This window comes from Archocentrus centrarchus, chromosome 5 (assembly GCF_007364275.1).
Source record: "Archocentrus centrarchus isolate MPI-CPG fArcCen1 chromosome 5, fArcCen1, whole genome shotgun sequence".
In the NCBI taxonomy this organism is placed as follows: domain Eukaryota; kingdom Metazoa; phylum Chordata; class Actinopteri; order Cichliformes; family Cichlidae; genus Archocentrus; species Archocentrus centrarchus.
Window position 1 is genome coordinate 4858229 of NC_044350.1, and position 130386 is coordinate 4988614.

The window sequence follows — 130386 nt, forward strand, 5'->3', positions numbered from 1 at the left end:
ACACAAGGGATTCTTATCCCAGGCTATTAAATACTGCTGTGTACCCTTTATTGTTGCAGTGATCAGCTGCAAAAATGTCATTTGCATAGAGATAAGGAAACAGATACTGTCCACATTAAACAGTTCACCAGCTGTCCTGGATGACATGTCCCCATGTCACTAACAGAGAGCAACAGGAGGACATTCTCTTAATGTCCTAAATGTCCTTTGGAGAATGCTGTAATATGACTATTAAATTCCCAAAATGGAACATCCTCTTAAATTCATGTAGCTTAGAAATGCTACATTTGTGTTACGAAAACAAGGACATTTTAATAATGTTCCCAAAGCTTCGTGAAGATTAATTATAATGTTAGAGAACATCATACAGCTGAACGTTCACCTCTGTATGGGTAGTTTATAAGGACTAGCAAACATAATATTAGATGCTCTAATGATATAACAGTGGTGAATATTGAGAGATATACTCAAGAATATAGAGAACATGAATATGATTGGATAGGATGTATCCTCCTTGTGAGAGTAGCCTCCAATGAACCCAACTCCTGGAGTTGTCCTGGTACAGTACCTCTGGCAACCGTAATCTAATCTTTGTGATTATCTTCAGCAGGGAGGCTAATATCTCCAGCTTGGGTGAGAGCAGGATTCCTGCTAATAAGTCTGAGTGAGAGCAGTGTTTAGACAGTGGGAGAGTGATCGCTCTCTGGCACTGCTCCCTGTGATTTATGACCTCCTTAATGACTGCATCTCCCTTATGTGTGTGTGTGTTTGTGTGTGTGTGTGTGTGTGCGCCTTAGCTTATCACTGGCATATATGTGATTTCGCTCAAGTACCTCCTTGAGTTTCACCTTTTTACTTTGGCTGACACTTGCAGTAACACTTAAGGGAGCTATTTTCTTTAAGCTACAGGTGGCTTAAATCGTATAGTAAGGTAGGTGGCATTTTTCAGACAAAAACACTTTTACTCTTAACAACGCTGTTCCATTCCACCGCATTCCAGGTAAAAGAGGGGGAAAAAAGAGTAATAGTACAATCTGAGTACAATTTTGAGTAATCTGAATTGTATCTGCACTGAGTATTTCACTTGTAGCAACAATTTCAGTATTTCAGCAACAACAGAAAAACAGAGTTGGGGGGTACAGACAGACAATAGACAGATAAGTAAAATAATGAGACAGCACAAGGTGAAGGGAACAGCTGAGCTGGGCCACAGTAGAATCCAACACCCACAGATTGAGGTGAAATCAAAATAAAGTCTAAATTAAGATCGGAGCAGTGTGTGTGTGTGTGTGTGTGTGTGTGAGAGAGTGAGAGAGAGAGAGAGAGAGAGAGAGGGAGTATAGTGCTGTTTTGCTTGGCTGCAGCCTTCTATTGAGCATTACAGCCAGCAAGGCCGACCTCGCAGCCACACAGGCTGAGTGTGCAGTGGCTAACTCTCCGTGCCCTGCTTCTGAGTGGCCCTAAAACCTCCCAGATCCTAACCAATGACCTGGCTTACCCTGTACAGTCAAGCCCCTTTTTCTTTCGTAATCTTTTCCCTCTTGAAAGAGCTTATAGCGCTGGCTTCTTTCTTTCATCTGCTGCATCTCTTAATTTCACCGTAATTGCACAGCAGTGAGGGAATCGCACAAACCACTGCAACATATGGTGATGTTAGCTCTGTGGCAGGTTTACAGATTTCTTAAACTGATGCTGTCCTCTGTGCAGTGAGAGTGAAATCAGCTGTGTTGCTACCTGAGAAGCCTCGCTGCTGTTATCGCTGCTCGGTACAAAGCCCCGTTGTATTCGGATTAGCTTTTGAATGTATTACGCCATCTAGCCTCATCTGTCGGAGATGCATCCTGAGGTGAACACATCACGTGTGGTTAGTAGTCTAAAGCTAAACTCCTGATTCTGAGTTTTGAAAAAAAAAAAAAAAAACAGCACAGTATTTCTACTTTTTTGTGTCTTTTTTTCCTATTTTATCCCCTCATCAGATTGATTTATAGATTGCTTGCACTCCTGTAGAGATGGATCTGTTTGAAGAGAAATCTAAGGTATGCAGCTCAAGTCCTCTGTCATAAATTCTGTGTGGCTTGGTGAGTTTCAGGACCTCACACTAAGGAGGGTGTAAGAGCAGAGAGAGAGAGAGAGAGCTGGATATCCCTGAAATGTCATATATTCTGCCAAGCCATAATCTAGAAATAAATTATTTGAACAAAATGGAAACACAGCTCTTGCTGTTGCTTTGGGGAGCTAGAAATGTCTTAGTGCATTGTAATTGTTAATATTAACACAGTCACGCTTTCCACAATGTATTCCACTGAATCTGCATCCACAAATCAAAGTAAGTCTGACCCGTGTTTCAAGAAAAAAATGTCTGCTCTAAATTTCATAAAACAAGAGAAATCCAGTCCTTCTGTTTTTTTTTTTTTTTGGAGGAAAAAACTTGAGCAGTATAAAAAAAAAAAAGTCATGCCAGGAATCACTGGTGAGCCACAGGGCACGTGTGTAGGAACCTCCTTCTGTTCGCACCACTCTTATTAGCTAGTTTGGTCCTGTCTAACACCTGAAAACTTGCACAGAAGTTGTACTTAGTGGAAATGAGAATCTACTAGTAAGTAATTAAATTAAAAATTAATTTCAGATTTCCTCTAAGGTTGCTGTGCTAATATTGAGAAAAGTAATCATTACATTTTTAACTATTTACTTATTAGCACAAGTAATGTATTAAATTACTTACAGCAATAATTACACCTAACAATTGACCCTAACAGTCAGCCCTTTGGTTCTAAAGGAATTTACCAGGCGTAAAACTACAGGTCTTTAACTTGTCACTGGTCTCTATGGCCCGTTTCCTTGTTTAACAGTACATAGGTTCATTTATTATATAAAATAATTCACCCATTTAAATCTTTTAGACAGGCCACATCTTTCATTATGCATTAGTTTAAGACTTAATAAAACATGGTTGAAGTCTCGTTCAGCATTTGGCTGTAGTAAAAATTATTCTCTAGTAACCTAGTTTTTTGGTAGCAGTTTTTATCCAGACAAAATTACTCCATTTAATATTACAACAATGACAGTTAGATAGTCAGGACTAGCAAGATAAGACAAGATTTCCCTGATTTAAGAAATAACATTGCTATAGCAGTTGTAAATATAATTAAACTAAAAAAAAAAAAAATATACAAAAAGCTTAAATAAGTAGAATGGCATATAGTTCAATAAATTAATATACAATATGAAAAAAGAAATATCTTAATTAAGTAACTCTAACCCAGTTGTCCAATAAATGGCTGTGTCTGCTTTCAGAAAAGCCAAAATGGGGAGACGAGGCCTCAAGACTGTAGTCCACAAACCAGAAGGTGAAATTACAGCAGACTCACACACTCTTCAACTCTGAACAAAAGTCCTGAATGTGCGTATGTGTTAACTAGTTTAACTAGCTACGAAAACATCACATTTAACATATAACAAATCTCTCCTGTTTTGGAAGAGTCCACAATCTGTCCTACATCAAGTTAACCTCAAACTGATTAGCCACTCCATAAGATATCCAAGCATTAACCAAAGTTAACGATGAATGATCTGACAGCTTCCAAGAAGTGAAGCCATAATATCCCATTAATCCCCTGGTGGCTTTTTGTATTATGAGTCATACTTTACCTTTAAAGCCCACAAATATACAGTTTATATTGGGTTTGTTTATTTCATTTAAAAATGAAGCATAGAAACAACACATCATTGTTTTACAGGGTTTGCATGCCACACTATCAACCTTCTCATCTTCCCAAAACATCCAACCATTGCTTTAAATGGATAACAATGTTAGCTATTTGTCTAAAACGTCAGGTTATTTGTTGCCTTTTTAGTGACTTACACCGACAGTTGATACCAAAAAGTGGTTGGAGTGTTTGTCTAACATTGCATTCCAGATTCCCAGCATCACATCTGACCCTGACCCAGGGGAGCCTTTGATTGCCTAAATAAACTGTTACCACTCACTTCAAATTAAACAATGCCTGCTTTCTCACTATCTTTTTTTCTCACTGTAATGCTGTTTCCTATCTTTTTAGCTGCTTCCATGTCTCTTAACTATTTTTCTTGTCATCAGCCCCCACCTTCATTGCCTCGTTGTAAAATAAACTAACTAACCCCGCTTGTGAAACTCAATCCTCCACAGCACAACACAGAGAGAAGTACACCTCATAAAAGGTCTTGGGGGAGGGTTTATGCACTTCAAACAGGGGCTGGGATTAAAAGGCCATGTCTGTTTACTTACAACCCTCTCTGCAGCTCTCTAGATTCCCACCACTTCCTAATTCAATTACAGAGGCAAGCTGTAGACAAGGCTGAATCTTCAAGAAACACTCTGACGTGGAATTTCCCTCCATCCTACTGACTCACATTACAGGGTCGCTGTTGGTTTTGTGGGAGTCGTGAAGGGCCATGACAGGAAGATTTGGCCACGATATCTAGGAGAGCACAACCGTGGGTGTTTTAAGTCTATAAATTTAGGAAATAACCAGAATAACAGTGATTAAATCTTTATCTGGTTCGTGAAGGGTTGCGCACTTGGGTCTTCCAAGCACCTGGTGTCTGGTCGACCATTCCAAGCAATAATCATCTGGTACGCAGGAGGCGATTTGTTATATATTTCTTGCTTATATTGGAAAGACAGGGAAAGAATGGGACTGTTCATGAGTAGATACAGCAATTGACAGATACAATAATTGAACACACAAGAAACAGACTGCCACCTACAGAAACATCTGGAAACAGAAAATCCATGGCAACGATATCACCGTACGATACTCGAGACCTCTTTGGCTCTTCATGTGTAAGCACACGTTCATGCACGTTTGTCAGCACAGTCATAAATTCTGGACTGCACGCAGACGTTTGCAGACATTTGGACCTGAAAAGTATAAATTGGGCTGATAGTGTTCACCTCATCGGGTACAGATGAACCAGGCAACAACAATTACAGTGTTTAAGATGAACAAATGTTTAGACGAGTCCAAAAAAAAGATTCCAAAGTTGGTCCTGCAAGGGTTAAGCATACTGTAAACTGACAGATTCATTTCATTCAGATTTATTTGATACAATGCTTAAGTTTTAAGTACATGCATAGCTAAAACTCTATGTAAAAGATGCATATAGTCACTGTGAAGTCACTGAGAAGTCTCAAGGTGAGTATTTTTCATCATTGCCATACTGGTGTTTTGAAACCAGAACGATGAGCAAGGGGTGGTTCTAAATGAGAAGTCTAGGTATCCTGTTAAAGGATATCCAGCCTTATTGTGCTTTTTGACTCTGATGTTGACCAGATTTCCAAAATGTGCATAACGTGATGATGTAAACCAATGAGTTTACAGTCATTTTTGTAGGCATCACCCAGACACCCACCCACATCTGCTCTATAAGTGTGTTTAAATTGTGATTACCAAATAAATAAATAAAAAGTACAATTGCAAAAACTGTAAAATACAAAGGTTTCTAAGCTTGGTTGACATTGGAAAGTTCCTAAAAAGCAACAACAATTCGCTTCAGCATCAGCTGACGCTTTCTCTGTTTCACCAGTTGAGGTTTGACAGTTATTTTTTCAAACATGTGGTCCTTTTGCACCTTCTTCCTTTGCAATGCTTACATTGCACCCAACTAGAAAATTAACACCCATTTATTTTTTTTATATTCACAGTGGCCAAAGAAAACAATCTTAATCGAAACAGTGGTCTTTTCTTGAAATGTAGCTTAAATGCTCACACGAAATTCATAGTGCAGCCCACACAGACAATCCCCAGTGTGACTCCTGGCTGGCTAGACCCTTACTACATGTGATACCCCCGCTTTTCCCCCACATTCAGATAACGGTTACATTTTTTAGGTAGATATAAGCACCAAATTTATCGTCCCTCTGGAGCCGCTTGAATTTTCAAAATGGTCACCAGTTAGATTTTTTTTTTTTTTTTCAGAACTTCTTTGTGTCTTTTTGACAAAAAAAGAAAATGTAAACAGAGAACACAGGATAGGTGCAACAAAACAACACAACAGCAAAACTTTATGTTGTTGTGTTGTTTTATAAAAAAAAAAATTGATCACATAACAGAAAACTGTTTAAAAAAAAGATTCTTCACAAAAGTCTGCACATTGTAACGTAGTCTGTTTGTCAGTGCTGAGGACACAGCTAAATGCTTTCAAAATGTTCATGGAGATAAAGAAGGAAGAAGATGTTACAACTTCCTGAAAGACCCAAACATGTACAGTATAGTGAACAGTATTGGGCTTTTTCAGCAACAGGTCCAAATCCAGAGATGTTTGCCTGCATTCAGGCTGCCCTTTGTTGTACAGCAACAGGCCAAACTGAGTGGCCACATTGTGGGTAGAATTCAGAGCCGTGGCAGCCCGCAGCAGCTGAGAAAACACTACTCATATGTAGCTTGGTAGGATGCTCATACAGATGACATTAGCATAGCTGCTGTTTACTCTGTACTGCTATGGAGCCAGCCACATGCATACACACATTACGCAGCAACTCTGCTGCACATCCTCTGTTTTACAATGTTAGCGCCAAACCCAAAAGATTTGGCAATACATGCAAGTTAGCCCACAGGCTGCCCACAGGCTGTTAACCTTTGAAAACGCTCTCTCACTTTCTCACACACACACACACACACACACACACACACACACACACACACACACACACACACACACACACACACACACACACACACACACACAGCTGCATCGTTCAGGTCGATCAGCAGCTCAGTGATGAGGAACATGGTGTAGTTGTGAGAAAGTACTGTAAAGTGAAACTCATGTCAACAGTAAAATGTGGATCTAAACTAATGACCTATACACAGCTCATTGAGGACTGCTGGTTAGCTGAAGACAGTTAGCTTCTACTCACAGTAATAACTCACTGTAATACAGCTTAATGTTCTAAAAAATGTGTTCATGAGTTCACTTTGATTTGACATCCTGAGTCATAAATGAGAGAAAAAAAGAAAATTGATGTATACATCTCTTCAACCGACGCAGTGCCAAAGCAATCTAGAATCAGAGCTATAGTGATGTAGTGAAGAACATTCATAAGCATTTCATAGGTTTCTAAGACTTTTATTGGCAAATAAATCAAAATTTAGTTTTGGCAGTGATGCCACTGGGAGTTTTGGAACCTACTTTCGTAAAATTGTGTATTATTAAGAATGGTGGCTGCAGGCACAGGTGACTATCTGCTAGGTTACACCTCCACCGAACTTATTCACTGATAATAAGGCTTGCTGTGTGGTTAACTGTACTAATAATCCATCCAGGAAGTTTGTGCTTCACTTTTGGTGAGTGAATTTCTTTTATGTATGTTAGCACTAAATAGAAAGGACAGATGCACCGTGCTAACCAAGTGGCATAGCACACTTTAGGCCCCTAATCTAAATATGTCAGCTCAAAACACATAAATAAATAAACAAAGACAAGGAGTTCCCCACCAATGGGTGACGTCAAGGTGGGCAAGTCCATCTTTTTTCTTTTTCTTTTTTGTAAACTACAGGGTGGACTTATGACAGCTTTCCTGATCATTAAATCGATCAAACACAGTTGCCAATTCCATTCACAGACACAGCAATTTCCTGTCCGTGGAGTCCAAACCAAACTGCATTTTTGTGGATCATCCATGATCCACTTTGTGTTTTTGTATGCCACACGTGGTGTCAGCCATCTCTGCTGTCAACAGACAGTAAAAGGGAAAGAGCGCTGCTGCTGACGTCAGTGATGACCAAAAACACACTGAAAGACCACCATGAATGTGCACAGGAAAACACCAGAAATAATGCTAAAGAATGCTAATTGTAAGTTCTTCTTTGGCTTAAACCAATGAGTGTGAATTATGCACCAGTTTACCGTGCAGAGCGTGTGCAGAAAAGAAAGCAGTGTGAAAACATGGATTAGTTTTCAGTAGCTCAGCGTTAATTTGACTGATGCTGCTCTTACAGTGTGGTACTTGTGGTCAGTGTGTGCATTTTTGTGTGCACGTGTGGGCGTTCGTGTGTGTCTGTTGATGGTGGATATTCTTAGCTCCATATGCAAAAAAAAAAACACTCTCACTGGAACCAACACACACTTAAAGCTTCATTTTGGTTTGTGAGTAATGCTAAAATAATAGACTCGCACAGACACACACTCTCACAAACTGAGACTTTAGTTATGCTCCGTATCTTGTTGTGTGCGTGTGCGTGTGCGTGCGTGCGTGTGTGTGTGTGTGTGTGTGTGTGTGTGTAATCAGTAAGTTTCACTACTGGTTAACAGTAATTTCATGTCGGTTTTAATCCACAGGTGTCAATCTTCATTCCTGGATAATTCTGACTGGAAACACATAAAGTCAGCACATAGCTTTCTCAGTAATCACCTTCTCAGTGTGTGTGTGTGTGTGTGTGTGTGTGTGTGTGTGTGTGTGTGTGTGTGTATTTGAGGTTGTAAACACCGCCGTTTCTTAAAGCAGTAAAACATTTCAGTGGCTTGGTGAAACGAATCTCTGTTTGACCACCAACCTCGCTGTCCGTCATGTGCAGCAAAACCAGACCAGGACATTTAAACTGTTCAACTGTAATAATTTAATGTTGCAACATTTAATATTAAACAACAGCAATATCCACTCATATTTTAACCTTATAGCTTGAAAGATAAAGGCTAATTCCACAATAGACTGATAATGGAACTACAACTGCAAATGGAAAAAAAAAAAATCTTGCTTTGGTTCTGTGATGATAAAAAAGACATTTGGATTTAAACAAGTGTTCCATGATTAACGCATTCTTTGTCCCTTCCCCTTTAAGGTGTACACATTCAGACAGACCAGATCCAAAAGTGGAGCTGTGACATGCAGATTCTAAATCTTGGGCAGTCTGATATGGGGTGTGCCACTTGTATTCTACAATCACATAGTATTTGCAGTCACTTTATTTAGACAGGTGCACTTTGACTCCCAGAGGTGCAAGAATTACCTGCAGATCCTGTGAGGAAATTGGGGGTTGAAGTAGAAGTCATTTGAAATTCATCCTATTTGTACATGAGTTTTGTAACACTGGAATTATTTGTTTCAGGTAAGTATGAAATCTATTTAAAAGCCCTCATTAGACACAAGATATACTCAACATTTACTTTGAAATCTGCAGAAATCTTTAAATCTTGGCATGCTGACAAGGCACACTTCAGTAGCTCAGAATGTAGAGAGCAGCTTAAACAAAGCAGATTGTGAATTGTATGAATCACAATGAGATGTACATGCTTATGGGATTTAGATATGGATCCATCCATCCAGTCAACACACACATACACACACACAAAAAAAATGCAATTTAAAAAGAGCAATAAGTAAAAATATTCAAAAATCTATTTACTTATCTATTCATTTTTTTCTGACATTTAAATAGTAATTCCTTTTCCTATTAGCTGCTGGATTAACTATTGAATTAGGTAATGGGTTAGCTTCTCTGTTTAGCATTTACTTCACTCTTTTGGTCCTTGGGGAAAAAATGATGCAAATTAGACACAAGCTGCCTGCCTGGAAATTTCTATGTTGCGCTGATAGCTTTGCACTCCTAAGGAGACCTTTTTAAAAAGTGTTTGTGATTGTATAAGGATATTTAACCTTGGTTTTCACTCTCTTACAGTGTCCAACACAGATATATGAAGAATATGAAGGGGCACTCGGTGAATTGGAGCCCTGATCCTCCGAGTGTGCACCTGTGGACTTAGCCGGCTTATCCAAGTAATTTTCAGAAAGTGTCCTTATGTGAGGACAATGGGTTTATTTTACAGCATAACATAGTAAAGTGCTTAACAATTACACTTTATTGAGTGTAATGAAGTATAAGGTGCAGAAAAGCCAAACTGTAATGAGGACCCATGGTGTCAGGAAGTTAAAAATGTGTGACACACAGGTCACACATGGCCATTTTTCAAAGAATGTAAACTGTGTTATTATAAATTGCACAGTTGGATTTATCAGTTCTGCAGGACGGGGCACGGGACAGCTCAGGGATGTGAACAGGTCTCTATTCATCATCTACCTGAAATTGAGGTATTTAATATTTATTTTGCCTGTTCCCATATCTTGCTCTGCTCAACCACTGCTGTAGAAAGGGACTGATTTCTGGCTGATTGTGATGAGCTCTCTCTCTCTCTGGAATCGCTGCATGGAGCATGTAAAACACTGAGGTTTGGCTCCTTGTCAGGATTAAGCCATCCCTCAGCTTCCCAGGATAGAAGAAATCCAAGAAAGTATTAAAGTACATCACTCCATAGCTGCTAATGAATTCTAAAAAACAAGAAACAGTTTGTCAAAAACACTTACAGGTCAGTTTCACCATTCACTTATCAGTTACATCCATTTATTTACAACCTGCTGATGAGTAACAATAACTGGAATATATAGTTTTTCATTTCAACAGTGTACTATATAAAATGGAACTAAACATAACCAAAAAGTAAGGAAATTTGTGTTTGGTTGATTTTTTTTTTGTTGTTGCAACAATGCTTTTTGGCAATAAATATGATTGGAAAGCCTGTTTATTTCCCCTTAAATGGAGCAACATTTGTAAGGAAAACGCATTTGTGGGTTGAGCAGCAGAGTTGGGTATGTGGGTGGCGCCCATGAAAAACTTAAGTCTGAAGAAACAAGACATATTGTCAATTTGACTAAACAATAACAACAGCCAGTGTGTTTATGTTGGTCACTTTGGCATGAACAGCACGCCCAAGCTGATCCTTCAAATGTGGGTTGAGGTCAGCACTGCAGTTAGGCCGTTCTATCCTCTCCACTCCCACTTCTGGAGGTAGTCTCTGACAAACCCCACTCTGTGGGGGCGAGCGTTGTCATTTTGGAGGATAGATCATTCAATGATTATTCAGTGAATTAAAAAACACTGCCTGCCGAGCTTTTCTCTGACTGCCCAGCCTCACCAGCCACCACATTTTCATTGTCCTGAGGGTCTAAAAGTTTCTTGGCTGCACTGCTCTCAGAACGCAGGAGGTTGAAGGATTTTCTGAATTCCACTAGAAAATTGTCATATGGAATTTAATAGGAAGATAGCCTTGGCCCACGCCAACGCTTTTCCCTGCAGCAAACTCACCACCTCATTCTATCCCAGATGGAGCTTGGTGGCTCCATCTGGGAAAGAACATGGCAATCAGGTGATGGCTAACGAACATTACAACAAAACCCCCCCACAACATCCCAACTCACTGCCAAAAGGTTCTGGAGACGGTGAAACAAGCCCAGGGGCTCCATTGGAGGAAGCAATGTGGCCCCTGCAGCCTTACTCTGTGCCGGATCAGGAAGCGAAGGGAGAGAGGGGGACAGCTTCTTATCAATCGATTGTATACTGAGGGATAATTCATTTAAACGCTGGTTAGTGAGTTATAGCTGTTCATTCAGAATTCTCAGTGCCTGCTCAGACTTGCTCAGAGCAGCACCATTTTTCACCAAGGCAGTTCAGATGGGGTCTGCTGAATCCAGTCGATGGCCAGATAGTACTGTTACAAGCCGAAGCCACCTGGACTAGAAGGAGGACTCAAATGACAACAGTTGAATGCTAAGACCAGTTTTCAGATGATTTTTAAATAATGAAAGTCGCTTTCCTCAGTGGGGGAATACGGGAGTCATTGCTACAGTGACTGGTATGTGGTCTGGGGATCTGGGTCAGGGAAGCATCGCTGGAAACAACAAAAACACACGAGAAAACACTGCAAAAAATGTGACTGCAAGGAAGCAAAGTGTGAGCCGATTTACCAAGCAGAATGAGCTGACTACTGTATGTGGCAAAGGCTGGGTGTCCACACTGACCCTTTTACAGGTGCCTGATGACACCAAAGGAAAACAGGTGAGCTCGTCAACTCTCTGGGACCCAGACTCCACCCTGGAGGAGGAACAACAAGTCTCTTGTGCCTGGTCTCAAAGCAAGTGCATCCATGATGTTTGGGACAAAGATGTGAAACTGCTTGTCAGTCTCCCCATCAGTCTCTGTGTGAGTTCTCACTGGATGGTTCCCACCAGCTGTGTGGGGTTTGCATGTTCTGCCAGTGGCTGTGTGGGTTCCCTCTGGGTCCTCTGGCTTTCTCCCACAGTCCAAAGACATGCAGTTGGTGGGGTTAGGTTAACTGGTGATTCTAAATTGCCCACAGGTGGGAATGTGAGTGTACATGGTTGTCTGTCTCTCTGTGTTAGCTCTGCGTCAGACTGGTGACCTGTACGGGGTGTACCCTGCCTCTCACCCTAGGATAGGCTCCATCCATTCATCCATTCATGGATGGATGAATGACCCTCCCAGTCATTTATTGTACTTTCTATATTTACTTGAAGATTATAAAACTGGAGACCCAGAATGAAATGACTTATCAAAATTCATGGCACATTTATTCTCAAAATGCTGCTACCTGCTGCATGCATATTTACACTTTATTATCTTAGCAGTTATTACATTATGGATGTGTTGTTTTGTGTTGGCTGCTGAGTGCACTTCCTCCCTAACTCATGATGAATGCAAAGTCCCTTGGTAGTACCAAGTGACAGTAAGGGGTGATTTATTGATCTCATTTCAGGATTGCTGTGTGTGTGTGTGTGTGTGTGTGTGGGTGTGTGTGTGTGTGTGTGTGTGTGTGTGTGTGTGTGTGTGTGTGTGTGTGTGTGTGTGTGTGTGTGTCCTGAACCTGACTCACTAAGACAAATGACCTGACGTCATCTCAGAGGTCTGAGGAGTGTCTGCTAGTCTGGTTCACACTCGTCTTTTTCAAGGTGAAAGTGGAAACTTGTTTTCTGAGAAACAGAAACACTTGTATAAATAATGAAGTTTGAGCACTTGAGTCTCAGCTGCAATTATTTTTTTCAGCAATTTAGAAAATGCTTTATCAGTGTCTTCCTTAAACACAGTTAAGTGGAATGAAAAGGCGTCTGCTGCACTTTTTAATCTATTCTGACAAGCCTTGCTTAATAACTTGTTCTGGCACCCAAACATTTTCTCCATATACCTCCTTCAAGCCAATAAAGGTTTCATCTCAAAGAGCCACAGCAAAATGCCTATAGTAATCTGGTACTTTGCTGTACCAGGCCAGATGCATGCTTCTTGCAGTAGGCTGTGTTCTCATGTAATTATCAAGAAAAAATGACTTATCTTGTCCTTCTCTTCTCCTTCTCTGTCCTTCCTAATAAGAATTTTGTAATATATCAGATCTTACAGAGATCCAATTTCAGATTACCTGTTGGAGTGAAATATCAACAATGTTACCAAAATATAAACTTAAAAAAGTAAGGCAATTTGTGTTTGGTTGATTATTTCTTTCTTATAGCAATGCCTCTTTGCAGTAAATCTCATGCTGTTAGAAAACCTGTGTAAAACAAGAATGGATTTGGACAGACTAGACAGGAGCAATATTAAAAAACAAAGCAAAACACCTTTTCATTAATCCCAAAACTTCAGCTTGTACGATACTTTGGACAAAACATCACATCTGTTAAACATCTGCATGCTAGCATTGTTCTTTTGAAGATATAAGCATGCTAACATTAGCACCTAGAAAACTTCACCAAATAAAAATGACACATTACATTTTAATGAGCAGTGTTTTTCTATGAAATTCACACTCTTCACATGTTGCTCTGTCAGGCAGACACAAGAAGGATGTGAAAGCTGTTCCAACTGCTCTGAAAGGCAACACTGATCCCCTGAGATGGCTAACACACTGTTCCGTTTAGATTCTTTAAATTCGAGGGAAATGCATTATAAATAAAATGGCCAGGTCTTTAAATTTAAACATGTCACACAAAGAGTTCATGCAAGGAAACAAGATGTCACCAAAATAGAGCTGAAGGGATTCACTCTGAGGAGCTCTGTGGAATGTGTTGCTGAACATGATGTGGTGTTGAGGAATCTCATTGCCACCATTAAGCGTAAATACCTCAGCATACCACGGCTGACCGAGGCTGTTTGTTTGGCAGGAGGGCAAGTGTTTATGTCTATGTGTGTGTGGAAGATCGACACTACAAGCTGAGAAAACGGGGACTCTGTTATGGCATTCAGTCCATGTCCGACTTCATATCACGCATGCCGAATTCACAAGAACCAAACATACGTGAAACCTGCTGTTTTCTATATCCAGGGAGTTAATCTGTTGCATAATTCCTTCCATATATCCAACACATCCACACACCAAACCAGACTGAGGGCAAAGCTGAGTGGTTCATTCATGAGGAGGTCCTGTGGGAGAGAGGTTGAGCCCCGTTACCTTATAAAGGAGGGTTTATAGAGTGGCCTGCAGCCTGTCTCACTCCCCTCTGACAGCACATGACCTGTCTTACAGGCATCTATCTCTTTATCTCAACTCTAAATATCAGAGAGAATAACCATTACTTGAAATTCTTTTTTTTAGAGTGATGTGCCCTCCATAAAACCCTACATTTGTTCTTTCTAAGCAGGCATGGCTGTGATTTGTTTATATATGTTACACTTTTGAGTTTTAATAATTCTGACTGCTGGCAGTATGCTTACCAGCAAATTACTTCAGTGAGGTTAGTGACCTTTACCATGTCACTTATCAGCCACGTTTCCTTTAATAATATCAGCACATTTGGTTTTCTTAAAGAGTGAACTCATTCTGATTTTAAATGTAGCCAGAGAGAAAAATAACATTTGGCAAATCTCTGTGGCAAAGGCGTAAAAGATAAAGAGTCGTTTAAGTAGCTCAACCATTTCAAGCAAGTATATCAAGCTGGGTACACTGCACACAGGTACAATGAGGTCTTGTCTAGCCAGTAGGCAATGCTGATCAGGACTGAAAGCTTTGCAGAGATGTGGCCAACTTTTTGTTTGTGTCTCTACTGCCAACTTCTTGACAGCCAAATGTTCAGCAGTAAGTTTAATAAGTGTTTCAGGGAGAACTGCAGGAATGTTAAAACTCCTCAGCCACCACGATGCTGTCACTGATAAGCCTTTTTTTTACTGTAGCTGCCTTGTATTTAGTCTCAGGAAGAAGCTGATTAGTAATAATTAACATTTTACTTCTGTTGAGTTCGTGTTCTAAGTAGCAATAATACAGTTCTCAAAGCCAAACCTGTAACCGGTTTAATGAGTTATTTTGCAGTTGAACCAAAATCATCAACTTTCTAACGGCGCAGCCATTTTGCTTTGCAGTATAAGAAGGTGCTGAGGCCTAAATATAGTTAAGATTGGATCAGCTTTGTAGAAGAATTAGTACTGGCATTATTTAAATTCCAGAACTATGATTTAATACTAGCAACAGCATGCTAGAGTAGAGTGAAAAAAGTGTAGTGTGAGATTCACAGCAAGACTGACAGAGATAGGGTTTGGTGGGGGCTGGTAGAGCTGCTGATCCCCCACACTGGTGGAGAAAGTCAAGGTAGTTTGGACGTCTGACTCTAGGTGAGATGCTTCAGGCATGTTCAACTTCATGGCTCTCAGCTGTCTCAGTTTGAGACAATGCACATATATATAGCACATCACTGTTGCCATGATGACTCATGATGTTACTGAAGTTGCATATTTAATAAGTGTTGTCGGAAGATGCGCTAAAATGTTGGTTCTTTCTTTCTTTCTTTCTTTCTTTCTTTCTAATGGATTACAAACTATTGTGTGAGCAAACATATTTGACATGAGGTAACTTTTAACTGTCATTTCCCCATTGTGGGATCAATAAAGTATCATCATGATCAATGTGTTTACCTATTGTGACTTCAACTTCTTCATTTAACAAATCAAGCCCAAAGATCAACTCATGCAAGAAGGTTGACCAAATAAAAAAATAAAATAAAATAAAACTTTGATTTTAAAAAAACAAAAAAAAGGGGAAAAAGAAGCTAAAATCAAAAATAACAAAACTATTAGCACCAGAGTCTTTAATAAGGGTGCTATTGTGTCTTTGGTGTCTTTGCAGCCTGCAGTCATTATAGCATGCTTATCAAAATCACTCACTCATTACAGCGAGCAGAGACACGATGACTGATCAGCATGTGTTTGTCTGCATCTGTGTGTCAGTAGTCAGGTGAAAGGGGTCGCTGTGACCAACGAAAGCTCATTATGGAGCTACTTGAAAGTGTGTGTGTGTGTGTGTGTGTGTGTGTGTGTGTGTGTGTGTGTGTGTGTGTGTGTGTGTGTGTGTGCATATGTTTATAATACCTTGTGGGGACTATTTTCCTGACATATACTACGTTGTGGGGACCAATTGCTCCTTGTGGGGACTGGAACCTTGTCCCCACAAGGGGAAACCCTGTTTTTGGGTCAGGGGTCAGAGTTAGGGCTAAGGTATGAATTGAGTTTAGGTTAGGGTTAGGGTTAGGTATGTGATGGTTAGGGTTAGGAAAAGGGTAAAGGTAAGGTTTAGGCTGTAGAAATGAATGGAAGTCAATGGAAATTCCCCACAAAGATAGCAAAACACACTTGTGTGTGTGTGTGTGTGTGTGTGAAGATGTGGGGTCACAGGGTCATGGTCTGAGTCCTGTCCTAACAACATAGCGTCTGTGTCCTCCACCTTCAATAAATAGAGACAGTCATTCATACGTACCACCCATCCATCAGAGCTCTCAATATATCACCACAGGAAAAAAAGAGCGCTTATTGAACGAGCCCGAGAAGCCCAAATGAAGAAAATGCATGTTCTCTGATTACAAATTTGTTTAGAGTCACACATATAATGAAGTCTGGTTCTTTGATTGAACTGAGGTATAAGCTTTTGCACATTCAGGTAAGACGTAAACTATGACACCCAAGCTTCAATTCAGAAAGAAACATTCAGTAACCAAAGCTTCTAATTCTGTCGAGGGACCTAAGCAGAGCTTACTGAAGCAATATTTTTGAGCTCTGATGCTAAAATTATGTTTATTTTCATTAATTAAATTTAGTATTGTATTTCAGCTTTTCTTATTTTCCTCATATGCACAGGAGAGGTGCTCTGCTTCTTTCACCGCTGCAGTGTTTCTGCTGGACTGTGTGTAACATTTTTAGCAGTAGTGTATGGTACACTGCAAAATATGTGAGCACTAAATCACCCGATTATGCTTGTTAAACCTTGCTTTGCTTTGCAGGAGACTTAAGCTGTAGAATTTCCCTCTGACATGTCAGTGCTGCTGCTCCCCCGCCTCGCTGCCTGCTTGTCCAGTCCCTCCTCCACCCCAGCATCCACCTCATCACTCCTTAATTTCTTGTGTGTTATAGTTGTGGCGAGTGATAATCCAAAAAAAAAAAATTGCTGGACAAAGTCAGGTTCAAAATTCCTGCTTAATTTTGAGGGCATATTAGAATATCTTCTTTGTTGATGAATAAATCTGAAAATATTTGAACTGCCTGTTCACAGAACACGAGGGTCCTAAATCCAAATCCTCTGGCCAGCCGGAGCCTTTGTGTGGAGTTTTCACGTCCTCCACGTGCCTGTGTGCGTTCTCTCCGTGTACTCCAGCTTCTTCCCACAGTCCAAAGACATGCATGTTAGTTTAACTGGTGACTCTAAATTGTCAATAGGTGAGAATGTGAGGGTGGAAGATTATCTGTCTCTCTGTGTTAGCCGACCTGTGCAGGGTGTATCCCACCTGCGTAGAATAAACTAAAGAGAAAATTCTAACAATCCCCATCCGTACAGCTTCTTCCAGTTTTCTTTCTTCCTTTCGAGAGGATTAATACTGGAATTGGACGTTATTTCCCTACTTTGTCCTCTTTTTATCTCCGTGCTTTAATAAAAAGATAAGCTGACTTATGAACCGATTATGTTTATGTGGTCTTTTAATGGAAAAAGAGAAATGTGATGGCATATATGGGTTTTTTCCAGTCTTTCTAACCACTCAAAGTGCATTTAAATTCAACAAGAACCTCAAGGCATTTTACACTGTAAGGTATTCTAAACAACAGTAACTGCAGGACACTTGTTTAGATGCATGCACAAAAAAAAAGGAAATTTCCACTGATTCTGATAACAAGGATATTGCTTACTTATACTCTTGTTAACAAGAGTGTAACTCTTGTTCATCCACTTACTCATAAAAGAATCACTTTCGCAAAGCAGCTCACTCTCTGGGCAGTATTGTGGGATGATTAGCAGGAGCACTGCTTCTCCTCATCCCACTGTTGCTGTCTATTAGAACACTGTCTCAGTGTGTGCTGCTCTTCCACTCACATTTTCTATTCAGTGTCTCTGCCAACTTCAGATCACTGTGATCGCACAAGGATGTGATATAGTGTCTGACTCACAGACTTTAATTACTTTTACAGGAGTCAAGATACAAACCAAAAACTGTGTGTACAGAGATAAAAACAAGTACTGTTTTATCATTTTAGATTAGATCAGTGTAATCCGCTGGCCTGTAATGTTTCAGGATATCACGGTTAACAAGACTGTGAGACAGTGAGATTGTGATACTGTCATGCTGCTTGTAAATCACTGCACGGGAGTGGGAGGAGGAGTGGACTGAGCCGAACCCAAAGACAATTAAAAATGAGAGAATGAGAGCAGAATCGAATATTTTTGTCCTGTGAATGTGCCTGTGGAAATGATATTCACCTCGCTTGGACATCTGACCAGTGTTTTAACCCTGTGGGGTTTAAGTCGTCACTAGGATGAGCACTTACTTTGTTGTCTGATTGCCAAAGCTCTGGAGCAAAAACAAAATATTCTGATCACAAAGGGTTAGGGTGGGGTTCAGCTTCAGGTTACCACCCTCGTTTACTCAGACCTCAACTCAACTATGGATTAGCTTCTTCCTGGAAGTTGTTTTAAAGAAAATGGAAAAAAAAAAAGAAAAGAATATCGCTCAGGGATGACAAAATAATATTGAATACTGATTTTTCACACTTTGTCTACTCTACTACTTGGATGCTGCAAATCTTTCTCTTGATCAGACTCAGAAGTTACTTAATCATTGCGTGAGAGCTCAGAAGTGTTCTGTACCCAAAAAAGTGTGTATTGTATTATTAAATTAAACTTTGATAGACATGTATACAGGCAAAAAGTACAGAAGAGTGATATAAGTATGTAAATCTAAAAATTTAGTATAAATTAACTTCACCAATTAAGAGTAACTGAGGGCATTGTTTGCATTTAAAGTGTAGATATCTGTGATTAAAGACCTTTTCACTAATGCTCCCAGTTGGCCAGTGCATTTCACAAACTGCCAAAACTTCTTGCTGATGATCAGTTAATCAAGTGCATCTGATTATCAGCACCTGGCTGCTACTTTAATTCCTATGGAAGCAGGACTGCATAACTGTACATGAGGTCAACTCATTGATTCTGTCTCCATCTAATTAGTAATGTGAATAAACTGTAGACTGAAGCTAGCTATTCCACTCAAGACAGGAGCTTTGGCTGGACCCCCCCCCCACCCCCACCCCTGCTCCTACATGGAAATGATAGACAATGACCTGTGGGATCCCACTAAACCCCACAGAACCCCGGAGAAATGTAGCTCCTACCTCCACCCACGTAAGCACTGCCATTAACCATATTACCTTAAACATTTTTGATATGAAACTGAAAACTTCTTGTGCTTATTACTGTGCACTAGGCACTCTCTATTAAACTCTTGGAAACAACCACACACAGTTGCATTCACACACATGCACTTGCACAGCAAATACACACTCAGCAGCTAGCAGACAGGTCATAATTCAAAAGGCTAATGTTTGTCATGGCTGCCTGCTTAGTTTAGATATACGGAGACCTCATCCCCCTGGGATGTAAAAGTAAAGTTACACACAGGGACACTCATACACACAGGCACGCACGCACACACACACACACACACCTAATCTTGGAGCAATTCTCTCTCTCTCTCTCGCTCTCTCTCTCTCTCTCTCTCTCTCAGCATTTGGTTCTCCCTAACTTTCAATAAGTGTGTGTGTGTGTTTGTGTGTGTGTGTGTGTGTGTGTGTGTGTGTGTGTGTGTGTGTGTGTGTGTGTGTGTGTGTGTGTGTGTGTGTGTGTGTGTGTGTGTGTGCAGGGAAGAGCACAGAGCTATTCATGTGGATCATTTCAAATCATGTCTCTAGTTGTGAAGAATATATTCCATCAGTGGTAAGTTACAAATGTGTGTGTGTGTGTGTGTGTGTGTGTGTGTGTGTGTGTGTGTGTGTGTGTGTGAGTAACTCCTCCAGGGGTCCCACTTTAAATCAGGACTTATTAAAGCCCCCTTATTTCAGCCACACCAAACCACTGCTGGACTCCCAGGTTATCACAATAACAATAAATCCCATTCACTCTGACTCCACAGGCCGCTGTGTGTGTGGGCGTGTGTGTGTGTGTGTGTGTGTGTGTAAGTGATATAGTGTCTCTGGCTTTGGAAACTCATTAGGAGTTTCCCAACACTGTCCACTGGAGGGAGGAGACTGGGGTTGTCACGGAAACATGTCAACTGAAACAGCAACTAGTTAACTCTCCCATCAACAGATTTCCTCGCCCCTCTACCCCTACTTCTACCATCCCCCTCTGTACGTGCATGTGTGTGTCTTCAAAACTGATCATCTACGAAGAATTAGGCCTCATAGCAGTGACAGGCTGCTGTGATCAGAAACAATCCTTTAGGGCTGAATGTAAAAACGCTAGCTCGCCTTCAGTCAGCCATTACATTGATATGCTGTTTGTCATCATACAATAAATTTCAACAGGTCTGAGAAGTTACAGCCATGCTAGCAGCTCTGCCTTAAGCTGAACTCCAACATAAGTATGCTAACATGATGATACACACTGACAAGAAAATTCTATATGTATTACTAATAACCAAACCAGTATTTCTAACCTGATAACATGAGTAATCGGTGCTAGTTGTCATGTTGTTTGGGTCTCTGTTTAGGCACTTACTTGTTTTGTTACCTGTGTGTGTTATGCACTGCTGTCAGTTTTACTGTTTGTCTTTGGCAGTTTTCCCTCCTTTGTTTCCTTCCTTTGTATGACCTGTGTTCAGTTTATAACGCTGAAAAATGAATTTACACAGGATAAGAACATCATGAACTGGGTGAATGGATGAGTCTATCCTGCATGCAAAAGGTTAAGCACCCCTCTTCACTTGCTTCTGACTCACTGATATAACTGTCATCATTAGAACAACAAAAATCTGCTGTCAGAAACATATCTATATATTATATAAACTATACATAACTAAATTATATTTTTTTAAAAAGAGGTCAAAAGCAGCATCCTGAATCTTAAGTCACCTGTTAGTTAGTTGCATTTAGGAACAGAAAGTAACACTTAGAAACCTTTAAAACAAAGACCATCTATCCTTGGCTTCGTTTTCAGGGCAGGGGAAGAAGCTTGTCTAGACTTTCTCCTGTCAGTACGTCATGGCTGTGATCGCCGTGCTTTTAAAAGAAATGAGAGGAGCTGATTTGATTGGATATGATTGATGACCCTTGCACATTCTCTGGTAATGTATTCTGCCTGATTTATTCCCTTTCAAAACTGCAGTCCCAGTGTATCTCAGCTGTGCCAACACCTCTTGTCATTACTAACTAAAAGACTGTTGGACATTGTCCACTTGATTTTGTTCTGGCACCTGCAGCATGCTAACCAATTGTTTTCGTCCCAGGTGGTTGCATTTGTCTAAGGTTAAAGTAGACTGAGGATGGAAGCATGGGTCAGTGGCCCTCACCACAATTTGCATATGTCAGTGGGTTATGCTGTGAGGTGATTTTGGCAGAGAGGCAAACATATTATCTGACTTAATGACTTAATACATGCCAGTATGCCCTGTAACATCTGGCAAATCCTTATTTATTATAAGAGCATTGAGATAGCAAATTCCTCATAACGCCGTCTGTCATTCTGTCATGTATTAGGCCTCTTTGATAGCAAGAAGTCAGTTTGGCCAGATGACTTCTCAAACCTGTGTGCTCTCCATCAATTCAGCTAAAGTGTAGTGCACAGATATCTGGGCTCAAAAGGCAAAGGAGCTCTTGCAAAGGTTTTTTTTTTTTCCTAGGAATGGAATAATAGACTCTCAGTGGAACACTATTATAAGGCTTGGTTCATGTGACCTATAGAGATGTCCAAAAACTTCACTGTAGAGGTACAAAAGCAAAGCCTTCCTTAGGAAAAAAAAAAAAACTTCCTACAATAAACAGAAAACAGTTTTTTGTTTTTGATTTTTCTTTTTTTTTTTTTTTACCTCTATCTGGCTTTGACAAATTGTGACAATGTAGCTATTAGATAACAGCAGTATATTTTAATTTCCTATTGTCCTTCCTTGGATAATAAGATGGATGAAGACACTGTGAGTGTTGCAGGATGCCTTTCATGGAGACATTGCTACACACATACTTCCTGGACCACAGTGTGACCATACCTGGCTTCAGGATTTTTTCCAGATGGACAGAGACATTAATATGAGCCGTAAGAAGATATGCAGAGGCACGGCACGAGTTGTGACTGAAAAGTCACGCAATCTCAGACATTACTGCAAAGGAACATTTCTGTGGCCTGAATATTGAATGTGGTCCATTCAGCTGTTGACCACATTCAGTATTATTTGCTTTAAAAATTATTATTGATGTTGCTGGTCAGTTTGAATCAATACACTGTTTGGATTCCTCCATCAGCTGACACAGAGGTTCTCCTGATGACTATGGCTATGGATAATAAATGGAAAACATGGACCATCCTCTGCTACTGGACAGGTAGCAGAATGCCCTTTTATGCTCTGCTGCCATCAGGACAGGTACAGGAAACCTTCCTTTTTTTATATTATATTTAGGTTGTGATGTATTGAGCTTTTCACTTTTTGGGGGGACAGAGATAACTCAACTGATGGATCACATTACTGAATGACCCCAATTAACCTGAGTCCATTAAATGAACCAAGTTGACCACCACTAGTACCTATGCTAACATGCCACTGAGGCACCTTCACCTAAACACAATGTAGCTATATTTACTATAATTATACTATAATTTTGTGATATAGACATAGCAGCCCTGACTATGAGAAAAGTAAGAGACTTCTAACTTTCTGGGTGATAATTTTACACGTATATGATAATCATACCAAAGCCATTATCTCAGACTTGTGTGTGTTAAAATCAGACAGCTAGTTTATCCTTGATATTGTATCAACTGATTTTTTTATGTGGTACTGGTGTTGTTGTTATAAATTATTTTGTATGCACGCCTTGATAGGGTCACGTGTTTACCTTGATATGTGTGTGTGTGTGTGTGTGTGTGTGTGTGTGTGTGTGTGTGTGTGTCTGTTTGTCTGTCTGTCTGTGCATGTGTGTCTGTCTGTGTGCGTGTGTGTGTGTGTGTGTGTGTGTGTGTGTGTGTGTGCCAGTGGAAACCTTCAGATCTATTTTCAGAAGAGGTGTTCATTTTTCCATCTGGAGCCAATTAGATAACCTGAATGCAGCACAGACACTGTGTTTTGATACAGTGATGCTCCATCTTTTTGGTGTCAGTGATGAGATTGCTGAAGAATGTTCACACACACACATGCGCGCACGTGCACACACACACAAACACAAAGGCACATGACTGCAAATTCCTCATAACTCTGTCTCTATCATTCTGTCATGTATTCGCCCTCTTTGTCCTGTTCCACCCATCCACCCAACTGCACTCACACACACACACAACACAGAAAGAGTTATAAACGTGTTGTTGGCAATATTACTGGTGATGTTATTTAACAGAGTTCTGATCACTGTCTGCCACACGCAAATGTCATGGTCCAAATCAAGTAATGTATCAAACATGTGTCCTTTACACAAATCACAGCAGAGAACAAAGCACCTCTCTCTCTTTCTCTCTCTCTCTCTCTCTCTCTCTCTCTCTCTCACACACACACACACACACACGCACACACACACACACACACGCACTGGAGTCCTCAACATAGATGATATCTATCACTTCATTGGCATTCATACCCAGTAACATGCTCTCCCACAGTATAACTGTGTGTGCGGCTGACCACAGATTCTGTTGGCCAGAGACTCGGTGGAATGTGACAATATCCCAGGGAAATACATTCAGGCCTGAAAGTCTTAGCCAGCCAACAACACAGTTAACCCCTCTATTATGATAAGAGCCATTTCTGCTGTTTTAAGTTGTCTGAATTAGTGCCTTCTTTTTACTTTTCCACTTTAATTTTACATACTGTCATTTCATTTAGTTACATTGAATTGCCCTCAATCAGTGCAAAATTTGGATATTTGCTGTTTGACATATTTAAAAAAAGTGTATAAAAAAGTCTCTGGTTCTAAAGATCTGTGTGAAATCTGATAGTAATTGGATCACTGTCATATGGGAATAAAGTGAAAAAAGTAAAACAAAAAAATGGAGGGGTGGAGTTCGAATCAAGTGAACTCAGCAGGCCTTTGCACTGCCTTAGGGCCAGTTCATTGTTTCAGTAACACACAAATTTACATCATGTAAAGGGGACTCATGATGTAAATTTTGATTTACTCCTTATTGTAGTTCTTATCCAGAATTTTAGATGTCCTAATAATTTCTAGTGTACATGTATGGAACACATCAACAAAGCTAGACATGTATAGGGGGTGGCTGTGGCTCAAGAGGTAGAGAAGGTCATCTAATAATCGGAAGGTTGGTGCTTCAATTCCTGGCTGCTCCAGTCTGCATGCCAAAGTATCCTTGGGCAAGATACTGAACCCCAAGTTGCTCTACGATGCAACTATCAGAGTATGAATGTGTGTGAATGTTAGCTAGAAAACAGAAAACAGTGCTTGCATGAATGTGTGTGAATGGGTAAAGTAGAAAGCTCTATATAAGAAATAGTTTGTTTGCCATTTACATGTAGGTCAACAGAAACAGAATCAAGTTGCTTAAAAGTTGGGGGTGTTTTGCAAATAGTTTTTTCTTTTTTAGGCCTTTTTTTTAACACCTGCAAGATTATGGAGTTACCTACAGCAGCACGATCCATGTGAGCATCCCTAATGTGACAGAGAGAGTGGGGCTTATTAGAAGTGTGCAAATTCTGTTTTTATCTTATATACTACATGGATTTCCATGTAGGTTCCCATCCCATTTACATGTGTTTTGAGAACATCAAACTCATCACTCGGCGTTCGACCGTGTCCTTTGGGCTATCCTGTGTGTGTGTGTGTGTGTGTGTGTGTGGACTCGTTCCTGGTGGGTGTTGGACTCCGCCATGGTTGCCCTTCGTCACCGATAATTTTCTTGGACAGAATTTCTAAGTGTGGCTTCACCGAGGTGAAGTGGTTTAGGGCTTCACCTCGGTGGAGTTCTGGAACAATGTCCTTTGGACAGACAAGCCCAAAGTGGCAGTGTTTGGTCATAATGCACAGCACCACGTTTGGTGAAAACCAAACACTGCGTATCAGCACAAACTGATCTAGTCATACATTAACATCTGTGTCCAGTTATTGCTGCTAAAAGTAGTTCTACAAGTGTTTGAGTCTTGGGGTGTACTTAGTTTTTTCACAAGACAGCATAGAGCACTGTGAAAAACTAATTTGTATGGTAATACACTTCAGACAGTTGGGCTGACACATGAAGGGTTACAGTTTGACAGTTAAAAATTGGTCATCCTCTGGTAAAATCCTGATTGCAGTTGCCATAAAGAATTGATCAATTTTTTTTCGGTTTAAATTCAACACCAGTATGAATGTTTGTGTGCATGCAGATAACTACATCTATAGGATTTTTATCTTATTGTTATAATCATAAAAGTAAATAATAAGAGTGACCTGGTAAAAATGAGACCTAAAGCCTTATCTTGTCCAGGGCAACAAAGTGGATCGGGCTGTCCCTGGGTATGTACGAATAAAAGTGAAGGGAATAAAAGCAACCATATGTCTGGCTCTGTTGCATCTTTTTTTTTTTTTTTGTAATCTTTTTTAGTCCATCGTGGTTTGCTTTTATAGGAGCAGTGCTGTGTGGGTGGAGTGTTTTTTAATAAAATTGCCATTGCAACCAAAACTATAATCTTTCCCTCATCATTTCTCAAGATTGTTTTAGTGTTTAAGGTTACCTAACTTTAACCAGCGGTAACTAACTAGTGACAGTGTGTTCATATTTGAACACACTGTCACAGTCAGTCTTGTAAACACCATGTCTTACTCTTTTCTTTAAACTTTTTAATCACTTTTTTATTAAATGTCCTGTTTCATGAGAATGATATAATATTGTGCTAAAAGCTAGGGTTTCAGTGGATATAATCATGTTGCATAAGTAGAGAGAAACTCCTAATCTTAAGTTAATATCCTGTAATTACTCCATTACCTTCATCTCAAACACACTCATAAGCACGTACATACTCATGTAATCCCCCTCACACAGATACAAGCATTTACCTCCTAGAAAAAACTCTAACTGCTCATTACGTCAGAGGTGTTTATGCTGGCATGATTGGTGCCCACAGAGCCACAATCCATTACTGCTGTTTCTCCACCCAATAAAACACAAATCTGTTGACAAGGATCCGAACTTAAGTACCCCAATGGAATGTATACAGATCCTCGATATACTGTACAGTATACCCATGGAGTTCATAGAGCCGTTTCTGTTCTGGTTATTCTGCATGGGAACACACTATAGTTCAGAAGAAAGTCATAGAAAGGAAAAATAATAATAGGTTATTTATTAATGCTTATTTGTGTGTGTGAGTGTGTGTGTGTGTATTTATTTATTTATTTTGTTAAAGGCTAAACCTGATTTAAATTGAGCTTCTTTTCTCTCTAAGGTGTCTTTGGATGTTTCTGCAATGCTTCCAGTACTTTTTTAGGTCACTGCCTAGAATTCCTGTTCAAACTACTTCTACCTGTACCTCTGCAACTTCACCATGGACCTCAAACTTGCACAGTGCAAACTTCAACTACAGTGTGCAACTTTAGTCCTGAGCACCCGTACTGATGGCAAGAGCTGTGTCTCCAGATATGAATAAAGAGTGTATTGTCCAAGCCCCACACTGGCATATCAGGTCAGGACTGTGACCAACAGTATGTTTGGTGTTTTTTTTTTTTTCCCCACATTCACTGGGCTTTACACTGTGAAGTAGATCCTGCAGTCAGGCTAAAAATTTACAAAATGATCCATGCAAAGTGGTCACCTTGGGTTTTAATACTACAACTAGCATTTGAAAAAATTTTTAAAAAGGAAAACCCCATCATCTTATGTTTCATGACTTTTCCTAAAAATGGGGTTATTCATCACATAGTGAATTTTAGTGTGTGTGGTATGGGCTGAACAGGTTACAGCCAGCCATCTTTTGAAATCTCTTCCACGCTTGATTGCTTATCACTTATGACCATAGGTGAGGGTAGGGACATTGGTTGACGGTAAATCAACAGCTTTCGCTCAGCTCTCTCTTCACCAAGACGTACCTGTGTAGTGTCCGCATCACTGCATTTGCAGCCCCAATCCATTACTCAATCTCCTGCTCCCCTCTTCCCTCACTCATGAACAAGACCCCACGATACTTAAACTCCTCCACCTGGGGCAGCACTCATCCCTGGCCCAGAATGGGCACGCCACCCTTTTTCTGGCTGAGGACCATGACCTCAGACTTAGCGGTGCAAATTCTCATACATGCTGCTTCACACTCAGCTGCGAACCGCTCCAATGCAAACTGGAGGCCACCACCTGATGAAGCCAACAGGACCACATTATCCTCCGGTGTCCACCATCGAGGATTACTACCACCACAACAGGCACCAACCACCTTGCAACCTCAGCTTCATGCAGCAGCCTCAACAATGGAGGTGCAGAATATGGTCTATTTGAAATTATTGTCTTTGGAATGCTGTTGAAGTTCTGCATGAGGTGGGAGCTGAAAAGCTCATGGAATAGGGCCTGTGCCAGGTGTTCCCAGTGGACCCTCACTATACTTTTAGGTGTGCCAGGTCTGTCTGGCATCATTCCACACCACTTGATCCAACTCACCACCAGGTGGGGATCAGTTGACAGCCCAGTTCCTCACTCCACCCAAGTGTTCAGAACATACGCTCACAGATCTGATTATACAGTTACAAAACTGATCATCAACCTGTGACCTAGGGTATCCTGGTCGAACAAGGTGTTCGTTATGGACGAACCATGGTTTGCACAAAAGTCCAATAACTCGGGTTCAGATCAGGCTCGAGCACCCTCCCCTGGCCTGGCTCCAGGGTGGGGTTACAGTAACCCTATCCTGGGTAGGGTAAACTGTTCCCCTGATCTTTTTGTCATAAGGGTCGTCTGAACCAATGATCAATGTACAATTACAGTGAATGAGAATATCTTTCTTTTTGGCAAAGTCAGCCAATAGCCTACCTAAGCTTTTTAAGACCTTGAACATAATGTTGATAAGCCCATAGAACTAACTCATGTGATCTTGAAATATGATTTTAACCTCATACACAAGTCTTTTTTGATAGAAAACTTAGCCTCTGCCTTGTGAAATACAGAAAAACAAAAGCAAATTAATATTTTGACTTAGATCAAATGGAGCAGTGGAACCAGAAGGTACATGTGCATCAGCAGAGGCAAGAAATGAAGCTGTCTGCAGTCTTGACTGATGCAAATTAACTGCCGTCTGTCTTAATTTTTTTCAGATTTTAATTTATGAGCTCCAAGCAAGCTGAATACACTTTTAACCAGCCATTGAACCAGTAGATTAGCCTTCAGAAAATGGATCAAACTGTGGCAAAGTGACTGGCTTTTCCTTTGAAAACGATGAGTTAAGCTTACAGGTTACGTCTTGGTTGGCCCCATTCACTGGAGGATCAGAGGAGTAATCGTTAAAACAAATACTGCCGCTGCCTCCATTGTCCTGCTGTGTTTATATACTTTGAGGTGTTCTAGAACTCTCGAATATCCTACCCTTGGGGAGGCACTGGGCTCCACGCCACACAGACATTATGCTTATTCCTCTTCACAGAGACCCTCAGAGTTAGTTTTATCAGCACTGTGTGAAGAAGGTAAGGCTTCCATTCCAAACTTTAAGGAGTGAGGACACGAGAGGAAGCGGAGTTCAAAGTATTAGGTTGTATGCTAATAAAGATTTTAGGAAGCTGCAAACACTCAACTGTCGTTATGTATTATGCAGGAATTTTGGGCTAATGTGGTTTTAAAAAAGCAAATAGAAGCTGCCCTTTTTTTTATGAATAATCAGCACAGAGACATCACATTTTCCCTCCAAACCACCTCTGCGATGTTTCAGCTGTTTGTTCTGCCTTGACTTCATGACTTCGCTTTGAGTTTAAGGCTGAGTGCATGGCTCACTGTAATTACTGATTTATTGTTTAATAAAAACACTGAATTAAAGAAAATTAATAAAATATAAAAGAAAAGAAAATGTGGCTTTAGATTTTACATGCTCAAATTAATTTATTGTTTTCTTTTGTCTGTTTTTAAAGGACCCTGGTCTTTTATGTCACAAATCAGTAGCAATCAATTGGCTAACTCATTAGCTTGTTAGCTTAGCTCATTTGCTATAAGAAAATTGGTTCAGCTCTATTTAAATCTCAGCTTTTAACATTATCAGTACCTGCTATACCGCGTGAGCTACAACCAAATCAAAACAAAATAGAGGGGGTCAAATGAACGTTTCCAGCTAGCTTCCTTTTTTACTCTTATGCTAATTATCTCTTGAAATGAAAACACTGTCAGGATAGCTTGGTATTCAGTAATGCAAATTTAAGGATCAGAGTTCATCCTGATTGAACTTAAAACAGTCTGAAATAATTTTTGCCACACAATCAAGCCAGAACCAACAAAATGAATCAACTAACTCCTAAATGTTGTATATGCAGTTTAAACAAGCTCTTTAAGGATAATTTCAGTTTATTCCAAGCTGAAATATTTTTTATTATCCAAATCCTAAAGTCGACCCTAACAGAAAGGAGGGTTAATCCCTGCCAATCTCACCCTGCTTTGTGCAACTCCTGAACTATAAAATTAGCACGTCCCACACAGACACAAACAGACACAATACCAGCTTGATAGAATGTATAAAATGTGTCTGAAACTGCTGGGTCGTGTGCTTTATGTCATGGTTTCAGGTACATTGCACTTTATCACAGCTTGCTTAATGAAAAATCCTCTCGATATTTTGAGATTAATTCTGATTTTCTGCATATCTTCTCAAGGACTTTTCATTTAGAGTTTTCTACATTCTACATGCAAAGCTTTAAAGATGGACAACCTGGTAGCACCCAAAAAAAAAAAAAAAATGAAACCAGAGTTGGTATATATCATGTTCAATATTTACCACATCTGTTCATGTTTCTCCTTTTTCTCTGTCAGGACAGCTTGAGTGTTCATATCCATTGCAAACATCAGGGCTACTGTTGGCTATTTACTTAAATTTGTAAATGGAAGCTAAAATGAGCTGAAAGAAATCATTTTGCCATGTTGTTAAGTTTTCCAGGCACTGAAAAGCAGATGGAAAGTAAGAACAGAATATGAGATACAAAAACAAGAGATGAGAGGATGGATGTTGAACAGTATCATGAGAGATGTGGTGTGCGTGTCATGGTCCCAAAGCGTGGTGAATTTAACCCAGCAGGGAGACCAAATGCTGGCTTTGGAGTACTTTGAAGCAATAGAACCAGATGTTGCAAAAGAGACATGAAGAAATTAGATTTAAAAAAAAAAAAAAGAACCTACTGTACAGATCTGAGGGTTACAGAGGTAAATTTTAGAATTTTAAAGACGAAATATCTGCAAGACTGTATAACGTATTCAAGGCCACAAACAGACGTCACTAAGTACTGTGTGTGTACTGCATCTATTTATCATTCAAAGCCCATTAAGCTTGTCACCACATCCCATTCATCTATCTGCATACGTGCAAATCTTTTTTCTCCACAGCATGACCTGCTGTCACCATGGCTTGAGTCACATGATTGGACACAGACAAGGAAGTACTCAGGAAGGTCATTAACATAAGTTGTTCATGGGAACATTTTAAAATGAGCATGGTGCCGTGAGATCGGCAAAACCTCACTGGAACCGGTTTCCTCCCGTCCGCACGAGTGTTCCCGTTTAGTTTTCATAATTTGTTATTCATCCTCAGTCTCTGTTGCCTTCAGTGATGACAAGAAAAGCCACAGTAAGAATAAATAATCCCAGGCGACTAGAAACACACATACTGGCAACATGTACACACATGTGCACACGTGGTAAAGCATGAAACATCAGGTAAGTGGAAATCTATGTAGCCATAATAGAATTATCCACTGAAAACACGCCAGTGTGATACACACATAAAGCACATTAGAGTAGTGACTAAAACTGGAAAAACACCATATACTGTAAATGCAGCCCACTTATACAGTACATACATTTTGCATTGCTGGCATTCCTATAGGTTACTACCAGAAGAGGGTTCCCCCCAAAAATTGAAATTCAGCCTTAAAACTGCAGTAATTGGATTGTACTTAAAAAGAACCAGAGCTCCAACGTATATAATTCCAGGGGCTGTAAATTGGAAATTTTTCCTATTGTGAAGGAAAAAATTTGCATAGTTTAATTAAATAGGCTAAAGTCATTGTACAAAAAACAAATCAGCTGCTTCTGAGGGGGTCAGGTGGGAGGCATTCTCATTACTGATATACTCTGTGTTTGCAACACAACTTGCCTGTGATGGGTTTCTTTGCAATGGGGGATGCCCATTCTGGTTATGTTCCTATACAAAATTAAAGTTGCCAAGCACCTACGTCATTCTGAAGATAAATCCTGCATTAACTACATCACTATTTGTGGAGGAATTTCTGAATTTCTCTTTCAAATCAATGAGGCTGGACTTTGCAAGCAGTTAATGTGAGTTTTGTTTTATATAAATTTCTGTATATGTAGGTGGCAACAGATTCACGTTTTTTACGCAAACAATTGCCGTAGTATCACAAGGAGATTCGTGTAATTGCCAACTTGACCCCATTCACACAAGCACAGCAGTTCAGTATATCATCAAAATAATTATGTGCAAATATGGGTGCTACTCCTAGATATAACTGTTATTACAAAAGTGGAGATATGAAGTCCGCTATGATAACTTAATGAAGGAGCAAATGAGCTGCAGGGTGGCGATCTATCACAGTGCTCACAGTGCTGCTGACTGCAGGCTGCAGAGAGCTCTTCTTTATCTCAGCCCAGCTGTGTAGTTGAGATGTTTTATAAATTAATAATCCTCTTATCTGGGTCATCTACTGTGCTGCTCTGCTCTCTTCACGCTACATCACACCTAGGATATACACACACCTCACCTGTGTATAACTGTGCACGGTCCAGCACTTTCGTTATCTGATGCTTCTGCGCTTTCTCTCTGCCAGCAACAGGACCGTCACTGGAGATGCCCATATGGAGCACAACATACCAAAATGTTCTGCTTTTTGACTGTATTTAAAATACAAAGCAAAGATCAAGTCAGATACCTACACAGATTGTAGTGGAATTGTGATGGAAACTGGAATATTTTTTTTTCCTGTAGTCTGCACATATGTCTGGCAGATGTAGAAACTTTGTAGGTTAAGATTTTACATACAGTTGTGAGTCTGTTGTAAAGTGTTTGTTACAATTGACCCAACAGTGCCAAAACCACAGCAGCCACTACAATTAAATGACATTTGCTGATAATACAACTGTGGTTTTACTTGAATAAAATTCTCACTCATGTGCTTCATTCCTAAATCTTGTATTTAGGAATTTTCCTCTTCTCCAAATAAAAGATCATAATGTGTCTTCCGCAAAGACTTTACATACAAAAAACCCACTTAGAAACTGTGACATCATCTCTTGGTTTCAACATTAGCATTTTGGCTGTGACCATGTTTTGTTTTTTATAACTTTTATTATTATCATTAAACTAACAGTGAAGGGAGAAACTATCCATTGAGCTCAAAAACACTTTTTAAATGTTATTTAGACCCCAGTCACAGAGCCCTTGAGACCAGTTGGCAACCATCTGTCAACCACTGGTCACAAGGGAAAATTGTGTATTCTCTGACTGTTTGCAAGAGGTTGCTGGTGTTTGCCATGAAATAAGTTCTTAAATTCCCATTCAGGCATGCTAAGAAACTGGTCAGTTACTCCTTGGCAACCCACCGTCACTAGAAAAAAGTGTGTATTCTGCGAGTGGTTGGCTAATGGTTGGGGGAATCAGCCAACTTGTCTGCAAACATTCTCTAACTACTCAACAAGCGATTGTCATGGACTCAGCTGGCCTCTCTCTCACTCTGGGTCATTCTGTTCACTAACCAATCCCTGTGTCGTAGAGGCGGCCCTCCTCCAATTCTCAGTTGCTGAGAATGCTTTGGATGATCATTTGTCCTACTTAAGTGGAGGAAGTCCTACACTCGACACCAGATAGTTACTTACCTCCCAGTTAGTTGCTCTCAGCTCTCCAGTATCTTGCTACTAACTTTTCAGTGGACATCTAATGACCCTCTGTTTCTTCTTTGCTCAGGACATGGAACCCTTGAGTGTATGCCTGAGAGTAAGTGAGTGAGAAGAGGAAAAGAGGAGTGGTCCAGTGGCTGTCTGTGAATAGAGTCCTGTAAACCTTTGGAGCAGCCACGGAGAGTCCAATCTGCCACCTTCCCCCTGCTATCACTATTCATTGTCTTGTGCACTGTAAATAAATTCACTGAAAGAGATTCTAACAAGTCTGCATTTTGAGTCCTTCCTATTCCCTTAGCCATGACAGTGGTAATGAAAACCAGAAATGAAGAACATTCACCTTCTAAGTAAAAGTTAAGGTTTTTGAAACATGTTGGTTGCAGCAGTAAGGCTAAACTTTTACTTTGAAGGTGGGCATTCTCCATTTCCAGTTTGCATTGCACTCTTTCAAGTTTCCACTCAGAGATTAAATGGCAAGTATATGCAGACAGGTCAGCATCTGTGATACAGACTACAGGTGACTGTGGAAATCGACTAGCAACCACGTCCTGTTTTACAGTGATAGCATGCTAACTTTGACTAATTACCAAATTCTAAAACTAAGGCTGATGAAAATATAAATTTTTCAAGTATTTGATTATAAACCAAAGTACTGAACCAAGACAAAGCTTGATGACACTAGATGAAAAGTCAAGGGTTAGTCAAACTACAATAGATTTAATATAAAGGTGTCCTAAAATGATAATATTGCAGTATATCTTATAAAACTGCACATACAACATACTAAATATTAAAAAATAGTAATAATATGGTACATGTCCTCCCCGCTAACACACGAGCGATGTTTATTTGCAGTTTGTCTCAGTACTTAGTGAACAGTGTACAGCATGGGTAATCACAGGAGAATTAGATCAGGTCTACCTACTGTATAACGATTATTTCCAGCTATAAAGTTTTAATATACGAGTCTGTAAATGTGGCTTTCTTTCTTTCAAATGTCTTTTTATTGATTACTGGAAGTATATTGACAGATACAATACAAAGCCATGTGTAGTAATTTCATGACCTTGGACAGTGAATGTTATATTTTCTAAGTCCATACACAACATAATATCCCTTATCCAGTGTGAATGAGAAGGGGGAGCTGGATCCTTCCACCTTAATAAGATAGCTCTCCTGGCAATTAAAGATGAAAATGAGAGCATTCTTTGTTTGAAACGTGGTAAATCCAGTTCTGGGGCAACTCCAAAGATGGCAGACAAGGGGTTCGGCTCAATCTTACAGAGCAAAACTTCAGATATAGTATGAAAGACTGATTTCCAGAAATTAGCCAGAGAGGGACAAGACCAAAACATGTGGATTAATGTCCCAGGTGTACTCCTACATCTGTCACATGTTGGGTCCACACCTGGGTAGATGCGCGCCAGTTTAGCTTTAGAGAAATGTACCCGACGGACAACTTTAAATTGCAAAAGAGCACACACTGATGATGAATGCACCTGATCCAAAATAGAGTCCCACACATTATCAGAGATGGGGGGATTGTAAGTCTTGTTCCCAGACTGTTTTAATAGCAGTCAGAGATGGACAATGCAAACTGAAAATGAGATTATAAGTTTAGACAACACGCCTTTGGAAGTAGGATTGATTGACAAAAATGCATCGAGAGGATTTTCTGGAGGTTTACGAGGAAATTGTGATGTCATACTTTGCACATAATGCCTGATGTGGCTTTGCATGAATAACACTCCAAATAGTTCATAACATTTTATGCAGCCCCCTCAGGTCATTCATAGTCTAGACTAGTTTAACTCTAAAAACTCTTTCTTCTGACTGGCTACTTGAAGCAAGGTGAGGGGCAGCACTCATTGCTCATCAGCTATGCAGCCTGTAGTTGGTGGCATCTTATGCCTGTATCAGTTGACCATACAAAGAGAAAGAACTGGAAACTGGTATTCAGAGCAGTCTGAAGGTTTCTCTATTTACCCATAGAGATTACCTTTACCTCATTATTTAGCCATTTTTAATATGAATACCTGATGTAATATGACAGAAAGTTTAAAAAAAAAGCATTACAGGTCCAACAAAAAAGAATTTGTGAGGTGACGTGCAGGAACACAGACAAAATTCCAGTTAGTCATTTCAGACTAGTAAGTGATGTACTCAATATGGGGATATCAGATTTTCTGGGAATAATGAATTTTCAAAGCTGACTCACTCTTACGGAAAAGAAAGATTAAAAAACAATGAATGTACATCATTAGGTCATGACACTTTGACTTTATGGTGGAAAGTTATAGTAAAGTAAAGAAATGTCTAGAAACAGCTTGGAGACACAGTGCCAAACTTACTGCTTACTTTTGTGTTACAGATGGTCCTATTCTGTAATAAACTGGGGGTGGGGGGTGGGGGGTGTTTTTTGGAATTTTATTTTATTTTATTTTATTTTATTTTATTTTATTTTATTTTAGTGGAGAGATTTGTGAGAACACTGATGGCTTCCAGTATCTTACCTCAGTGTGCTGCTCCTAACCTGATCTGGAAGGAACTGACTGATGAAAGGAAAGGTGGAAAAGCCCCAAAGCTCTGTACATTATCACACTCATCAAGATTCTTCATGATTTGTAGTGGAGCAGCACATGAGGTACGTAGCCCTCATGTTGAATATCACCTTACTGTAAACTACATGATAAATGCACAGGAGTGCAGAGGGGGTTCTGTTATTCAGAACAGGTGGCCATGCGTGCTAAGGCCAAAATGACAAGCAGCTGTGGTGCTGTGCTCATGCCAGCGCACACATGCACGCTCACTCTTTCTGTTCACTTATGAATTGATTGATTTATTGCAAGCCCATTTAAGCTATAACCAGTAGGGCTGATTATTATTTAACAAGTGGAAATGACATTTGGATACTAAAAATATACATTTTGATATGTTGAATTGTTTACAAATTTTAGATAGATAGATAGATAGATAGATAGATAGATAGATAGATAGATAGATAGATAGATAGATAGATAGATAGATAGATAGATAGATAGATAGATAGATAGATAGATAGATAGATAGATAGATAGATAGATAGATAGATAGATAGATAGATAGATAGATAACAATAATTCCCATTTAGTCTAACGGACTATCTATCTATCTATCTAACACATGTTGATTAGATTCATTTTGCTGATAGTTGTTTTAAAGTTGTGGCTGATTTGTTTCAGACTCATAATAAACTCATAATGGGGAGGGGCCAAACAAAGAGCAATTCACATGACCCCTATGCAAGATTGAGGAATCAAGGGGCCAGAGTTACCAGGACCCCGCCCTGGAGCCAGGCTTGGGGAGGGACCTTGGGGGAGAGTGCATGGTGGCTGGGCCTTAGCCCGTAGGCCCCAGCCAGGTGCAGCCTGAAGAGGTGACATGGGCACCCCTTCCTTTCACCCCTGTGGCAGGGAAGGAGCCTGAGTTGATCTGTGAGCTAGGTATTGTCAGTCTCACCTCAATGCACAGCTTGGGTTCAGAGCCATTCTCCTGGAGAGGGGCTGGACTCTTTTCCAGTCTGGTGTTGGCCTAGGTGAGAGACAGTGGGCAGGAGTGAGTATTACTGTATCCCCCCCCTGGCTTGCCGCTTGTACGTTATCCCATTAGGAGAGTTCAACATACATGTGGGCAATGATAGTGAGACGTGGTGGGAGGTGATTGGGAGGAATGGCCTGCCTGATCTGAACCTGGGGGTGTTTTATTACTGGACTTCTGTGCTAACCACAGTTTGTCCATAACAAACACCATGTTCAAACATGATTATGTTCATAATTACACATTACACCAAGACACCCTAGGTCACAGGTCAATGATCGGTTTTGTAATTGCATCATCAAATCTGCAGCCATATGATCTGGACATTCAGGTGAAGAGAGGAGCTGAGTTGTCAATTGATCATCAAGTGGTGATGAGTTGGATCACGGAGGATGTGGAACAGGCCTGTCATACCAAAACTTAGAGTGATGGTGCATTGGTTGCATCTGCCAGAGGCCCATGACATCTTTAATTCCCACCAAATGCTGCACAAATCTCAACAATCTGAGTTTTCAAAAATAAAAATGTTCAGTTATGACCATAAACTTACACTAAAAGATTGTTGGTTTTATGAAGGGCTTTTATCTTCTTCTGATGAGTACCGTATTTTCCGGACTATAAGTCACACTTTTTTTCATAGTTTGGCCGGGGGTGCGACCTGTACTCCGGAGCGACTTATATGTGAAATTATTAACACATTAACCAAAATACTCAGACACTTGACATCTCCATGAACCGGAGCTTTAAGGCAGTCTTGCGTAACCTGTGGGCGCAGTGGATGATGGATGGAGAGCACAGCTTAACGGCAACTGGGAGAATGCGCCACCCAACTTTCCTGGAAGTCATTGGATGGATCAACAAAGCATGGGCTTCAGTGACAACCGAAACCATCCTGTCGGGATTCAGAAAGGCCAGAATAATTGGAACTGCAACTGACGACGAGTCTGACGAAAGCGACACAGAAGAGGAAGCGGCGCTTCATCTACCTACAGAGTGTGCAGCGTTGTTTAGAAGTGACACAGAGGATGAAGAATTCAATGGATTGATGGTTTGGTAAACTTGTTAGCATGTTCTTTATGCTATGGTTATCTGAAATACTGTTAATGTTACGTTAACATACCAGACACGTACTCAGTTTGTTGTGCGTCATGTAGCTGAATGTTTTACGTTAGCATACCGTAGGCGTAACCCTATTCGGCCTGCTCTTGGTCTCAGACTCTATCAAATACCCCCCCCTTCCCAAAATGCGACTTATTATGCATTTTTTGGCTGGTGCGACCTATACTCCAGAGCGACTTATAGTCCGAAAAATACGGTATATTCACCATACCCTACTTTCTAAAAAAATAAACATGAGTGCTCTGGCCCCTTTAACTAATGTTTGTATTTATCTTCCTTTTATCTTCCTGGCCTGCATTTTATTAGTGTGTTAGGGTATGCTTGTATACAGTAAGTTGTGGGTTAAGTGGCTGGCATCCCCTGCTATGAGCCAAGTAGTCATGTTGCAGTCACCTATGGTTTTTGGAGATCTGAGGGGTGTTATCTATCCTGCAGCTAGAGCATGACTCTAGGGGCTAAGGGCACACATTCATGCCAAGTCGCTTTCTCTTATCCAAAGACTCTGAAGATGTGTGTGCGCTTATGATGTTCACACTGGATGAGAGGCATGCCTGTCTTGCACGAAGGACCTCTAAGTGCCAGTTTCACACTAAAGACTATTCCAATGCCAGCTCACTTTGTCACTCAATTTGCTTAATGGACCTCCTCACCTTTCATGTTGAGTTTTTTATCTGGCTCTCATCCAGTCAGCTCTGTTCTTCTGTGGCGCAGAGAAGCAGACAGTCAGCAGAAAATACCTGACAAATAAAAGCTTTGCAAACACTGCAAGTGATGAGCTTCATGTTATCATCGTATCCAATTTGTTTTATTTATAAATCTTAATATAGCCTTATTATTAGCACTGCCATGTTGGGCTTTTGGAGCCAGAGGAAACCATATTTTTAGGCTTTACTGAGACAGGACAGTGGAGAGAAGACAAGAAAGCTGGAAAAACGAGCTGGGGGAAGACATGCAGTAAACGGCCTCAGGGCACATTCAAGCCCAAGCCTCTGCTATAGTTTTACTGCATATGGTTCACCTGTTCAACCTGTTAAGCTACACTGGCAACACCATTTCTATTTCTAATGAAGTTGTTATCCACCGGGTGCTGAAAATCAGCATCTGGGGATGGAATTAAATCATTCCATGGAATGAGTGAATATGTATGTAGTAAAGTAGAAACAAATAAGCCATCAGTTTTATGAATGCATGTCCAAAGACTTGATATCCGGCTGGCATCCTGAGCGTCCACTCAGGTCCCAGCTGAAGCTGCGCCAAGAGTAACTCGCTAAGGCCGCTCTGAAGGAGCCAGGCCGTGACTAACATGAACCACCGTCACCAGTGCTGAGCTGCCAGCCAGGAAATAAATACAGCTGGAGAAGCCTTTGACCAACACGCCTTCCAGTTATGTTTGGTCCCAGGTGAGCCTCCACAGAACAGAGAGCTAGTAGATGTGCATATAAACTCCTCACAGGCTTTTTGAGCAACACATCATGTCAATCACTGGCAATGTTAACATAAGGTTAAAAATTAGCATGCTGTGCAGGATAAATTAAAGCAAATGCAAATACAGGATTTGACTGTATGAAAGTTTGGAACTGACGCATGTAATCAATCAAAATCCCAGATACTGATTAAACTTGGATGCATCTGTACATCCCTAAATGCCCCATACAGTGTCTTTGGAAAATTAACAGAAACAGAAGAGGAAAAGGAATGTGAGTCAGTCACTCTACGACAAATGAAGGTTCCAGGGTTTTTCACCACAAGTGGTCAGTACTGATGGTACAATACTAAAGTGCAATACCATAAACAACGTTTTTACTCAGATTCCAGTCGTGTTAAAAAGAACGTACACCCTCTTTAAATTCTAAGGTTTTACGTATTGGGACATACTACATATAATCTGTTACTTAGCAGGTCTTACATTTAGGCAAATACAACCTCAGATGAACAACAATACATGACATATTACTCTGTCATTGTTTATTTAACAAAAACCAAGCCAAAATGCAGCAGTAGCATGTTAAAAACCAAGTACACCTTTAATGCTTCTGTAAGAAGCAGCCTGGTGACAACAGACAACTACCAATCCTACCAGGGGTGAACATCCCAGCAAATTCACTCCAAGATTGGACTGTTAGAAAAAAATTAAATGTCAGTCTCGCATTGCCTCAACATGTTAAACGTTAAAGTTCATGAAGCTGAAAGAAGAAGAAGAATTTGGAAAAGACTCAATTGGTGTGGCTTGTTGTGGAAGCCACAGCTGGAAGCCTGTTCTCTCTAAAAAGAACATGGCAGCACAGCTTAGGTGTGCAATACTGCATCTGAACAAACCACAAGATTTCTGGAACAATGTTCTTTGGACAGATGAGACCAAAGCAGAGATGTCTGGCCAAAACCAAACACAGCATATCAGCGCAAACACCTCACACCAACAGTGGTGCAGGGGTGATGATTTGGGCTTGTTTCATAGCCACAGGATCTAGCATGTTGTAGTGATTGAGTTGACCATGAACTCTTCTGCATATCAGAGTATTTTGGAATTAAATGTGAGGGCATCTGTCTGACAACTAAAGCATGGCCAAACTTGAGTCGTGCAACCGGACATCAAATCTACAACAGAATGACTGAAAAAGAAAAGAGTCAAGGTTGCAGTGGCCCAGTCAAAGTTCAGACCTCAATCTGACTGAAACAAAGCTGTGCATGAACAAATGCCCACAAACCTCAATGAACTGGCATGCATTGTAAAGTGAACCAGAATTCCTCCACAGCGATGTGAGAGACTGATAAGGTCATACAGAAAGTGATTTCTTCAAGTTATTGCTGCTAAAGGTGGTTCTACAAGCTGTCTTGTTATTCATCTCAGGTTATATTTACATTTATTTTACCTAATTTCAAGACTTGGTAAGGACTAGATCATTTTCATTATGTCCTCATATGTAAAACTTTAGGCTTTGCTTTCCTCTTACTATGACTGTACAGTATATCACACAGTTTAGCACGAATTAGATCCAATACAACATTGATTACTGAACATGCTGTTGTCCTTTCCTGACACAAACTGCCCCATAAAGGATAAATGAAGTAGCTGATTGACTGAATACTAGTCACTGAATATTAAGAACTGATCTAATCAAGAGATATAAATGTTAGCATTAATTCCTCTAAAACAGAACAAGATGATTAAATTAGAAGAGAAGAGCATCAGTCAAACCCCAAACAATATATATATGATTCGATAAAATACAGTTTTTATTGACTTTATATAAAAGTTTGAAAAACTGGACACTTTCTTCATTGTTATGCACCATTTTTTATTCTAAACAGAAGTGGCCATTAAACTGACAAACTTTGTCATTAAGTCTGTTTCATTCCACTTTGTGTCTCTGTACTCCATCTTTGCCAAGCATAAATTACAATATTTCAGCTTTTAATTGCATTCCCTCAAGCCTTTATTTCACAGACTTTTCAAGTGTCTATGCAAACAGGTGGAAGAAAGGAAAATGATGATACAGTACACTTAAGCTGATATTTAACTGGGAGTAACTAAATAGATATTTCCCAAAATTTCTGTTAGCATATGACATAAGATTATTTTGAAGCTTTAGTGTTAGTACAAAGGCAAAAAAAATAATAATTTTAACTGACATGCATCAAAAACTGTTGACATTTTTCAAAAATAAGTCCTTTTTGTCCATTTTTATCTCCAAAACACAAGGTTAGGGTTCAGTCCTGGGGTTGAGGCCATCACCAAAGATGACTTTACCTCAGTTACCATAGTAAGTCACACTTTGCCCCAACCAAGTTTTTGACTCCAATAATAAAACTGTAAGATGTTTTTTTTTACTAATTGTCACTAGAGCTAATCAGTCTTACAGTATAAATCATTCATACCCAACAGCAACAGAAATCTAACAATAGCATTATTGAACATTCTTCCTTGGAGAACAGTCAATGAATGAAATCAAACCATGTTTATTTATAAAACAATCAAAAAAGTGTGTAAAAGTTAAGGACAGACGTAAACGTTCTGCAGGACATTTACTATATACAATCCATGGCAGCATCTGTAGTTGGGAAGGAGCCCCTCTGATCCACGGCCCATTTGAGCTGCCTGGTGGAACTGTGCTGCCTGGGCCTGTGTAACCGTAGTGTTGGTGTGACCCATGTCCTGTTCTCTGTGGGCAGAGCACAGGCATTCCAGCAGCTGTCACGCTCCCATCCTTAAGTAAACCCTGCTGGCGTAATCGTCCGAGGGAAGCAGCCAGAGAAGTTGCTAAAACACTGGAATCACGCACCAACCTAACAGTGCCCGTATTGAATGAGGCTGGGTGACCGAGGCAGCCCAGAGAGGAACTGCAACACCTGCAACACCTGCCCCGTTTAATGCACCATTCATGTCATGTGGGAGAGGCGGCAGATATTGTTGAATCCACCTTAAAGATGCCGTTCACATCAGGTTATAGCCAAGAAAAATCTTTGAACTCGGTTTTCTGCTTGTAATGACTCCAAGTTGGGTTTGGCACCAGGCCCAGACCTCTCTGATTTTACTAAATTTGACGAGGCCTGCTGAAAATGCGGAAGGAAATTTTCAGTTTAGAAAAGGAAATTACATGTTCATTTCAAATAAGTGCAACAAAACGGATAGCTTTCATGCATGTAGTACAGCATTACAGCAGGGTTTTGTTGTGGTTGTCAATGTAAAGTTGAATTTGCTGTGGAAGGGAATTGTGATTAGTTTGGCATTCAGCCCTTTATATGGCATTTCTGCCCGTCTGATGTACCCAAGCTAAACTCTTATAACAGAAAAACTGTATGGCCAAAATAACCCCACCCCTAAGTGGTGCGACCACAGAAAGTCAATGACATTCAGCAACTTAAGTGACAGCAGGCAAAATAACTGTGCAGGTCTCGAGTTAAACTTTTTTCAATTATGAGGCAAGCAATTAAAGCAACTACCAATGGGAGTGAATGATACCATTGATTGACATATCATCCATCGATCCATCTATTTTCCTCCGCTTAACCGGGGCTGGGTTGCAGGGGCAGCAGCCTAAGCAGAAAAGCTCAGGCTTTCCTCTCCCCAGCCACCTCCACCAGCTCATCCGGAGGGACCCCAAGGTGTTCCCAGGCCAGCCAAGAGATATAATCTCTCCAGCGTGTCCTGGGTCTACCCTGGGGCCTCCTCCCAGTAGGACACCTCACCTAAGAGATGCCCAGGAGGCATCCTAGTCAGATGCCCGAGGCACCTCAACTGGCTCCTCTCAATGTGCTCTACTCTGAGCCCTTCCCGCACTCCTCACCCTATCTCCAAGGGAGAGCCCAGCCACCCTTCGGAAGAAGCTCGTTTTTGTCGGTTGTATTCGCGATCTTATTCTTTCAGTCACTGCACCCAAAGCTCGTGACCATAGGTGAGGGTAGGATCGTAGATCGACCGGTAAATCGACAGCTTTGCTTTTACACTCAGCTCCCTCTTCATTACAACAGACATCCACATCATTGCAGAAGCAGCCCCGATCCATCTGTCGATCTCCCACTCCCTTCTCCCGTCACTCGTGAACAAGACCCCGAGATACTTGAATTCCTCCACCTCGGGCAGGAACTCGTCCCTGAGCCGGAGAGGACACTCCACCCTTTTCCAGCTGAAGACCATGGCCTCAGACTTAGAGGTATCACAGGGTTGTAAATACAACAAATACAAATGAAGCAACGAACACATTGCTTCTCTTAAAGAAGTGAACTGAAATTGACTGAGCCCTGAGGAAAGTAGGCAGGATGGTAGGTTAATACTGTATTTCTTTCTCAGTGATGTGTTCTCTACATTCTGAGGGCGTGACTCAGACCTCATACCGTATTAACTTACATTCTTATTATTAGACTCAAAAATAATATTTGCAGATGCAAATTCTTAACAAATATACATTCATGACCATGATATGAATTACCTCAATTTTCTGTCATTATTTGTGAAACGGACTGAAGCTGTTTTTATTTTTATTACTGGAAACTGACTTGTCATTTCTTATTTATATTTCTTATTTATACTTGTCATTTTCTTATTTATACTACACTGTAAATATGTTGCTCCTGATGTGTGTTGTTGTTGGCCTCAACCCTGGATCTGAGTGCAAAATTTTGTTTCACCTCATGTGCTGGAATGACAATTAAAAAAATAAAAAAAACCTTGAATCCCTTTTTGTGTAGCTGACTCAGTCTTTAATACCGCTGAAGTACAGAGAAGATGAGGCTAATATTTCCTATTTACAAATACATCATCTCATGCATGAATACTTTCATTCACATCCTGTTCTTGTCATGAGTGTGTCTTTTAGCCTATTGGCAACAAAATCAGTTCGGTAAAGAGAGATGATTTGGAAGAAACTGCACACAGAAAGGCCCCAACGGCGTTATGATTCATTTCAGCAAAATGTTGCCTATATCTGATCTAGGCAGTTTGGACACATTTGTATTTGTGTTTCTTTCATTTCTTGCATAGACTGGGTGTACACCACAATAAAGCTGCATCTGCAAAGCAGCACCACAGTTAGCTAAATAGACCAAAACAACAAAATCAGTTTCACTTTGGTGATAAACACACAACTAGAATCTTGAAACAGAAGGACACAAATATTTAGACTGGATCATTACAAATGGAGCACTCAGTGACCAGTCAGGCAACAATATGCCTTACCCATACAATGGCTTGAAGAAAATATTAGCTTCCTTCGCTTGGAGGGGTCCTTATTTGTGGGAAAATAATGTTGAAATATATGCACAAACTTACCCTGACACAATAGGATGCTGGCTCAGCCAATCTGCCGGCTTAACATGCAAGTCCACACTGCACTGAAGTGTTGGTTCCTCTGTGTGCATCTATAATAAATTATAACCTCTAAAATCGTTAACATCTACCAGATTGCTGGTGACCTGTGTAAGAGTTGGCTTCACATCTGCCCATTTATACACAACAGATCAAACTCCAAAGCCAAAAATAGATGTACAAGATTTGATTTGAAAGGTACTATTTTATAGTTTTTGAACCTATGCTACGCATGTGGCCAACCCTAACTCTTCTCTAAGTGGTTCTGGTGGATGTTATGAGTTTAACAAAGAATTATGGCTTCATGAATCTCTGCAGAAGTGTAATTTTAACTTAATTTGGGCCAGACAGCAAATGAGGGTGAGAAAAAACTTTGTAACTTGAACCTGGATTTTCATTCTAAGCCTTTGGGAAAAATAAGAAAAAATTCATCAACCTCAAGGTTTATTTACTAGCTTTCCTGAAGCTGGAATGTGACTGAAAGGTCTCGTATATAATAAGCAGGCATCTAAGTTGAGCATGTTGTGCTGCATAAATGAAGGCACACTGGCATATTCATTCAAATGCCAATACATTAGTGACATAATGTCATCTGGAGGCTGTCATAGAAAACACTGAATACACACACCTCATTTGGCTACTAGACATCAGCACATTGTCAACCAAAGGGCAGAAAGGGCCACTGACACATTCGCCCCTGCCTTATTTACCACAGCAAGACTCCTGTGTTCTTGTCATTCCATACTTTCTTGTCTAACTCTCCAACACACACACAGAGGAGGGCCTGTAAGCATCGTCCTCAATTAAGTGTGTTTAGCTTCAACAGTGTGCCGGCGTCGGCTAAGCCACTGCTCCCTCGGGACCCAGCCGCCAATCTCACTGAGTAAACACACGTATACCTGGAGTACCCTGACTGCCCCACAAAATGAGTCAGACACAATCTCACACACAATTTGCAGGCCACTGCAATAGGTTTACCTTGTAGTTTGGTACCTTAACACAGACAGTGGCACCTCTGGAGGCATGTCCCCACGTATAATGCTGCTCTGATATATACAGAACTGAAGTACAGTTCGGGTAATCAGTCCCCTCTGTGTGAGCTGTGGTTATATGCTCAATTAGTGTGATAGAGTGGGATAGTGTTGTGCAGGTGGGAGACACTGCACTTATTCATACAAAGACACCTGTGTGTGTGCGTGTGTGTGTGCGTGTGTGTACGTGTTTTGACAGCTGGGTCTAACCAGGCAGCATGTTGTCCCACAGAAACCTTAATCCTCTGACCCACAACCTTTGTTGTCACCAGCTACATTAATCCAGTACAGTCAAGTTCAGGCAACTGTTTTTCACAGTTAACTAGTAAACAGGGATCACTCAGCATCCATACAAGCACCTGCTGCAGTCATGAGGAGGACGTCGGTGTCAACCTTCACGGTACCCTGTGGAGATTTCCTGAGGTTTGACAGTTGTGAGATATCTACACAAAAGACTGATTCTAATTGTGTTTGTGTTCATCTGTTTTTAACCAGTGAGTAGTTTACTCCCCTTAATACAATTCCTTCTACATCCCCACCACCAGATGATCAGTCTGACAACATTGATTGTGTATCACATTACCTCTGTGTATGTGTGTGTGTGTGTGTGTGTGTGTGTGTGCGTGTGTGTGTGTGTGTGTGTGTGTGTGACATCTAAACATTTACATTTTCCTTCTGTTTTAACAGTGACAGCTATGGAAGCTTGTTTCACCATCCATGACTTGTAATTTTGAGTTATTATCTCAAAAGTTTTAGTGTTTTTCTCAAAATTTCAACTTAATAACTTGAAATTTCGAGTTCTTTGTTTATTTATTTCATGGATGCCTGGGCATTACACTTTATTGCAGATATAACAGACACTGATCATTTACTCTCAGAAGTGCCTCAGTACTTGTTTGGCTTTTGGTAAATGAAGGCAGGCAGTAGAAATCTTCTGAAGGAAGGCAATTTAAACCTTACAGTATAATAATAATTTAATAAAACTAATAGGCTATAATTTGTCAGAAATTGAAATAAGCAAAATATAGAGCAAATTCAGCATTTTTTATAGATACAGTAGCAACATTTTACAACATTCCATATATAAATAAATAAAAACAGAGAACAGACTCCAAATTAGTATTGAGATGTTTCTGGATTGAAAGAATGTGCTCCATTCTTTCTAATGGCCAGCATGGGTCATTCTCAGTAAAGACTTCCCTAACATGCTTATGGTTTCATTTATAGGTTTCAAGTCTTTTTCAATATCATGTGATATACATTTTCGTAAATTATGGTCCTGTTCTGAATGCACTAGGTGATATAGCAGAGAATGCTCGGCTACCTTTTGACTAACATAGAGGTACCATATGGGTGTGCGCAGGTCTAAGACAAACTGCAAGCTAGTCATGGTTCTGTTTTTGTTTTTGTATTTTGTATGATGATGATCAAAGTGCTAAATACAAGGCCTCACAGTCCAATCTACAAACATGGTGCTTCCATCCATCTTTTATCCAGTGTACAAGTTGACTTTTAACATCACCTTATTTAAGACTTTGTGCCTTTCTGAGTTTTAATGGAATTGAGTGTCTGATGACTTTTCTACATTTTCACTGTATCATTGTTAACCTTTTATCAGAGGAAGCAAAGATATTGCTGATTAAACTGAACAGGACTTTTACTTTAACAATTACCCAAAAGGACCTAAATTATTTAGAACTTTACTGGGATTCACGTAATTTCATCAGTGGGTCAGTATGAGGAAAAAGGTTCAGCATGCAGGACAAATCCATTAAACCAAAATTCGAACAGCATTTGATTAACTGCTTCACTCTCATGAAGCCAGCCAGGCTTGTTGACTCTGACATGATTTATAATTGATTCATGTTTCATGAGTGAACATTGGTGGTAATCCAACATTATTCAGTATTTTGACTACAGGGCTGCAATGTGTCTGGACCCTGGTGGGAGAATCCTCACTGAACTGAGTGTGTGTTAACAGTCCAGCAGTGTGTGTGTGTGTGTGTGTGTGTGTGTGTGTGTGTGTGTGTGTGTGTGTGTTTGAGAGAGAGAGAGAGAGAGAGAGAACATGTATGCGCCCTACTGCATGCATGTCTGCATGTGCATGTGCCAGGTCCTAAGAATGCTTGTATTGTTTATCATATTCCTGGAGTGTGTGGGGAAACCTAAGCCTAACAGTGCTTGCTGCTCTCCACAGCCTGTCCACAGGCTGTCCCAGACAGAAAATTGGGAGGGTTGGGGTCCAAATTATACTTGGTGAGAGAAGAGAACGCTGCGTTTGTTTCCTGCACTATGTGTGGAGAGTGTGTACAGTGTGTTGTGGAGTGTAACAGCTGTGTATCGTATGTTTTTCTCTGGTTTGGCCCACTGTGGGCAAGAGCAGCCTCACTGAGACAGGCTCTTTAAGGGCTATTATCAATTCTAGCTACATTAAAGTAGTGTCACTGTTCTACACAACATAAACACAAGAAACATTGGCACTGTATGTAAAACCCACAATTCTTTCCAATGCATATGTTACGTGGGTTAAATATAACAGAAATCCATGCTGTTTAATGCTCGGTCATCACTGGAACAGAACAACATTTTACAGTTTTAGCTCTTAGGCTTCCCCTCATCCAAAGAAACTGCAGTGAGTAGTTTTGAGAAATCCTGTTAGTACTTGACTCTAAATGAACCTCTTAAGCAAAATTCTGTTGGTATAGGGGTCCAGTATGCTTGAAATTTAATAGATCATTTCACCACATCTTAGGCAGAAATGTTTATACCTGTTCTCTGCAGCCGCTCTGAAGATGAAAAGCACCTTTCTGGTCTTTTCACACTGCATTTGCTCACTAAACCACACCACAGATATGACTTTAGACTCAAACCACATTCTCTGTGTGACTGTCAAACACTTTGTACACACTTTATAGTATTTGAAGTAGTTTGTATATACAAGATAAAGAAACACAGCTGCCTTCTCTGTGTCTGCGCTCATTTGAGATCGAGTGACAAGAAGTGGAAAACTTTCATGTGGTCTGACAACTCCGAATCTGAACTTCTCTTTGGGCCAAAGAAGAGACGACACATACATCTTCTTATCAGTTGGAGGTTCAAAAGCCAGCAAATGGTGAGGGTGTATCAGTGCACATCTGTGAAGGCTGAATGATATATGCAAATTTTTGAGAAACACATGTCGCCATTCAGACAGTGTGTGATTCAGGGAAGGCCTTGCTTATTTCAGCAAGACAGAGCCGAAGCACGTTGTGAATGTGTTACCACAGTACGGCTCTGCAGTGAAATGCTGCAAACATTTTGCATTATGAGCTAGAATATACAAGAAAAGAGGCCCAAAACTGCTCCTCGGTTCCCAAACAGGTTTTGTTGAAAGACGAGGTGATGCAAACTCGCTCCTGTCTGTTTTTTTTTTTCTTTTCGTTTTTTGTTTTGTTTTTATGATGGCATTGAAAAAAATTAAAATAAACATGTATTTTTGAAAAACAGTTTCAAATGTTGTGTGGTTACTACGTGAATTAAGTATAAGGTTTAAAGTATTCACAAATCATATTCAAGTCTAAAAAGCACAACACAATAGTGGCATTATGACAGCTACAACACTGATACAAAAAGGAGAGACAAAAACCTAAATTAGGCCTCAGTTACACAGGCCTCAAGACCGTCAGTGACCCCCTGACAACCTCTAGCGAACAATGTGTATTCTGAGACCAGTTGACAAGAGGTTGCTGGGTAAAACTGGGTGCAAAGAGGGTGCTACACCAAAGAAACCTCCTTGTGTTTGCTTTGGTCACTAGGAGACAGTTATGGTTGCCCATAGTTTGCATGCAAGATGCCAATTTGCTAGCAAACACTTGCTAACTAACCACCAAACATTAGTGAAACACAGACTGGAAAAGGAAACTGTTCAACTTCATAGTAAAACTTGCGGCTTACTATTGAAACCAGCACATTTTAAAAAGTACAATTTTTACTTTGAAGGCAAACGGCCTCAGTTTTCAGCCTCTTCCAATCAAACTACGGGCAACCACTACAATCAGCTAGCATCCAAAACAATCACCAAGAGGTTTTTGGTGCAGTGTGTGACTGGGGCTTTAGCAACCAGTTTCACAATGCCAGCAACCTCCAGCAGCAACTCACAACCAGTCAGGCAATATTCACTTTTTTTCTCAGTGACTGGTGGTTAACAGGTGATTGCCACCTGTCCCTAGGATTGTGTGACTGGGGCCTTAAACAAACAGATGAATGTTTAATGTGATTAGCTGCTACTTTACATAAATGGAAATTTAATATATTTAAATTTGTGGACTTTCTGTCACAACAAGCAGTGTCACCTGACATGGACATTTTTTTCAGTAGTTTGTGAAAGTAGTTAAAATACTAAAAAATAAAGCATAAAATCATGAATCATGAAAACTGGTTTGAAGTTTACAGTTCTGTAAATACAGTTTGCAGATCTGTATATCATGCACTAAAAGCACATTAGGTCAAATGGGTTTAATAGCGACAGTTAATAGTTTTAATATGAACACAAAAAAGTGATTTTTTTTTTGAGTATTATTAGCCTGCTTTAAGGTCATTATTGTTGTTTACAAATAACTAAACTGAAGGACAGAATAATTGTTAAATGACTAAATTCTTAATTTCTGGAATACTTGGTTATACATTTGTACAACAGGGAGAGTGTGTGTGTGTGTGTGTGTGTGTGTGTGTGTGTGTGTGTGTGTGTGTGTGTGTGTGTGTGTGTGTGTGTGTGTGTGTGTGTGTGTGTGTGTGTGTGAGCAAAAATAAACATGATGGTGTGTTCGGCTGATCACTGGCGTGTAGAGGCTCTGCTAAGTGGCACCTGGTCACTGCCAAAACAAACAAAACTGCGGGTGCATGTGCGCTTGAGGTGCACGTGTGTCTGCGCGCACACACGTGGGCGAGCGTGTTGCTGCTAAGTGCCACTATGTGTCAGCCAAAACAAACAGGCTTAATGAGAAGCAGCTCCTGGGAGAGAGAGAGAGAGAGAGAGAGCAAGAAAGTCAGAGAAAGAACGAGAGAGAGAGAGAGAGCGATGGAGGAGACCCGGCCAGGCCAAATACACTGACCCCGCTGTCTTTCTCTCATGGACTTAAAGGATCCACTGTTTCCCTCTGTCCTCCTCCTATAGCACAACCATCACCTCCATCAGCCTCACCCCTCTCGCTCCTTCCTGTCCCCAGCTCTCACCACTCCATTCACCGCTGTGGTGTAAAAGTGAAAGGGGTGGAGGGAGTGTATGAGGTGAGTGATGGCAATTAGAGGTACATTTGTAGCTGTGTGTGGGAAATACAGTGCAGTTATGCTAAACAGGTTTGTCAGCATAAATGCACTGGCTCAGCAGCCGCAAGAAGGAAAAAGAGCAGATGATTTAAATCTTTTAATACACATATTTCACAATTAACTCTTTTCTATTCTATACTCCATCAGTCTGGCCCAGACGAGCATTGTGTTAAGATTTCAACTGAAAAACATCAATCTGTGAGAAACTGCCAAAACACAAACAGGCAAAAAAAAAAACTTATGATTAACTGAAAGATTATTGAACTGGGACTGCTCTGAAATGGTTTTCCTATTAGCTGACAGACACACTACTTCTTCTCTCATATGTGGGGTCCCTCAGGGCTCAATTCCTGGACCACCTGCTTTAATTATATGTGTCCCTTAACAGCTTAAAAGGCATCTCCCACCACTGCCATGATGACAACACACAGCTGTACTATTCTGTTAGTAGTAGTAGTTGTTGTTGTTGTAGTTTATATTGCACTATTAATTTTTACCTACCAAGTATTTTTTCCACCGCTCCTATGGTGGATGATTCGCTCTACAGCTGATATTATAATGCCAAAAGACTGCATGTCTGCTATTTATGTATAAAAGACTTAAGACTTGGAGATAAATGTGCGTTTGTACGTTTGTCAGAGAAGAAAGCTATTTGAATAAATATAATGTAGTTTTGCTTGCATGAGAGCACATGCAGGACAAACACAAAACACAGTGAGTCTGTTTTGATATTTGAGAGGCTAGGAGAGGAGACAGGAGATTAAGGTCTAAAGTCTGTCAGTCTCCAGGAGGATCGCGTTGGGGGTGGGCCAGGTCTTCCCATGAGTGTTTGCTAAGAGTCAATTTTATCCTTCAGATGATAAAGGCATGTTATTCAGTGTACAGATGACTTTTGTAGTCCTCAATTTGATCACTTTTGTGTTAGATTCAACAAAGTCTCACCCTCAGCCAAAATAACCCATTACAAACATTAGCTCTAATGTAATTCTAACTTATTTCTAACTTGTTTGTAATGTTACTACAAAAATCTAAAACTGCATCCATGCAGTGTGTGTCCTTGTGGTTACAAAGTTTGCCAATCACAGCTTGAAATGTTATGCTTGCAGAACATCAGAGCTGTAGGGTTGAAAGTTAAAACTTGGACTTGACTTAGGTCACAAAAATGAAGACTTAACTGCTATTTGAATTATCCAATGCTAAACTTTACTTTTAACTAGTAAGCAAGTTTGATCTGGCAAAGTCTCAGAACAAAACCAGAGGACAGGGTCACACAGGTGTTGAAAAGTCACACAACTTGAATATTTAAATATCTGCTATGTTCATCTGAAGGATTTGGGGATTAACAAGGTGAGCATTATTTCACTGTAGGAGGGGGAGTTAGTTTACAAATAGTTTACATACCTTGTGACCTAACTTGGAGTTGAACTCAAGGACCCAAGACTCAAAGTTGAAACTTGGGATTTGCAATGATATGTTTGTTTCTTGACTGCAAGACTTGATACTTTACTTAGGCTTGGCTTTGGTGACTAGGGACTTGAATCAGGGCTTGATCTGATAAATTTGTTACTCGAGTTGAACCTGACCTCAAGCAGTTTATTTGGACCTGTTCCCAATGCTTTAAATGTGACTTGGTATTTGTTCAAATAGACTTGAGACATGACTAGGACTCGACCTCACAGACTTTGACTTAACGATTAAAGACTTGGCTTGAAATTTAAAACTTGACCTGGCCTTGACCTCAGACATGGTGAGTTCACTTGACCTCAGATATGCTCAAGAACTAATTGATCAAAAAATCAAGAGCAAACTTGGGAGTTACTCTGACAAACTTGAGACTTGGTCTGGACCTGATCTTGCAGTCAATTTTAAGTGTCATTTCAGGTCCATGTCAAGTCTCCGCCTACCCCAGGGGTCGGCAACCCGCGGCTCATTCAGGCTTAATCTGCGGCTCTGTGCGCTTGCGGAAGTAAAGTAAAAGTATCCAATTGAAGTGCATTTTATTTTTGTCAGTTTGGTTTTTGTTGTAGTTTTAATTTGGAACATTATTGTGATCTTGAAATATTAAAATAAAATCATTTTATTTATCTATTTATTTATTTTCATTTCTCAATATATGCGTCAGTCGCGGTAGCGCCTACCGGCTTCTGCTAGTATTTGCGGCTCTCACTGTTTTGTTTTCCGTGGAAACCGGGTTCGAATGGCTCTTTCCGGATTACAGGTTGCCGACCCCTGGCCTACCCCAACCCCATTTCCTCACAACACAACTCTGCAGACACTTTTTGAGGTGTCCATGAGCAAGGCACTCACATTTCTGGCCCCTCTGTAGCACATGAAGCTCTACCTCTAGCTGTAAAAGCGAAGCAGAGCAGCGTTAAGAAAGCGTGAAATCTGAAAACCTATCCTGGCTTCAAAAAAGAAACCTCAAATGCTAACTGACAGGGGCCAGAGTGTGTGCATATTGTCCTTTTTGTGGGTCTGCCTAAGTGTGTGTGTGTGTGCCCCATCATTTAACTGACCCCTGCTTGTCAGGTCACATCCTGTTCATATCTTTTTTGCTGGTTACCACTTGCTGTTTGCTTTGGCGGCTGCAGGTCTATTGGGGTTCAGGTGTAAAGAGAGCACCAGAGCATGTTCGCACGTTTGTGTGTAGCATGCATGAAGGCCTTTGTGTATGTGTGTACAGTAACTCTGTGTTTATGTGTGCTTCCAGTTATTTTAGGCACAGTCCCCATGGCCGTTTATTTTTAGGCCTGAAAGACTTTGTGTGTATGCATATGTGCATGTCTACAGGGATTTGTACACACTGAGCTAAGGTGTGTGTGCATGCTGTGTTAGCATCTATGTGTGTGGGGGGGTGTGTGTGCATGTGTGTGTGTGTGTGTGTGTTTTGGCAGGGGACTGGTGAGCAGGGTTAGGAGGTTGTGGTGAGTTTGTGTGTTCGGGGCCACTGGTGTGAAAGAGCAGTCAGAGCAGCGTTTCCCCCTGGAGAGAGGGTTTAATTTAGAAGAACAAGGCTCCTAACACACTCTTGTCCCATTGCCGTCTCCCTGGCCCGTCACTCCACACCTCATCCCTCCCCTCTCCAGCCCTCTCTGCCACTCTATAAACCTTTAAGCATCTCTCCATCTTTTCTTCCCTTACTTGTTAACCTTCTCATATATTTTCTTTTTTTCACATCTGTATAATCACACATTAGTGGGTAAAAGGTTGCCAATAGGAGGTCAGTAACCTCTCCATTACTTTATTGTTCACTTTGATTTTGATTAATGCTATAAAGTTTTCTCTGAGTTTTTTTTTTTTTCCTCGAGCATTTGCATGTCTGCTTTCTTGGTACTAAATCATGAGGCTGGATGCTCATCAGGCAGGACTGTCAGAAATCCTGAAGCAGAGCAGGAAGCCTCAGACCAGGGTCATCATTCAAAAAATGATCCTAACACTAAAGACCAATTCTCTGTTTACTTGTCCTCTGACTCACTGCAGGAATAATTGTACAGACACTGTGGAATAGAAAAAAGTAAGCAAGCAAAACATTACTGATATAGCACAATTAATTCCAGATGAAAGCACAATGCACTGTAGAAAGCACAACATCTACCACATCTCAGCCATATATAGATGCATATAGCTATGCGTGTAGTACATGTAAAACTATGCCAATAGCCAGACACCAAGGCAGTGTAGCAATAAAATCGTTAATAAGAGCAATAACTAATAAGAACAAATGAAAAGTCAACAATAGGATAGGAAACACTGACAACATTTATCAATCCATAAAAAGAGTAAGAATAACATGAAATAGTGATTAAGATCAGCAGTAGCCCAGTATGACTGAGAAACAAGCAGAAATTTGATAAAAGTGGCTGAGTGATAATTAAGACCAAGATCAAGACTACTGATCATTCATTCTCCCCCAGCCACCCTACCTGCAGTGTTTGCTCCATCAGTGTGGGCCAGACCAGAGCTCAAGCACCTTTATGGCCACCATTCCTTTCAGCCAGTGGTTCTCAGTGAGAAGAGCAGGATGAGCTGAGGGGCTGCGATGAGACCCAGCACACCATGACATAGGAAATTATTTAAGCAGTGAATAGTGCAACCCAGCTTTAGCAGAGTCCAGGTCCCCTATTAAAGAAAAATGATTCGTATTATTTATTCTGTTATTGTGTCCAACACTGGTCATCTGCACAGTATGAAGGCTTTCTCAGCAGGTCATTTAGGGTGCCATGCAGCCACTCGTTAAGCCTGCACCACTTCTTCCCTGTGATCTCTTACTAAGTTTGGTCCCGTCATCACTGTGGGTGTTTGTGTTTGGCTCTCCCCAGAAATCACTTGTCAGTCAAACAGCGTGGTCAGCTCTGTGACGTCTTTCTCCTCGAATTTTCTGTAGGCGGCAGACGTGATGACTGTGCTAACTGCCCAGTTTGTCGATGTTGTCAGTTAAATGGCCATTCCTACACAAGACACATCCCATCCTGGGGATTTTTCCCCCAACTCTTCCAAACCAATCCAAGTTCTTACACAGAGGAGCAAAGCGGGCAAAGAAGTCTAACATTTGTACTTCAGTTGCTTTAAATGAACTCTTAGTTGCGCTGGTCTGACCAAAGTCAAGAAACTGCTTTTTAACCCCTGCAGCTGATTGCCAAGCTTCATGAGTGTTTTTCATTTGCACTGCTGTGCATATGGAGCGGCCGGTCTGGCCGTTGTCTGCAGCTTTGAGCTGAAGTTGTTCTTGGCAGGATATTATTCTGAGGGAGAGCGCTCTCCTGTAGTTGGAGGATAAATCCAGGTAAACCATCGGTATGCCGTGTGATAAATCTCTGTGGCATATAGCATTGCCAGAGGGCACACATGCGCACATTCAGACCTCAGGTTCACAACAACAGCAGAGACCTGCAGTGCTGTCAGGTATATTTGGTGTGAGGAGACGCTTTCCTTGCTTCATATGTGAGAGTGTTTAGTAATTCTGTCCCTTCATAATGACTGTTTTTGTTTCTGTGGTGATGAATGTGTTGTGGACCACCCCTTGGCCGATGTCAGCCTCACTCCTCACTCAGTTGATTTATGCACTGAAGAGGTGCCCTGAGGGGAGTCTGAACAGTATGTGTATGGCCTGAGCAATGCTTATCAGTTACAATGGAAAACACTTAAAAACTGTTTATCTAAAGATTCCTTTTTTTTACCACATATGCAGGTGTAAGACGAGGTTTCAACAGGAACATTTCAATGACGTTTCTCCTGTCAAACTTCTGTTTTTCTAATGCTTCACCTCAGCTCATCAGGTTAATACTGATGTCACTCACCCTGGTGATCTGCTGATATGCATGTACAGCTGGACTGTGAGACAGGGGCGACATCTGGTGGTCTGACCTGAACAGGCAGCTCTCTGCACAGTACAGTTCCACTTTCTCCTGCTGCTGCTTTTAGTGAGAAACCTCTGAAAATTAGCCTCCACTTAGTTGATACAGAGCACATTATTATTGCTCTCGAGTGGAATGGCAGCGTGCTTTAAACCACGGCATCTGATGCGTTGTATTGTGTTTGGTGATGTAAGGTTTGGATGCAGCTGTTCGGCCATGGAAACCCATTCCATGAAGCTCTCTATGAACTGTTCTTGAGCTAATCTGAAGGCCACATGAAGTTTGGAGGTCTGTAGCGACTGACTCTGCAGAAAGTTGGCGACCTCTGTGCACTATGCGCCTCAGCATCCACTGACCTGCTCTGGGATTTTTACATGGCCTACCACTGAGTTGCTGTCATTCCATATCACTTCCACTTTGTTATAATACCACTAACAGTGGCAATAAAAAATGGGATTTCTGCCTTTGGATGGACTGAAAACCAGCTGTAACCATCAGGAATCTGAAACCATCAGGGGAAAAAGCCAATTGGAAAATTGAGGTGTTGAAGTGTTGCCTGTCTCCACTCTCAGTAGCACCACTGTGGGCTTTTAAGCAAGGCCCTTAACCCCTCAGTTGCTCCCCAGGCGCTTTCTAACTGCCCCCTGGTCTGCATATGGTGCTATGTGTGTGCTACATACTGCATGTGTGATAGGTTAAATACAGAGACTGAATTTCACTACATGTATGTGTATGTAGCAATAAAAGTTGTTCTGTTCTGTTAATAGTTGATGGTGAAATATTTAGTAGCGAGGATATTTCAGTGCTTGGTTTTATACACCTGTGGCCATGGAAGTGACTGGAACACCTGAATTCAGTGATTTAGATAGGTGAGTGAATACTTCTGGCAATATAGTGCATGTTTGCATGTTTTAATATGTTTTTCCTAGCAAAATATGAAGAAAAAAGGGAGTGGCTCAAGTCTTTTCCATGGTGCTCTATGTACCATATTTCTTTAATTTCTTAAATTAAAATAAGTCTTGGTTTTACACAATGTTTCTGTGAATGTGCGGTCTTCACTTTATCTTAACCAGTATTGCCCTCTGAAAAAAAACTTGTTGCCCACCCAAGAACTATAGCAGTCATTCCCAAAGTGTGTGTCAGGGCCCCCTGGTGGGTTCTTAAGGTACTGCAGGTTGGTCGCAGTAATAACAGAGCTTCAGTTTGAAATTACTCACAAGTATGTACAGTCACATATTTATTAAAATGTATTTATTTATATAAAAGTTGAATCAAAACTGGTAAAGGAGGTGGTTATTTTGTGATATCACTCATTACACTGACCTAAATCTACTGCTCTTGTATTGAAGTTTGTGTCCCAGTGGCAAGTGGGTCACATATTGGCATTAGCATTTTATATATGACTGGGTTGCATTAGCAATTTATAGCCAACAGCCTGTGTTGCCTATGCTGTTTGAATGCAGTGTTCAAGGAACTGCACCACTTTCTCTTGTATTTTGATTAGAGTGAAGATTTAAGATTGGGTGAGCTCCATGGGATTTTCTGTTTTTTAAGCGCGCCGAAGAAGTCCTGACTTTGGGAATGACTGCACTATAGAATTACGTCATTCAAATGACCAGTGGAGGGCAGCAGTGTGCTTTTGCTGCAACCAGTTGACCGCAAATTTTAACAGAAGAAAAAAAAGAAAGCCGGAACCTTTCCACAAATGCCCCAAGACTAAACACGGATTTGTTTATTGGTGGCACTGGGTCACAGCTGTTAATCGGCTACTAGCTAGCTGCAGGCAGATTGGTGGCCGGTTCAGTGTCTTTAAAGCAGCTTTTCTGCCTGTTACCTTTGCTGTATCATTTCTCAGGTAAGTGCACTATCATCGGTGTCTAAGGTGGGACTGGTGGTTGGAGTGTTATTAGTCTGTGAAGAGAAATTGAGTAATTTTAGCTAAACGGACAGATATGTAGATTTCTTGGTGATGAAGGATTATAGCGCTGTTTTCTCTCTTCGTGGTGTAACTGACTTGTGTCGGCGCTGCAGAGTTGTTGTGGCTCTACTTACTATTGTGCTTTTGCATGAAGAGCTACAGCTAACGCTCATTTTCAGCATTAACTCGATTGATCGTTTTGTCAGAAATTAGTGGGAAATCATCATTAAAGTTTCCAGCATTAAAGTCTCCAGGAAATCAGCTGAGATGTGTCGACTGAACTCATAAAACTTTGTGGGAAAAAGGAAAAAAAAAAAATAGTTATAAAAGTCATACATATGCAAATACACGTTGCGTATTAAGGGGGAGGTGGGGATGTATTTATAAGTTCGCTGTGTATAAAATTCTTTTCTGAAATAATTTTTTCATATTCCTCATTACGTGGATCATTATTCTAAAATATATATATATACTTGTATCCTATTTTTCCACTTACTTAAATCAAGGGGTTTAATTCTGTTATTTACTTCTTTTTTTAATCAGTGCTGTTATTCTCAAAATTCTGGATAAATGTCATCCTGCTGTAAGTCGTGTATAAGTATGTTATTTATGCATTGTGAGACCCTTCAATGCTCAGTGAAATCAGTCTCTTGTTAAACCTGCAGCAGACGGGTACCATGGAGCCTGCATGCCGTAAGGACAAGCCAAAGCTGAATTCTACCCCGACCAGAGGAGACAGAGCCAAACAGAAGTCTGCACAGCAGGAGCTCAAACAGCGGCAGAGAGCAGAGGTGGCCATCAGTTTCTTTTCTGTTTGTTTCTTATTAAACTTAGCACACATGCTCTAACCGAAAATTATAGTAGTAGCATTAAATGTCATCTATTTTATTCTTTAATTTGCAGATCTATGCTTTGAACAAGGTGATGACAGAGTTGGAGCAGCAGCAGTTTGAGGCCTTTTGTAAACAGATGCAGTCGCAAGGAGAATGATGCTCAGCCTTCCTGTTCTAGTTACTCCAAGACCTGCTACCCTCCAAAAAACACCATGGATACGCACGTACACACACTGTTATTGAGATAAAACCACTCTCTTATACTCGGCTGTGCCTCTGTTGCTGCCACCTCCTGGAAACAATTTGAAAAACATTTGTTTCTGGTGGCAAATCAGACAATATATGATGTTTAACAGACTCCAGTTTCTGGCCCTGCAGCATGCTTAAAAACACCACACACTGGTTATTAGAAGCTGATGATGAGACATATCAGGCTACTGATATTTCCTTTCCCTGAGGTATGCATGTGAAAGCTCTCCAGCAAACATGCATAGTAATATTTTTTACAGTAGTTTAGAGAGTTAAAAGCAAGTTTTCAACCTTCAAGAGATCTTGAAATCTTTCATAATGAGGAAAAAAAAATGTACCTTTTGCTGAAGAAAACAGTTTTGGCACAGTCAGCTTTGTGCCCTATTTAAGCCGATCATAATGGTTGTTCTATACATTATGCTCTCCTGGATTTTTGTCACCTGCTTAAGTTTTATTAGGTGTATTTTAGCACCCTGACACCTGGACTGTGTGCAGCCCCAACACAATGTAGCAAAACAGTTTTGAAACATGAATGGCCTCTTAGCCCCTAACCCTAAGAGCTGCACCAGTGGCATTTCAATAAGGAGAGATCACGAAGAAACTGAACGTGATTTATTGAAATACAGAGTAATAAACTTTTACTCTGCCAGAGAGATGATGACAGAATGAAGTCTGTCAGTGTGGGAAAGTGATGTGAAGAATAAACTACCAACCCAAACACCAGGAATGCAGGCAGATGGGTGAATACAGGGTTTTGCTACATTGTGTTGGCTTGACCACAGCCCAACACTCTTGTATCTTTATTTGGTAATTCATTTAAAATACTGCTGCACTGTGTTCATGTTTACACAATCTATCTCACCAAATGGTCCCACCAATGGGAGACGTGAGGTTACCGCAGAGCTGCAGCATCAATGCAGTGATGATGAAGAACACTGTTGTGACTCTCTGCTAGTTTAGGTTGTCTAAAGATGTGTTTTTAAGCCAGTGCTTTACAGCGATGTCTCACTCTGACCCAGAAGCAGACTATGGGATGCTTCATACAGTTTTTATGTCCTCCTCTGAGTGAAGTGAGGTAACCGTCAGTGTGATTACCTCTGCCAGTGATGTTATGTGCTTGGTTAGTTTATCAGGATTTGTAAATGTAGCCTTATGTGAAGTTTGGCCCAGCTTTAAAATGAAGAACTTTTTCAGTATCTTTGGAAGGCTTCTTTACCATTACAAGATATTTAGTGTCATCCATTCTTAATATATATCTGATTGATCCAGATGGATTTCTGGATTCAGGGACTTCTGCCTTAGCGGAGGTGTGCAGACTTCAGGGAGGCTGATGGATGCTCTCTCCTCCTGCTCTCTGTGTGTGGAGTCCTCCACACACAGAAACCTCCAGTCTGCTTTGAGCTTTTGTAGTTTTCTCAAATCAGAAATCTGTGGTGAGCTTGTTGGTGAAATTCTTGGAGAAACAAAGTTCCTCTCTCCGTTCGTGTTAAGACAGTTGAGTTTTTTTGTTTGTTTGTTTGTTTTTACTGTAAGCAGTTCAAATGTGGCTGAAAGTTTTCATTCTGTTACCTGCAATACTTCATAACACTCGACTATCTCAACTCTGGCCAGGAGGCTGGTTTTCAATGATTCATAAACAAATCTTACAGTAGCTTTAAATACGTTGTTCTTAATATTTCTGTTACTGGTGCTCATATAGACTCTGTCATTCGAATCACGCTGTGTGCAACATCTACTGGTCTGTACGTGAGTTACTCCTGCATGTTACTGCCACAGTCACTCATTTTTGTAATCTATAAATATTTTGATTGTTACTCTGCGGCATCTACTTTGACTTATATTTGATTTAATGAAAATAAAAGTGAGTTTTTTTTTAAATATATGTGCTTTTATTTGTTTGTGTTTTGAGAAACTTATCAAACTTGTTGTAGTATTCTTCATATTTAAGGCCAGATTTACTAACGGCCTGCATCAGCACACATCTGTCAGCTGCTACTTTGTAACTGAAATGTGTCAACGTGGGTATTTTTTTTCATTTGACCTTATTGCATATGTATTTGTGTAGTTTCCCTTTACGGAGTACAGAGATGTGTTTACTAAGGCATGCAATTCACTGCAAATTGTGCCGAATTTTACACCAGAAGCATGTTTCAGTTTGCACCTCATTCAGTTGTGATAGTTGATGCTAGGATCGCTGATTTATCTCGACTGAGGTGTTAGAATGAGCTGGTAACTTTTTACAGTGAGCTGAGCAGTTTGCAGAGTTTCAGGCTTTTATTCACATTGCTACAGATTTCTCATTTTGTTTAGCAGATTATTCCTACCTCATTCCTGCATATTTTTCACCAAATCACATTAATTTAATCTGAAATGTTGTAAATGACGTTGTTATAAACAGCATTATTAAAAACACCCTTTTCCAATTAACACAACTTATAACTGTAATAAGACTGACAGTAACAGCTCATAACAAAACAGCACATAAATATAAAAATATTGGCAGATCAAAAATGTATTTTGTAAGCCAACAGGAGTATTTTAATACACATTGTGTGTCTGATTCATTAACATCACTCCAGTGTGCTTGACACTGTCCCTGCAACTACAGTATGCCTGACACATGATCTCTTCTGTCACTGTGTAACGCCTACATGTAAACGATACCCCACCGCTGATTTCTGCCATCCAGAATTTGCTGTAATGACACTAAATGAGGCAGTGGGGATGAAGATCATCTTTTACACCGTGTGAGTCGGGCACCATCAGATTCTCTTCAAAGCTGGACTGCTCGTATCTTTACTAAAGCATACCAAAGTAGAGTCATACCAAAGTAGAGTACTGTATCACATCACTTTGAATCTGCATTAAGAAGAAACCTTTTTATAGTCAGTGACAGCAGGAACCACTTTCAGTGTTCTTATTTTAAAACAAGCTTTAAAAGTTATACTGTTGTTTATTGTTTAGTTTACTTTAGGAGACGTTAGGGAAAGGCCATTTAAAATGTAGATAAGGTTGGAAAGGCAAGTATAGGATAAGGAAAGGAAGAATCAGGCTAAGGGTTAATTGAAAGCATCATTGGCTGCTGGTGGGAGAAACACTGTGGCCACAGTCTCTCACAGACACACAGACGTAACTAACTCATGTTGTTCTGTCAGTCTGCTGTCTGCGCAGCTGAAGTCACTAATTTAAAAATGCATGTCAACAAATAAATGTTAATACATTACTGATTCACTGAATAATTTCTTCTTTAATTACATAATTCCTTAAACTGCAAATATGATAGTTTGATTTGTTGGGGGAGATGGGGGGGGGGGGGGGGGGGTTTCCCCTCCTTTGTTCTACATGTCTCTGCCTCTGCTATATATATCTTTCTTTCTTTCTTTCTTTGCATGTTTCACTCAGTCTGCAGTGGAAACAACAATCAAATCAGAAGCTGTCTCTCACTTTCAGTGCTCGTGTCCCACATGATGGTAGAGATGACAGTGAGGGTGGTGATCTGGATCCTATTTCATTTCAGCTTTTCATTATGCCACCACTGTTTCAATGTGAGAACTACCAATAATTAAATAAAAGACTCACAAAAAATCCCAGAAATATAGTTTTGTGTCAGACACAAAACAAACAAATTCCCTGTAAAAGTGAGATCTGCAGCTTCTTATTCCAACTTGTTGAATTCCAGTTATTCACCACGGCTGCTGTCTGTGACGTCCTGCAGTTGGAAAGCCTCGCTATGAAAGGGTCTCTGAAGAAATGTTACTTGCAGGGTTTGTTGGCTTTGTACCTGATGGAGCAGCGGGTGTAATGGGCTGATAGAGAAGAGCGTGTGGACGATCAACCCTAACCTGACCGTCATTCCTGGAATTATTCACAGATCATTATTGGATCATTTAATGGACAATAAGAAGAGGTAAATGGATGAACTGGTAATTATATAACACCTTTCTACTCAATTTGAGCACTCAAAGCACTTTCACACACACATTCATACAGTGCTTTTTGTGTAATATTCACACACACTCCAATGGATGCATCACAGGCGCTTTGGGGTTCAGTATCAAGGGTACTTTGATACATGGACAAGAGGAGCCAGGGATCAATCCACCAACTTTACGACTGGTAGACAACCTGCTCTACAACTGGAGCCACAGCATGTACAGTTTCACTGTTTACATGACAGCTGTGTTAACAAAGATTGTGGCTGTTTTCCATGAAGCAGCTCATTTATTTGAGTAATCCCATAGAGAGTGGTGGATAAAGAGGCGTTACTGGCTTCTGAGCCCAAGGGTTTACTTACATTTCCACAGAGTATCTATCCTCTATTGGTATTTTGTTCAATAACGGACTGAAAACACGCTTTACTTTTGGTAAATGACGAAATCTTTGGATCCTTAGGAAAGGGTGTAGCAGAGTAGAAGAAGGATTAAATAAAGATACTTGAGTAAATCACCAAAAATTTGTATATGATGTGCTGATTTGTGATCCACCAAGAAAGCATTGTGACCACATTTAGTCAGCAGCAGCGGTGAAAGTGTGTCCATTTTGATATTCTCAACCTTCCTGTGGATGTTTTCTTATAAATGAGAACAAGTCACAAACCACTGAATTATTTATTTACTGTTTGGTTTATTTCCTAATTATAATTCCAGTTTGATTGTTAAAACATTCTCTCAACACCCCGCCCACCGAGTGAGTCCCTTACTTTACCCCGAGTACTGCAGAGGTAGTAGTTAACAGATTATGTTGTAGCTAATAACTGTGATGCAGGCAGCAGTTTCAATATTTTCAGGTTAGTAAAGCCAAGACACCATGGTAGTGTTTAAGAAATATGTAACTGAAATCCCCAAAGAAGCACTATGTTTTCACAGCATGAACAGCAAAAATGCAGCCTACACGAAGGTGTAAGGTGAAGCCGGCCTTCAGTCTGAAGCCCTAATATTATTCTAGTTCTTTACTCCACCTGTCACTATTCCTTGGTTCCCTTTTCCTGTTGTTACTGATGTTTAGACCTCAATAGTAACAGAGCTGCCAGTGACACGGACTCCAAACCAACCATCCCAGAACTTGGTGTCTTGTCCTCCATGTTCAAAGGAAATGAAACGCATCCCGGGGCCATAATCAGAAAATGTGTGGCTGACCTGCAGTACAGACAGAGACAGACGACCACTGTGATCACTGACCTGCGGTGTACAGAGCACTCTGCTTGTCACAGAATTATAAGTTATTCAGAATTTTGTGTCTTTTAAAAAGGGCGAGATGTCTTTAAAAACCTGTTTCCATGAGCAGTCGTCACAGTCGGGATCCAGAGTGACCGGATCAGGTCTGAACTCCTGTATGACCTCGTGATCCTCATCTAACAGACACACAGTCATCTGGTAGGTGCAGCCGCAGTCCGTCCTCCCACAGTACCTGCAGGATGAGCTTCCCTTTAATCATCGAGACTGTTCTGACACAAAGGGAATAACGTGGATCTGTTCAAGTGTCCTACCAGTCTTCTACTGTGACAGGAGGCTGAGCATCCAGCTGTTCAGATGAATATCCCTCTGCCAACAGGTCGATCACCTGTCTCTTCAGACACAGCCTGGGACACACACACACACACACACACGTTTCACAAACCAGGACAAATTTGCAAACAGTTTTGGCAAAGAATTAAAAAAGCATTCTGCCACATACATGAAGACTTAAAAGCATTTCATATGTTTCACGTGAATAACAAAATGCTAGTTTACTAAAACCTTGTGCATATACAAATGTTGTATTTAGAAGGTTTGCAATAGAGCCATAACTAACACTTTGTTGCATATTTTATTTTAAATTGATCAAATTCACAGCTTTTACCATTAATCTTTATGGCAGAGAGACGCTCCCTCATCTTTGACAGTGATGATAAAGTACTGAAGTAAAACTAAATCCAACCTCACACACAGCAGTGACTGACTTGTCGCCTCTCGATAATAATAATTTATCTATATTGAGCTTGTTAATACTACTTCAAAATACAGTCTGCAACTTATGGTGTAGTTTCCCAATTCATAAATTTAGTATTTTTATGTATTAAAGCATATCTGTTATAGAGTGTCTTAACATCCCTTGTTACATTGTAATTACACATCCATATTAGATATAGAATCTTTTAACCTCCCATTCTTAAATCACAACTACACAATACTACTAGGAGTGTGTGCGCTATTACAGAATATTCTAATCATCTCTTTATATATTCTAATTACACATTATTTTGGGGTTATTACTCCCTAAATTTAGAAGAATCGTGTGGTAAATTTTGTGAAATTTTACCAAAAGTTGTAGGTTGTGTCACAAAGTGATGCCAACTTATTTATATTGCACTGTTTATGGACGTGTAACCCCAGCCTCGTGCTGTCAGAGCTGAGAGCCAGATTTCCAGTGACCCTAAGAGCACACCTGGAAGAGTGTGGAGCAATACTTAAATACAGTCATGTGTTGTATCTGCACATGCAGAGATAACCACTCACTCAAAGGAGGTTGCAAAGTATTTAGTCACTCCTTCACTGCAAAAGGCGTGACCACAGTCTCCCGGCATATCCTCCACCTTCCACTGGCTCCCGCCATTCTCCGTCAGCTCCCAGAATTCCAGCTGCTCTGGGAGGGAAATCCACAGTCTCAAGCTTCCACTTACAGTAATATTTTTTCCTCTCGCAAAGGTTTATTGAGTCAAATGCAAAATTAAATACAACAGCACAATTAGTTGCATTTGAGTCCTGCAGAGCATAAAAGGGCCTCAAAAACAAGACCAGAACTTTTTTTTTTTTTAAATAAATCTAATTATCTAATTTAGCACAGCTGCCTTTCAAGCGTTGATCCCATGAGTAACTTTGATATGTGCTACAGTACTTCAGGTATGAAGTTGTTATAAATACGTTCTGAGTAACAGAGGTGAGCAAAGCAGACTTCAAATATAGAAGTCATTAGCAGGACTCTGGAAAGCTTGACTGCATCCTGAGGAGGTCATTTAGCCATTTGATTCAGGTGTGTTGGATCAGGGACACATCTAAAACCTGCAGGACACCGGCTCTCGAGGCCTGGATGTGAGGATCCCTGATCTAGTAGCTGATCTGTGAACCTCCTCATGTCTGCATTGCTACCTGGGTCATCTTTGACTTTTTGGATTCACCCTGGTTTTGTAATTATGGACTCCTCCTACAGCTGAGAGGAAGAGGATAGACAAGCTCATCAGGAAAGCCAGCTCTGTCCTAGGATGTCCTCTCGACTCAGTGCAGGTGGTGGGAGACAGAAGGACTCTGACCAAAATAACATCACTGATGGACAAGGTCTCCCATCCCATGCATGAAACTGTTGCTGAGCTGGAGAGCTCCTTCAGTGACAGACTGCTGCATCCTAAATGCACAAAGGAGCGTTACCGCAGATCCTTCCTCCCAGCAGCTGTAAGACTGTATAACCATCACTGCTCCCAACAAAAACCACAATAACCTACACAATGTAGGATAATATATAATATACTGTAAATAGTCCGGCCTGTTAAGGTTCAACACACAGGCACATCATGTACATTGTATATAGTGTTATTATTATTAGTAGTATTAAGGTTAATATTGTTTGTTGATTTTATATATATTCTTTTCTTAATAATGTGAATTATTATATCTTTATTTATATTTATAATAACTGCGGCTGCTGTTACACCCAAATTTCCCCTCTGTGGGACAATAAAGGCTGTTTCTTCTTCTTCTTCTTCTTCTTGGTTCCTGTTTTTCCCGTGACCTTCCTCGTTTTTGAGCATTCATTGATACTGGTTTGTCAGCCTCTCTGTGTCCTACACTAGGTTCAAATTTTGCAAATATAACAGGTTTATACATGGGGTAAATGCTGCAAAAAAGTGAAGGTTAATTAACAAAATTTAAAAACTACTTCTTTAAAAAGTGGCAGGATTCTACCATGTTAATATGTCTGGCAAAATACTCATTAAACTTTTTGATCCACTATGGAGAAAATAACATCTTACCTTCCCCACTGGGGTTCTTCAGCAGGTTTCTGGTCATGATTACAGCTTAGTCAGAGAAGGCAGGACCTGCACAGGAAAAACTGCTACTTTTTTTGTGAAGAACGAAGAGCAGACAGGAAAGAGGGAGTGAAAGGGCAGGGGAAGACACACAGCAAAGGGCCACAGGTGATACTTGAACCCAGGCTACTCCATTAGCCATAGGCTCAGTTTACCACTGAGCTACACTGGCACCTGGAAAGCTGCCACTTAGATCAATACTTCTTTCCACTTCAGTTTAAACCACGTCCTCCATGTGGCAGACCTTGGATCATCCTAATGTGCATCTGCATTTATTCTAGGTTTGCTTTTCCATATCACAAAGATCACCTTTGAAGGAAAAGGCTGTTTAAAACTCACTCAAATCTTTAGGACATCTAATCCAATCAAGTTTGATGAGCATAGTGTTGAGTTTAGACGGGTTAGACTGACAGACTCAAAAGAATCCAGACCCAAACACTAATACCCTGTCTGCTGACTCACAGCGGACAGGGTGAAAGCCTCACTCTTCAAATGCTGAATAGGAGGCATCACAGAGGATCAAGCAGTCATCAGACAGGCATCAGTCAGCAGGAAAACAACCAGGGATAGCAAAACACTAGCAGCTCATATACAGTGTATGTACAGGACATTTACAGTAACTGGTCAGCAATCCCAAAGTGTTCCTTAATTTGAAGGATTCATTAGCATTCTGTTTTTGTGCCTGATGTTTGTGTGTTTCTGTAGTGGTGATATTACTATGTCACCAACAGTCAGTTTTTTTTAAGATAAACTAATAATTTTTTCTAACAATAAACTTTCTGAGGCCCAGAAAGATGACCTGATGTTTTAGTCTCACAGATTTTGCACATTAAACCTTGTGTGGCTATTTCATCTGCATGTTTGCTGTTCAGTGAGACTCTGGGTACAAACAGCTGAGTCATTTCCCCCTGCAGAGTCCCAGGCATAAGCGCTGCGTGACATGCATGCTAATGATATGCTCTGCTCTAAATGATATGCTCAGCTCTGTCTAAATGCATAAGGCAGCATACAGTACATGTTACTCACAGACAGGAGGGTGGCCAAGTGCAGTCTTCTGTTTCCTCCGACTCTTTCTCTGACCCACACTTGAATTGCTCTGCAGAGTTGCACCCTGGTGATAGAGTGGCTTTTATAGACTGCGAGGACTCATGAAAAAAACAAAAAAATAACCATGTGATAGAGAGAGAGGGAGGAGAGGAGGAGGAGAAACACAGAGCACCCAATCTGAGGGGAGGGGACATCCATCCAGCAGAACTCAGCAGAACCACACATACACACACTCAGCATAAATATCAGAGGAAACACATCAACAGCAGCAGTGAAAGATAAGCATAAACTAAGAGCGTCAGTTTAGTTGACCACAGGATTTTATGTAGCATTCAAATACAAGAAGAAACAAACAATAACCAAGAAAATGAAAATAAGAATAAAATATCAGCCTATGGCAATTAGTTAAAATCAGAAAATGTTGTAAATTGTATATGAAAGAATAGCTGATTGTAGGTGGTAAATTATTCCAGAATTTAATAAACCTGGTGAAGAAAATTGATGAAAACCAGGAAAGAGATCTTAAATTGATTTGAAAGGGGACTGAGTAGAACTTTCCATATAGTAAAGTGCATTAAAGTCAAATAAATGATTCCTAGACTCAATAAACAAATGACCAGGCAAGTGGGGTAGTATCAGTGAAATGTTTACTTACACTATGTTACCAAAAATATTCGCTCATCTGCCTTCAGTTCAATTCAGTTTTATTTATATAGCACCAAATAACAACAGCCGCCTCAAGGCGACACACTTCACACACATATGAACTTGAGTGACATCCCATTATTAATCGATAGGGTTTAAGATGATGTCAGCCCACCCTTTGCAGCTATAACAGCTTCAGCTCTTCTGGGAAGGATTTCCACAAGGTTTAGGAGTGTTTATTATCATTATTTTATGGGAAATTTTGATCATTCTTCCAGAAGCACATTTGTGAGGTCAGACACTGATGTTGGACGAGAAGGCCTGGCTCACAGTTTCTGATCTAATTCATCCCAAAGGTGTTCTATCAGGTTGAGGTCAGGACTCTGTGCAGGCCAGTCAAGTTCTTCCACACCAAACTCTTTCATCCATGTCTTTATGGACCTGCTTTGTGTACTAGTGTGCAGTCATGTTGGAACAGGAAGGGGCCATCCACAAACTGTTCCCACAAAGTTGGGAGAATGAAATTGTCCAAAATGTCTTGGTATGCTGAAGCATTAAGAGTTCCTTTCATTGGATCTAAGGGGCCGAGCCCAACTCCCGAAAGTCCCCCCTCCACCAAACTTTACACTTGTTCTACCGTTCTCCTGGCAAGCACCAAACCCAGACTTGTCCACTGCATGCATCTGGGTTTGGTGTGATTCGTCGCTCCAGAGATGCCCCTCAGCATCCACTGACCCCGCTCTGTCGAGATAAAAGAGACCAATAGGATGAAGACCATGAAAGGAAACACCTCTGGCCATTGGAAAAATGGCACCTGTCTTCGCCAGGTCGTGCCCTGCTCCTACCTGTTGAATGTTGATGGCACAATCTACCGCCACAACAGAGTGGACCTCAGGTTAGCAGAGCCCATAGCATCAGCGGATATGGACAGGCCCACACCAGAGAGGAACCTCACCGAAACCTCCGCACCAGCAGCAGTCCCAAGCCCTGTGAGGCCCATGTCTGAGGCTTCCCCAGAAGCTGGGAAGCAAACACCTCACCAGAGGAACACTTACATCAGCACGGGGCAACTATCAAATCCACCTGAGAGACTCAATTTAGGAACTGTAATGCAACACGGTTATACTGTTTGATTAGATAGATAGATAGATAGATAGATAGATAGATAGATAGATAGATAGATAGATAGATAGATAGATAGATAGATAGATAGATAGATAGATAGATAGATAGATAGATAGATAGATATACTGTATCTGTTATCTTACACAAAGAAAAAAACAAAATAAAAGGGAGAGAAACGTACAGTACTCTCAGTTCTTTTCAGCAAATGTTTCAGTTGTTACCTCATTACTGAACAATGTTTGGCCTATCAATTTGTATTAATTAAATAAGGAACTAACAAGGTTAATGCCAGTTTGGTTATTTCACTCAGTTCAAGTACTATTGACTTATTGTAAGGTGTAGCACATGTCCCACTACAGTAACCCCAACACAGGCAATAGCACACAGTGTTTCTGTTCACTGCACGTTCATTTATTGCACACAGCTCTTGCACTATTCACTGTTTTACAGTTAGCCCAAACAGCTTTAGTCCGCTGCAGATGCTTCTCTGCTGCCAGCTCCAGTCTCCTCACTCTCTCGTCTTTACTATATACTTTATTGTGCACATATATATAGGGAGAGACATAATTAGTTCATGCTGGCCAGCTGAGTCAGCCAGCCTTCCCTGACACCACCCCCTTGAATCTACTGCAGCATGTGCATTTCCTGCAGCTGCACCACCAACCACACCCCATCACCACATAAGGCTTTCTTCTTTTAGTGAGTTTTTTATTGTTTCTTCAGTTTTGTAAGGGAGCATGTCACAGGGTATAATGTGGTTGATTGCTTTTATTTTGATATGCACAAACCCCAGACGTAGGACCTGTAAGAGATTTGCCTGAATATGTACTCAAGCCGTGCAACTCACTTTGAGTCTCCTGAATTTTATTGCATTTAACATTGTAACATAACCTTTTCAGCAATTTGAGCTACAGTATCGCTCGTCTGTTGGATCGGACCACACGGGCCAGCCTTCGTTTCCCACATGCATCAGTGAGGCTTGTTCCTTCTGTGGACCACATTTGATAGATCCTGATCACTGCAGACCGGGAACACCCCACAAGAGCTGCAGTGAGATGCTCTGACCCAGTCGTCCAGTCATTACAATTTTGCCCTTGTCAAACTTGCTCAAATCCTTATGCTTCCCATTTTTCCTGCTTCTAACACATCAGCTTTGCAGACAAACTGTTCCTCAACGTATCTCACCCACTAATAGGTGTGTGTATGCCTAAAATGGCACCATGTGGTACATTATGACAACACAAGCAATTATCTATTCATACAGACACTGAAGTGTTACAGAAAGAGCAAGAACATTAAAAAGAAACACACACAATGACCAGTAAGAACAGAAGAAGGTTCAACAAAGGCTCGATGAAGGCTTTCTACAAAATATATATAAATTGATTCTCGTGAAATGTGAAATTTGAAATGTGACCAGGTGAGTGGATAATACAGTCCCAATGTAGTGGCAGTGTTTTTTTGATGGCAGAGGGAGGTGTGATATGTTCTCCAAGAAACAAAATCCAGCTTGGATCCTCATGGTAAAGAAAATTTTCCTCAGTTCTTCCAGCATGGATACATTTTAAGAGCACAACCACTCATTTAAACTAAAAATAATAACTAGAAATAAATTCTGCTTCCTTTAAATTGATTTGCATTTACATAAAAAAAAAAAAAGCCAAGTCCTTGCAGTGTACTTGGCAGTCTTGCATAAACAAATGATAAGAGTGAGCGACCAAAAAAAGTAATGTGCTGCCACATCATCAGTGCTTCTTGGCACTGATTTTGTAATGAGTCTCTGGAACACTACAGAAGGGATGGAGGAGCATCCTTCCAAAAAATATTCCCTTGTTTTGAGATTTTGCCATTTTCCATTAGACTGAGATCTGGTGAGTCTGAAAGCTATAGCGTGTGATTCACATCACCATTCAGCGAGTCCTTATGCATTATAGGATCATCCTGGAAGAGCGCACTCCCATCAGGACAGAAGTGTTTCATCATAAAACAAACTCCGTGTTGTATTTGGAGTGACCCATCCATCTAGAAACCAGACACAAGAAAGCCCCCTTGTAGAATACCAGAGGCTCTGGATGCCCTTATTGTTGGGGGTAACTGTTTAGGTTTTTTTTTGGTTTTTTTTAAGTGGAACTTAGTTATGCTGCAATATGCCTAGGCTGCTGGGGACTTCCTATGAGTGTTTTTCTTAACTCACCTCTTTTCACTGTGTTTATACACCACTTGCTGGGGTTTCTGAGTGATTAGTGTAGGGTCTTTATCTTACAGTATCAAGTGCCTTGAGGTCACTATATAAATAACACTGAATTGGACTGAATTGAATCTCAGAAGCATTTGGTTCAGTTTTGCCTCCATTTACTCACAGCAAACACATCCATAGCTTTTTGTGTGGGTATACAAAATTAGGCTTTATTCTCGGCCACAACACCAACATAACACAATGAATACATTACATCATACACAAAGTACCTCCCAATATGGGAGAGGAAAATTCAAGTTAAACATTGCAGATTCATCAGGTTTTTCTTTCCTGCAGACAGTACAGTAAAACATTCAATAATCAATAGGAAATCATTGTGCCATAAATAACAAGTGGTTTAGGCATCATACAAAAGCAGGAATTTTCAAATTTACACCAAGCTTATAAACATGGCTTGAATCACACCTTTTTTACAATAATGAAATACTGTAAGTTTTAGTGCCTTTGGTTGGATGTGCATTTGTTTTTTTGGTGTCGATGCAGGAGTTCTATATGTGAGGATGAGCTTCGAAAAAGTCCCTGATTGTACAGAGGAATGTCAAAAACAGCAGTACGTGTTCAACTGCGTGGCCCCTGTAGTCTTTTCTGAATTGACATTTTAGTGCAGCACCAGATATTTTGTTTTCCAGTGATACAGCACCCATAACTGTCCCTTCATAAATGGGTGTCCTGCTTATCATTATTTCCATTATTTGTTTGGGAATGTGACACTACTTCCAGTTCTTTGGAACAGCTGCAGGGGGGCTCCGGCGTGGATCTAAGCTTCAGAGGAGGCCTGGGGTTTGAGCTTGGCCTTTTCCATGGTCGTACCATACGGGTCTGCTCTTTTAAAGAAACCCATCTGGAGCAAAATATGAGGAAATTAGATGCAAAACAAACATAATGTGTGAGCGTCAAAGTAAAGATGCATTAAAAAAATATATTGTTTCCTGTTAGTTTTGCCAAAACGTAGCTCACAATTCTTGGAGAACCATCACTTTTATAATAGGTCAACTTTTTCAATCTGTCCACAAACACTATACGCACTGAGCCATACTGATTTCCACATTTCCATCTGTAATAGGTAATAATGGGGTTTTGTTCCCTCAGTAACAACTGAAAGAAGATATCATTTGTCTCTCACAAGCATAGCATTAGTTCAGGCACATCAGCTGTATGCCCATGGAAAAGGGCCATTACACCCAAATATAAATTGTTGCACATGGAAATTACAGGATAAGGTCAGGTGGGCTGTGCACCAGCTCAAGGTCAGCAGTAATTTCAGCAAAATTCAAACATCAGTTATGTAATTAAATTGACTAAAGAAACAAAAATCCACTTTTTGGAGTCTTTGGCTCAGAATATAACTGAGTAGAGCAGAAAGATGAAGCTCAGATCCCACCAGGTCACTTCAAAGTGTTCTTTTTGTGTGATAATGCTGTAAATCGGGTAATTTATCAGCTTGTTACCTTGTAAAGTAGGTATATGAGCAAGGCCAGTAACAGCAACCCTGCTAGAACAGCCAGAATGATGATCCAAACAGGAACCGAGAACTGACTGTCCGGCTTGTTCCACATCACAGCTGTCACCACCTGAACAACAGGAAACCGTAGAAGTGTAACACCACGCACTGACGTTCATATGTGAAACTGTGAAAATCCAGAACGAAGGACACATGTTACCTTTTTGGATCCCGATGGCTTGAATTTGGGAGGAACAGAATACGGCATCCTGTCCACGCTGAAGTGAACGGAGCACTCCAGGATGTACTGCTTAAACGCTCGCTGTGGAGAGTCACAGGACAGTCGAACAACAAAAGTTTAACGAGGAAGAAATAAGATGAGCTTTTGCTCCACTGTTAGATACGGAAAATCAAAAACATCAAAATAATTTGCACATCAGTGCAAGGCTCGAAATCAGTTTAGTGCTGTATATTTAAATATTATTGTCCCACACATCACAGGCAAATGTTACAGTAACAAAATTTAATAACTTAATTATAAAATTTCACAATTTACAGTAGAAAGTGTATTAAATTCATTAGGAAAACAAATGATATGCATAAGTGTGTAGTGAGGAGATGGGACACACTGTCTGTTATCGTCAGTCACCAACAGAGGGCAGTATGAGCACACAGACTGCTTCGGTTTCTTGGCTTTATCCAATCTGGACTTTTCTTCCTTACTCAATCTGTATTGATATGACCCACAATACAGAGCAGTACTGCAGAGTACACGGACCTGTAGTCTCACCTCCATGAAAGTTTCCGCCCAGAGTCTTGAGCGTACAGTTAGGATGACACTTCCTCCTCTCTGCAGCAGCTCCACATTACACTGCAGCTGCCAGCACTCCACCGTACTGCACGTCTGCAGAAACAGAACCAGTACAGCACAAGGCAGTTAAGCATTGACTGTCATTTATTTAATTACTAATGACTATTTACTACTCTAACACCAGCATCTTCTCAACATGAAATATGTAAGGGTTCTTCTAATACAGGCTGGATTTGCACACATGTGCAATTCTGTATCTTTCCTTAGTTTTAATTGAGAGTTTTAAATTTGTCCATTTCACTGTTCAGCATTTATCCTCACAGCCCCAGAGACTGAGAAGCCTGCAAAAGTCTTTTAAACATCCCTGATGTTTAGGTTGATTTGTTGAGTGTACTGTATGAACTTCCGTACTCTGCGAACTTTGGCTCATCTGGCTGTTAAGGTTCTGTGTGGCAGTAACTTTAAGCTCAAGACAAATCTCCCCCCAAGGGACTATAAAATATACCCTGATATTGATCTTTTTCAATTGACCCAGTGTAGTAGTTTCCTTTAACAACTTTACAGTCACAGCCGCATGTCCTATTTGGAATGGAATATCTCATATGCTGTGATATAATTTCATAACCATGAACCCACTGATAAATAGAGTTGATGTTTCTGTGTTACTTAGGATTGGCCGTTAAAAAGTTAAAACATGCTGCTCTCAAAATAAGACAGCTCCTCTGAGAACGTTTATTTATTCTTAGTGGAAATGACTGGAAGCACCTGCAGAACCTTTCAGACGTGAACAGCTAAATGCTTTTGGCAGCACCGTGACACGTACAAGAGTAGATTACAGTGAAGTGATGACATAAACTGTCAAAGTGACTGGTGCTTTATGCAGAGCTGACATGAAACAGTTAAAGCTCCAAGAAAACTTCATGCAAACTCTCACAGACATTTACAATGACGCTAAAAACTGGACTTCGATCAGCTCAAGAAGGTAAAGAAGATTGTGTGGCTCTGTTCTGAGACCTCCACAGCAGCATACACTGAATCAGGGCCTTTCTGTATTTTTGAAGTAAGGTCTTGAGTAAGTTTTGAACAAACAAATATTTTTAGTTTTTTAGCCCTGTGGGGTCTGAGTCATTATCAGTGACAGCCCCAAACCCTAACCCTATGTTTTTATATATATATTTTTTTTTTTCTTTTTTTTTTTTTTTTTTTTGTAGCAAACTAACCCAGAAATACAGTGTGTACACTACCTCTGTGAAGTTCACACTGAGAACTCCCACAGCATTGATTCAGTAATTGGAAAGCTAACAGTTAGCGTTCCAGTTGTGCAGCGTGGATTATTAGAAACATTTCCATGTGGTTGGATTGTGTGATTCCAGGCTGGTTCATTTGAGTGCCGTTAGAAATGAGCTGTCAAACATCATCCACACAAAAATAACTCAGTAAATCACAAACATAATTAACTTCACCTCACAAACAATTACAGCAAGCAGCTGGCGATGTTGAACAGAGCTCATCGTATCTATTTTCATTTCCTCTGTTGAAACAAACAATCTAATCAGAATAAAAAAAGGGCCGAGCTGCTACTTTCTGTAGTCTCATTTGGCCCTTTTGGTTTCAGTGTCCTACATACATGTGTAAATACCACTGAACACTTAGGTAAACACAGTCCCATATAAGAAACCCAGAGGGACTCAACACACAGCACAAGGGCCATTAAGAGCTTTTATTTTGATATGTTTGGAGTGAGCAGATCTGTAAACTCATGTCACCACGGCTCCCCACCCACATGCTGAGTCAAGGCGGAAAGAGGAGAGAGACAAACATGACCTGTGTCTGGGACACATGAAGTCCACATGAAGTCCACTGATGACGAACAAACAGAAGGTTAGAGAAGAAAAGATAAAGTGGATTATTCAGGAAGGTACTGGACCCTCTCACGGAGCCAGGAACTTTCACCCTACTCTGTGTTTGCACTAAGCCAGGCTAACACTGGGTTTTGGGCTAGAATGGTTTGGCATGTAGTTCACAGAGGGGTCAGACTCATCTCTGCTTAGCTGCTAATGGCTTAAATTACTGCTGCTACAATCTGTAATGAAGCATCTCCATTTATCAGCTAAAGAACTGTACGTGTTTTCCATAAAGATTCTTTACAGGCTGAATTTCCATACTGTCTCACCAGGTTTCCCTGTTCAGCCAGAGGATCTCTGTGCACCTCCCTCTTCTGGATGCGGCGCTCAGTGTTGGACTTCAGTGATGCCTGACCAGCTGCTCCAGGCTGAAGCTGTATGCATAAATACATTAGCAGTCATTAGCAGTGCTCAGAGCCAAGAATAGACCAAAGTTAATCGTGTCGCCATGCCAACCAAGCGGTTAGTGTGTGTGTGTGTGTGTGTGTGTGTGTGTAATTGTGTGTCCTCACCTCGAGTTGTAATGCATTTAAGGTTGTTTTGGAGGAACAGCTGAGGGGACCCTCAGTGACCACCTCCAGAGGGTAGAGCAGCCAGTGACCGTGAGCCTTCAGAGGACATTTCACCACTAATGATGTCTGGCTCACCACACTGGGACCGTTATTCACCAACTGAAAGAGAGTTTCATAGGTTCATTTGCTAGCTACTGTTTGAACATGTCTTTGTAGGGTCTCAGTCATCTAGGTCATGGTGGTCATGGTAGCTTGAAAAAGAAGGTAACTGACCTCTTTAGGCTGTCCCCTTTGGACCCTGGTCCACTTACACCTCACCTCAAGGCTTTTTGTTACTGTCAAAATTACCACACTCCTCAAAATGTTGAGGAGTGTGGTAATTTTGGAGTAATAATTTTTTGAACTGAGAAGCAGTGCACCTGGGACTCTTGAGAGGCAAAACATCTTTACAAACCTAAAGAAGTCCAGTTGTCTTGTTTTTCAAGCTCTCAAGTTTATAACACCACATAATAAGTAGTTTACAGTGAAGGTGACCATATAAAACACAGAAACACTGTAACACCGGACCATTGCGGCACTTTGATTCTTTTCTTTTTCAGCCATTCTGTTGCAGATTTGCTGCTGTGCTTGCGATCATTGTCCTGTTGCATGACCCAATTCTGGCAACTGTCTGTAATGTTTTCCACTTGTGAAAAAAGCAGACTGATGGACTTCACATTTTTTTGGAAATAGCCTTATAACCCTTCTCAGACTGACAGACAGCAACAGTATCATTGCTGATGTCTTTCCTCCTTGGCATTGTGTTCACACACACCTGAATGCTGCAGACCAGCAAACCACCAAAACCCCTGCTTTCATAGAGGCACTCACACTCACTGATGATCAATTAATCATGTGGATTTGAGCCACCGGGCTCGTCTTTTTTACACAAGTAATAACTTAAGCTCCCCAGCGACACTTTTGTCCATATAAGAAGTTTATATGATACTTTGAATGTACTTCTCTTTTATGTTCAATAATGCACAAAAGTGACAAGGTCAGCTTCTCGTGTATTGCAGACTTTATTTCTACCTCAAAGACCTGCTGAAGCTCAGGGCCAATCTCCTGCTCCTCCTCCAGACCCTGTGGGGAAGTCCAGTTGGGAGGAGGAAAGAAAACTTTGTCTGGCCGAGAAACACTGCAAGAAGCACAACCACACTGTTATCTTGGAAAGAATCAAGGGTAAGAAAAATGATGTCATGGTAATGTGACGGTCTAAAGTGAAGTCTCACCCCTGCAGAATGACCTCAGCCATAGCAGACACGTCCAGCTCATAAAACACCACTTCACTCTCTGAGTTATTGGCATTTTTACTAGAACAAATCACGACAAAGAAGCACAAAAACTGAAAGTTATTGAAACAGCCTTTATTTATCACCTAATCAAAAAGCATGAAACAGCAGGAATCCCTGAAAAGTGACCGACCTTCGTATCTGGAGCTCAAACTGGACAGTATTGTGAGTATCCTTGAGTCTGGGGACAGTGAACCGAAGACCAGCCCATAACTACAAATTCAGCCACAGAAAATTCATACAATGAATTCAAGGAACATGAGAAAGGAAATAAATGTGTTAAACAGAGTCTGGGCTCTTTTTTCTTATCCCGACTCTTGGAAAGAAGGAATGAAAACTCTTTGAATACAAAAGCAATGTTTACCAGGTTTTTCCAGGTCAGTGAAAAAACATGTTGAGCTTGCTTGTGTATGAATTATGCAAGTCAACTTGGCTTAATTGTCCTGAGACACAAAAAGTGGGAAAGGCCAAAAGCAACATGTGGGTTTTATTGGCTCTTACACTGGCACCAGACTTCATGGGGTTTCCCAGATCACACACAAGATAGCGAGTCTGGTTTTCTGCCTCATAGCTGCAGGTCAGCTGACTCAAGCTCTGCAAAGGACACAAAGAATCATCTATTTAACTTTAATATTAAGGTGACTTGATTTTATTGGTGGACAGACACCATTTATAATAGAGTTATGATGTGTTTTGATCTGACACTAGATAATCTGACACTAGATGGTTCCCGTTTTGCTTTTGTTGGGTCTTTTTTGTAGTACATTTTTCATATTATAAAGCTAAAGTGTATTCATGTTTGTCCAGTAAAGCTGAATATGACACAACACAAAGTTGTAGCCATGAAAGAAGAAAACGATTCAAACTCAAATGCAGTTTCCAAAAAAACCCCCCCAAAACTTCAAAATGTTGATGCTTCACACACGTCTTTAACACAATAACAGGTTGGGCATCATCATGTGTCACTAATACATAAAAAGGCTGAAACTGACTCCCTGAGTTGTGGGGTAAAATAATGGCTAGAAAACTGCTATTGCACAACATTAAAATGGCATTTGTTTAAAATTTCGACATAATTATCATTTTAATTATTGACTTATTGCTAAAAATATACCCTGTAAGGTCACAGTTGACCTTTGACCATATTCTAATTAGTTCATCCTTGAGTCCATTGAGGAGAATGGATGGAAGGACAATCCAAAAAACACAGTGCTTCTGACCATGATACTTAAATCCTCATAAACAAATCCCAAAACAATGTCTGAAGGTACTGTGACCATTGTCTGCCTCACCACATTGTTGCGTGCTATCCCGCTGTAGTCAGCCTCTGGGGGAAGCGCCACATAGAGCTCAGCCTCGTACGCACCTCCCTCTCCCTCGTTCCTGGCATTGAAAGTCAGACTCACAGAGTTTTCATCTCCCAAGTACACCTCTGTTTTGTCACTGGGCAAAGAGAAGCACAACATCATCACTATGCTTTCTCTGAGGTTCTTACAGTCAACCAATGACCTTTTTAAGTTATTGAAAGCTGTTTATACATATATATATATATGTATAAACATATATATACATATAGTTTATACAGACTTCCTGTTGCACATAAAACAAATTTTTAGTAACCTAAAGGAGTCAGATAATGTAACTAAAGTACATTATCTGTTCAGGGTTCAGGGTTAGGGCTGGCTCATCATTGGTGACAACTTAGACCTCAGAGGGTTAAAGAGAACATATTACCATCCTAACGATTACATATTAGACACATGACTATTTTTGGATACCTTGAAACAGCACAACAAGCATCCGATAAATCCAACCCGCTAAAATTGTTGTGGAGGAGTCGCACAGTCAACAAACATTCATTTGGAGTTTTCTTCAAGCCGCACGATGAATATAAGCACTATAATCACCCTCCTGTAGCTCTGTTCTTTACCCCTCCAGCCCTCAAGGAAAAAATTCATACGTGACTCTTTAGCTGCTTAATTTCCCACAGTTTCTCAGTCACGTTTGGTACTGCCGATGGGACTCTTTGAGGGTTTGTTTATATGCGACGACACCGAGAGCAGCAAGACTGAACCAAAACAGTAAAACCAAAACAATGAGCTAAGAGAAGCAACACTAACTTCTCCACGAAGCTTGATTCACCATTAGAGGCTATGGCACTCATGTTTAGTCATTTATGTCAATGAGAATATGCTAAAAATCATCACTGATTGATATAGTATTTTAGAATACTGCCACTTAAATTGTTTTTAGAATCAACATTTCCAAAACTCTGATATAGGGGCTTTTATTTAAGCACAGACGTAATCCAGAGGTTTAAAAAAGAATTCCTACTTTTTAAGGGCTGTTTTCCTTCTTCAGATACACAGGTATCATGATGTATGACAGATGATTGTTTGGGAACATACCATCATACCATTGAATTGTGAGGCACTCTGTGATTCACTGCGCATGCTGAGAATTTAGCTTAAACCAGCATCAAACCTAAGTACACCCTTGCATGATGTTAGCCTCATTTAGGCTTGTTTTTTTTTGTTTTTTTTTAGTTCCCTTGAGTGTCACGACCATTTTGTTATTCAGTCTTGAAAAGCCAGTTTATCTACTGCAATCAAAATGACTGAACACGGCAGCTTTCATCCACAGCCTCCACACAGGCAGACTTTAGTTTACCTTCATTTCCAGATCTATTTCAAGTCACCTGGTGCAGGGCATGACCAAAATGCCCCCAAAGACCGTAAAACGTAATGAAAAGCAGGGATGAAAAGTCTTTCCAGACAATGCATCTTTGTTTCAGTCTGTCCCCAAAGGCCATTTTCTCCTACATATCTGCCTGCAACCGACCTGGGAAATGACCCAAATCCGATCACTGTGATTTGTCTCAGGAAACCGACCCCCACCTTATTCTACAACTTCACAGTGACGTCCCTCTGTGCAAACACATTTTCAGCGTAGTGATAAATCCTCTCGACACCTTTCAACTCCGACCCCCCCCCCCCCGCATCAGCTAAACTCGGTGGTAGTAAATTCATGTTTCTATTGGGCAAGAAAGGAAGCAAAGAGTGTGGTAGAAGGTTGGAATTGGAGTTCGTCTTTCATTCCATTTCCTCCCCCCAGAGGAAAAAATCTTCAGAGGGGCCTGGACCCAGTGACCCCCCAAACTAGGTAAGACAACCCCCAGATGATTTTAATTAGGCTCAGGCAAATTTAGCAAATGCAGAGGAAGTGACTCTGATACCACAACAGCGAACTCTCACAGATGCTGGGAATGGACAGAAATCAGCAGCACACAGCTGACATGTTATACTACACTGACGTTGCTGGGAAAAATATAACTGTGGATCATGAGGTTCATAAAAGCATAATTGAAGCCAGAGGATACAACTAAAACACCAGTGACAGACCTCTGGGTTATGAATGTTAAACATCCCACTGTTCGCAAATTCTTGGCAAACAAGGGAAAATCGGTGTGTCCAGCAGTCAGTGAAGGGAAACTGTGTTTAGTGAAAGTGCTGAATCATTCAAGCTTGGTCCTGTGGCTGCTCCAAATGCAGATCTTTGACTTTTCATGGGAAACTTTTAGCACTGATTGTATTTCTGCAGCTAAGAGAAATCACATGGCCATGTAATGCAAAACAGTCCACATATCAGAGCTGGCAGGCTGGGAGGAGAAAGTCTGGAGCGTGTGCTCGCTTTCTGAATGGGCTGAGACGCAGCTCTGTGAATAGACTCCAGTCAGCCAAATATCTCCCTGGAGTCTATTCACCAACAAGGATGCAGGATTAATACACAATGATGTGTAATTGTGCCAAGAGCTAGGAATCATTTCTCTAGATCTTTCTCCCAGTGCACGCATGTTCTGAGCTGTAAACAGCCTCTTATTATTCCTCTGTTAAGGAGAAGGGAATGCACTCATTGCTTTTTGTCTGTCTGACTGTCAGCAAGAAAAACTAACAAGATGAATTTCATGAAACATAAGAGCTCATTTGATTCTGCTGTGTATCCAGATCACTTTCTTTAGGTCTGAGTCATCAATGGCACTAATCCCTCAACCCTAACCCTGCAGGGGTTAGACAAAGGCAAAGTGGACTTTTTGTTTTTAATGAAAAAATGTTATTTTATTTTTTTTAAGTGTGTAAGTAAGAAGTCTTATTTTGTTTGTTTCCTGATTGCCAAGCCTTGGAACAACAATTAAAAAAATATGATATTTTGATTGTCTTGGGTTAGGATGGGGGCTCGGGGGTAGGGTCATCGCCAATGAGTCAGACCTCAAAGGGTAAAATTGTAAAACAGAGCATTGGCACAGGTGGACACACAAGGGGCATTGTGAGTGCACTGCCCCTTGTGTCTGAAAGGAGTCGTGAAATCAACCTTCACATGCTTGTCATCACTTTCATGCTTTATATAAAGAAATTCATTTTATGTCATGAAGATGAAGTGCTCATCTGTGACGACCCCAACCCAGACCCTAATCAAAATATCTAACGTTTTGTTTAAATAAATTGTTTCTCCAAAGTCTTGGTAATCAGGATAGAAAACAGACAATCATTGGAACTGAGAACTTTCCAAAAAAAAAAAAAGTCCATTTTGCCTTTCTCCAAAATATAGGGTTAGGTGAGGGTGTTAGGGTTATCACCGGTGATGACAAAGACCTCAGAGAGCTAACAGATTGAAAAGGGCTTTCTTTCCTGTTTAGTTCAGTGGTTGTAGTTTGATGAAGCATATTATGGAAAATAACCAGGAAACACAGTAACATGTAACATAACTATGTTTCTATTTTTTTAATCTCTCCTTTATTTACTGAAGGATACCTGAGCTGACCTGGTAGCATAAAACCAAAGGGCCTGTGTTCCCTCATCTTTTCTGTCACTCTACACTGAAACTGTCAAACTGTCCACCAAAAAGGGATGGACATTAAAGCAAACCTACACCTACCCCAAACCCTACTGCATTCCAATAACTCCAATGACGTTAACAGTTTAAAATGTTCTATATGTGTGTGTATGTGTTATGTATTTTCTTCATTTTTTTCTTTACTAGTTTGCTCACTAGGAACTATCTGACTGTATAAATCATTGTGGCAATTAAAATTTTGTTCATGTAACTCAGTTAAAAAGGAAACTACAATTAAATTTATCTTTTTAAACTGCAGTGTTAATATGTATTTAGTTTACATATGAAATTAACTACCCATATCAGATGATTCCATTTTCTGAGCATAGCAGATCTAAAAGGCTGGATTACTGGATTTAAATGTACTAAACAGTCAGAAGCACAATTATTTACAGATTTGCAATATTAACTTTATCAAATGACTACATGTCAACTTTTGTTGGATCTGTTGCGCTCAAGAGGCTGTAGCTTTCCTTGGAATAATTAGAATTTTTGTTTTGTCACTGAAGGACAAAACTAGCAATTTAGCAGCGGTTGACTGGAATTTTAAAAATTGTGTTTATTGGATCAGGTGATTTCCTCTCACCCATAAACAGCCAGCTTTAGGTCCGGGACACAGATGTTGTCATCTCCACAATCGAGCTGAATCTGGGCCTGAAAAAAAAAGAAAGAAAAAAGACGGATAAATGGAAGAAGAAGAAGGAAGGCCTGTTACATTCAGCGGGTGAGAGACTCAAAAGGTATGGAGAGAGAAAAGCTCTGCAGGAAGTGGGTGTTTAGAGAAGCCAGAACAGCAGATTTGTGATTTAATGAAAGGATAAGAGGGGATATAGACTATACATATCCTCCATATATACACAGAAAACTGTAACAATATTTCCAACAACCAGATGGCAAGAAGTTGTGAGAAAGCATGACCCTTTAATGTTTGAAGGGTTAAAGTAATATGTGCCTTACATGTGGGAAGGAAGAAAAGGGAGAAGAGAGAAAATCTGGTGGTAGAAGGTTTGAGAGAATCAAAGGATGGTCATTCCATCTTAACAAGTATTACATTTTTGTGGAAAAGCCTCTTTCAAAAACAGAGAAAAGCTCATAGTTTAAAGGCAGTGGGGATTAATCTACTCTTCAGTCTGTCGTGAGAGATAACCACAGTACAAGATACATGTAATTGGATTTGGCAGTATAGTCTTTTCTGGTGTGCCCCCTGAACATTTTGCTTTATTCCCTCCTTTCTCTCCTTTTTTCTGGCTCCTCTTTCTGTTCTTCCATGTAACTTTACTGTCATCGTAGCCATGGCCTCGTCTCTCCGACATATGGGAAACATTAGATTCCAAAAGAATGCTACAGAGAGCAAAGAATCAGCCTGGCAATGGTTAACAGTGTTAACAGTGGAGATTCCTGCTTCAAGCTGCTGGTTTTACATTTATTTAGGACCCAAGATGCTATCGGTCATTTAATACCAAACATGCCCGAGGATGCGCAGTGCTATAGTCTGCATGGTATGCAGGTATACAGTGTACTCTTCTGATCCTGAGGTCTCTTCCTGTTAAAAATGTGTTCTTTGTCTCCACAGTCACTAAGTGTTTGCTCATATGGGTTCACTAAGACAGACCTGCTCTACCTCCTGTGGCTCAGGAGGTAGAGCAGATCTGTCTTAGTGAATCTACTGATTCCTGGCTACTCCAGTTCTAGTTTTGAAACTGAACCCCAAGTTGCTCTTGATGCGCTCATCAGAATGTGATTGTGTGTGAATGTTAGATAGAAAGCACTTAGATGTAAAAAAAAAAAAAAAAAGTGCTTGTATACATGTGTGTGTAAATGGGTGAATGAGTGCTGTACAAAGTGCTTTGAGTGCTCATGTAGAGTAGAAAAGCACTATGTAATTACCATATTACCATTACTACGTACCCACATAAAAATCCATAGCAGAATTTCCCTTTTATCAATTTTGCTTAAGACTGCAAAATTGATGAAGGGTAAAGTTATAGTATAGTGTTTTATATTTGGCAGTATGGCTCTGTTCTGGTACATTCCCGACTCAGTGACAACAGATGTGATGCTGATGGAGGAGGAGCCGGGGTAGGAGGTGGGTGATAAAGTGGCTTGCAGATGTGCAGGAACTGTGACCAGGTTAAAGCATCCTATATGAGATTTACCAACAGAGGGTGTGGCAGGTGTGGGCTAGAATTTAGTTTAGCTGATCTGCTGGGATATGTGAGGTGTCTGATTTTTTTCCAGGGGAAGGCATCTCCTTCATTCACATCCACTCATGAAAGTAATTCTGGCAGTAAACACTCTTTATCGATGCAAATCTTTGAGTTTAGTCACCAATAAACACAGTAGCTTGATGACCCAGTGCTAGATTGCCATTGTCTGTTCCTTTCTAGATAAGCACACCAGGCCAGCCTTATGGACTGAGAGTCATAAGCAGGTGATCTTGGTTAGGATGTGGGCACAGAGAATTAAGTCAATATCAGCAGTGGTATAAAAAATTAAATACAAGTTGTTTTTCTTTTTACAATAATCAAATAAGAGCATCATAGAGTTGCAATGATTTCAATGCTCAACATCAGTGTTTGAAAGAGTGGAACCTTTGTGTCATTTGGCTTGTATTGTAATGTTTGTTAGTGAGTGCAGTGCTGCTTCTTGGGTGTCTCTCTGTGAGGTTGTGACTACACCAATTTATGAGCCCTAAACTATCAAATCCTCCTTCTAAGAACTCTTCATCTTCCATCGTATGTGATCCACGTTTCCCTCCAGCTTTCAAAAGGAACAAACTGTTCTGTCATCGACTTCATGTTATGGTGAAAACTCCAAATGGCATCAAGACGAGATCTGGTAGAAGATCAATTTTAGTGGATATTCACATACAATTTCAATTCAGGTTCAAAAGAATTTACTGATAAATAATGACTTTTTCCATAACCATTGAATAAGCAATATATATTCAATGGTTATGGCATTGAATATATATATATTCAATGCCATAACCACTGACCATGCCATAACCATATATATATATATATATTGCCTTTCTCCAAAATATAGGGTTAGGCTTAACACTTGTGATGACTTAGACCTCAGAGGGTTTTAAAACTGTATGCCTTCATCTCTTCTTCAAATGTAAATACAACATACATATTCTGTCAAAGATACAGTGATTCATGTTTTTAACTACAAGAGCTTTTAGAGCACATCGACAGCTCGGAAATGCACTGAAGAGACGCGTTCATCTGGACCCAAACATAAGCTGCTCTGGAATCAGAAGATCTAAACCACTGTCTCATAATGGTTTGGATGGTCTTACTAGCTATGACAGCAGCTATGAAGCTGATTCTGCTCCAATGGAAGTTTGACTGTCCCCCTGGCACAAAGACAATGATTGGACTCATTTCAGCATTACCTATAGTAGTCACTGACAGTTCTGTGTAGCTAGGCAGACTGCACCAGTCTCCCTAAAAATTATAACATAACAAGGAAATTAGACAACACAAATGAATTAAGTGGGGGTTGGTGAAAAGCCATAAAGGGGTTTGACATAATGAAGATTTTCAGCACTATTACTTTAGCTGCTGGTGTGGTCACAGTTATGGGCTATTGTACTGTGACAACACCCGACAATGATCTAATATGAAATGCATTGCAACATCACTGACACATTATCAAGTTTTTAACAGCTTTTCCACTCTGATTTACACAACTGCACGCAGTAAAAGGCAGTCAAATCCACTCAGTTTAAAAGAATATTGCTGGAAAGACAGAGCAGCAATGCTATCCACAGCAGTGGTGTGTATGGGTGCGCTATGCATGGGAACTGCTGATGGATGATTTAGGAAGCTTTCACTGGTGCTAATTTGGCATTACCTAATCACATAAAGAGTTAAAATAATGGGGCTCAAACTGCAGACCACAATGTAATTCACTATAGTATGTGCTCATCCAAAACATCATGGGACATGTAGTTTGCAAACTTGTCACACAAAAAAGCAATAAGGGTTAAAGAGTTAAATCCCACAAATGTGCACTGGGGTCACTTTACTACAGAGGAAAGTCCACAACCTGGTCTTCTGTCATCAGGTACTTTTTAAAGCTTTGACGTGTGTTTGGGCAGATCATCATGTTGCAGTATGGATCCTTCACAACAAAGATAAAAATCAGTATCTGTAGAACGGAGAGAGCTGATTCTGCTTTGCACAGGGTGGAGTCAGTCTGATGCAGATAATACCAACTCTCCCATAGGAAGAACACACAACACATTTGATGAGGTCTGGTCTCTCTTGATTATCTTCTTCCATTAATCTTTTTTTTTTTCTTTTTTTTTTTTTAGTGCCACAAATTTCACATTTTAAAAAACTTTCTTTTTTGGGAAATTCTGATACATCTCAGTCCATCCCATTTTGGTCCTGCTTCCCGATCTGAGAACTGGTGTTGCTACTTTGTTCTGCCTCTGAGACCACTAGAAATCTTTATTTTCAGTTTACAACATTTAATGATTATTGACATGTTCTGTATCAGTGATGAAGTTGCTTTTCTGCCTCTCTGAACACAGCTTGATGTTTTGATCTGCTAAATGTGCTGTAAAGTTGTAAAGAGTTGTAAAGTCTTTAAGAGAGAAAAGGCTTTCTCCTTGCAAAAGGATTGCCTGTGAAAACCTTCTTTTTCATGTGACTGCAGTTCTGGTTCTTAATCACCAATGTTTTGCTACAAACTAGAGGGACAGTCATATTTATAATTGAAGAAATTTAAGAAGTCTGCAGGTTTTTATGCTTCAATAATCCTCTGATGGGTCCATCAGATCTTACTTGTCGTAATGAATGGATGGATACAACTCAATGAAATCTTACCTTTTATACAAAGGATGGCTTAAACAGATGAAACTGGTAATGTTTCCTTTAATGGTTCTGGGCTTAAAAAGGTTGGTGCACTCTGTTACAAAAAGCCAATTACAAGCACATGATGTGCACACTTACACACCCACATCACACACTCACTTCAGCTTGTATCACTCACATAAACATGTGCACATTTGCAGGCTCTGGCTCTTGCTTGGTGGAGGGGACCACTGGCAACATACATAAACAAACCACAACCAGATGTCTGTGAGCTGAGTACCACCCCACCCAAATGGAGCTGTCAGTCCTCCCTCTGTGTTTTTGCACAGCCATGACTCGCAAGTCCCCCATAAACCTTCCAACTCTTCGTATATCAAACACGCACCAAAAATTACCAACAGAGACCAAAGAGTAGTAAGCAGCTCTTGATTTATCAGGGCTGACCCTCGACCTCTAACCGTATGGGCTTCGGTACTATAGAATGACCTAATATTTATGTTTTTAAATGCTTGCCTTTGTCCTTGCCATTCAAACAACTTGCCTGTCTGGACGTAAGTGTGAGGCATGCCTTCTGTATGGACAATGAATCACTGTGTGTGAAACAAACATGATTTTAGGTTGTTTGGTAGAATATCATCATTGCCTCTGCTCTCATCTCATCTGGCAACATTTGTGGTGACCATCTGGTTAGTCCTTAAGAAGCAAGGCGTGTGGCCATATAAGTGGTGCGGTCTGGAAGTTTAGTGTGGTATTGTAATATACAGTACAGACAGATTCTGCACTTCTATACAAGGATATGCGTCATATCCTCAGATTTTAGGTTTCAAAGAGAACCAAAACAAAGTAGGGATGAGTTAAAAATGTAGCAAAGATAGGAGAAAAGGGGAATGTTATGATCCCTGGGATGGGTCATATTTTTGAGTTTGTATTGGTTGGAGTCTTTAAGTTATCATTCCTGTGTCCCTACTGAGAGTTTTCTTGGGTTCTTTTTTCCTGATTTATTTTGATAATTAGTTGTCTCTTGTGTCTTGCTTCGAGTTTTACTTCCTCCCCTGTGATTGTCTTGATTACTTTTTGTCGTTTCCCAATTCCCAATTAGCCCTCAGTGTGTATATATAGTTCGGTCCTTCCCTCTAGACTCTGAGTGTCTGTGTATCTTCCCCTTTTGTGCTTTCTGTTTTCTGCAGAGCTTTTGGATTTCTGTTTCATGCTCTGTGTTAACTTTCTTTGGAAGTTTCTCGTTCAGCCTGAAGCCAAGGTTAATTTTTTTGTTATCCAGTCTGCTTTGCATCCTGCCTTTCACTCTACAACCCTGATAGGAAAAGAGGAGAAAAGACGCCATGTTGATGAAAGCAAAGTGCAATGAAAATAGACTTTGCAAATAAATACACAGCGCACATGAAGCATGTGATCTCCACTGAAGCTTCCATGGAAAGATTACAAAAAAAATGTGCATAGGCGAGGCTCAACCATGATGTTTGGGAAGGTTAAATTAGGAAGGAGGGTGCTGGTAGTGTATTTGTTTATCCACAAGTAAATTATATACTTTTTCATCATGTTTTCGTGACAGGAGCACACACAATTCACATACAATCCTCTATACAATGGCTGGTTAACTCATTAGGTTAGGGTGTAGCCTTAGTAACAGTAGAGCAGTGGGTATGATGCCTTCTCAGACCATCTTCTGTCTTATTGCCCCCACGTGCTAGAAAGTCCAAGAAAGGTGTCCAGCAGGTAACTTTCCAGACCACAGCACAACTTTAATTTTGGAAATATGTTTGAGCCATAAGGAAATATATTTGCTGAGGTAGTCATTACAAATTCAGTGTTTTCAAAGAAACTTGACTAAAAATGTTTTCACTGATAATATGGGGTAAGCTAAGCCTCCTCTAGCCTTTGGAATAGTGCAGGATATGGAGAAAACTGTAATCTCCCTTAAAATTATACAACAGCTTGTTGTATAAGCATCCAGCTGCAGCCTTGCAAACTCAACAAACCAACTTCATGACATGTACCTCCGCCCTCACCATTACACTAACTTTAACCCTACAAATGCCACACCCACTTCCCCACAGTGCAGCTGCAATCAGATATATGTGGCTTGTGTAGCCTTTTTCTTCTGAAGTGGTTTAATGAGACCTGAAGAAATATTTTATCTCAATGACCAACCCCCAATATTCACATAACAACAGAGTTCTTCAACAGGCTTTAATTTCCTTTTGCTGTTTTTCTTGAAGTGCGTGACCCTGAATTATATGATTTGTTGTTGCTTACAGGTGCGTTTGACAATGACAGTCTTATAATTAATACTGTACTTCATCATTTTGGCTCTTAAGTGTCAGAAAATACCATTATTATTATTATTATTATTAATTCCATAAAGAAACATACTTACATCTGTACAACATCTGTACAACCCCGTACCTGTACCTGCCAAAAAAACAACTGTATGCTTCACACTTCGTATAGCTTATCCCATCATTAGATGATGTACATACCTTCTGCTCTACAAGCTGTTCTGTCCGATAATTGAGGATGGGTCTGAGGCCATGTTGGTCCAGTGGGGCCTCAGGATCCAAACTGAAATTAAGGCTGATGTAAATGGGGGACAGTTTATCCCGAAACTCTTCCTCAGGCTGCAACAGAGAAAGAAGCGACTGCATCAGGAGCTGAACAATAAACCTGGTTTTGCCAGATGATTTTCCTGTTGAATAGGAGTTCTTGCTTCCCACCATTGCCAAGCTTTTGTTCATAGGGATCATCTGATTGTTGTTTTTATCTGACAGTATAAAGAGTCTTTAAGCCGCTGTTGTGAACTGACAGTATGAAAAACATGAATTGTGTCAGTCAGTTAGAGTTAGGGCAGACTGGGTGGTCTTTATTGCTGTTGCATTGATCAATAGTGGGTCAACAACAACCTCCACAGGGGACAATCTGCACTAGGGTTTAAATACTTGGGATTCTCCACCTTTTGGTTTTAGAACTGAAGGAGCCTCTTGAATAAGAGGTGAAATGTCTTCAAACTAGACGGGCACTCAGTAGAGTGACCACCTCACCCACCCCAAATTTTTTAAGGGCCGGTACCACGCTGTAATATATATGACCCAATGTTGTCATACTCCATCAAAAATTACTAGATCACATGGACTACCAATTTTAATATGCTCATAATAATATGCTGATTAATATGCTAATAATTTAAAATAGAAAAAGACAGTGAATTATCAATAATAATTCTTTATACCTGAGTACTAAATTGCATCACAATAGCTGAAAAATTCAATGAGAAATTAATTTTAAAATTTTTGGCAATGATGAGATTTTTTTTAATTTTTGAAAATGTTTTGGTGACCTTGACCTTGAAAATGAAATCATATGTTCTTGGGCTCCTAGGGAATATTTCTACAAAGTTCAATCAATTTTAGTTATAAACCTTTCCAAATAGCAAAAATTTGTTTATACTGTCCCTGTCTCACAATGGTGAAGGATCCTTTTAAAAATTCCTGGATCCAGATCCAGATCACACCAAAATTTAATCAGTTGTTCCGTGTACCACCCCCAACAACTCTAGAAATTTTCATTGAACTCCATTCACAGTTTTCCCAGTTATCTTGGTAACAGTAAGACAAACGGACAGAGAAACATACAAAAGTGACCAGAAACATAACCTCCCTCCACCTATCAGTGGGGGAGGTAAAAGTCAAAGAAGCTCTACTGTATCAACTTGTTTTAGACTGAGGTAAAGTCAGTACACACAGAGGTTAATGTACAGACCATCTGGACCCAAATTGCTAAGCTAAATTGAAAGAGGGTATTTTTAATTTTTTACTGGCAGTGATGTAACAAGTTTGTTTTAAACTAACACCGCTTACAGGAAGGACTGAGTACAATGTGGCTTCAATACTCTGCGTGAACACAATGATGTGACTCTTTTAAAGAAAGAGTACAGAGACAGATAAGTGCTGACTGACGTGAGTGGATGTTTGTCAGTTTCAGCTTTGGTCTCTTATCCTGTCAAAGACCAAAGTGCTCAGCTCATTATGCCTTGCAGTGAACATCCACACATATGACATAAGTGCCTTTGTCAAACACAATCTTTGATCAAGCCACCACTAAGTGATGAGAGGATTGGTACTGAAGCAGTTTCACCTCACACAGTACTTCAAACAGCAACTTCAAACCCTGTTATTAGGAAATGACTTTAACCTCCGTCTTAGCGGAAAGTTAAGTGCATTCACCTGGGCCTGCAGGTGCAAACCAGTCTTTGATTAGATGGCTCCAATGAAAAGCAGCAGGGCTGGAGATTTTTCCAAACATTAAGAACTAGAAAATTTGTGAAAATTATTAAAGGCATACTTGTGAAATGATTGGTCTGAAGAATAAGGGCTATTTGCACAATTACTTTTATGTTTGCAAATGATGTGTGTTTGTTCTCTGCTCAGATGACAGCATGAAATATGAGAGACTATTTTCAGTCTTACTGTCATCATTCTGCCTGTAAGTGCATTTCTATGGCTGCATGTGATTTTATCTGGAAACTGCTGGGTGAACTATGTTTCTAGCCAATATTACCAAAATGCATTTTACATTTCTTTTACCCTTTAAATTATTACATTTTTTTCATTCTTTACAAAAGATTTACAAAGCTGATGAATGATTCAGATTCATTCTGTATATCAACTTTTGCTAGACATGTTGCTCCTTTTTATGTGTTGGTCGTCTGTCTCTGTGTGTGGGCCTTGTCATAGACTGGTGACTTGTCCATGGTGTACCCCACCTCTCGTCTATGACATCTAGGGTACGCTCCCTTAAATAATATCGTAGCATTTAGCTCAAAGCACTGTAGTGCCCTATGTTACAGTCACACTAAGGAAAGCAGTGGTTGGACACTGCAGCATGACCAAAATTATTGTGACCGTGTACTTGTTGTCTCTGAACTGGCTGTTTCAAAGATGAGGACCGGGTCTGTGACCACTCGCAGGAGACGCCGATAAAACAGCAATAAGACGGAGTCAGTCGGTTTGTGACAGAACGGGGTCAATTTGGCAAATACACACAATCTGTGATTATATGGTGATTAACAGTCATATATTAGTAAAAATCACAAATCTGTTGCCGTCTACATACACAGAAATTCACATTAACTACTCATATTCAGAGTCCAGCCAGAACCTCGTAGATTTGAAACAGAAATTAAGACATTTCTCCAGAAATAGTGACGTGGTTGCTGCAAGATGGCGATTTAATTGCAAAATGCCACGGATGCTGCTCAGCAACGATGCTTTTATACAGGAACATAACCAGAATGCAACCAGTTGGCAACTAGTTAAGTCGAATCAACTATTGCAAAGAGATGTGTGGCAGACAAGTTGTGCTCATTAGTGCAGACTGACTCTGACTGATTGCAACATGTTAGCAATCTGCATTTGTAAATTAGACAGCAATTGTTTGCAAACCTTCGCCAACCTGTCTGAGAGTGATTGCAGACAGTTTGCCTCCCACCAGGCGACTCGTGCAATTGCTTTGTAATTGAAAGCAGTCACCCAGAAGTTGAGGGTATTGTATGCTCAACCTCTAGGTGACCAGTTGGTTGCCACAACTATTCAATGCAATCACAAAGCAATCATCAGTTTTTCCTAGTCACAATGAGGTTGCAGTTCTAATTTTACTCTAGTGTGACTGAACCATAAATAACATCAACCTGACAAAAATGTGCTTATTAAAAAAAATCAATAAAAAACATCTGCTGAATCTGCTCGACCTCAAGGTGCAAACACAGCTTGTATGACTGACCCGCAAGTAGATATTGCTGTTGTGACACAAGGGTTTTCTGTTCGTGAGGTTAAAGGTCTTCACTAGGCTGGGCTGCTGGCTCTCCAGGAACAGAGTCCTCCTGATAGACTCCTTCTGCTTCTGCTTCCCACTGTCCAACTGCACCTCCACCACAAAGCCTTAAAAGTGTATGACACACACATACACACACAAAAGTGAACATGCACATCATCTGTACATCTGTTTCACACAAAAATACAAATGAATGCACAGCACATACACGAACACATGTATTCTCAGACATCTTGTATGTTTGCCTCACCACATGCAAACACACACATATACAGGAATAAATATTATGGTAAACAGTCTTTATATGCCATTTTGTTTGCTGTACAGAAACATGGAGGGCATTGCTGCAGACCACATGACAACAACTATGCAGAGAACAGAGACAATACACACCCACTCACTTCAAATAAACACACACGCACTTTTCTAAACTGCCGGAGCCCACCAAGTTACCCTGTATTTACACGATTGTTCTTTTATCTTGATCTTAACTGCCAAATTGACCACAGTGAGGGCCGGCATACTTGTGGCTGCACAAAGAAAGCAAGGTAATGGGGACCATCTGTGTGTGTGCGTGTGTGTGTGTGTGTGTGTGTGTGTGTGTGTGTGTGTGTGCGCGTGTGTGTGTGTGTGTGTGTGTGTGTGTGTGTGTGTGTGTGTGTGTGTGTGTGTGTGTGTGTGTGTGTGCGTGCGTGCCTCACCTAGATGAGAGGGGAGGTGCTTCCCATTAGCCAGCAGGCAGAAAGTGATGCTGACGCTGGAGGTTTAAGAAGACACAAATATTTTTAAATAAAATTAGCATGTGGAGCTTGCAGGCATGTCTTTAGTTTATTTGGGGCACTGCTGTTTGTTGTGATTTGGCACTATATAAATAAAATTGAATTGAACTGAATTTTTTTTGTTCTGTTTTTTGTTTTGTTTTAGTCAAAATAAGTCGGTGTACATTAAGCATCTACAGTATGTCTCTATAGCCTCTAACTGTGGGGCAGGTCCCACCAGGTGAAAAACATGAATTGAAACTAAGGCGAATCAATACGGTTCTGAAGAGTGCTCTGATGCCACTGTGCTGACCTTTCAGCCAAAATCAGCCTGGATCCTTTTTTATTGTTAATCACTGCTATAAAAAAAATTGCAGTGTTCTGGGACATGAACATTTTCTGTTTCTTAAATGAAGCATACCAGAAAACGTTTGAGAACCACTGCAATAAAGTAACCTTACTAGCAGCGCCAATGGCAGTGGTAGATTCAAATACAGATTAGAAGGAGATAAAGATTAATTTGTGGAATCAGGGTTTTTAAATTTAAGACTGTTTACAACCTTTTGAAAACCAAATCCTGCAGAAAGCAATATATACATATATGTTAAGTTTAATGTGTAACATCTCCAGACAGCTTTCAATTAGATATGAAAATATTAATTATTAGAATCTGATCAAATATGTCAGTTTGATCAGATTCTGAATTAATTCAAAACTTTATTGGCCATTTATTTTCATTTAAATCAATCTTGAAACTTTCCAAGACCTGCAAACTGGCTGTAAATGTGCTGGAGTAACAACACGTAGTCAGATGAAAGTGGTGTGTATGACCACTTAACACTGACAGTATGTGCTTGAATTGGGAACTTAAAAGCACCGGAAACAAGCTGCTTGCTGTGACACCTGGAAGCTGCTGGACATCTTCCTGGATCACATTCTTCATATGTTTTCAATAGTTTTGTCATTTCATTTGTCTACATGTCTCCTCAGTTTGTGTATAGATGTATAAAGCCTCTCTAGGCAAACTTGTGATTTGTAAGTTTGGGTTATACTTGACTTCACTCTCACAGACATGGTCAGACAAGATTAATGTCAGCTGGACGACATAACCCGCCACAAGGATGCAACATTCACCATATCAAAAATGTTCCACTATCCTAATGCCACTGCTTGGCTTTGTGGCTTTTATTCTGAAACTGCTGCAGGCGCTGCATTGTTTTGGTCACCACAGGTGGCACAAATTACTAATCAGAAATGCGTTTACAAAATAAGGCCATTATTTTTTTTTTTTTTTAACTTTTTATTCTGTAACATGAAATCAGATAGTGGTTTATCATAACAGCATGAGTTTGTTTAACTGCTCTGTAAAGAGAAACATCTACAGCTCCTTTGTCATGTGTATAAAAAAAAAAAGTAGCTCCAAAAGAATTTGCTTTAGTGTTAAACCACTTTTTATAGTAGCCACACTCACTGAAAAGGAGACCTATTATACTCTTTTCAGCCTCCTTGTATTTCTCTGATTCAGTTCTAAATAATTCTTATTTATCTTGTGCTGAAGTCCCTCATTTGAGCCTCCGTCTCAAACAAGCTGTTTTAGCTCTTGTCAATGTCAAACAGAAAGTGGTTCTTTCATGCTCAGAAGCTCAGATGATCAGATTAGGGAAACCACTCTAAGTGACATCATACAGAACCAAGAGCAGAAAAAGCTGCAGACTGACACCTGAGCTTTTATCTCTTGAGGATTATGCTGAGGTCATTAAAGTGAAAGTTGTGTCATGTTTAATATTAGCATGTACAAGTATAACAGTATATAACAGACATTTGGAAAAGCATGATAGGTCCCCTTTAGGAATTCTAACTTTAAAGGATAAGTGCACGTGCATACATGAATGGAGTGTGAAGGGTTTTTGCTCATGTCAAACAATATCTTGTTCATTTCATAAAAGTTTCAAGCCTTTTCCAACCCTTTCACCCCCCCCCCCCCCCCCCCCCCCCATTCTTCCATGTAGCTACTCCACCTTTCTCCCACCTCCTCATTTTCTCCTCTCACCCTCTGTTTCCGTTTTGTTTCCAAGGCAGCAAAAAAACACCAATAAGCATGAGAACAAGACTCGCTTGTATCAACATAACGGTCAGATACTAAGACACCAAGTAGTTTGGCAAACGCCCCACAGCACTTTCAAAAGGTTCCACACTGAATCCAATGGTTAAAGTGAATTTGTGGAAAGAGCTTTATTGGGACTGAAAGCTGGGTGAATTTTACTTCTTGTTTTTCCACTGAATCTAAGAACACTCAGTGTGTTCAGAGCAGCTCGGACAGGAAACTGGCAAACATGAAGTCATTTGACATTCTCTTGAGGTAAAGCACTGACTAAGACGTGTGTTACATAATGTAAGAGACGCTCCATGTTCTGTTACTCTCAGAGAACTCTTTAGCTGCTCTTAAGGTTTTTTGTTAAACCATTAAAGAAATTTCCACTACAGTCGTAAGTGCCAAAGGCTCCCTCAAACTGTGTATAATCTGCCTATTAATAAACACATGTGGCTGAACTTTGTACAGAAAAATACCTTACCAAGACACAGAAAGAGTTTCATTCCCTGTGATCAGCGTGCATTGCTTCTCCTCCTGGTTGAACATGGTCGGCTGTACTGTGAGAGATGCGCTGGCATTCACTATTGGACGAGCTCTGATTGAAGCCACAGGATAAGAATGAGTAGAATGGTCTGCATGCTTGTCATTAAGCTGCTAAATGTTTCAACATACCTGTAGAGCACAGCTTTATCTACCCCAAAAGCACCAACAATCAGGTCTGCAAGAAGAGCAAAGTGACTTAAATGAATAAATGAATGTAATCAGAATAAGAGGCATTGATCTAGATGTGGAGGTAGAGCTTGTTCTGCAGTACCTGGGTACCCGTTGTGATCTAGATCTTTGTTGCCTCTCATAGCAAAGCCAAAACTAGCTGGGAAAGAGCTGAAAGCCCACTGGCCCGAGAGCGTCTGAGTGGGGGTGTCCTTCAGTCCTCCAACGTGACCGTTGTAGATAAAAACCAACCCCTGCTGGTCGTCTCCTCCGTAAGGACAGCCGATAGCCACGTCTGATTGTAAACAGCAACAACACCTTATGTTAACTGCATGCAAAGCAGCACAGTATGCCTCTATTCCTTCATGAACAACAATTTTTATGGACCAGGATAGGACTCTCAGTGGTTTTACAAGGGCCAGAATTCAGTAATTTGCTGTGTTTATTGGTTATTTACTTTGTTAGACTTAGATGAGTCAAGTTATCTTTCACATTTGAAAAACCATCTGAGGTACTGTAGCATAAAATCAATCACTTCACCCTTATTTCCTGCTGACTCAGTCATTTGGATCTTGGTGCTGCACCAATGTGAGAATTTGCTTTTCCCTGTTTATATGGTCATCACTTTTTACCTATTTACCTATCTTTTTATAGCATTAAACAACCAAAACAAAACACACTAGAAAAATGAACATTTGAATGTAGAATAGCATGAAAAGAAGAAATTAAGCAAACAGAAAACAAATCTAAGAAACAAACTGAGTGCAGTAATATTTCTGGTAGGCCACAGAGTCAATCTCAGCCAGCATTCCCAAGAGATCAGCTGATCTGCCAGCCATCTGTGGCTAAGCTGCTATACTTCTTATTTGCACATGATAGTTTTGGTTCAGGGGCAGAGTTTTGTACCTTCCTGATGCAACCCCAAAAGGATTTTTGTCTCTAGCTGAAGGTGAACCAGCAACCTTTTCTTGCCAAACAAATCTGTGAGCCACTACATAATGAAGCCACCCATCTTAATACTAAATCTCATATGGTGGTTCCTTTAAGGCTGATTATTAGTTCTGCTTCTGCAAGCTGCTTTGCAACCCACCTTTACCACAGATCATCTATTTCATGCTGTTTCTGACTAAATCAATGTTAAGTCTTTTGCCAGTTATGAATTTTGTGCTATGTGATGGGTCTTGCTGCAGCTCTCCCTGCTTTTAGGTGAACCACGTATGCATGTGGAAGTGCAGAGAGTCTAAATATAAATGACTGCATACGGAATAACAATCTCACTTTGATTAAAATGGTCCCAACAGAAAAGGTGGCACAGTGGTGATACTGCCTCACATAAAGAAGGCCTTTCTGTGTCTACTTTGCATGTTTACTCCAGATGCTCCAGTTTCTGCCCACAGTCCAAAGATATGCACGTTATCGGCTGTAGGCATGAGCTTGTGTGACTGTCTGGATCTATGTGTTACTGGTATGATGAAATGGCAGCTTGTCCAGGGTTTATGCCAGGCTCCAACTTCCCTGCAACCCTAAGTTAGGTAAGCAGTTAAGAAAACAGGCAGATTGTACAATAGAATTGTTTGAGGTATAGTGAGAAGCGGGGGTTTATGGCCCGTACTGTAACAATTAAGATATTTTGGCTTCATTCTGGTGAATCTTTGGTCTTTCTTCACATTCTCTATGATGCACATTTACCATTGAAACCATCCTGGTTGAGGTCACCCAGCGGTGCAAGAGAGGTGCCGAACCGGCTGAAGGGCTGAGGACCCAGGAGGTGGGACTGGCTTGGTTCCAGCTGCAGAGGGCCCCTCTGTAGATACACATACACCTTACCCAGCTCCTCCAGACGCCCATTAGACCCCCGACGCATGAACAGTGGAGCTCCCACCACCAGGTCTTCCAAACTGGAGAAAAGGGCAGAAAAACAAATCATGAAGCTTAAGAGTAAGAAAAGTATAATATTAACACAGACAATAAGGTCCAAAGAGTTCTATTTGAGTACAAACCAAACAACCAGAGAATTATTTTCTTAAACCCCCTGAAGGATAGGTTCATCCCTTTTATTATTTTCCCTTAAAACACAGTAAAATGAAAAATGCATTTTCCAAAATCTAATCCTCCTTTTCCCTTCAAAGATCAGCACTCATGGCATCATGACTCAACTTAAGATTAATGTAATCAAATGTGATTTGTAGCGACTAGCTAAAAGGGCAACTCATAGACTGTTAGCTAGCGTGAATAGCTGACTTTTGCGCGTTTGGATTTCAGCTGGCAAAAATAAAGTCTTCCACCACATTTACATTTGAGCTTTCTCGCTAAGACTCACAATCCAATCAAATCTCATGGATCTGATTTAAATCCCTCTTGTATCCAGTTTCATTTAGCACTACATCACATTAGTTGTTAAATATGCCCTAACTTTCACTGTGACTTCAAGTTACATTTTCATGTCACAGTACGCTGAGTCTCCTGAGTCAACTTTTATCAGGTTAACATTTTATCTCACATCCTGACTGAAAGTGAGAAGAGGAACAAAGGAGGATGTGGGCTGTAGAATAATGAAAGTATCTCAAAGTTTAGCTTAAAAAAACAAGGTGTTACCCTGTGACTCAGTAATACTTGACCAGATGAGTAAAATAATAAATAGTCATTTTAAAGGTCATGCTGAAATTCTGAAAGAAAGAAAGGGACTGAGGAAGTGAAAACCAAAAAAAAGAAACCTTTACACAGAGAAGAACTACACACAGAAGGAGATTACAGATGGAGGGAAATTTTAATGACACACTGGAGAGTATGAGTAATTAAACCACTGTGGGAAATGACCAAAAGTCACAACTGTTGACCTTTTTGATGAACCCTCCACTCACTTTTAGTTTCTTGTTTTAGCTGCTCTCATCTCACCCATTTCACCTCCCTCTCCTGATATTTTGTCACCATCTGTGCCACCCTGACTCCAGTCACTTACCCGTCATTGTTGATGTCAGTGGTTGCCACTGCGTAGCCAAAGTAGGACCCCATCTGGAATGCATTACAAACAAGACCCAGTTAGCCTGTAATCACACCACAGTACACAGATCTCTTTTTCTTTCATTTTTTTCTCTCTCTCTGTGTCCTTTTTATCTTTTCTATGCTCCACCCCCACCCCCAGAAGTTTCTTTTTCAATCTCTCAATCCCACAATCCCCTGGGGTCTCCTCTTCTCTCTTTTCATGGAGCTCAGTGTTAGAGCTCCTGTAAGTTCGTGGTGAGGTAGGGGTCCTGGGGATTGGAGACTAGAGCTCCTTTAAAGCACACTCCAAGAAATATGCCTGCGGGACTTGGGCTTTCCGGTTTAATTTCATGCCATATATGACCATGTATGATAAATAAGGGTCACGTTATGTCCTTGTTTGACTCTGATTTCAAAGTGATTTGTAGTATAGCATCACAGCAGCAACACTGAATACTGGGATTGCCTTCCAGTAGTGCACATGCAAAACAGCTCATAACATAAATCATTGAGGCTCAGGACAAAGTTCAAATGCAACAACGTGATACTGCTGTATTACTGTTTTGCTCACACTCCTAAGAAACATAATCAAGTCCTCCAGTAATGTTCTTCTGAGGTTTTGTGAGTTGTGGTGAGATCAGCAAAAGTTAACCACCGATGAATTTTCCCTCATCAGCTACAACTGATTCCTTTAATTGCAGTAGCAGCTAATGTAGCCTAACGCAGTCAGTCACAGCGTTCTGTAACAACTTCTTAGATATTTTTGTTGTTGTGTTTCCCAAAGTGGCAACGTCCGGTGCTGAAAGATCAAACCAACACAGCAGTGCCAAAAACTGCATTTCCGTTTTTTTGACTGGCTCCAAAAGAGTCAGTCCCCGTACAGTGGCATGTTAAAATGCCCAACTTTAGAGATGAAATAAACATGTGTACACCCTGGCACAAAAATAGCCTTAGTCTTTGTAGTTAATTTTCTCCCTCATGACAACTGTGAAAAGGGTTTTTTTTTTTTTTCATACCTTGTTTTTCTGTTTGTCTCAAGTGAGGCTTCAAGCCAATTTGAATGACAGCACACTGTAGCTGTAGCTGCTAGCTGTCTGATAGAACTCACCTGTGCTAATTCCAATCACTAAACTGGACATGTTTGTGCTGCTGGTGCCTTTTGGAGGTCAACTTTCTGCAAAGTCAGTCGCTACAGTCCTCCAAACTTCATGTGGCCTTCAGCTTAATTCAAGAACAGTGCTAGAGAGCTTCATGGCATCGGTTTCCATGTCTGAGCAGCTGCCTCCAAGTCTTACATCACCAAGCGCAACGCAAAGTGTCCAGTGCACAAAGCAAGGTCCATAAAGACATGGATGAGCAGGTTTGGTGTGGAAGAACTTGACCGGCCTGCACAAAGTCCTGACCTCAACCCAATAGAACACCTTTGGGATGAATTAGAGCAGAGACTGTGAGCCAGGCCTTCTCATCCAACATCAGTGTCTGACCTCACAAATGCACTTCTGGAAGAATGGTCAAAAATTCCCATAAACACTCCTAAACCTTGTGGAAAGCCTTCCCAGAAGACTTGAAGCTGTTACAGCTGCAAAGGTTGGGCCAAAATCATATTAAACCCAATGGATTAAGAATGGGATGTTACTCAAGTTCATATATGTGTGAAGGCAGACGAGCAAAAACTTTTGGCAACATAGTGTACATTAGGTGTATGAAACATGGCTGCACAGAGAAACTATTTTAAGGATCAGCAAGGATCTGTTTAATGGCATAACAAGTGAGCAAAACTATACTTTTCAACAGCAAAACAACATGGCCTCTTGGACAAAGACTTTCTGGTGTGTTTTTGCAGCTGACCTGTACATCACAGTCTGAGCACACACAGAGGGACCAGCATTCAACAACAGAGCGAGGAGCCCCATTAGCCAGAAGTTAACCCCAGATCACTCTCACTACGACTTAACAGTTTACTCAAGGCCCTCCACCCTCCAGACTGACACCTCTGAGCTGTTACTAATGACCTCCAGACTGAGCCACACACACAAAAAATCAGCCATATACCTTATCATGAGCCCATGTGTCACATACTCTCACATCAGTGAAGTCTACTGGCTGGTCTATCACAACTCAAGCGATACTTTCAGATTTTTAAGTTTGGGTCTCATGATACAGTGAAAGAGTTTAGTTTCTGTATCTGTTCCCCTTCTACATTTTGGCTGTGAAGAGATCCCAGCTGAAAGTGACTTCGGCGTAAGGGTTGAGGGACAAAATCCAAAGTTGTCATGTTGTGTAATAGAATTTACAATATAATAAAATAGAGGTTTTTATAGGCTAAATTAGTAAAAAAAAAAAAAACATTCATCTTTTGTTTCTTATATTTCTATTTCCTGATCAGCCAAAATAAGTGGCAGACAAAAATTTCCAATCAGTGTGGGCCCATGAAGCAAACAAATGACTCATTACTACCCCCTCACATTTTCCACCACTGGAGGATTGATGAGTGATATGTTAATATTTTTTAAAAGAAGAATTAGCACCACCACTGTGTCCGACTTTTAATATTAAATATTAGTGGATGGAAATGTTTAATTTCCATTATTTTCTGAAGATTTTTTTTTTAATTTATTTACTTTGGAGGGGTTACCTTTATTTGTCAGACTGATATTAGCTTCAACTTAATTGTGGAAATGTATACAAGGTGCCATTACAATGTTGTATTTCCCCCTTAAGGTCGTCTACTTGGGCAGCGCTGCACAGACGCTGCGTTTAAAATCTTCTTTGAAAGTGGCCGAAAAACTCCCGTGTTCTAATCAGACACCTCCGGGCATTAAAGTAGAAGTAGAAGTAGTAGAAGAGGAGAAATTCTGGATGTACAACAATTAACAAGCAGGCTGCCGATCATGCTCTTAACCTGATGTGCCACCTTTGGGCTGGGGCACTGCACACTTTTCCACTGAGGATCACTCTGTGCTCATCAGCTGAGTTTTATTTCAGTTGCAGCCTTTCACTGTATAACGAACACAGCAGTGCTGGTTTAAATCTGAATCTATCCTTTAGCAGCCTGTGAATCTGTTATATAGCATTTTAGTTTTCACGGGATATTAAGTAGGTGCTCAGCACACCTTAAACTGCACAGCAGTGACAAATACATGATGGATGAATGGTATTAATGTTCAGTGATTCTTCTCTGGAAAACCTGTTCAATGTAGCTGCTCTATTTAAGAAGAAGATGCTGAATCAATACAGTGACAACGCGAGCCCCTCTCTTGGTGTCCACTTATTCTCTTATTTGATTAACAGCTTTTAGAAACCATGAGTTGTGCATATTGCAGGCTGCAGCTCTGACCCTGCTATAGACCTCTTCTCCACAGGGCAAATTCCTTCAACTCCAACCCTCCATTGCACATGCCACTTTAAATATGGATCCATATGTGAAAACAGGTTTCAGGCAGAAAACCTCCAGTCAACTTGTACATACCTGCTCCCCTGTCAGGTTTAGCAGAGGCTTCAGATCCCTTCCATTTAATATGGATACCTATATTAGACCAGAAAAGAGGTGTTCATAAGAATTGTGCTTGGCTCACGCTGACTATTTGTACTGCAAAAAACAAGAAAAATGTAGGAACTCCTTACTAAACCATACAGCATGAGTCCTTTTGGAACTCCTGTGATGAAATCTGTGAAAAGAAAATCAACAGCATAATTATTGGATTTCTTTTTATTATTATTCTTATTCTTAAGGTTCCTAAATGTTTTTGCGCCTTTCTGTTACTACACAAACATGTGTGTCGAGCAATCCCTGTACTCAGCCATGCACGCAGTACTGTAAATATGACCCTCACCTTCCTCACCATCCCCACTGAACTCGCCACTAGCCACAGAGTAACCTGCAGGAGAGATGCAGAGTGGAGACAGACAGAGGGAGAGAAACAGTTTGAAATGGTGGATACAATAAAAGGTCATATAAAAGCCCTCAACCCTGTGTGGAGTGGTCTAAGCCATCATGACCCTAACACTAACCTTATGCCACCAGAATATGTCATATTTGGGGCTTTTTTTGTTTGTTTGTTTTTTTATTGTTCTCCTAAGTCTTGGCAGTCAAGGAACAAAAAAATCCCAGGCGTTCACAGAAGAGATTTAATCTGTCCAGCGTGTCCCGGGTCTATCCCGGGGTAGGACGTACTGAGAACACCTCACCCACGAGGCACCCACGAGGCATCCTATTCAAATGCCCGAACCACATCAACTGGCTCCTTTTGATGTGGAGGAGCTGCTGAGACTTCCCAAGAGGGGCTCATCTCTAAGGGCGAGGCCAATCCCCCGTCTGAGAAGGCTAATTTCCGCTGCTCGTATCCGCGATCTTGTTCACTACCCAAAGCTCGCGACCATAGGTGAGGGTAGAGATTTAGATCGACCGGTAAATCCAGGCCCGGATTAAGGTGGGTCTGGGCCCCGGGGCAAGGAGATTGCAAGGGCCCCCCCTCCCCCCCCTCCCGCTCCGAGCCCATACCACCACCACCCCCCCCCCCCCCCCCCCCCCCCGACACACACTCCCCTACAAAAGTCTCTTTCTGCTCTTCCTTCGTGCAAATCATCTACCAACTCATCAAAGTTCAGCTGTTGCACAAACTGTGATTCAATTGCAAGAAGTGAGAGGGAGTTCAGACGATTTTGGGTCATTTTCATCCTGAGCTCATTTTTATTCGAGCCATTCTGGAGAATGGACCGTTCCCCTTCACAGTTCGTAATTGGCAGAGTCAAGAACAGTCAAAGTTGCCATATCCTGTAGCCCAGGGGCCCTTTGATTGCTGTCCCCCTAGGCGCTCTAGTCGCCGTACCGCATAGCCCAGGGGCCCTTTGATTGCCGTTTCCTGTGGCACAGGGGCCCTATGGTTGCCATATCCCGTGGCTCAGGGGCCCTTTGATAGCCGTCCCCCGTGGCCCAGGGGCCCTCTGATTGCCGTCCCCCGTGGCCCAGGGGCCCTCTGGTTGCCATATCCCGTGGTTCAGGGGCCCTTTGCCATCCCCCGTGGCCCAGGGGCCCTCTGATTGCCGTCCTCTGTGGCCTAGGGGCCCTCTGGTTGCTGTACGACATGGCCCAGGGGCCCTCTGGTTCCTATGTCCTGTGGCCGAGGGCCCTCTGACTGCTGTCACTCCCCCCAGCCCATTTCAGTTAACCCTTATAGACTAAAGAAGTACAACTAAAGAAGATCCTAGAATAGAGGGCTCTATCGCAATCAGCATCGACAATCGGTATCTGGATTGTTGTTGGGCCCCCCCCTGGGCCCCCTGGATCCATGGGCCCCGGGGCGCCAGCCCCACTCGCCCGGTCGGTAATACGGCCCTGGGTAAATCGACAGCTTCGCTTCCACGCTCAGCTCATTCTACACCACAATGGACTGGTGCAGTATCTGCATCCCTGCAATCCATCAGTCAATCTCCTGCTCCCCTCTTCCCCTCACTCATGAATAAGACTCTGAGATACTTAAACTCCTCCTGGGCAACAACCAGTCCCTGACCTGGAGTGGGCACTCCACCCTTGCCTAAGACTTCGCTGCTAATAACAAAAAAAAACAAAGAATTCTTATTGACACTCATTAATAATTATTTGTATTTTTCCCCAAAAAGTCTGTTTTGTTTTGTTTTTTCCTTTCTCCAAATCAGAATAGGTTTAGAGTTTAGATCTATGGTTGGGGTTATCACTGATGATGATTTAGACCTCAGAGGATTCATGCAAATATGCTCATTCAATTATGACACAGCTTAAGTCGTGTCATGAGTCATGCGAACTTTGGCCTGATAATAGATCCAGAGAAAAGGTCCAAAGTCTTAATATCAACAGCAACAGTTTGACTGTTGTTTTTCACTTTCCTTTGTACTAAGTTGATAATGTGAGACAACATGAGAGGCAACAAAGTGTCCAAAATGAAAAACATGAATCCTCTGTGGAGTGAGGATGTACTTGGGAATTGTAGAAAAACCTACAGGTTGGATTATGATAAATTCTGTCCAGATGGCGACCTCTGAGGTCAGGTCATACATAACCTCTGGGGATCATGAAAAACCACAATAAAGTTTATGAAACCCAGTCAGCAAGTTTTCATAGGCAAAGATGGACCTCATCAAAGGCCATTAAGCTGCTAACTTACAAACAAACCAACTAGGCTTAGATTTTGACACAGACAAACATGCAGCAGCATATGTAGAAGTCATAATAATAGTACTATAAAGGATTTTTTTTTAAATTACTACTATTAGTGTTAGAGTATACAGCAAAGTATGAGGGTGAAAATAATAATAAAGGTACTTCTTTACCCAGGTAACTGTCATCATAGCTTCCCTGCACCTGTCGGGTCTGAATCTGCCCAGCAACCGACAGCAGAAAGTAGGCAGGATAGTAGGCCTTAACAATCTCCTCCGTAGTTGCAGAGATCAGCTGACCTTAAGGATAGATAACAAAAGGTTATGACACATGTGACTCTTAAACTTTGGCTCCCAATTATAGATTGATTCTGACCTGAAGAAGCAAAAATAAATACAAAAAACCCCCAAAAACAGTGAAAGGTACTGCCTAAAAAAATCATGCTGTTCCACATTCCTCTCAGCTCACCTTGCCAGTAAAAGCTGCCTGGTCCTCCAAGCACAACTCTCCCATCCTGTAACACACACACGCACACGCACACGCACACGCACACACACACACACACACACACACACACACACACACACACACACACACACACACACACACACACTCTTCCTCATGAGTTTCAAACACACTGCATGTTGGTGTACACAGTGTAATCTCTACTGCTTAGATCAGCCAGATTTACTGCATAAAACTAGCAAACACTCCACAAATATTTCTCTTACCTTGGTGAAGTCAGCGCTAAATCCCCCCTGACAATAGCCCTGTCCAGCAGGTCCATGTCTTTCTGCAGTGAGCAGCACCAAAACATATGAAATATGAATACATTTAATGAAGCATATCTTCGTGCTGTCCATACTACCTATTTTGTCTACAAAGTCTATTTCTCTAACATAGAGGGCTGAGGTAGAGTTAGGACCTATAGTATGATGACTTAGACCTCATAGTTAAAATCCACTCCTCTTTACAGAATGTTTCCTATTTGGAGCACCCAAATGGAAAAACTATAATCAAACTATAACCAGAGTGAATGTATAAGTCTTCATTTGAAAGGTGACATCTCCGACTCACAAATTTAGTACATCGCTAAACCAAATCCCAACCCTAACCCTAAATCTTGGTGACCTGGTGGATTAAGAGATTAGCTACTGTTGCACTAGCTTACCTGTTCGGCATGGGGCAAACTCCACAAACGTTCTGAGGTTCTCTACAGCGAGGTAGCAGGTTCCTGTAACATCAGAGAAGGGAGTGTCTTGCTCAGTCCTCCAGTAGTACCTAGGAGCACAAGCCTGGAGAGCAGAGAAAAGAGGCTCAATAAAAAAGAAACTGGTTGTGTTGTCTAGCTGAGAAATGTTACCTTTACTCTAAAATATCCTTGCACAGTGATGTAATCACAGCTTAGCTAGATTAACTAGATCTCTACGCCAAAAGGATCTAGGGCCAAAAGGAAAAAATACAAGAAGACAGATAGCACTGGAAGGGCTGGACTTGCTACCTACAGTAAGAAACTTCAGTGGCCAAATCATAGTATAATATTAGCTGGCCAAACCAAACCAAATAACCAAACGAACCAAGAAGATCTCGAGGAAGTAGAATCTGCCCCCAAAAAAGAGCGACTTGGCTGAGATAGCAGGCTTTATACAATTAGCCGCTCGCAACTTTCAGGTGAGGATCCACCTTGGGTGGGTGCAGACTTCTTATATCTGTGGCCACTAACGCCTGGTCTGGTCTGTCCTGAGGTTTTGTTGTTGGCCTCTTAACTCCTAACTACTGTTAGGAGTGAGAATGTGCTTCGAAAACCACCATATTAAAGAATTAATGACAGCAAAGTCTTCACTAAGCATATATGTTACAGCTGTTAGATTTAACAAATAGCCACAGCTTGAAGTTATGCAAACTAGCCAACCATCAATTAACTATTCTTACCAGGACGCTGTTACCATGGGCACGCACAGTAGCTCCAAACCACTGATGAGACTTGAACTCAACCTGAGTGTTCACGTCATTTATATAAAAATACCGGTCACCTGTAAAAACATAGAACAGAATTATACTTTCACGACTAAATGATTTATGGTTACCACACAGTTTCATTCTCAGAAAGAAGGATTTGAAGGAAACTTCAGTGACGTCAGGAGTTGCTATTTTAACTCTGATCGCCATGTCATCACTGTTTGATTTTAGTGCTGCCTGGGCTTCATTTGAGAGTGTTCCCCACATGTTCTTGGCTTTTTACATGGATATTTTATGGCCTTGTTCCCAGGGTCTGCAGCCTTAATCCATCCTCCATGCTATGGCAGACATCAAGCAGCTCAAAAGGACTTGGACCTTGTTGTTACTGTAACCCTAACCGGCTTGTATTGAAAAATCTTTCTTTAAGACGAGGCAATAATGGCACGATGAGGGGAGGTTTGGTGGATTGTAAGGAGAATGTTGCCAAGGGTTTTAATTTTGCAACTTCAGCAAAATTACACCTCCAGAATTTTGCTTTTTCAATGACAGTCTGTTAAAATAGTTGATTTCGGAAAAATAAGACAGTAATATTCCAAATTCAACTGCTTCTTCTGGTCCACAAAACTTAACTCTTGAGTCAGGTGTGCCAAGCTGCCTGTATGTCCCATGGAGCACAGAAAAAACACGTTTCTAACTTGGAGAACCACTTTACCAATAAACATTGCTGTGATTTGCTTGTAAGTCAGTAATTTCTTTTACATGCATGCTTTTTGTCTCTCTCTCTCTCTCTCTCTGTCTCTCTCTCTCTCTCTCACACACACACACACACACACACACATACACACACACATATTCATAGCACATAGCATTCAAGCATCCATGAATGGTAATTTAACAAAACCTGAGTGCCTTCAACGTGCCTGAATGAGAACACCTTGTCTTTGGTCCCTGTGTAAGCACTCAAAATAATGTAATTATACTTATAATGTGGCTTTAACTGTAAGCTTAACTGTGGTCATTTTTCTGATATATGTTCCTGCTGCCTGTAGTCGAGTGGTGACATTAAACTCTCCTGGCTGCAGTTCAGTGTGCCTGTTTGGTTAATGGAGTCCTGGCCCATGGTCCTCCAACACACCATGATCCTGGGGCCTGAAATGGGAAATGCAAGACTACTGAATGCAAATGTATGCGTGTGTGTGACTGAAAGTGTGGTTTTAAGCACTTTCTCCTTCAATATATCATGTTTCAGAGACCATTTGTGTTTGTAAACATCTTGTACGTGTATATTTATGTACACAGAGTTTGCACAGCCGCAGTTCTCGGTCTGTGCAAACCGCAATTTGATATCAGCACGCGGTCGATTATGATAAGTTACGCCCTCTGATCCTCAAACGGTGGTCCTTATCGCTTCCTGTGTTTCTGATGGAGGCGATTGTTTTCCTGGCAGGGCTGGGGGAAGGCCGGGTCCTCTGGGGTCCTTGTCCCCATAATGACTCTACACTAATTAAAGACCACTCACAGCACTGGGCCCGAGTCGAGCAGAAAATCAAAGCTCCGTGAAAACACTGCAAACACAGCCCATGCCCCCAAATGGAAACCTTAGAGAGGGGTGGGGTTGAGGAAAGACTCAGCCACCATTAAAACTCAGAAAAGACATCAAAGGCTGGTTTCAATCAAAACATACGACCCCTAGATTAGGCGATGGAAGATGGCAGGGAGCCGCACTTCTGACCTCAGGGTCAAGCACAGTAGTGCTTAACTGGGGGAGCTACCTATAGCTTCTCTGAGCCAGTTTTATGGCTGGGTAGAGACGGCTGAGTGTTTACTACACATCTGTGCCTCAACTATTTCACAGTACCTTTGGGGAAAACGACATTTTAATATCTTGGAACAATGTGACGTAAAGACCACTGCTGTGATTATGATGTAGGGAAAATTGTCTCCCTTGGATTGAGCTTGATTTTTATTTATGTTGGTGCAAAGAACTCAGCCGTCAATTTAGATTTAACAAGACACCCTACTGTACCTTGCTTGTCAAAGCTGATGATGCTGCAGTTATTTTGGCTCCATGGACACGAGTACACAGCTCCTCCTTCAGTGATGTTGGGCTGGCTGGTGTTGGCTTTTGGGGCACCGATCAAAATACTGATACTAGAACAGCAGAAAAGAAAATATTACTAATTTTTCTACATATAGAGCTATAATCGTGAGGCTGTTGACTGAGGTTGGCATGTAAACCACTGACAGCAGCAAATTAAAAAATTTTAAAAAAGTTAAGAAATATAGGTAAGAAAGTCATGAACCCTTCCTGGCTGTAGCTTCTAGACATGAGCCTGGAAACGATAACATCATTTAACTCAAAGTAAGAAATGAAAGACGTGTATTTCCCAAATGTCACAGCATGCCTTTAATCAGAACTCAAATGATTACAAAGGGGAAGCCAGACTCTGCTAGTCTGTACTGAAGGCTATGAAAGTACAGCCATAACGATTTGAGAAGTTGTATCACATTGTTCTGTTTATGGCCGTTTTTTTAAGTTCAGCACAACTGTTTCATAGAGGTATGTTAAGAACATTTAAAGAGCAATTTGCAGCTATTACTTCTGCATTCCTGCAGATCCTGGCTGAGCCATTACTGGCGGCCTTTACAACAGATGTTAGATACTGTTACAAGACAATGTCTGGCATAAATCTATGGTCAACACTTATAAACGTTTATCCTCCCTTCCATTTTAACCCTCTGAGGTGTATGTCATCATCAGTGATGACCCCAACCCTAGCGCTAACTCTAGTCCTAGGCAATCAGAATATATCATTTTTGTTTTTATCCAATTGTTCTTCCAAGTCTTAGCAATCGAGGAACAAGAAAATAATCATACATATCAAAAACTCTTCAAACATACAGAGCGCACTGCATCTGCAAACTGCTTTGCAACCCACCTTCCTTTCATGTTGTGTCTGATTTAATCAATGTCATGTTTTTGGCCTACTGAAAGCTTTTTGAGTGGTGAACAATTTTCTTGGACCTACCTGAGATAGAGTTAGGTTTGTGTTCCTATGTTGGGTTCAATATTTTGACCTGCTTAGGTGACTGTGACATATTATGAAATTACAGACTGAAATTGTTCCCATGACATACTGCATGTTGGTCCCAAACCAATCATAGTTTGCTTGCCTACATGATGTCACCATAGTGCGAGGAAGTGCAAGTGACCAAATGCCAGAGGCAAGAATGTGATGTGGATCCTAATAACTAGCTTGTGCTTGGGAAAGCCTAAAAGATTAAAAGCTGTGGGCAGTGTGAAGAGGATGGTTTGAATCATCTGTCCTAAAACCTCTATTTCACGGTACCATGTTCTGGGTGAAGGACTGCTTTGTGTTCCTTCTTCTTGTTAGGACATTGCGAGATACCAGTTGATGTCAACTATAATATCCAACATGGGATCTAATGATCAATGGTTGTACTAGACACAAATTTGGGGTCTTCATACTCTAAATATTTCAGGTCAGGCAGTTACACTAAAAAGCCTAAGAGGTAGTTAGACTAACTTGCCAAAGGCAAATTATTGTAGCTCTTTTTAACTTTAATGAATGACAGTCACCCTTCTCAAATCCTTGTCTGGTCATGGTTTCAGTCTTTGTTTTGGTTGCAAAGACAAAGACATGATCATTTGCTGTTTTGTCTTACAATGAAGAGAAGCTATTTTATGGAAATACAGTAACGCAGCAGCTTCACCGAGTTCACAACCATGTGGCAAATCCATTAACTTAAAAAGATATCGATTTATATGCCCTAATTGTTACTTTTATGTAGTTTTTAACAATTTTCTGCCTATCACTACAGCATGTTAAACAAACATGGGTGAAAAGAGTGAGAAACTAAAGAAGAAGTATGCGAAGATGTTTTTGCATATTTTCACTACAGACAGTCACAAGACACTCTGGAAATTAACAAAAGGCAAGAACGCACATTAAAGCTATATGTCCAAAAAAAAAAAATACCAGCTGTTGATAAACGTTATTGTTGCACTAGCTTGTATGGATACAGATAAACATCATAAATATCATCAGTATCAAATATACTCCTGGACATGTATTACAAACCTCAGATGCTCTCATGATATTCATACAGCCCTGCTAAAAAAGCCCAGAGCAAATGGCACAACTTAAGACACTGGTGACTGATGACATTAGCAGATATCAGACAGACTCTGTACTCTCCCCATCCCCCAGAATGTCTGAGGAATATTTACATGGCTGGATAAGCTTTCCCTATAAACCACTCACCAAGGAGTACAGGGTACAGGCTTTCAGTGGCTCACTTTTTCAAATACTTTTACTCACCCTCTGACTCAATTAAAAGCACTAGAAGTACAAATACAACAGCCAGTACCAGCCTCCTGAACAATAGGATGTTTATCAGTGGAATGACACTGTTGAGACCTGAAATTATAGGATTCCTTTCCTTGAACTCATGTTCAACAGAAACATCTGCAAGCAGGAAAGCAGCTCAGGGCCAGGCGGGTCAAAAATGCAACATATAATTTTTACTAAAAGATTTATGACCTCAACTTAATGCGCTCACAGTCACATTATTCCAAAACAGGTCATCCCCTAATGGTGGTGTCTTTATGCACAAAATTGTGTTTATTTACTCTCTAAGACACTGATAGTTTTACCACATCAGACCTGTAAAATAATACAAAAAGAATCCTTTAAGAAAGGTCAGTCATTTTGATTGAACTGCTCACGACTTACATGCGACATTGATCCTGTGATCAATATCACCTGTGTAGACATGACTTGATGTTAAGAGGCATTGGCATGGTTGGGAACGGCTGATGTGCAACGATATAATGAGCACAGAAAACAACAGTGTTTGTATCCCTGCTGTCACTGGTCAGATTTCTCCAGATTTTATCTGGGCTGTTATAATAAACAGGATATGATGTTTACATGAACTGGACACCCATACTGAAAATCTGCTGTATTTGGTTAACATGTAAATATACTCATTAAACTCATACATCTGTGTGTGGCCCAGCAATTCTCTGAAATGCTACTCCCTAAGTATCTTTTCTTTCCTGTTGTCTCAATCATGAGATCATAAGTGAACCTCTATGAGTAATTAGAGTAAGAGTAATATCCAAATGCCCGATGCTGAACCATTCTGAGAACATTTTGGTGGTTCCAATGGGCTACAAGAAGTAAAAAATCATCATCTTGGTATTCTAAATGTCTGTAACACTGCTTGAGAAGTTGAAATACAAACCACAGGCTGTAGCTGATATAAAAGATGGATTACATCAGCCATTAGTTTTCTGCATCGCGAAGCCTCAACATTAGCATTTTGGCTGGATACCACTGGCTTTACATAATGCGCGTTTATTGTTAATATACACTGTCATCCCACAATGCAATGCTTTCAATAATTTACATAAATTACATTTCAAGGTAAAGTAATCTGATGACGATCTTAATAAAAAATCTTTTAAAATTTTTGTGTATAATACAAGCACAACAATCTACTGCATTGTGTTACAATGATGTGCATAAAGCTACTGTATGTAATTAGAATGTAATATAGAATTTGGATGCCGTTTCATTTGTAAACATCCTTCAGTCCACTGTTAGCCTTATACAGTAGTCAGGGACAAAGGAAATCACATATAAAGCATCTTAGTGAGGTTTTGGGCAACTTCAGTGTAGTTTATTGTTCCTCTCTGGATTTATATTTGAGGGATGGAACTCCATTCTTCCAGAAGATAGCATGAGTATCTTACTTATCGTGCTTGTAACACTGGTGGAGGGCACGTGCCAATAAAATCTTCTTAAAATTAGGTAAATACGACCTAGGATGAACAATAACACGACATATTATGTTCTGTCATTATTCATTCAAATAAGTCAAAATGGAGAAGCTGAGTGTGAAAAAACTAAGTGCACCCCATGATTCAGTAACTTGTAGAATTGGCACTGACAGCATCAGTTCACTGAGGTTTGCAGCCATTTGTTTCTGCACAGCTCTCTCAAGATCCCACCTCTTCATTTCAGTCAGGTTGAGGTCTGGTCTTTGACTGGACCATTGCAACACCTTGATTTTCTTTTGCAGCCATTTTGTTGTAGATTTCCTGCTCTGTTTGGAATCATAGTCCTGTTGCACAACCCAATTTGGGCTTTAGCTGTCAGACAGACGGCCTCATATTTGACTTGAGAAAACCTCAGCGAATATAGGAGTTTGTGGTCAGCTCAGTAACCACAAGATGTCCAGATCCTGTGCCTGCAAAACAAGCCCAAATCAATGTCCCCTCCACCACTGCGCTTGTAGTTGGTATCACGTGTTTGTGTTGACATGCTGTGTTTGATTTTCTGTAAATGTACGCTGTGCACTATGGCCAAACTTCTCCACTTTGCCTCCGAAAGACGAAAGTGTTCCACAAGTCTTTGGTTTGTTCAGATGCAACTTTGTAAACCTAAGCTGTGCTGTCATTTTAGACAGAAGAGGCTTTCTCCTGGCAATCCTTCCAAACAAGCCACACTAGTTCAGTCTTTTCTAATTGTACTCTTATGAACTTTAATATTTAACATGCTAACTGAGGCCTGTAGAGTCTGAGAAGTAGCGCGAGTTTATTTTGCACCTTCTCAGAGCATTACTCGATCAGATCCTGGGGTCATCCACTCCTGGAAAGATCACTGTTGATGTAGTTCCCCCTTGGCATTGTGGTAACACACCAGACCAGCAAACTGCCAGAACATCTGCATTTACAAAGGTGCTGACACTTGCTAACGATCAGTGAATCAAGGGCATTTGATTAGAAACACTAGCTGCTACTTGCCCTTGTAATTCCTATGGAAACAGTCAGGATCTACTTATTTTTTATACATTGCACCTAGATTTGAGGGTAAGTCTTGTTAAATGAATAATGACACAGTGTAATATTTCATGTTTTGTAGTCCATCTATGGTTGTATTTACCTTGGAAAGAGGTCTACTTTGGTTTTACCATGACTGTAGGTGTTCAGATGGGATTCAATCTGGTTTCTTTGGAGGGAAAAGCTTATGATTCACATCATTTTATACTCATTAAACCATTCAGTGACCTCTCATGCTCTGCGGATGAGGACACTGTCATTCTGGATAAGAAAAAAATAATGTTTTTTATTTTAGGGTAAGATTTAACTGTTTGTCTGTAGCACTGACAATTATAGTGAAACTAAGGTGCCTTTCTTCTCCAAAACAAGTCACTGAACTGCATATTCCTAGCCTACATAACGTGCTGAAATGCTCCAAACCTCACTCATTTTGTTTGCTCAGTTTTGATTACCTTAAAAAAGTAACCATAAATGAGTCTGGGAAAAACTTATTTTCAAAGTCCAGTGCTAAACCACAAGCCAATCATCCCAAAATGTCTCTCATTACTAACTGAATACATGCACTGTGCTAACAGAAACCCTAATGTATAATTATTCACCACAGCACCTGATATGAGGAGGCATTGAGCTTGAGAGAGCCTTCCAAGACTCCCAACAGACAGACAACCCTGTAATTGCCAGAATGCATGACAGCCAGCAGAAACTATCCCATCAGCGGAATGAAAATTCAGGAGTTGCATCCTTTTCCTGTCTTGTTTACCCACACAACAAACACTAGATTCACACGAAGACATTCAGCTGATTTGTGTGCCATCAATACACATGAATTAGGTGGAAGACAAAATGTAGTATTGTTCAGTGTAAGCAAAACTGTTGCAGGCAAGAAAAAGAGTTCAGTTAGCACAAATGAATGTAAATCAGCAACTTAGTAATCACTCCACAACACGCCCTCTAACTGTCATAAGCTGAGTTGAGTACACTCATAACCATAACAATTTCCTCAAAGGAAAACATCTGTATTCATTAGCCCAACACTGAATTTAGTCTGTGAGCCCCCGGGGATGTTGGTGGCGAAAGTGGAATCTAGTGAACATGGAAAGTAGCTTTACATTTTACTTCCAAGTGCTGCCAGCTGCAACATAAAAAAAAAAAGCAGCTAATATGAACTACAATCCTGTCATCATCTGCGCGTACAAATATAACAAGCTTTTAGGTGATGCAACACTTCTTCCCAAGGCTATCAGCAGCTGTGAACAGCTGGCTAAGAGCATTTTGGCTGCACAAACCAACATGGATTTGTATCTCTCAAGAGAAAAATAGAAAAATGTGATTGCTCACTTTCAGGGTATTTATTTCTGTCAACTTGTAAGCAGCTCTGGTCAGCAACCAGTACTAGGCAGACTAAGTGGGTAGGGGTTGTAATGCGGTACAGTTTATTGTTAGTTGTAGACAATTAAGGTCGCTCCATCCACCCGCTGTAACAGTAATCGCTAACTGTGCCGTGGCACTGACAGAACGGCCGAGATGCAAATGTGTTATTGCCATTTTATCGCCATAGTTACTCTGATGACAGCAGCTGACTGCGACTGGCTGTAAACCTGACCCCTGTCATCAAAGCAACCATTTCAAGAGCAACAGCATCACAAGTTTATTGCACACAGTTGCAATAATTTTGGTTGTGCCCTGTGTCCAACCATTGCTTCCCCTACGGTGACTATAGCATAAACTAAGATTCTGAGATGGCAAGGTTGTGAAGGCTGTCAGGGAAGACAGTGGCTGTCTCATGAGATGCAAGAAGAGCTGTGGTTGGCTCATTAAAGGCAGATCAGCTTTCTGTAATAAATATTTGGTCAGAGTATAATGAAGGATTAGAGTCATTCCAAAAAAAACACTAGGGCATTTATATGGGTCCACACGTATCAGTCTGACATAGCGACCATAGACAGTACAATATCAAAGATGGACGTAACCGCCATGGTGTCACCCGTTGTTTTGTAAAGTTCCCCTTTGAAGGCTGGAGATGAGCATTTTTGCCATTACCAATATTGGTGTTTTAAATTTGGATGTGACAAGGAAGGGGCAGACCGGACTATAAAACCACATGCTCGTTGGCTTGTCAATCAGAAGTCATTAGCCAATGAGTATGTGCTAAATAATCCTCCTTTCTAAAATTTGGAATGACCAAAATTTTAAAAATTGACTTAATGCATTATACAGTATGATCTGAGGCCATAAACTGAGCAGGAAAGTGTTTACAGAGGTCCTGGCAGAGGACAGTTTCCCCATAGACTTTCAAAGGAGCAAACATTGTACAAAATGACTCACGTGTAGACTATACTAATGTATTAATAGCTGACTTTTTGAAATAAAATCTATAAAAACAATCAATTCAGTTCAATTCCATGTTATTTATATAGTGCCAAATCACAACAGTCACCTCAAGGTGCTTTATATTGTAAGGTAAAGACTCTACAACAGTACAGAGAAAAGCCCAATAGTCAAAATGACCCCCTATGAGCAGCACTTGGCAACAGTGAGAAGGAAAAACTCCCTGTTAACAGGAAGAAACCTCCAAGAGAACCAGGCTCAGGGAGGGGCAGCCATCTGCCACGACTGGTTGGGGGTGAGGGGAGGGAGACAGGACAAAAGACACACTGTGGAAGAGAGCCAGAGATTAATAATAATTAATGATTAAATGCAGAGTGGGGTATAAACTCATAGAGAGTGAAAAGAGGTGAGTGAAGAAGAAACACTCTGGGCATCATGGGAACCCTTCCCCCCTAGCAGTCTAGGCCTATTGCAGCATAACTAAGGGAGGATTCAGGGTCACCTGATCCAGCCCTAACTATGAGCTTTATCAAAAAGGAAAGTTTTAAGCCTAATCTTAAAAATAGAGAGGGTCCAAACTGGAGGGGCCTGAGAGCTGATGGTTCTGCTTCCCGTTCTAATTTTAAATACCTTAGGAACCACAAATAAGCCGGCAGTCTGAGAGTTAAGTGCTCTGTTGGGGTGATACCAAAATAATGGATTGTGACATTTTGTATTTGGTTCATGTTGCTAAAAGTTTTTTGTTTTTTGTTTTTTTTCCTAGAAACACTCAATGTGTTTTCATTGAGACTGTTTTAAAAGTCTTTAAACATCCTTTAAGTATCTCAATACACAGTAAAGATCATAGTTATTAATGGGCACTGGCTTCTCAAAAAAATCTGATACATAACCGTAACTCAGTCGTGTGCTTTTGTCCCTGGTGTCCAGAAGAAAGGCAAAACAGGTAACGGCACAGGCTATCTGTAGGGGACGGTTAACTTTAACTTTATCTCACCCAGCAGTTCCTCATCTGTCAGTAAAGAACATCAGGAAACTCCAACTGTCCCTTTAGCCTTCATTCAGAATAAGAGTTGCATTTTTTTTACTTTGCTGTAGGTTAACCCCCTGCTCTCTCAATCACACACAGACACAAACTTGTGTGTCTGTTTCCAATCAGACTTGGGCCTGGATCCAGTGTGTGTGTGTGTGTGTGTGTGTGTGTGTGTGTGTGTGTGTGTGTGTGTGTGTGTGTGTGTGTGTGTGTGAGTGAGTGAGTAAGAGAGCGAGAAAGAGAGAGATGTATGCATATATGCATGTGAGCTTCATTTCAAACATTTGCTGCAGTTTATCACTTTGAAGCCTGCTGTTTAAACCTTTAAAGAGTTGTGAAAATGTCCAAAATACAAGAAAAATCATTTAGGTTGTGATGCAGACACTTCCAGAAATACGTTTTTACAAAAATCTGTACATTATGTCAGCAGAGGTGACTCTCCAGCAGAAAATATTGTTCTCTGCTTCAGGATAACTTTATAAGAATACTATAAGAGGAAAGAGTTACTGTGTAAGGTAACTATAAGGCCAAGCTTTTAATGTTACACCACACATGAAGAAAACTGTCAAATACGAGCAGGAATAAAACTTTATAAACTTTAAAGAGCGCTGAAAAACGTGCCCTTGTTGACCTGGAGAAAGCTCCGTGATCATTCCTGCCACTTTACCTGGATGAGTTATTGAAAAATTCCACTGAGTAGCCGAAATAACTCCCCCGAGGTCCAGTGAAAACGACGCGTTTCTCCGTGTCCAAGTTAAAAGCGGCGCAAAGCTGAATCAAAACCACCGCTACAGGTACAGCCAGCACGGCGCGCTGACAACATTTTCCCCAAAACCGGGTAGGTGAAAGTCCAGGAACGGTACCCATCTCTTCCGCTGCGCGTCTCTTCTTTCATTGAAAACCCGCAGCGCCGCAAAACGCATCATGCGTGCTGTTCCTTACGCGCGACGCCTTTGGAGTCGTAATCATAAACTGGCGCCCTGAATAATCCCGTCCCTTTAGGTGCAACAGGTCCAGCATATGTTTCCACAGCGAACGGTGAAATGTAAAGAAAGAGGGTCGGAGTGAGAGGGAGGGGAAGAGTGCAGGCAGATGTGGGGGTGGAGTTTTTAAATATTACCAGACAGTCTGGTTCCCAAATAAAAAAAAAAAAAAAAAAAAAAAATGCTGCAAAACACTACAAGGCACAGAATCTGAAATATCACAGCAGAACCTCAAATGTGGGCTGAAGCCATTTACCCACTGGGCATCCAAGAGAGAACATTTCAAGGGTTTATTACTGTAATCCTAAACTACAGAATCCAAAACTGTACTTCACTCTTACAGCAAATGTAGTACAATAATCCTACTATAAAACTTGCAGTTTACATTACAATGCTGTAATTCAATAAATGTAATTTTATATACGACACAGAAATATATTGAAATGGCTTAGATCTGTAATATTGTATAGACAAAAATAAAAGGGCGAGACACATGCTAACACAGTTCAGCCAATGTTAGTGGCAGAAATGAAACCTTCATTTAAACAATATTTCTCAACCAACCGTTGATAGCCACACAGCTTATGAAAATGTAACCACATAAACACTAAATGCAGTCATTTTAGCTGAAATTGTTATTTATTAAAATATACTGCTGTTGACTCAATTAAACTATACTTTTAGCTCATTTGACTTTCAAAATGTTAGATGATTGTGATTATCTAGCCATATAATCATAATCAGAGAGTACTTTTAGATCACTACTTGCTCTCTAGGTGTGTAAAATCCTCTTCGTGCAACGTGACAACAACATGACAATGTAATTCAGCCAGAAATGCAGGCAAATGTGGGACTTTATGCGCCAAACGTTTATTTCAAAACCAGTGAAATAAGTGACAAAAGGTTTGCGTTAATCCTCTGAGACCAGTATTGTGATAATCCTAACCCTACCTCTGCCTACTCTATCTAACTCTAACCCTATGACCCAAACCCAAAACAGACTTTTTTTTTTTTTAAGTAAATAGTTTTGATGTGTTTCACAATAATTCGTTTATGCGTTCCCTGTTGCCAGGACTTTGGATAGTTTTTAACAGAGATTACATGTTTTGATTGCATAGTGTTAGTGTTAGGGTTAAAGTCGTCACCAATGATGATTTAGAGTGTGACTTCCCATGATGCAATGTAACGCACAGTTATTTATTGGAAAGAATATGCACCGTACAGTACAGTTAATAGGATATACATAAATGTGTACATGTAGTACTAAGATCTTCAAAGCAGCTTGTAGAATTGTGGTCATTACACTCCTGTGTGACTAACCAGCAGTCATACGTTTAAACTGGAGTCTTTTTATTAAAGATTCTAAGATTTCAGCATACAGTGGGACAAGCATATATATAAGTTTACCTAAAGTATATATCGACAGCAAAACATGAGCACCAGTGTTAGCAACAACTAAATGTAAATTTTACAGCTCTCCAACTGATAAATACCTTACAGTATATAACTGTAATACTGCTACACCCTAAATGATATTAGATTCGTGTAACAGGATTTGTGATTTTTCTGAAGAGTTCCTGATTGAACGATTAGGGAAAACTGAATCCCAAATGTATGTTTCCAATATAAATTGGAAACATTCATATCAGAGAGTTAACAGAGGGGTTTTTTTTGTTGCTGAAAACAGATTCCTACAGCAGTGGAAAATGATACTATATGACTGCTAAGTGCAAGCCAAAAACTGACATTTACTCATCATCTAAATTTTCATGTGAGGCCCATTAAAGTCAAAAAGATTTCCAATATGCCGTCATGTCTTTGCAGAATGGATCTGTTGGAGATTATACCGTTTTATGCAGTGCTACTAAATCTGTTGAGAAATCGAAGTTCTCCTCTAATCCACCACAAGATGCACTTACACATTTTAAATGAGGTCTCAGTGAAAATAAAACATAATTCATACTTTACCAATAAATCAAAGAGCTGAACCTCAGTACAAATTTGCTCTATAGACTGATATGATAATCCATTAGCACATTGTTCCTTTGTTTTCATATTGTCATTTAACACCTCGTCATTAGAAGAACACTGGTTATAGCATTCACAGAGACAGCCACCTCCCTGTGGGAAATATACAAAGAAGAAATGTCTTTTTTCGTCTTTCTTCTTGCTGTTTCAGAATTTCAGTTAGTTTAAAGTCTGTATGTTTTAAAAGTCAAACTACAGAACGCTTACTGTCAGAGAGTTACGCTTTTCTTCTACAATGTAGACATGTCAAGGCAACTCAGCATGACTAAACTGGGAAAGCCCACACACTTCCATCTTTAGCTTATCTCTCATCACTCTGCTGGGAATTAACTTTATGCTATTATTGCAGACGGACAGGGAAGTATACAGTGTGTGATTATTAGGCCTCCTCTTGGCCTCCTCTTATTGTGGTTATGTGTACCTAAGTGTGTAGCCTATAGTAAAAGAGGGCCCCTGATTTGAAAAACAGTGAGTCACTATGTGTTACCTGCCAAAGGCAACAGGACTTGGACAAAGACTGTTTTCACTCGGTAAAAACACATTTTCACATGGCACACAGGCAGTGAACTACAGCAACTCATAATACAGCAGTTAGTTCACCTTATAAAGTCACAGATGCCAGCTGATGTGGTGATGTGCTGGGTTCCACGTATGTCCACGTCCAAGAGTGTGTTTTAATAACATATTTAAGTAGCACATACACAGGACTGAAAGTCCATTCATTACTTTAATGAGTTTAAAACATTTGTGTTTCCTCACAAATGCCTGTCTCCAATCAAAACCTATTATTTAGCAATATATTATATGTAGAGATGGTTTAAGTTAAATAAGAGCTTGTGAGTTTCTTGAGGTTGTGACATGAAGTCCTGGCTCAAATAAGGAATATACATTACCATATGTTGTATAAAGTGCCTGGAAGAAAAGAACTCAAGCAATCTGTGACCTGTATTGACCTCTGTTGGCCTCAGGTATGAACTGCAAAGTGACACCAAAAAAAAAAAAAAAAAGTGACAAGTGTTTAGTGACACAAAATACAAGCTTATTTTAATCTACACTGCTACACACACACTGCTGTGTATTTGGCCTGAGAGCCATCTGGTGAAGAAACTACAGTGTAATATGTGATGGCGGGGCTTTTTAAATTATTGCAGCACCTCCCTAAGTTTCTCTCTATCTACTACAAATCACATGCACTTAGTGTTGTTGCAAACACTTCCACTGTCCTATGAAGGCATTCTTCTTTTTGGCATTCTGCCTTATTTTTCTGCATTTCTGCATTTACAGCTAGATAAGTAAGAATAAGATAAGAATAACTCTATTGATCCCAGAGGGACATTCATATGTCTGGCATAGCTCATCTGCTATTTGTATGAGGACTGAAAAACCGAATGGCTGTGGGTACAAAGTGACATTTCCCATGATGACTGTTGGCAGAAAGAGCCCATATCTCCACTTATAAGCCTTCACCGTCGCACCAGCACGTCAACCACAAAAACACCTCTTTATCTCAGCTGGAACAGGGTGGTATGGTCCAGATTTTCTTCATTTCACCAAAAAAAGCTCTTCTTCTCTTGAGTAAACTCTTCTCCCCACAGAAGTATCCATCACTACTCGGCAAAAACAACAACAAAAAGCTATAAAAATAAAACAAAAATAAAGTTTGAGTAAAGATCAGAGCTTCCCAGACTTTGCTGCTACCAGCTGAAGCGCATAGTAGATCTAGAAGTAAGTTATTCAAATTGTTTTAGTAGCAGTATGATTTTTGGCGCATGGTGCAAAAGAAGTATGAGCAACCTTTTTTGAAATTCAGTTTTTCGCTGGTGCATTCAGGTGCTCGGCTGAAACTCTGGGATTTGTGACATGTAATGCACTCACAGTTACCGCCTTTCTAGTCTTACTGACCACTCAAAGCATTTTTGACTACCCATACATTAATTTAGTACTTTATCTGCATCACATCTACAGCCAAATTACAGTCACCAATGAACCTAACATGCATGTCTTTAGACTGTGCGAACAGAGCTGGAACAGGCACAGGGAGTCCATGAATAAACTCCAGCCTTATTCAAACCAGGAGCTTTCTTGCTGTGAGGTGGCAGGGATAACCACAGTGCTATAGATGACTACTTATTTATTTTCACTGTCACTGCTTTGATTAAGCTTGCTTCCATCGGCCACAACTGTTCAGGGAAAAAATTCTTACTGACACACCCTATGCTGGTCATTTAGTTGTTTAATATTTCACATAGAGAATTGATGGCCAAAACAGAGATAAAATGTAATGTAATGTTGCTCTTACATTTGCTGAGTAACTAAAATATTAATATCTATCTCTGTGTATTTCATATTATTAGAATGTTTCCTAAGATCAATCAAAAAAGTTACAATACAGAAAGTCTGTTTAGTTATTCACTCAATACTTGATACTTTACCACGAATTATCAAGAAGCCCAGGTTCCTTTGATAGAAGCCTTCAGCTCATCTGTGTAGCTACTCTGAGGGGTTCAGGTCAGGCAGGGTGACTGGCCAATCAAGCACAGTAATAATGTGGTCAGACAACCATTTTGGCACTGCTGGAAAAGGAAATTAGCATTGATATATTGTCAGCAGATGGAAGCATGACGTGCTCTAAAATCACTAAAAATTTACTTTTCTTGAGAATCCTGTCAAGAATGTGGTCATCCCTGTTGCTTGTGCACCTTTTCCTACCACACTTTTCCGTTCCACTCAGCTTTACAGTGATGTCCTTTGATGCAGCACTGTGCAAACAGCCAGGCTTTTCAGCCGTGATCTTCTGTGGCTTACCCTCTTTGCAGAGGCTGTCGATCGCCATCCAGACAACTGTCAAGTCTTCCCCATGATCGTGGTTGCATTTACTAAACTAGACAGAGTGATACACAGTATTTATGCTGTTAAATTAGTAATTTACTCAAACTTAAAATGAAATGTTCTAATAATTTGAGATTTTTAATGAGCTATAAACCAAAAGCATCAAAGTGAAAACAAAGTTTGAAATATTTCATTCAACAGGTAATGAATGTAAAAAAAAATATAAAAGTTTACCTTTTTAAACTCTATTACAATAAATAAAGAAATAACTGTTTCATGATATTCTAATTCTTTAGATGCACTAGTACTTCTACTGAATACCGGCTTGTAAACCAAAGTACTTATGACATCAAAGAAAAAGCGCACTTAAAAATCTTGAGATGGAAGTGATATTACCATCTGAGCTCTGCTGCTGTGTTTACCATGACTTCTCAACGTTAGTTTCAAAGTAGGAATAAAGGAGGAAAGCGTACGGGGTGATCTTTACCCGTTTGGCTCATGGCTGTGGAAAAAAAGACTGAACTCTGAGCTACAAGGAGCATGCTGAAACTGCAAAAGCTCGAATACCTGCTGTGCCAGTTATATGTGCAGGCTAATTGGAAAGGCCTGAGAACAGGAGCACACCGAAACACCCTTTTCAGCATTTCTGCAGTTTGCTATGTAGGTGCTTGTAGAGTTTAAAGGGCTTCTTTTTCCACTGGTCCACTTGACAGCCATGTGGGGGATATTATTTATGTCTTTTCACAGCCGAAACTGCCACAGCCATCCAACTTTACCCCCACACAGGACTGTCTGCATCATGTCAGGGCGGAGGTGATAAGAGACAGAGCACACACCTCCTAAGAGTGTCTGCATGTTGTCTCAAGAACTGAAAAATGAAGGTAAGAGCACTCTTACCTCTGCGTGCGTGCGTGTGCGCACGTGCGCGCGCACACACACACACACACACACACACACACACACACACACACAGGAAGCCACAGGTTTACCACAATTAGAACAACAACATGTAGGAGTTTGGGGATTTTTCTTTGCTAAAGTCACCATGAAGGTATTTACCAAGCCTGAAATAACTTGCCTCAGGACAATCAGACTTTGAGAAGACTATTTTTGCATCTGCCATTTCTTTGATAATCAACAATGGATGTATAGTTATCTTAAAGCTGCACATTAGGCCTGACAGCCTAGTTCAAGAAGATAATGGTCTAGAACTGAAAGTAAATCTCTGAAGATCTCTTCCTGTTAAATGTGAGTTCTTCCTCCCTGTAGTCATCAACATTTTCTTGAGAAAGAGTTGTCAGCACATTGGTGTTTGTTCATTAATAAAGTATATTGGCATCAGCAAATAAATAACAGCAAAACCACTTCTTTTCACACTTGCTGATGATCAGTTGACCAGGAGCATCTGATTAGCAGCGCTGGCTGCTACTTACTCACTTAATTCCTATGGAAGCAGTAAGGATGCACTTAATTTTTCACAGGACTGTATACGCTCATCTAACATGTCCCAGTCTCAATAAATAAAAATGAAAAACATTCATTGCCGTCACATTGCTGTTTGACGCATTCTTTCTGTAAACTGTTGGTTATAACTTCTTTATAAAGAGCAGAATGAATGAAAAGGTAGAAGGGTGGTGTTGTGTGTTTGCGCTAACGTTCTTCCACCCTGCTGTAACACTGAGCAGAAAACATTTTTTTTTTTGTATGGCTGAGCCCGACCTTTGACCTTTTTCTGACCTCTGCTCTTCCTGAATAGGGGGTAAAGGAAAAAAAAATATTGTTACAGGGAGAAATAGATTAAAGATTTCCTCACTTCGTTTCCACAGAGACTGACTCGTTCTTTCATGGTCTGCCATGTAAAAGTGTTTGATCAGTGTTGATCAGCATTAGTTCCCCCTTTACACAGTAATGAATCAGGTGTGTGTACGTGTAGGAGCAGGAGGGAAATATATTTATGAATGAGGTTCAGAGGTGTATGAGCTGGTTTCCAGAATTATCCAGCATCCCATTTCCATCAGCTTGATCCACAGTAAACTGACCAAGCATAGCTTGGAACCCCAAAGCTTTCCAGAGAACTTTATCCAAGCTGATCTGTCATCTGCTTTGTCAACACAAAACTACTTCTTAATGGACCTGAGCTAATAAAGCTCTTAACCCTGTTTAACCGACTCGCCAACTTCTCAAGAGGAGCCGCAAGGAAAAATCACACTACAAACAAGCAGAGCAACACGAGGCCAGTGAAGAAGAAACTGGCCTCTGATGCGGTCTTAGCAGATGAAGGCCCCTCATTGAGAAAAAGACAAGTAACAATAAATTATATTCATTTTGGAGCAAATCCCAGAGTCTTCCGCTGTGAATATCACCTTTCAGCATTAACCTCTTGGTGACGAAGCCACTCTATTAATAACAGAATCTTGGTTACTGTTGGATTTCTATCTACAAGGGAGACTTGGGAGTGTGGATGCCTGTGGCCTGATCTGCTGGCACGTATTCCCACAGGTAGCTTGAAAAATATTCCGAACAAAGGCTGCCAGGTTTCTTTGTCAGTCCTTCGATCACTGGAAAAGTTTCAGTAAGGGAGAAAACTAAAACTAAGAGTAGAATTTTTTCTTTTAAGGAAGTAAAGGATGGCGCATGTTCAGAATGGAACTGCAACATTCATTATATTGTGTCTGATATGATGCAAAGAGGAAATTTAATACCGGTAACCAGGCCTACACCGACCTACAAAGGCCTCTGGGAGTTATTTGTTGTGGTCAGTATCTTAGCAGTGTACAAAGGAAATTTGTTCTGAAAACAAAAATGTTTCCTTTCTTTCACGGGCAATCACAGCAGCTGTAAATCAGAAGTCATGCAAGCAGTGAAACAATTATTATCAAAATGTTATTTCAGAAGAGAAAAACCTACAACTTTATTACCTAAATCGAACTATCTGTGCAAAACAGGATGAAAAGGAGGGAGCATTACTTTAAGTCCCTTTGTCACTGTGGTGATGTGACTTGGCAGGAATGGTGTGGAATGAGGTTAACTAACTTATCACTGAGCCAGAGTTTTCCTGCCTCCTTACTTTGAACTGCATCTTTGCAAGGGCACGTTACAGAAGCTTGTTTCACTAAATACCTGAAGTTAGTCTAAATTTCCTTTTCTGTGGCATTCATTTCGTCTACAATGACATAACAAAAAGGTTTGCTCGTCTCGTGGCACTTACTGCAACAACCACAGGCATCAACAGTATCCCAACAAAATGTGAGCAGCTCCTAACAGTACAGTATGCTTCTACTGCTCTGGTTAAAAAAAAAAAAACGCTAATCTGACCTCAGTGACAGATTTTTAGCTATGCTAGCCAGATGTCAGATCCTGACTCAGTCCAGCACTGAACAATCATGTTGGTTAGAGGATGAACTGAAATGGCTTTCTGTGATTCCCTGACTCTTGCATCCAGTGCCACCAGGTCATGTTTTGGCTTGAACAGCAGCATTTGCAATTATTTTAAATGGGGCTCCATAGGAAAGACAAAAATCTGAAAATCCTATCAGAAATAAACATCAAATCAAACCACTTGGAAACTGAAAATTCAGCAAGTTATGATTTTAGGTTAGGGGATGATAGGCAGTGGACCAAACCACTGTGAGACATGTGAGGTGAAGTCCAGCTTTCTAAACTTTTAGAACTCAAAAATGTATTATTTGGCATCTGCAAAACAGTGTAACAGCTTTTAGTGCATGCTATTTCTATTCAACATTATATAGTTATCTTTGCATTGATGTATTGAGAAAGACAACACTGTTTCTCTCAGAGGAGGGGCAAGGGGGGGTGTCTGGAATGACCTTTTGATTGGCCCCAGCTGGGGCCAATCAACATTTTGGTGTTTAAAATCATCCAGTCATTCAGTTTAACGTGTACTTTTTTAAGTGGTGATAGAAGCAAGCTAACATTAGCATTGTGTGCAACAGACCTCTGTGCCATAGCACAGCAGTTTATAGTCATGCTAACAAAGCACTGTTAGCACAGCTGGAGAATATTAGACTGAGACTGAAGTTGATATTGGTAGTTTATTGTATCAGCTTTACTCAAAGCAAATATTTTAATTAATTTGCCTGAATATTACTGCAATAACAAGCATGCTTTCACAGCTCATGTAATTAAGGTACACATATTCCTCATCATCTTCTCATAACTGTATTCTAAGGGTGCATATTAGTTGGCTTATTCAAATACATCAAAGTCCTGTAAGTGCTAAATAAAGTACTGAGCGAGTACAATGATCTGTGGCTGGCTTTTGGGGAAATCGGGGTACTCGGATCAAGATCAGAAATACTCAGGTGCCTTCTGTGCATCAGGAGTAAAAGTTGAGATGGATGAATATAATTTCAGGGACTGAAAAGTGAAGCAAATATAGATAAAAGAGAAGTGCCTTAAACCTGCATTCGGTCTAAAGTCCAACACGGAGAGACACTTCTGGTTGCCAGAAGTCCAATCCTACAGCTCCCTTCATCTGTGAGTTCACTAAATACACTCCTCGTGAGTTTATGGCCTTACTGGATGCAACATGGGGTTCATTTCATAAACAATCATCCCCATTAGAGACAAAATGGAGGATAAAGCCGAGTAGGCTTTAAGGCAGACCTACCTTACCACTGACCAGTGCGGATGACGATGTTCCGTGACCACAAAACACTGGCCAGCGAGGGATTTAGATGATGGGGCTGGAGTCTCTGCACTTTTACAGTATGGAGAACCATGCATGTAAGCACCCCAACACCCTGCAAGTGATTAAAAATGAGCAAAAATCTAAGGGTGTGTTTGTCTCTTTGTTTAAGTGTGATAGGGACTCATGTTTGTTCTAGAAACTTTGGACTTAATAATGTTGCTGCAGTGTTGCACAGCGACAGCCCCAGATAATTAAATTTCTACTTTAATTTCTTTCAAATCTTAAGTAATAAACCCGACCAACAAATCACGTCGACCTGTGTGAAAACACGGAGCTGCCTGGTAGCTGCTTTATATCTTGTCCTTCACATTAAAACAAGCTGTGCCTGAATAGTCTGGTGATTCTAGAAACTCACTTATCCTCATTTACAAGCAGTGGAGCTGCCAAGCTAAGAGAAGTCTGCCCCAGATTTTTTTTAAATATATATGTATATACACGACAGATCCCTCATCCATAAACCTCTCACAGTTGATCGCTCGATGTGTCTCGGGTTTCAGGTCCTGACAATATTTTCACATTCCTTTCGAGTGAATCATTGCAGCGCTTTCTGAAGCTCAGGCTGTTTATCAATGAGCCTGCAGCAGCATTTTCCTTTATTTACAACATACAAATCCCATTTGCATCACACAAAACCTGCTTTGTTAAAATCTTGTATCAGAACAACATCTTTTACTTACAACTTTATTAGGAAATATTACATGGGATAATAACATGAGCTTTAAAACATTTGGATTTTTTTTGTTTTCACAGTGTCTCA

At 40.5% G+C, this 130386-nt stretch overlaps 4 protein-coding genes across 8 annotated transcripts in view; 1 reads left to right on the top strand and 3 right to left on the bottom strand.

The window, feature by feature from the left end:
• Positions 1-58227: 58227 nt before the first annotated feature.
• Positions 58228-61396, top strand: svbp (small vasohibin binding protein). 2 transcript variants are annotated; one of them, XM_030728479.1, is made up of 3 exons: positions 58228-58371; positions 59100-59225; positions 59338-61396. In XM_030728479.1, exons 2-3 carry the CDS (start codon positions 59112-59114, stop codon positions 59422-59424), a joined length of 201 nt encoding a protein of 66 aa, XP_030584339.1. In that variant the 5' UTR covers positions 58228-58371; positions 59100-59111; the 3' UTR covers positions 59425-61396. The 2 variants fall into 2 exon arrangements, with proteins under 2 accessions (XP_030584339.1, XP_030584340.1); XM_030728480.1 differs by having other exon boundaries at positions 59103-59225.
• A 2723-nt stretch (positions 61397-64119) lies between these two features.
• Positions 64120-68741, bottom strand: fbxo2 (F-box protein 2). Of its 3 annotated transcripts, none has more exons than XM_030730008.1 (6): positions 68602-68741; positions 67519-67604; positions 66011-66137; positions 65002-65094; positions 64784-64922; positions 64120-64651 (listed from the first exon to the last, which is right to left on the bottom strand). In XM_030730008.1, exons 2-6 carry the CDS (start codon positions 67553-67555, stop codon positions 64517-64519), a joined length of 531 nt encoding a protein of 176 aa, XP_030585868.1. In that variant the 5' UTR covers positions 67556-67604; positions 68602-68741; the 3' UTR covers positions 64120-64516. The 3 variants fall into 3 exon arrangements, with proteins under 3 accessions (XP_030585868.1, XP_030585870.1, XP_030585869.1); XM_030730010.1 differs by having other exon boundaries at positions 67519-67601; positions 68602-68721; XM_030730009.1 differs by having other exon boundaries at positions 67519-67584; positions 68602-68719.
• A 4041-nt stretch (positions 68742-72782) lies between these two features.
• Positions 72783-120146, bottom strand: LOC115780815 (integrin alpha-5-like). 2 transcript variants are annotated; one of them, XM_030730228.1, is made up of 30 exons: positions 119746-120146; positions 110876-111000; positions 108823-108923; positions 108062-108185; positions 107622-107683; positions 107359-107404; positions 107064-107189; positions 104591-104635; positions 104382-104425; positions 104227-104283; positions 100735-100787; positions 99465-99673; positions 97879-98070; positions 97737-97782; positions 97546-97659; positions 94916-94971; positions 94164-94321; positions 90869-91006; positions 84125-84192; positions 79941-80091; positions 79150-79242; positions 78782-78861; positions 78589-78669; positions 78389-78494; positions 77318-77476; positions 77075-77179; positions 74881-74994; positions 74311-74412; positions 74098-74220; positions 72783-73490 (listed from the first exon to the last, which is right to left on the bottom strand). In XM_030730228.1, the coding sequence occupies exons 1-30, from the start codon at positions 119943-119945 to the stop codon at positions 73407-73409; spliced, it is 3162 nt and encodes a 1053-aa protein (XP_030586088.1). In that variant the 5' UTR covers positions 119946-120146; the 3' UTR covers positions 72783-73406. The 2 variants fall into 2 exon arrangements, with proteins under 2 accessions (XP_030586088.1, XP_030586087.1); XM_030730227.1 differs by having other exon boundaries at positions 74869-74994.
• Positions 120147-130296: 10150 nt separating this feature from the next.
• The window catches only part of LOC115780782 (bridging integrator 2-like), a 14118-nt gene continuing 14028 nt past the window's right edge, over positions 130297-130386 (bottom strand). Inside the window, 1 exon segment of the mRNA XM_030730184.1 lies at positions 130297-130386. This exon segment is cut by the window's right edge and continues 420 nt beyond it. The gene's annotated coding sequence lies outside the window, so the exon portion shown is untranslated.

Coding starts and splice junctions, on each gene's coding strand:
- fbxo2 (XM_030730008.1), bottom strand. CDS start 67,555: ATGACCAGAAACCTGCTGAAGAACCCCAGTGGGGAAG. Junction 65,095..66,010: donor TACTTTGCAACCTCCTTTGA/GTGAGTGGTTAT, acceptor TGTGTGTCCCAG/GCTGTGTCTGAAGAGACAGG. Junction 64,652..64,783: donor ACGACTGCTCATGGAAACAG/GTTTTTAAAGAC, acceptor TCTGTACTGCAG/GTCAGCCACACATTTTCTGA.
- svbp (XM_030728479.1), top strand. CDS start 59,112: ATGGAGCCTGCATGCCGTAAGGACAAGCCAAAGCTGAATTCTACCCCG. Junction 59,226..59,337: donor AACAGCGGCAGAGAGCAGAG/GTGGCCATCAGT, acceptor TTTAATTTGCAG/ATCTATGCTTTGAACAAGGT.
- LOC115780815 (XM_030730227.1), bottom strand. CDS start 119,945: ATGGGTACCGTTCCTGGACTTTCACCTACCCGGTTTTGGGGAAAATGT. Junction 104,636..107,063: donor CTATGATGACAGTTACCTGG/GTAAAGAAGTAC, acceptor TCTCTCCTGCAG/GTTACTCTGTGGCTAGTGGC. Junction 73,491..74,097: donor TCATATACCTACTTTACAAG/GTAACAAGCTGA, acceptor ATTTTGCTCCAG/ATGGGTTTCTTTAAAAGAGC.